This window comes from Ictalurus furcatus, chromosome 7 (genome assembly GCF_023375685.1).
Source record: "Ictalurus furcatus strain D&B chromosome 7, Billie_1.0, whole genome shotgun sequence".
Classification (NCBI taxonomy): domain Eukaryota; kingdom Metazoa; phylum Chordata; class Actinopteri; order Siluriformes; family Ictaluridae; genus Ictalurus; species Ictalurus furcatus.
In genome coordinates this window covers 25762517-25906695 of record NC_071261.1, presented here as the reverse complement: position 1 = coordinate 25906695, position 144179 = coordinate 25762517, and the positions used below count along the sequence as shown (strand labels likewise).

General features: G+C 38.5%; 7 protein-coding genes across 21 annotated transcripts in view; 5 read left to right on the top strand and 2 right to left on the bottom strand.

Moving 5' to 3' along the window:
- Nucleotides 1-28528, bottom strand: part of svep1 (sushi, von Willebrand factor type A, EGF and pentraxin domain containing 1) — a 100440-nt gene extending 71912 nt beyond the window's left edge. For 2 of the 3 annotated variants that reach the window (XM_053629426.1, XM_053629428.1), the window contains exons 1-2: nt 27422-28528; nt 3082-3337 (exon numbers count right to left, since the gene is read on the bottom strand). In XM_053629426.1, coding sequence (XP_053485401.1) covers nt 3082-3337; nt 27422-27898 — 733 coding nt within the window. In that variant the 5' untranslated portion in view covers nt 27899-28528. The remainder of the gene's footprint in view (nt 1-3081; nt 3338-27421) is intronic. The other variant, XM_053629427.1, reaches the window with a different exon arrangement.
- A 23727-nt stretch (nt 28529-52255) lies between these two features.
- On the top strand, nt 52256-71010 carry slc7a8a (solute carrier family 7 member 8a). Of its 2 annotated transcripts, none has more exons than XM_053629456.1 (12): nt 52256-52597; nt 52788-53177; nt 59524-59728; nt 60833-60984; nt 65341-65466; nt 66060-66213; nt 67135-67258; nt 67632-67735; nt 68083-68179; nt 68352-68501; nt 69806-69983; nt 70103-71010. In XM_053629456.1, the coding sequence occupies exons 2-12, from the start codon at nt 53036-53038 to the stop codon at nt 70258-70260; spliced, it is 1590 nt and encodes a 529-aa protein (XP_053485431.1). In that variant the 5' UTR covers nt 52256-52597; nt 52788-53035; the 3' UTR covers nt 70261-71010. The 2 variants fall into 2 exon arrangements, with proteins under 2 accessions (XP_053485431.1, XP_053485430.1); XM_053629455.1 differs by having other exon boundaries at nt 52760-53177.
- A 5476-nt stretch (nt 71011-76486) lies between these two features.
- nedd8 (NEDD8 ubiquitin like modifier) lies at nt 76487-79564 on the bottom strand. The gene is made up of 4 exons (XM_053629507.1): nt 79214-79564; nt 78891-78938; nt 78566-78648; nt 76487-76917 (listed from the first exon to the last, which is right to left on the bottom strand). The coding sequence occupies exons 1-4, from the start codon at nt 79229-79231 to the stop codon at nt 76797-76799; spliced, it is 270 nt and encodes an 89-aa protein (XP_053485482.1). The 5' UTR covers nt 79232-79564; the 3' UTR covers nt 76487-76796.
- Nucleotides 79565-81309: 1745 nt separating this feature from the next.
- Nucleotides 81310-91858, top strand: LOC128610265 (GMP reductase 2). Of its 10 annotated transcripts, XM_053629485.1 has the most exons (13): nt 84516-85208; nt 85305-85426; nt 85678-85746; nt 86391-86538; nt 86912-87111; nt 87291-87410; nt 87578-87661; nt 88057-88230; nt 88359-88440; nt 88616-88722; nt 88830-88872; nt 90829-90988; nt 91225-91858. In XM_053629485.1, the coding sequence occupies exons 5-13, from the start codon at nt 87025-87027 to the stop codon at nt 91412-91414; spliced, it is 1047 nt and encodes a 348-aa protein (XP_053485460.1). In that variant the 5' UTR covers nt 84516-85208; nt 85305-85426; nt 85678-85746; nt 86391-86538; nt 86912-87024; the 3' UTR covers nt 91415-91858. The 10 variants fall into 10 exon arrangements, with proteins under 10 accessions (XP_053485455.1, XP_053485458.1, XP_053485452.1 ...); XM_053629478.1 differs by lacking the exon at nt 86391-86538; XM_053629480.1 differs by lacking the exons at nt 84516-85208; nt 85305-85426; nt 86391-86538 and adding an exon at nt 81310-81328.
- Nucleotides 91859-94943: 3085 nt separating this feature from the next.
- On the top strand, nt 94944-122652 carry LOC128610257 (butyrophilin subfamily 1 member A1-like). Of its 3 annotated transcripts, XM_053629458.1 has the most exons (12): nt 94944-95242; nt 95363-95422; nt 98601-98951; nt 101722-102000; nt 102240-102341; nt 104927-104953; nt 109326-109358; nt 111825-111857; nt 116806-116838; nt 118656-118682; nt 120475-120504; nt 121813-122652. In XM_053629458.1, the coding sequence occupies exons 2-12, from the start codon at nt 95365-95367 to the stop codon at nt 122358-122360; spliced, it is 1521 nt and encodes a 506-aa protein (XP_053485433.1). In that variant the 5' UTR covers nt 94944-95242; nt 95363-95364; the 3' UTR covers nt 122361-122652. The 3 variants fall into 3 exon arrangements, with proteins under 3 accessions (XP_053485433.1, XP_053485434.1, XP_053485435.1); XM_053629459.1 differs by lacking the exons at nt 104927-104953; nt 109326-109358; nt 111825-111857; XM_053629460.1 differs by lacking the exons at nt 102240-102341; nt 104927-104953; nt 109326-109358; nt 111825-111857 and having other exon boundaries at nt 116812-116838.
- A 1812-nt stretch (nt 122653-124464) lies between these two features.
- LOC128610266 (GMP reductase 2-like) lies at nt 124465-129486 on the top strand. Its single transcript, XM_053629486.1, has 9 exons — nt 124465-124709; nt 124889-125008; nt 125176-125259; nt 125658-125831; nt 125960-126041; nt 126218-126324; nt 126432-126474; nt 128443-128602; nt 128850-129486. Exons 1-9 carry the CDS (start codon nt 124623-124625, stop codon nt 129037-129039), a joined length of 1047 nt encoding a protein of 348 aa, XP_053485461.1. The 5' UTR covers nt 124465-124622; the 3' UTR covers nt 129040-129486.
- A 4462-nt stretch (nt 129487-133948) lies between these two features.
- The window catches only part of LOC128610261 (butyrophilin subfamily 1 member A1), a 16687-nt gene continuing 6456 nt past the window's right edge, over nt 133949-144179 (top strand). Inside the window, exons 1-6 of the mRNA XM_053629467.1 lie at nt 133949-134139; nt 134853-135659; nt 135780-135839; nt 139150-139500; nt 142625-142903; nt 143146-143247. Of these exons, the coding sequence (XP_053485442.1) occupies nt 135782-135839; nt 139150-139500; nt 142625-142903; nt 143146-143247 (790 nt within the window). The 5' untranslated portion in view covers nt 133949-134139; nt 134853-135659; nt 135780-135781. The remainder of the gene's footprint in view (nt 134140-134852; nt 135660-135779; nt 135840-139149; nt 139501-142624; nt 142904-143145; nt 143248-144179) is intronic.

Below are 144179 nucleotides of genomic sequence, written 5' to 3'. Positions count from 1 at the left end.
GCTTGTTAAAACTTTGTTTTAACTTAAAAAGCACAGTAAAAATAATTAGCTAACAACACAACAAGCACAGAACCCACACCGATTCATTGCAAATATTATAAAGTATCAAGTTTAAATATAATAAAAATCGATCCTAACAAAAATTACAACCAAGTCTCTCTATATGCAAACATTTCCAGTTAACAAAAAGTCCAAGTCCAAATTGTAAACTTTTCTATTTGTTACAGGATTGGATTCAATTCCTAAAATTTTTGCTGGTACGATTAAAAATGATTAAAAAACAACAACAAAGTTTAAAAACAATGCTTGGAAAAAGTCATGTCCACTCTTAGAAACAAATAGTTCCTCAAGCAAGGGATTCCTAAATGAATATGAAATGAATATTAATGGGAAACCCTCTGTTGTAGGGTTCTACACTTTAACAACCCATGATTTAGCCTTTTTTTTTTTTTTTTTTTTGGTAATGCAAACATTAAAGGCTTCCTTAACTAATATATATTCTGTATTAGTTAACATTAACATAAGTAATAGACATATTAATTGATATTTGCTTAAATTTTACCAAAGTACACCTGTATTTATGAATGTTTATTCAATCCATGACTCCATATAAATGAGCAAAAATTTTATTACATTAGCAAAAATTTAATTATCGTTAATTAAGGTTTTATCTTTGATAGTCTTAACCCATAGACTATTTGTACTAGCATGAAGATATTGTTTCTTGACATAGACTTCAATGTAGTTCTATCAGTGACTCCACTAAGTGCTGTACACCTACATGTAAATGTAAGTTAGGATAAACATTAATGTAAAACATTGCCCTTTTTTAAATAATATGCCTAGAAGTACAATGCCCTCCAGTAATATTGGCACCCTTGGTAAATATGAGCAAAGAAGGCTGTGAAAAATTGTCTTTATTATTTAATCTTTTGATCTTTTATTTAAAAAAAAAATTCACAAAAATACTCTGCTCTCATGGATATCAAACAATTGCAAACAAAACACAGGTTTATATATAAAAAAAAACTTTGTTAAATATATGTGTGCTACAATTATTGGCACCCTTTTAGTCAATACTTTGTGTTACCTCTCTTTGAGAAGATAACAGCTCTGAGTCTTCTCCTATAATGCCTGATGAGGTTGGAGAATTCATGGCAATGGATCTGAAACAGATTCTCTCCAGATCCTTCAAATTTCGAGGTCCACGCTGGTGGACTCTCCTCTTCAGTTCACCCCCCAGGTTTTCTATGGGTTTCAAGTCAGGGGACTGGGGTGGCCATGGCAGGACCTTGATTTTGTGGTCAGTAAACCATTTTTGAATTTGTTGTATGTTTTGGATCATTGTGTTGCTGGAAGATTCAATCATGGCCCATTTTAAGATTTCTGGCAGAGGCAGTCAGGTTTTCATTTAATATCTGTTGATATTTGATAGAGTCCATGATGCCAAGTATCCTAACTAAATGGCCAGGTCCTCTGGCAGAAAAACAGCCCCAAACATTAAAGAGCCACCACCATATTTAACCGTGGGCATGAGGTACTTTTCCATATGGCTACCTCTCTGTGTGCTCTAAAACCACCTCTGGTGTTTATTGCCAAAAAGCTCTATTTTGGTTTCATCTGACCATAGAATCCGATCCCATTTGAAGTTCCAGTAGTGTCTGGCAAACTGAAGACGCTCGAGTTTGTTTTTGGATGAGAGTAGAGGCTTTTTTCTTGTGGTGATGGAGGTGACTTCGGATTGTAGTTTTGGAGACTTTCTGAGCCCAAGGCGCAACTAACCTCTGCAATTCTCCAGCTGTGATCTTTGGAGATTTTTTGATCACTCGAACCGTCCTCTTCACAGTGCATTGAGACGATATAGACAAACATCCAATTCCAGGTTGATTCATAACATTTCCAGTTGACTGGAACTTCTTAATTATTGCCCTGATGGTGGAAATGGGCATTTTCAATGCTTCTGCTATTTTCTTATAGACACTTCCATTTTGTGGAGCTCAACAACCTTTTTGCAGCACATCGCAGCCGTATTCCTTGGTCTTACCCATTGTTATGAATGATTAATGGAATTTGGCCTATGTGTTTCCTCATATTTATAGCCCTGTGGAACAGGAATTCATAGTTGAACAATTTACTGTTCCTAGTCACACAGGTGTAATAAAAATGTTAAATATCAATGGGAATATACTTCAAATATATTTTTCTCATAAGAATTCATATTGGTGCTGAATTCGTAATGAATTCATAATTGTTGCACAACTATATTTAACGATATATATATATATATATATATATATATATATATATATATATATACACACACACACTTTGATAAACCTGTGTTTTGTTTGCAATTGTTTGATATTCATAAGAGCAGAGTATTTTTGTGATTTTTTTTTTTTTTAACAAAAGATCGAGTTAAACAATAAATAACATTTTTCACAGCCTTCTTTGCTCATATTTACCAGTGGTGCCAATATTAGTGGAGGGCATTGTAAGTAGTATGTTTGTACACCTGACAGATAAATATTGTTTTAACCTGCCATGCTAACCTGTGGTAAATATGGAACCTACATATTTATTTTGGATAAGTTGTATACTTTATATTTGCCTATTAATTTATTATTATTTTCATTCATATCATTATCATTTAGTCTTCTTAATAAGAAAAATAAGACATGATGTATTATTGTATCCTGGTTAATGTTTAAGTACATCATTTAAAAAAGGGAACAAATGAATAAGGTTTTTTTTTTTTTTTAAACAAGCCATGTATGAGGAGCTGGTGTTCACTGCCAGGTTTATTTTCAAATATCTTCAAATATCTTTAATAATCTGATTATTAAACTCTCCTTCTGTGCATTTAAACCGTCATTTTACTCTCCTTTCCTTACACATTTACAATTACTGCTGTTATTATTACCTTATGTGTAAAATTGTTATTATTACCTTATGTGTAAAAATGTGAAAATTTGGTGGTAAATAAGATTTATTTGCAAGAAATACTCAAGGATATCACAGCCTACTGAAAAAAACCTCCAAATATTGTGAATTGCATCATCAGCTAATTTCATGTCTCACCTTCATGAAGAGCATGACGTGCAAGAGCTTCAAATTCAGCAAAGTTGTGCACAAAGTAGCAGTGTTGATCTTTGGGGTGTGATGCCATGTCATGAAGCTCACGGATATTTCCCTGCCAGATGCCCAGGGTGAAGATCTCTACACCACTCCTGCGCAGCACTGCTGCTACTGGCCGAGGATCCCCACCGTTCGAGTAGCCGTCTGTGATGAGGAAGATGACCTTTGTGGCATTCAGACGTGAGTTCCGCAGAATTTGCTGCAGAAATGTGCATCGGTTAATACCAGCTTGTGAACTAAAAACAAAACAACACAATACTGCTCATTTTTATGTACCAATATTAAGGCATTGATCTCAGTATAGACTATGGTTTCACTTGTTTCCTGGGTAGTTTTCTCTGTTACTGTAGGCTAATGAGTGTTACAGACTAATGAGTTCAGATGTTTCCACAACCAAACTCCTGTCTGGAAATAAGACATCACTCTGTCACCTCATAAAGTTATAATAATCTCAAGAAAACAAAAAACTTACAAAGAGGTTACACATTTCTTTCAAAGAACACCCTGTGACCATCATAAAACCACCAGAACGCCCCCCCCCCCCCCCAAATTGTCTAAGTGAAGCACAAAATTTCCCTGCTCTATTGCTTTAGTCTGAGACTGATTGCTTAATTATAAGTGTGAAGTCATTGATCTGTAATGAAATAAAGGGCCAAACGTTAGCTTCTGATAGAAAGGAAATAATTGGAAAGGGAATAATTGGAGCCCTCCAAGGTACAAGAGATAGAAGAGGAGGGGGGTAGAAACGGACAGCAGATGAGAAATTGAGAACGTGGAAAGGAGGACGTAATGAGAGAGTGGCTGAGACAACACTTAAACAGTGGGAGAAAAAGAAAAGGAGAAGGAGAAAGCCATTATGGTCTTTACTGTATAAATGGATTCACTTCAAGGACAGTAAGCCCAGAACCTGGCCATACACACACACACACACACACACACACACACACACACGTACACTTTCACCGCAGTGATGTCAGTGTGGCTGGACCCAATGGGAGTGGGCCCGTGGGCTAAAAGAGGGTGTCATTGTGGCCATTTATGAGATGGAAGCCCAAAGACACAGACAGCACTCAGTATATATGGTTCTACTGCTGTGATTTACAGTTTGGAAGTGAGTCAATAGCTGGCAATGGGAATAAGTGGGAATAAAGACAGCCAAGGTGATGAGACACAGACTGTGGCTGAGGGAGATCACCAAAAAATGCGTTAAAGACACATGTATATAGACAAAACAAGTGACTCAATAGGTGATGTGCTACGCAGTCATGTGCATTATTATCTAAAACATTCATCTGAATTCTCTCGGAAAATGGAGAATTGAGGCTCTATACAGGACTGTGATTATGGCTTCGAGCACACAGTATAAGTGCATAAGTCCAAATTTGGAGAAAATGCAAACCCAGATATTAACATAGAGTGAAGTAAAATTATGGGGTGGAGGTGGGACACTGGAAGAGTTGCTAGAATAGGGAAGCTCCTGATTAAATGCTTGTGGCAGGGTGGACAGCACAAACAGGGTAATTATATGCACGTGCTTCTGCCACGCTTTCATTAGAGATTTTCTGCTTTGACACAGGAATCCTGTTGAAAGGTTGGTAAAGCACACGTTTTTTCTTCTGTCTGCATTTTCTTTCTTTTTTAACCAAAGTTTTCCCAATTATGTCATATTCGAATCCCACCCAGTAGCTGGGTTTCCCCATCTCATGACAATCAATCTAGTGGTTCGGACAAGCACGTGATTTCTCTCAGACACACAAAGCCAATAACTGCTGCTTAGGAAACATAATAGCGGAGCTAAACACACTTGGAGGAGAACTCTAACTGTTGAGCTACATGCATGAGCTACATGCTATACCGGTCTCTTTTGGGCTTCTAGCTATGAAACTGGGTAAATATTTAGAACATTGCACACACTGTGGTTTGATTTTTTTAATCATGTATTTTTTTATATTTACAATGTGTTTGCATGCAAATCTACTTACTGTTTAATGCATGTTTTGTTTATTAATATACCAAGTATACAATAATTAACACTAATTAAGACTTACATTACACACAAACATCTTTCCCATCATTTCTTCCAAACATTAACTCTTATAACCAGCCAAGCAATCCAACAATCCCACACACACACACACACACACACACACACACACACACACACAGGCCTTTGTAATTATGGGGTGGCACAGCTGTGCTGTTAACCACTGTTCCTGAACTAGTCCTTCCTTTGCCCACATAGTGGTCGAACAAAAACACACAGCTTTTTTTCTCCCTAAATATATTTGTGACTGTGGTTCCCAAATACCAGTCCTCATACGGTGAACCATTTAAAACGTTTTTTTTTTTTTTTTTTTATTTAATGCACCTGTTCCAACACAATGCTTCATTTACAAATCCTTCATGAGCTGAAACAGATGAGTTAGAACAGTGTTTCTCAATCGTGGTCATGGAGTTTTTCTTCTTCTCTATGGTTGTCAAAGTCTGATAAAGAGCTGGTGAGACTGTGTCTTCAGTTAATCTATTTAGTGGTGTGAATAGGGGCTTATTGTGAACCATGACTAACATCTCAAAGCCCTTTATTATGTTAGGGTTGCATAAACAGGCTTGTAGATACTCAGCAAGTAGTTTACTAACTTGGATTGGTCAGATATAGAGTCAGGCCAAGCAGCTTTTTGACTCTTTTGTTTTTGTCACTGGATAGAGAATGCATTTCTTTTTTTTCTCCTCAGTGTTGCCAGCGTAATATAGAAATGTGCCACATCATGTGCTTATATTTATATCGCCATGTGCTGTTGATTCTGTTTTGGTCCTGTCTCTGTCCCTGTCCTATCATTGATTTGTTGCCCTATTGTGTTCACCTGTTCTTGTCAGGGAGTGTTAGAGGAGGCAGATGCAAATGCGGATAATTTATGGTATAAAGTACAAACAAAACAACTAAAAAACCTGTGAAACCAAGAAACATTAACTGTGGATACAAAGCAAATACATAGAGACTACAAGAGATGTTGTGGCACACACAAAAACAATTGAAAACTAGTGACATGCTGATGCGTAGTGCAGTTCTGTGCCCAGTGGTACTACCATGACAGTTCTGTATTTTGTCCTTGATTAGTTTGCCTATTTCTACCCTTTTGTGTCATGGTATCTTTGCAAAACTTTAATCATGCATTTGTTACTAAGTCTGAACTGTGATGACTTGTTCTAATGTATCTTCATTTTAGCTGTTCTGACCCCCAACATAGACACCATTTATGATTCCTGGATTTCTCTAAACAAAGTACACAATGAGTTTACACCTGTCCTGCCTTTATCCAGTAACATTAGGGCCGGAATCTGGTTGTGTCCTTATGACAGCTTAGATTCCCTGTTACAAGCACTGTAGCTCTCTGTGATTGGTCAGTTTTTTCTCAAACCTTGTAGTCTGTAGTTAAACACACTAGTTCTATCACCTCTTGTTCTATAGGGGACTGTCTGGAGGATTCCTGTTTGGCTAAGCTGTCTCTGGTCCAGTGAAATTCAATATTTGGCCAACAGACACTCTAGTCATGTTTCAGCATGATGTAATTGCATTTAAGTTGGTGTTAAAGAATGTGTAGATAAGAATCATCAGATAAACCTGAAGACGCTTCCTCTCTTTCTCTCTGTCTCTCTCTCTTTCTCTCTCACACACAGAGAGAGACAGTGAGAGACAGAGAGAGAGCTAGAGAGTGAAAGTAATTCCTATCATCTGCACAGTGGAAGCCAAACCTTTGGCAATATTCTACCATCAACATGACAGGAGCTCAGATCCAGGAACCCTTACATGCCTGCTGGGATTTGTTCTGACTGCTTTACTACACAGGTTCATTCACATCCATCCTGCGTATTTGATCTCGGAGCCTTCACACCCGCTAACATGGAGATAATCCTGTATCCAATCATCTACTTCCTGCCTGCCACCACAGAGCATGCTAAGTGAAGCATCACCACACCAGTGTCCTGATTCGTGATAACATACAACAATTGCACAAGTTTGGTCTCTGTTTAATTATTAAGGACTTACAAAGAAACTGCTGAACAGGTCTTCTATCAATGTAAAATGTTATGTCTTTAGTCAGAGTTGTTCTGAATGATGAATCCTCTGAGACTTCACCTGTGCAAGAATCACCAAGGTATAAGTAGACGAGAAAAAGATGGAATGGAAAGAAAAAAAGTATTTAATCTCTCATGAGAGAGTTTTTGCATCTTTCATCTTTCATCCATGTGCTGTCTGGGATGTCTCATGTCAAACATTCCAACACAGATAAAGAAAGAAACCCAAATGCATCCAAATGGAACATACTCCATGCTTGGTCACAATTTTAAGCAGTCTTTTATTTATTTAAAAAAAAAATGGTATCAGTTCTTGGCTCTGGTGCCATAAACTAACAATGTCAACATGATCATGCAGGTCAAAAACATCCTCAGCTGGATAAAATGAACTGCTTCCAACCTTGTGCTATTGAGCAACAGTACATCTTAAAGTAATCCTAAAATGGTCATGGGAACATTTCTAAAATGATATGTGGTGTAAACGTGGAACAAATGTGCTTCCAGCATGAACCTGTAAACTAAAACTGAAGACCAATGTAATAAAGAAATGTTTTTTAAACCACAGTGCTGTTGAATTATCGACTCTGATTGGTGTTGATTCATTTTCTATAACAGCAGCTCTCACAGTAGTGCTGGTTGTAATTCAAATCCCAGGTTTAGTATATTAATGTGCTCACTGCCTAGAGAAACAGCTCATTGGCATATTCACAGGAAATTGTATGGTGGACTCTCCACATAAACAGATTTAAACCCGCATGTAGAATTAGTAATATGGTTGATGTTGAGGTAGATGTTTATTTCACATTTATGGAGTCTCCAGTGTCAGAGCTTTGTAACAGTCAAAAGGTAAAACTTGAACTTTTCAGACATGAGAAAGTCTTCAGGACAGAGGACTATGCAGTACTATTCTCTGTAACATGACAAAACTACACTTCTTGTCCAAATTAACTTCAGGAGAGGTGTCTGTTTATATCTGTTTCAGTGATAACAGGAACTATCTTGGGATGTGGGCGTTCCACATCTGTAACTATAAACAGATGTACCTTATCATTCTTTAATAAATAACTAAAAATGAATCATTGGCAAATTATTGTGATATAAGAGGAGTAAAGGTACCTTATTACGTGCATAATGTCATATATGTCCATCCTTGACATACATGTCCTTCTCTTGACTGAACACGGTTAGCTTAACCCCCCCCCGCACCTGTCAGAAACACTCTTCAACTCTATAAATTTTATGGACACTATTACCGAGAGAGCGAGAGAGCAAGAGAGAGCAAGAGAGAGAGAGAGAGAGAGAGAGAGAGAGAGAGAGAGCGAGAGAGAGAGAGAGAGAGAGAGAGAGAGCAAGAGAGAGCGAGAGAGAGCGAGAGAGAGCGAGAGAGAGAGAGCAATATCAAATAGAGGTTTTTTTTACTGGTAGTGCAATCTGATCTGGTATATGCAGTCAATTATACATGCACTATATTTAAATCAAGAAAGACTTCTTAAACAGTTGGCAAACTTGCCTGTAATTGAAAAGAAACATAATTGATAGGAGGGAGATACATTTGAAACCGAAAGAACCTCATCAGTGCCTCATCAAATGCTGGCGAGAGAGGAGAATGCTGGGATTAAAAGCCCACAAGACACTAGATATATTTCAGAAAGTAACAGAGGGATATGGATGGCAAATGAAAGGGGAAAGGTCCAGGGAACTGTTCTTGTGCTCGTAGTGGATTTGAATTAGGTTTCCACCACTTTTTTAACCAGTTAGTCATGGATTGGTTATACACTTACTAAGAGTTGAGTTCTGGCATTTGAGGATATACAGTATGAGCCTATCCTCTTTCTCCTTTAGGTCCAGTGACCTTGTCACTCTTAGGATGTTTTCACGTGTAATGTTGACTACTTTTTAGTCAATTCTGGATCAAAAGAACTAGTCTGAAACCATCTGTCTCAACTTAAGTGCTGGAAGTAAATCAATAATGCTATGTATTTTGGTTCAGGTGGCATTTTTGTGTAGATATGAGCTGGTAAACTGAGCTGCAAGGCATGAACTTAACCATAGGACAGAGCTGTAGAACTGTAGAAATGTGATGTTTTCTTAATATTGGGATGGATGAGCAAAAAATACACGTTAATTATGTGCAGTATGAAAACAAAACAAAGCATATAAAATTCATTCTAATTCCAGTGCTGCAAAAAGACAAATATACTTTATATCTATAGTATACTGTAAGTATATGAACACCAGACCATCATAACAATATGTGCTTTCTGAACACCCTATTCCAAAGATGCCCCCATCCCTGACTATGCTGTTATATTAACCTCCACTGCTCTGGGAAGGTTTTGGAGCCTGGCTGTGGGGATGTACCCATTCAGATACAAGAGCATTAGTGAGGTCAGGGACTGATATTGGTTGAGGAGGCCTGGGGTCAGTCTGTGTTAAAGTTCATCTGAAAGATGTTTAGTGGGGTTCGTGAGTCAGTTCTGTTCAGGCCACTCGAGTTCTTCCACACCAACCTTGGCAACCCATTTCTTCATGGAGCTCGCTTTGTGCACAGGGGCATTGTCATGCTGGAACAGGATTGGGCCAGGCTCCATAATTTCAATGAAGGGAATTCTTAAAGTTACAACATACAAAAACATTCTAGGCAATTGTGTGGTTTCAAATTTGTGGCAACAGTTTGGGAAAGATCTATATGTGGGTCCACATACTGGCCATATATTGTACCCAACCACTACCTCTCCTCACAGTTCCCCATTGGCTTATGCTTCTCCAGACTAATCTCAGAGTTCTTTAGCTTTTAAACGCCCACATCTTCAACTCAAGTGTCAACTAGAGGATCACTACTCTGATTCCTCTAGTCTAAGCCTCCAGGTCTTAAGCCGTTTAACCTGAGGTTAAGTTGAACCTCCCACTAGTGGCTTAACTCTGATCTCTCTAGCCCGTGTCAGATCCTATATATCTTTTTTTGAGTTGGTGAGAAGAATTTGTTCAGGGGGCCTACAAATACCAGCATGGCCTTCTCATCTGGACTTGATTGAGAGCACCTGGCACAGGGGTTACACTATGGCATTGATCTTGGCAAAAAGTATTCAGGAGACAAGAGATAGACAGACAGAGATACACACAGGGAAAGAAGAGAATCTTGATTAGGCTTCCCAGTGTTGCATGATTATAAGATTTTTTAAATTACAGGGCTGCAAAATTTACTGGGATTACAAAACCAATGAAGCCTGTAATCTACATATAAAAAAGTAATTACTAGATGTTTTAGGTACTCAACAAGACAAAGCTCGACAAAGAGAAGGTGGACTATTGATGAGTTATAGTACTCAAGTTTCCAGTGTTGTAACAAGATACACATGTAGTTATCCATCTGGTCAACACAAACATAATCATTTACAGCAAACAAAAAGCTAAAACATGTGTTGGCTCAGTAGTATATAACATCTCTAGCATATTTCTGGGGAATTTTTGTCAAACTGAATTCCAAATATTGCCTTGTTTTGTTTTTAAACTGACATGGGGTCCTAGTGTGATAATGTGTTGTACTGGAAGGCTGTCGTTTTTGTGGTCAAATGCAATAATTCATTCATTCATTCATTCATTCCTTCAATCATTCATTTTCAGTAATCACTTTAGCATGGCCTGGATGGCGGTGAATCAGGAGCCTATCCCAGGAATACTGGATACAAGGATCACAAGTATACAAGTATACAAGTTTGGTGATACAAGTATCACCAGACACAAATGACTGTTTATGGGCATTGCTTTTTGTCCTACATGTTTACCCTCTTCAAGATGAGATTAATGAACATGCAAATCAGAAACGCCCCCAACACCAAAGGCTCCACCCCATGCCAACTTTTACATGGTACAGAAATATTTTACATACAATATTTATGTATATTGTGTGTGTGTGTGTGTGTGTATATATATATATATATATATATATATATATATAAAACAGTATAGAATTTTATATGTATATATACTATTTATAAAATGCAAAAAAAAAAAAAATTACATGGGCACTTCATTCTTTACACTGCTCACTGCAAAGGAATTTTATCATAATTAAGCATGTTTTAAAAAGTGTGGTGTGACTTGTACTCCTGTAAACTAGTTAGACAGGCCAGTAATTTGAACACTCCTGTAAAGTGCTACTCCTATTTGGTATGACCATTCACTTTCTTATCAGTCACCCACTCACACACAGACACACACAATGGTTCAGTAGCACCTTCCGTATCTCATTCAAAGTGTTAACTCACACTAAACTTGAGTGCTGGGATGTAGGCTATTTAAAGTGAGCATGCTGTGGAACTTCCAAAACACTCTGTAAATTATATACATAAAAAAACTCCAAGGGGAATGCTGTGATAGGAAAATTTACAATAAGGGGGGGGGGGGGGGTGTTCATCACACTTAAGGTTGATTATTTTCCAAAGACAGCACATAACTGTTTTATTCCTCTTATACCACAACAATTTGCCAATGATTACAATTTCTCATGTTATCCATTTACAGTTACATTAACCATTTCTTCTAGAAAGTTTATGAGATAAGTTAGTTCCTGTTATCACTTATGTTACGGAAACTATAAGAAGTCGTTCTCTCTCCAGCCTCTCTTTTTCTCTCTCTTTAATTTAATTAGACAAAAAGAAAAAAAAAAAGATTGTTATGTTACCAAGAAACCAGAAAGCCTAAAATTTCTAGTAGCGGAAAACAGACTGACTAAAAGAAAAAAAAAACTCTGACACTGGAGACTACTTCCATGAATGTTAAATATAAACCTCCTCAAACAACATATCACTTATTATATGTGTTTGTTAAATAACATGTTTTTAAAACTCTTTATTATTAAGCATAGATTATGTGGTGCATCCATACAAGTCCCTGTGAGTGAATTGTTACCTTAAATACAATAATGTATTAGAATGAGCACAATAATATTAGGCTCAGATATGAATTAGAGCCAGCACTACTGTCAGAGCTTCCTCTAACCTTTTGACCAATCAGATCGGAGAATACAACAGCACTGTGGTATAAAAATATAATGGTTGATATTTGTAGACCTTGTGTAGGGATGATTATGTTTCACTGCTTCTAGAATGTTAACAGCCCTATAGAATTTTGCTTGTTCGAGAATTTTACTGTCTCAAACCAAAAGCCAAAAGGAAAAATATCACACAATGTTAAACACAATGTTAGGCACTGCCAGGTTCCGGATAGAGTTACACTGTAGGTTCCTGTATTGCAGTCTGGGGCTTTCATGCTTGGCTGCACTCTAAACTTCATACATTTGCATCAGCAAGATTGCTTTCCATCTTCATATCCTGAGCTCATTTGAAACAGGTCATTTTCAGAGAGGAAAAAATTCAGCAAGCGTTTAAAAATGCTCCCCTGGAAATAAAGTAGCCCTAAAAAAACTGTTCTTTCAGAACCAGTTAGGAAATAGTTTTGTGAAGGAATGAGGAAATGTATTGAACACACACACACACACACACACACACACACACACACACACACACACACACTTCCGTTTGTGTGTGATAACTAAGACACATTTAGCGTGGGGTTGAAGGATGAAGTTCTGAGCTCGGAAAAGTGTAAACAACAGCTTTGTTTATTTCCTACAAAAGCCAATGACACCATAACTGTTTCCAGTGCCAAAGGCAATCTCGTGCTGTTCAAACGGAGCTGGAAAAACGGAAATCTGCTCCTCTGAGTTCTGTTCATAGCAGTACCGGGTATGGTGGTACAGTGGGTAGTGTTGCCACCTCACAGCTCCAGGTTTCCAGGTTTGATCCTGAGCTCGGGTTACTGCATGGTGCCCTGTGAAGGACTGGGGGCCCCATCCAGTATGTGTTCCCATATCATGCCTAGTGTTCCCCAGGATAGGCTCTGGATCCATATCGATGGACCAGCATCAAGCAATTATTGATGATGAATAAATTAATGAATGCTGAATAATATTGAATCAAAGCAAATGGACTTGCAAAATACTGCACCCTAAAAGCAGTGGTTCTCATACCATTCCCCATGGCCCTCTACATCGCTCTATCCTTGTGTGGTGTAAGTAAAAAATGTGGACCATATGAGGGCCTTGAGGACTTGTTTGAGGGGAACAAATGTCTATAATTTGTCTCTTTGTGGGAACCCTTAAAGGTTCTTTACAGAACCCATTACCATCTGTTAAATGGTAGAGCACAACCATTTGAGGAATTTGAGGAATACTTGAGGAACTCCTTTTATTTTTTTGAGGAACACTTGAGGAACCCGTTTTTTTAAGATTGTTGTATAATTCTTAAGAAATTCAACCAATTATCCAAAAAGTTTTTTTTTTTTTTTTTTATTGAATTTTACACTGATGTCACCAAACTTCAAATTAAACTAAGTCTGTTTGCTTTGACTAAATAATTAATCCAATCCAATAATTAACGGGCCGGTGTGGCTTCAGATTTTCATTCTAACCAAATGGATGTCACACCTAGTTTTACTTGCTTAATGACAATTTCTTGAACTTCAATTAGAGCTGTGTGCAGGAATGTTTTTTTGTTTTTTTTTAAAAATCCTGCTCTCACAAAATGTTTGATCACTCTTATAGCTATTATTTTTGCTTGTACGAGCCAAAATTTATATCTAATCTAATTAAATTAATTTGTCTATTTCCCAAAATTCGAACAAACAACTAGTTTAATCCATAGCCGGAACAAGTCATTTACTGTTGAGGAATGAATAAACATGGTAAATGTGTTGGCCCACTATGTAAGCAACTCATTGTGTTCAATATACTGACAGAAAAGTTTGTAAATGCTTAGAACAATTACAATGATATTTTGTCTGACATATTCTTTATACCTGGTGCAGTTTTTGTACCCCAGCTATTGAAACAGTCCTCTGCACTCAGCTTTCACGAACCTCAGCACCACTCTCTCCACATTCTCTCATTCACTGCACTGAAATCTTATTTGCCTTGTTGAATTTTCCATCACACTCCTCACAGGATTGGCAAAAACCAGGAGAACTTTTAAAATGGTGCTGACAGTTGCATTTAAAAAGAAAGAAAGAGTTGGTGACTTGGACAAACTCGCAGCATGGTGTTTGAAATCATAGAACTGATTTGTGATTGATGTAGGGCCTGCTGAGTTCATTTACTCAGAGGTGTTCATTAAAGTTGAAAGGTTATAAGATCTGTAAAAAAAAATGTATAGAGATGAAGTTTTATACACAGAATGGCAAGAAAACACTGTTTCTTCACCTTTTGATCCCCTTATTTAAAGCTGTCTGTCACGTAAATAATGTAATGGAGGTTAGGACGGATGCAAGTGCAGATAAGAGCTGTTAATAAAGAGAGGCAGGCAGACAAATCCAAATCATGAGACAATAACAGCATGGTCAAAAACAGGCAATGGGTCAGGAGATCAGCAAACAAGCATAAACAGGGCAAGGCAAGAATCGAGAATGAGAAACAAGATCAAAGAACATGAGACAAAATGAGCAACAGGGTACAAACGCTTGGTACGGTGATAACACTAAATACTTCGCAAAGAGTGAATACCTCAAAAGTCCTTTTAAAACTGTGCTGTTATTGTGTGTGATTGGATGCAGGTGTGTGTGATTAGAATGAATGAGTGTTCTGGGAATTGCAGTCCATGGTGGCCATGTTTGTAGGCCGCAGTGCAGAATGGGAAATCTCAGGTGGTCACTGGTTTGCTGTGATATGACACTGTCTGGCTCAGTTTGTAACTCCTGAAGGGAAACAGAGACCACGGGGGGACTGAGAAGACAGGAAACAGCTATTATTGGACCAAATTATATGAGCTAATCTTTCAAAACTCTGTGTTCACTTACTGGTGTTTCAATTTTTAACTTGAATGAGCATCTGAAATTGCGACGACACTCATGTATTACACTCTATTTAATAAGAGCCTTTTAGGAGTTGTTCAATGGTGTTTTTTTGCATAGATAAAAGTTCTTAAAGGGTTCCACATAGAAACTTTCTGACAGAGAACCAGGCTGTTGTATTCTACATAGTTCTGCATAGTATGTTTAAGGGTTTACTCAGAGCAACAAAAGAACCTTAAGGAGATTTTACCATTTTAAAAGCTAGTTATTTCTTTTAAGAAACTTTTTTTATAACTTTATTATTATCCCTTGTAGAAATATCTAATGCTCAGATGAGATGTTCATTGAGATATTAGCTGCCTAAACACATTTAATTTAATGGATTTGAATTCCACAGTGTAATTTTGTCTCCACATGTCGGAATGCTGTTTTGTTCTGTTCATTTTCAAGTTCGAGTCTAATTTGTTTACTAAGAGTCGTCTTCAACTGGGCAAAGTACTTACATTTTGGCACCAGAAAACTCGAGCTGTGCTTTTTCAGTTTTACAAGATAACAGTTTAGTAGAGTTTTTTTTTGTTTGATACTGTAGATTTGTGCTTAAGAGCTGATGCTGTACTCATATAGACTGTCCTGTGCTCATTCACAGTATGCACATAATAAACATCCTTTCAACACACTTAGTACTGTTTGCCTTTACTCTTCTACACCTGCACACTGAAACGATTTATAATCCCATTATCCGGTGTCACCCAGAGACGATGTGTTCCCTTTTGAGTCCTGTTGTCTCAGGGATCTAATTCTACATCTGGATTTCTGTAAAGCTGCTTTGTGATAATGTCTATATACCGAATTGAACTATTGACAATTGGACTCAATAATATTGATTGATTGTAGAATTTCTGAATGTTTTGGGGGTTCTTGTCTTCATCATTGAAATTATTTGTGAAGTCACACTCCATGTTAATGGTTAATGGCTCATATGAAATAGACACTCTGGGCTTTAAGAATTTGCAGTTTGTCATAAGTATTTCTTTTTTTTTTACCTAGGCTACTAGGTTTAAACATTACATATATATATTTTTATAGTGCTTTTCAAGACACTCAAAGTGCTTTACATAGTATGGGGGGAGGGGAATCTTCTCAACCACCACTAGTGTGTAACATCCACCTGGATGATCGACAGCAGCCATCGTGCACCAGAACTCCCACCATACACCAGCTATTAGTGGAGAGGAGAGAGTGATGTGGCCAATTCAGAGATGGAGATTATTAGGGAGCTGTGATAGAGAAGGGCCAGTGGGGGAATTTCATCAGGACACCGGGGGTTATACCCCTACTCTTTTACAATAAGTGTCCTGGGACTTTTAATGACCACAGAGAGTCAGGACCTCGGTTTAACGTCTCATCCGAAAGACAGAATGTTATAATTTTATAGTGGCAGTTGTATACAGTGTCTTACTACCTTTAGTTTTTTGTTTTTGTTTTTTTGAAAGCTTTAGTTGTTCTGTCTGTTTGATCTCTGTACCAGTGTTATTGTGAAGAGGTGTCAATTGTTTTCCTCTCCCATCATCCTGCTCACCAGCAGCTAAACACACAGTCACAATACTCTATACACAGAAATCCAACCGTGTCCTGACTAATCTCATAAAAGACTTGCAGCAACAAAATAATTTGTTTGTTTATACTCATAGAAAATGTCCGATAAGTCGATTTCCAATCCGTCGGTAGGCTGTAGCGCCAGTGTACTGCTAAAAAGGGTTGATTACTCTAACCATATAATAAAATTAAACACCATATGCACAGACAAATAACAGAGCCTTCATTTTTAAAAGAACAGATGCGTATACTGCCATCACTATGACTGTTCCAGATGGCTCAACCTAGAACCCTAAGTTCTCAGCTTGTTAGTTAGTTAGTTAATTAGAGTTACATTTATATAGCGCTTTTCTAGACACTCAACGCGCTTTGCATAGTGGGGGGAGGGGGGGTCTTCTGAAACACCACTAGTGTGTAGCATCCACCTGGATGATGGGACGGCAGCCGTAGTGCCTTGTCTTTGAATGTGCAGTGAAAACCCCCATTTTGTTGATGAAATGAGCCAGGTGCAAATCAGACCCAAAGTTCACTTAGGTGCATTACACACAATGCTCCCTACTGCAACTCATTTGTTACGACAAAACCACAGCCAGTTCTGTTCAACATACGCACGTCAGACGACTCATTCATCCTCTGTACATGATATACTGTAGTCCACTGGGGATGACAGAGGCCTCTGGGCCTTATCTCTCTCTGTCTACTGGCATATCTCAGGCTTTCAGTGTGCTTTAAAGACATTCCTGGCTGCCTTATCTGGCTGTGGGGGAGAGAGGCCCGTTTCTCGTATTGATCTCACTCATCAATCCCTATTAGCAGCACAAACACGTGTGCAGGAAGCAGCAAGGTTTCACTGTAGAAAGACAATCCTCTCTTATCATCCCAGCAGGGATGGAGGGAATACCAGAGCTGTTTTACTGTTTCCCATTTGTCTTCCTTTCCTAATTCTCTGACCTTTCTTTCCTTTTCATTTCACTTCTTTTTATTTGTTCTGTAATTAACACGTTTGGCCCGCACTGCTCTGCTCTGCCTTAATAAAGCAACAAAAATGATTTCCTTTGTATTTTTTAAACACCTCTACTAAATCCACTGCTTTTTCCATTCATTTGCACCTAAACTTAGATCAGAGCAGACATGCCTGTTAGCACATTTATATTGTGCGTGTGCGTGTAAATATCACTAGACTATAAAAAAAAAAAACTTTGATCTTCCAGTAAACATTACTCATTTGTGCTTTTATGCTTCTTTGTTTAGTAAAACAGAGACATGCTCAGGCTCAGGATTTGGTTGCATAAAAACCCATGTAAGCTGCGATTGCAACAGAGTCACCACTTGTGACTCAGGTGGTAGAGCGGGTTGTCCACTAATCGTAGGGTTGGTGGTTCGATTCCCAGTCCACATGACTTCACATGCCAAAGTGTGGAGTGCAAGTGCAAAGTACAAGAACCCCAAGTTGCTCCCGATGGCAAGCTCGTGCCTTGCATGGCAGCTCTGCTACCATTGGTGTGTGAGTGGGTGAATGAGAACCAGTGTAAAGCGCTATGGTTAAAAAAAAGCACTATATAAGTGCAGACCATTTACCAAGCTGATTTACTAACAGAGTTTATGGAGAATTGCATGTGTTTTTTTTGTTGTTGTTTAAAAAAAAAATCCGAATAGCACATGTTGTCCACACAGCTAGTAAGTGAAATTAGGACTATCTGATCTGTTTACATTCAGTGACTCTTTCTCCCACAGTCCTGGGTTCAAAAACCACATTGGAGGGGTCAATGGCACTCAAAACACCTCTCTTGAATTTCTGCTGGGAAAGAAGGATTTCAAGAGGAAGACATTATTATTATTATTATCATTTTCACCCCTCCTCTACAAAACTTGTCCTGCTCACACAGAATGAAAAAATTGACAAAGTCATCCATTAACTACGATTTGAGGAGACTCAGCTAATCTCATTTGTGTGTACATGTATGTGAGACCCCCAAATGGGAATTCCTGCTATAAATATTACTTGTTCATTCCAAAAATCATCTGTACTTATGCAGCAATCACTGTCCATACAACAAACCTTCCAAAATCCCTGATTAGGCAGGAAGACTTCATTATTAATTCTAAAGTTTAAATCCATTTAACCTCAATCTATTATACATCCTTCCTGGCCTTAATCAGAAAAGCGGCCAGGTGAAAAATCTGGAGAACATAGGAAGGAATTCAGACACACACACAGATACACACAGACGGGGTGGGGGTGGGGGGCCTGAAGCTGTTTTGGCTCTGGTTTTCTCTGGGGGAAAGACTAGAGACTCTGGCAGTGAATGGTAATCTGTAGAAAAGCTGGCAAATCATACAACGTGCAAATCATCAGAGAGGAAAGAACCTGACTACTTTAAAGAACGAACATTCCACATTTATACAGTTTAGGAAATAGTGCACAAGGCCTTAAAGAGCTGACTGTGTGGAATTTTGTAATCTCTGGGACTTTCATTCCTTCATCCAGTCCACCAACTTTAACCTTTATCCCACCATCACAGAGAAACGTGGAGCTACATTTAACTCGGCTGAGTGCTTAAATAAACCACAGAATATCAGATTTAAACTTTAGAAAGGCTGAAGTTTTGAGATGCTTACTGTTACAAAATATATCCGCATACACTTGTGAGGTTCTTTGGATAGTTAAGGGTTCTTAGCTAACTAAAAAGAGACTTCAAAAAAACTCTTCAAAAGAGAAACACGTCCATAGGGTTCTAGATGAGAGGAATGAAGAGCCCATTAACCATGACATATTTAGTAGTATGCACATAGCAGGGGTTCTCAATATTTTGCATCCAGAGACCCTTTGAACTGTAAACTGTAGAGTTGTGGTACTCGATCCCGGACTCGGACTCGAGTCCAATTATAAAAGAACTCGGACTTGTCATGCACTCGGGTAAATTTGTACTTGAACTTGACACGGACTCGGACATTTTGGACTCAGAAATTTTAAGGAGTACAGTCGAGTCCGCATCATGTGTAACGTGACAAGAAAGATAAAAAAATAAATAACAACATGAAATTAAGATAAAAAAGAAATTAATGAATGTCTCCCTGCCTGACCAGGCAGGACCAGCCTCCTCATTGTGCGAGTACCGAGTTGAGTTCTCTTTAGAGGTTTATTACGCTTGGACAGTCAAATAAACACACACACACACATCATGTCCAAATACAGGTCTTGCCAAATATTCATGCAAACACAGTCGGGTAAGTCTTAAGTGAATGTAAACAGTTAGAGGAAAAAAAAATCTGAGGTGTGTCAATACAGTATATTGGATCTGTGCATTAGGTCTTAAAGTGACAGCAATCTAATAAACCTGCTGCTGTCTGTGTCATTAATGTTCATCAAACAACAAAACACACAGAGAAAATCACTCACTCACTGACTGAATAACTTCAGTCAATTTTATAAGAATTGCTATATATGTCATACAGTGAAGTATTTTAGTTTACATAATTATTATATATAAAAAAATATTTCATTGCTTTATTCAATTTCTGTTGTATTTCTTACTTGAGACCTACCTCAAGTTGATTGCGGTCATAATAACCCTTCTTAAATATCATAAACCCTGCTGATAGGGATTTTTTAAAATTTATTTTAGGAATTAAAATGAAGTTACAAGAACAGAGCTGTGTTCAGAAATGAGTTTGCTGTGATTCATAGATAGATTAAAAGCAGTAATAAAGCATAAAACTTGTTGTTATGAGCTTCTGCTAAATGTAACTCTACTCTGTACTCTCTCTCTCAGTCTATAGTCTACTGTGAGGGAGACACATCAAATCATTGAAATGTCAGATCGAACTGCAGGGCACAATGTAGTGTGATACAATAACAAAACAGGTTCATTTCTATTTTCATACACTTGTAATATAACAAAAATTCTACATATACATTTCTATCCATTTTTTCTTTTCTTTGAAACCATTTTTTGATAGGAAACTAATTGAGGTGCTGATGACATGGAATAAAAATATTAATGGCTATGGCAAGATGTAATAGTGGTATTTTTTGTTACATTTTGTCACAGTTTGGAGGCAGAGACTGGTGCAAGGGCAGATTAGATTTAATGAAAAATACAAACAAACACAAAACAGTAACTATAGAACTTGTGGTAAAACACTAAGGCAAAGAATAAACATTAACCAAAGACTATAATCACAACGACACAAACAATGGCAGAGGAAGACAAACGCAAGACAAAAGTACAGTGCAAACTGTGGCTCTACAGTATATACACATAGTTCGTTAACAAGAATGAGATTCAGGTGCAGGTGGTCATGTGACAGTGATGCCGTGTGGTGCAGTGGCTGCTGGGAACTATAGTCCGGAGTTCCTTCCTGCATATCCATTACACATTTATGTTGCCATTGGTTTGTGAAGGTTCAAATATTATTTTTTTTCAATTTAATTACTTTCTGGACTCGACTCGGACTCGGCCATTAAGGACTCAGATATGAGTCCAACTCGGCCCCTTTTGGACTCGGACTCGATTGGTTATGGACTTGGTCTCGACTCGAACTCGACAAAGGTGGACTCAGACCCAACACTCGTAAACTGTAAAAATTCAGCTGAAACTCCTCAACATTCAACATTTCAATAGTTCCTTCATTGTTTAAATGTGTACAAGCATTTTTTTTTTGCCAATTAATGCCCAGAGTTGGATAGGCTCCAGACCCACTGTTCCCCTGACCAGTATAAAGAGCTTACTGAAAGTGAATGATGTGAGGGTTGGTTTAAATACCACTTAATTCAAGTAACCACTCAAGTAGGCAAGTAACTGTAAGAACTTACAACTCCAATTCCAAAAAAGTTGGGACACTGTGTAAAATGTAAATAAAAACAGAATGTCCAGTGGCGGCTGAGTGGTTAAAGGCTCCAGGTTACTGATCAGAAGGTCAGGAGTTCAACCCCCAGCACTGCCAAGCTACCACTGTTGGGCCCTTGGGCAAGGCCCTTAACCCTCAATTGCTCAGTTGTATAAATGAGATAATGCAAGTCGCTCTGGATAAGGGTGCCTGCCAAATGCCATAAATGATTAGCAAATCTCATAAACCCATTTGTTATTAACAATAGAACATATCAAATGTTTAAACTGAGGAAATGTACAAGGAAAAGAAAATAAGGAAACAATAAGGTAATTTTGAATTGATGGCTGGAACACGTCTCCAAAAAGTTGGGACGGGGGCAACAAAAGGCTGGAAAAGTAAGTGTTACTAAAAAGAAACAGCTGGAGGAACATTTTGCAACTAATTAGGTTAACTGGCAGCAGGGCAGTAACATGATTGGGTATAAAAAGAGAATCTTAGAGTAGGCAGAGTCTCTCAGAAGTAAAGATAGGATGGAATCTGGATGAAAGCAAATGTTGCTCTAAAGCCTGTATATACCTTTCAGAATTGATGGTGCCTTTACAGATGTGCAAGCTGCCCATTCCATAGGCACTAATGCACTCCATACCATCAGAAATGCAGGCTTTTGAACTGAGCGCTGATAAATGGTCCCTCTCCTCTTTAGTCCTCTTTAGTCCTCTTTAGTTTAGAGGACGCGGCGTCCATGGTTTCCGAAAAGAATTTCAAATTTCGATTCGTCTGACCACAGAACAGTTTTCCACTTTGCCTCAGTCCATTTTAAATGAGCTTTGGCCCAGAGAAGACGGTGGCGTTTCTGGATCATGTTCAAATATGGTTTCTTCTTTGCATGATAGAGCTTTAAGCAGCATTTGTGGATGGCATGGCGAACTGAGTTCACAGGCACTGAGTTCTGGAAGTGTTTCTGAACTCATGCAGTGATTTCCATTACAGAATCATGCCTGTTTTTAATTCAGTGTTGCCTGAGGGCCCAAAGATCACCGGCATGCAATATTGTTTTTCACCCTTGACTCTTGTGCACAGATTTCTCCAGATTCTTAGAATCTTTTGATGATATTATGTACTGTAGATGATGAGATATTCATAGTCTTCACAATTTTACGTTGAGGAACATTAAGCTGAAATTGTTCCACCAATTGTAGATGCAGTTCTTCACATATTGGTGAACCTCTGCCCATCTTTACTTCTGAAAGACTAAAGGCTCTCTAAGATATTCTTTTTTATACCCAATCATGTTACTGACCTGTTGCCAATTAACCTCCAGCTGTTTCTTTTTAGTAACACTTTTTTCTTTTCCAGCCTTTAGTTGCCCTGTCCCAACGTTTTTGAGATGTGTCATGACCATCAAATTCAAAATTACCTTATTTTTTCCATAAAATGGTACATTTACTCAGTTTAAACATTTGATATGTCTTCTGTGTTCTATTGTGAATAACATACGGGTTTATGAGATTTGCAAATAATTGCATTCTGTTTTTATTTACATTTTACTCAGTGTCCCAACTTTTTTGGAATTGGGGTTGTACTTATAAATATACTAATGTTGATAATGGTAGGTTGTGACTTTTACCTCTGAAAAAGAAAGACCCTGTCTATGCTTAAAAAACCACTGGGGATCTCTGGACCCTACTTTGAGAGCCATTGGTACATAGAGTAATTCCTTGAATATATTAATACTTACCTAACAAATCATTTAAAATCTGGTGGTTACAGTGAACACTGTCAATCAACCTGTATTAAGATCAGGGTCAACTTCCAAGTCAATGTGCTATTCGGAGTGTGTAGATGCAGAAATACAGTGCTGTGAAAAGTATTTAATGCCTTCTGTTTTTGTGTATATCTCATACTATATTGTTTCAGACATTAAAACAAAATATAAGATAAAACAAAATCAACCTGAGTAAACACAAAATACAGTTTTTAAATGATAATGTTATTTATTGAAGCAAAAAAGTTATCCAATACCAACTGGGCCTGTGTGAAAATTTATTTGCCCCTGTAATTCCTAAATCCCCAAATCACTGAAACTGCATTCATAATGGGGTTCAGCTGGACTAGACGCAACCAGACTTGATTACTGCAAACCCTGTACAATCAAATTAACACTTAAATAGAACTTTCAACAGCATGAAGTTGGTTAAAATGTCTTATCCTGTAACACACTATGCCAAAGTTGAAAGAAATTCCAGAAATGATGAAGAAGAAGGTGATTGAAATCCATCAGTCTGGGAAGGGTTACAAAGCTATTTCAAAGGCTCTAGGACTCCAAAGAATCACAGTGAGATCCTTTATCTCCAAATGGAAAAACTCGGCACAGTAGTGAACCTTTCCAGAAGTGGCCGTCCTTCCAAAATTCCTCCAAGAGCACAGCAATTACTCATCCAGGAAGTCACAATAGAGCCAAGGACTACTTCAAAGGACCTACAGGCCTCTCTTGCACCAATAAAGGTCAGTGTTCATGACTTCACTCTCAGAAAGACACTGGGCAAAAATGGCATCAATGGAAGAGTGACGAGGCAAAAACCACTGCTAACCCAGAAGAACATTAAGGCTCGTCTGAATTTTGCCAAAACACACCTTGATGATACCCAAACCTTTTGGGAGAATGTTATGTGGATTGATGAGTTGAAAGTGGAACTGTTTGGAAGACAGGGGTCCCGTTACATCTGGCGTAAACCAAACACAGAATTCCACAAAAAGAACATCATACCTACGGTCAAGCATGGCGGTGGAAGTGTGATGGTGTGGGGATGCTTTGCTGTTTCAGGGCCTGGACAACTTGAAATAATTGAGAGAAACATGAATTCTGCTCTCTACCAGAAAATCCTAAAGGAGAATGTCTGAAGCACAACTGTATTATGCAGCAAGACAATGACCCAAAGCATCGGAGTCAGTCCTAGTCCTAGGAGTAAGTGAAAGACAGATCTCCAGTTATCGGAAGCGTTTGGTTGGAGTTATTGCTGCTAAAGGTGGCACAACCAGACATTAAGTTTAAGGGAGCAATTAGTTTTTCACATGGGTGATAGATGTTGGATGACTTTTTTTTTTTTTTTGCTTCAATTAAAAAAAAAACTGTATTGTGTGTTTACTCAGGTCACTTTTGTTTTATGTTGCATTTTGTTTGAAGATCTAAAACTATTTAGAATGATATATACACAAAAACAGAAGAAATCAGGAAATACTTAATCACAGCACTGTACATCTAATTTGCTGTCATTTACTTTACTCTCACCCTCCCTCTCTCTCTGTATATATATATATATATATATATATATATATATATATATATATATATATATATATATATATATATATATATATGAGAAATACCAAGCATAGAGAGAGAGAGAGAGAACAATAAGTTATATATGATTATATATGTCAGAGGAATGTCAGAGAAAAGGAAAAGGTAATTTATTAGAAATAGAAAACTGTTTGTATTATCTCTGTCTCTTGTCTGCATCCAAGAAGTAACTTAAAATGAATCACAGATTTAGGGCTATAAAGCACAAATGGATATGACTTTAGTAATTTCCGTAAAAGGCCTCACAGCCGGGGTAAGAGGGCCAGAATGGAAACAGAGGAAGCTTTCATCATGGAGATGAGGGCAATAACGTAATTTTAGGAAGATGATCATTAAAAGATGAGATCATTAAAAGAAGGAAGATCATTGGCCGTCTTACTAACAACTGTATTGATTAAAGTTCCAGTTTGTCCCGAGCATGTGAGTGTCTATGGCCAGTGCATCTATGGATAAAACTATAATATGATTCAGATAATGCCATAGAAAACTTTGTGTGGGTTATTGCCATGCAGTGGATCTTGCTGTTTGGTTTTTGTTTGTTTGTTTTTTTATTCAAGGCTTATGTTTACTTTTTATGGCCCAGAACTCAGCTCCACCCCCTGGTATAGTAGTAGTAGGCTCTATAGATAAACCTGCTTGGAACCTTTAACGGTTCTCCCAAAGGGCATGGAGACAGTTAGTGGAAGAGGAAGGGTTGTCTGTTGGAAGGGTTTATATATTTTTATTTTTATAAGTGTAATTCCATTAGCAGGCAGCAGAGGGCTCTAGACATTACAAACTGTCTCTTTAATCAATTCAATATGACTGTAAATGATTTATTGATCATTAATCAATTACGGCTTTGATTATTAATGTGTTTTCACCATTAAAATGGTCTGTCTTTTTCAAAACTTTTAGTTCAGTAGGGATGTCACGACAACCGATACTTCGGTACCAAGTCGGTACCAACATTCTTAAAACGTGATGGTACTTGTTTTTCAGCGGTAGCGTAAGTACCGTATGTTATGAAGGTACCGTGGTTGCAGCTCTTCCGGAACTGATGGGGGCAGCAAATACGCGCAAGTGTTTTAGTCGGTGCACAAGTGATGAAGAAGAACAACAACAACTACAAGCACACGGGAAAAACTACAGAAGATTAGCTTAGCTTAACAAGTTTAGCTCCGCCCCGACTCATTGAGAGGCAGAGAGAGGAAACGTCATGCTAACGTTATGCTCCATGTAATGTTAGCGATAGCCAGTTATTTGTTAACAACGCTAACACATTGCAATGTTATAAACTACCTCCTAATGGGCCACCATGCATCTCCATTCAGCCCGTGTCCTGTCAGCTAAATGTAGCCTAATGTCACTCATAATTATTCACATGTTCATGCTTTTAATAAATCTTCTTGACCTGCCACCATATCAGTGAATTTAATTCAGAGTATAAGGGGGTGTGTGTGTGTGTGCGTGTGTGTGTGAGCACGCACACGCACGTTTAGGAGTGTCTATTAGCACTTGTTATTAGTCATTGTCAGACAGTTTTTAATAACTAAAATATCCCTCTCTCTCTCTCTCTCTCTCTCTCTCTCTCTCTCTCTCTCTCTCTCTCTTTGGCAGTATCAGCCAGAGGAGGATGTCCTCCAGGAGTTTTTAATTTTATTTTTAAAAAAAAATTATTTGTCTTTGTTTTTTTTTAAACCACACCGTGGCATCGACTTTGGTATCGTGTATCGTGTACTTTTGGTGGTATTGGTACCGACTACTAGATTTTTGGTATCGTGACATCCCTACTTTGTATCACTTGTAAGGGTGTATCTCACTCACCTCACTGTAGCTCCAGTACACAGCAACACAGTTGAAGAAATACACCACAGTGCAATACGACATGACATGACAGTGTAGCTGGAGGTGGATCGGAACATATGGACAACAAGTCAGCATGTCTCCTGTGGCCTCGTTTCACTCCAGACTCATGCAGCCTCTCCAGTTAGGTGTATAAATTCTGCTATTATTCTATCCATGAACCCAGTGAAAGTTAAGGGAGTGAAGTGAAGGATGAGAGGAGGAGTAGGGCCATATCAGCATTACACAACTTTGCACTTTCACCCTATGCATTAGAGGAATGAATCACTTTTACACTCCATATCCTCTTCCTCTCTGTTTAATGGCTTAGGTGATAGCTCATTTTTCTTATGTGTAATATGTTGAGGCCGTTCAGGGACAGTGATCTGATTCGTTACTGAGCACATGAATGTGAGAATGGGAAAAATCTGTGAACTGCATTAAGTACTGTAGAATAAGTCATTCTAACCCACACTGCATCATTTCTGTATTTTTCCTTAGGCAACGAAACAATCCTTTTCCCATTCTGGCTTCATTTCTCTTTCTCGCTTTTCCTGACTTCCTTTTGAACCCTTTGACCATGCATGATAGATAGTCAGACAGTAAAAACAATGATGGAAAGCTTGGCTTACATGTTCATGCTATAAAGTTGGTTTAGTGTCTTCACCGGGAAAGGAGAGTTATCTCTTTCTTTATCTCTCTCTCTCTCTCACATCTATAAACACACTTTGAACAAGTCCACACACTTACCGCTGCTCGCTGAAAGGCTCCTCTGGTATACGTGCCTCCTCCTCGATACGTGATGGCAGGAATCTCCTTATTGAAAAGTGAGCACTTGTGCTGGTGCGCTTTGGGTGCTGAGATGTAGTCCACCCTGGTCAGCACGTGGTTCTTCGAGCTGAAGGTGATGAGGGCGACACGCGTGGCCTCGGGTGCCACTGGGAAATCCGAGAGCATCTTCCGCACGAAGTGCAGCTCGCTCCTGAAGTTGCTCGCTCCCACACTGGAGGACTCATCCACAAGGAAGACAAGCTCGAGACGGCCGCCACGCTCACGCAGCATACGCACATTATGCCTGAAAGTCTGGCCCAGACGCTCTACTTTGCTCTCTGCGCTCTCTGAGATGTTGCGGCGGGTCTGAGACGGAACGATGGATCCACTTGTCCTCAGCAGGCTCCAGATCACCAGCGAGAACCACACAGTGACTGAAAACCGCAGAGAAGCCATGACATCCACGCTGCAGGATGCTGAAAGTGCCGGTAGTGACTTCCAGGAAAGAAGAATGAGTTATGTCAGTCTGCTGCACACCTCCTCTCTCCGTGGCCCGTTGTTTTCTCTTTCTCTTGCGATAATTTAATTGGGTGGTCAGTGTGCGGCAGGGCAAATCCTCTCCTCTCCTCTCACCGCTCCAGTCTCAGGCGTCTGGGGAGTTTCTGCATCCCAGCAAGCCTTCAAATACTTCCCTCCCTCTCAGAATCATTTCAAGTGAGAGAGGAAGAGAGAGAGAGAGTGGGGTGAAAAAAGTTCCACGGGAGAGACGGAGAGTCAGGGAGTGCGTGCGTGTCTGTCCTGGGGTGAAGGAGAGAGGGAATGAGAAGCGTAGAGTGAGAGGAAGAGTGAGGAGAGAGGGAGAAAGCAACCTCAGCAAGAGAGGAAAAAAAGGGGGCAGTCACAATAAATGTCTTACTTTTTTTTTTTTTTTTTTTCTTTTCCTTTCTCCTTTTTTGTCTTCTTCTTTTCCCTTCTCTTCTGCTCACTCTCTTCTTCTGGTTGTTCAGCAGAGCCGGAGTGAGATTTTGTGTCACTGGATCGCACTAGTTTGCCTGTCAGTCTGTCAGCATTCCCAAAGAAAACATCAGCACCCAGCCCGCTGATCAACTCCATATGTCTGGCACTCGCCACCTCTCCCTCACACACACACACACACACACACACACACACACACACACACACACACACACACACACACACACACAGCCCCTCTCAGCAGATACCAAAAGAGCCATCGCTAATGAGAAACACTGTGAGAGAAAGAGGGGAGACAGACAGACACAGGCAGAGAGACAGACAGACAGACTAAGAAGGTGCCAGACTAGTACGGAGCTGGTACAAAAACACCCAAGGGAATAAAAATGGATTAGTTAAACCCTTAAACAGACAAATTGCACTTAAAATCCAAAAATTAAGTTCCAAGCCTGGCAGCCAATTACTGGTTTAGTGCTCAGAAGGCAAAACACTCCATTTTTATGAAGTCTTTACTTAAGTAACACCTCCAGTCATCCAAGGGTTTGTAGCTCTGTGTTATTAATTCCATGACTCCGTTCAACCTGGTCACAACACACCTTGGGGATGGTTTTGAATGGATTTGCTTTTAACATAACTTGAATTTGGAGAACGCTGTTCAGCAGTTCTGAAAAAGAGAACTTCAAAGCACATTAAGGAATGAATCTTATCGGAAACGTTCGGCTACATTGTTCTGTGGAAGTGTTTTGAAAGATCACCATTCCATGTAGACGCTATCATGTCCTCCTTCTTCCCCTGGGGGCATTATGGGGAGAACATTCTACAGAAAGACAACAGACCCCCAAGATCTCCTCACAACCCCCACATCCCACACGCACGCGCAGACACACACACACACACACACACACACACACACACACACATCCCACACACACACACACACACACACACACATTCCACACACACACACACACACACACACACACACACACACACACACATGCACACACACACATCCCACACACACACATATCCCCCCCCCCACACACACACACTCACACACACACACACACACACACACACCCCACACACACACACAAACACACACTTTCTCTTTTGTGATTTTATCTGTAACCAAAACAAAGTCCTGTATACATCACAGGGTGTTAGGGGTGCAGACGCACGGTTTGGCTGTAGATCCAGTTTCTGTCTCAAAACTGTAATAAATAAATAAATAAATAAATTTTTGGACTTAAAGAATAGAAAATCCCTTACAGAAAATGACAGGAGGGGAAACCGAGCACGTATTATTAACATCAGCTACTGACTTTGTGCTGAAAGTTCAGCTCAGGCAGCACGCATACTGTCAGGAACCTGCCTGGAGAAAAAGAGGGTCTGGAGATGGACTGTGAGGGGAACAGAAGAGAGGAGCTCAGACAGACAGAGCTGAGTGATGGAGAGATACAGCAGGCCATGGCAGGGTCAGAACACACAGGGTTTCCCACAGAGATTAGAGCAGATAACGGTATTGAATATGAATTTCATATATTTGAATTATACATGTCACAAAATTCCTTTTTTTTCTTCTTCTGTGGTGTTTTTAATAAATACAGTGTTTGTGTTTGTTTTGAACATGTTAGGGCTAAGACTTGTCTTGAAACTACTGGTTATGTTTTTTGACCTAGAAAAAAACCCCACAGCCCTAAATTAAAAAAAACTGGAAAATGCAGATTTTATATAAAGTACTCGAAAAGTAGAAGCTTTCAGAGCAGTCAAACTAATAAAAACTTTTTATGTTAATAGCAAGTTTTCTATAGTAATGTTAAACATGAAATGCTCAGTATATGCCTCGAGTAACTATTCACATCATTCTGTGTAAAGTCTAGAGACTGTTTTGTGTGAAAATCCTAGGAGATCAGCAGTATCTGAAATACTCAGACCATCCCATCTGGCACCAACAACCACACCACGGTTAAAGTCACTGAGATCACACTTTTCCCCAGTCTGATCTTTGAAGTGAACATTAACTGAAGCTCTTGACCTGTACCTGCATGATTTTATGCACTGTGCCGCTGGCACATGATTTACTGATTGAATAACTGCATAAATAAGCAGGTGTACAGGTGTTCCTAATAAAGTGGGTGGTGAGTGTATATATAGGAATTTAGCTATTTCAGTAGAACATAAACATCTTAAAAGTACTTATGGTTGACTCCATTTAACTCTACTCTGTCTCTTCCAGCTCTCTGAAAGTGTCTACTTTTCTCTTGGAATCCCCGATGCTTAACCTTTGGACAAATTGACATAAAATCTGTATTTTTCATATTTTATTTATTTATTTTTTTAGACAACAATCCCATGCACACTCACTCATGTGGATGGAGAGGTTCTGCTCTACAACCTCATCTTATGCCAAACACTTTTTGAAAAATGCCTATGGAATAAACCAGCTGCCAGATAAACCGTGTGAAGCAGTGAGTATTAGCTAGTGTTTGAGTCTATATATCAATACATGTCAGACATTCAAACTTTCCAGTAATATCTAATAGTCACAATAAAAGCTTGTGTCACAAAAGTAGTCTCAATAAAAGCTGTCCCTCAGTGGTGGAATGAACTTCCAACCTCAATCCGGACCGCAGAATCTGTCACTATCTTCAAAAAACAGCTAAACACCCACCTCTTCCGTGAACACTTAACGAACCCCGAAAACTCCAACCCCACATTATCCTTTAAAAATAAAAACTTACTCTGGCTCTTACACCGCTACTCTGCGCATTTGCTTTTCTACAACTCAATTAATAAATCTTGTACTGTAGCACTACTTGTATTGTTCTCCGCTTGATATATCGCTTTGCTTGTGTTTCCTCATTTCTAAGTCGCTTTAGATAAAAGCGTCTGCTAAATGAATAAATGTAAATGTAAAAGCTAAAGTAGACTGCAAAGAATTTCTGTATTTTCTAAAATAAAACACGGTTTAATCCGGTATGTTGCTATAAATGTTTTATACTCTAGCTCGATATTGTAGTCTGTCTGATATTGTGTGAAAATATTTACAGTACGACAGACAATACAGTATTCAATGACCTTAATGTATAGCTACTCCACTGTAACGTTGCTGTGACTTTATTGTAATAATACAGTAAAACATACCTTATCAGTAACTTTACTGTAAAACTAGAAACCAAAAGCACTGAAGCCAAAGCACTGAAGCCAAAGCACTGAAGTCTGTTGTTATTCTAAATTTTGATTTAAAGAAAAAGCATAGCGTCAATTATTTTAGTGAAGCAGGATAAAAGCAGCAAGTTTAAACTGGAGATAAAACTAAGCATTGCTACTGTAAGTAATGGTAGCCTGTCTAGCTAGCTAATATATAAAGGTATAAATATATCCATCCATCTTCTATACCACTTATCCTTCCTTCAGGGTCACAGGGAACCTGGAGCCTATCCCAGGGAGCATCGGGCACAGGGCGGGGTACACCCTGGACAGGGTGCCAATTCATCACAGGGCACACTCACATGCACATTCATACACTACAGACACTTTGGACATGCTGATCAGCCTACCATGCATGTCTTTGGACTGGGGGAGGAAACCCCCCCTGCAGCACGGGGAGAACATGCAAACTCCACACACACACACACACACACACACACACACACACACACACACACACACACACACACACAGGGGATCAAACCCCCAATCCTGGAGGTGTGCGGCGAACATGCTAACCACTAAGCTACCATGCGCCCCTGGTATAAGTACATATATTAATTATAACTATTGATATTATTATGAATGAAATAAGAAATAAGTGAAGTTCTGCAGAACAACACAACCCATATTTGGCATTTAACTCAAAATGTTACACAAAGCAGGTTAACGTTTTTCCTCTTTGTAACTTGTAGAACAGCGCACCCTACAGGCCAAGTGTCTCCACTCACATATAATCATCATGTACAGGAAAAGTCATTATGTTCTACAGAATTATATTTCTTCTAACATTGCTTTCATTTTTTTCGATGGAAAGACAGCTGCTGTTTAAATGGTGGCCAGTCTAATACACTTTTTATGCTGAAAGTTATAATGAAGGGACCACATGCCTATATTATCATGACGCTGTCCCCTTCATAGCCAACAGAGATGTTAAATCAATAAACATAACAAAGGAAATAATAATAATAATACAAAAAAAAAACTGGCAGATTCTCGGCCACCAAGCAACATTAGCAACAAGGTGTGTTGCTAACAAACTCTCACGACTTCAACACTTGTTGGCTGTGATCCTGCTGATTCAAACAAGCTTTATCTGTCGCTACATGGTATGTGATTTCAATTGCATTATTGAAATTGTTCAAATGATGTGGAAGAAAAATGAACTGTTTAGGGCATGACCTCATTTTTATTTTTAGAAAGAAACAAAACAGTTACGGATTCGGAGTCTGTTTCACATTAGTAGAAAAAGCAACACAAGTCAAATACAGACTGAGCTAACCGTGTCTTCAGACGCTACAGCAGACATATATTTTGAGATGTACTCTATATTTTAACGATATCCCATTAAGGAATATATAGAATAAATTCAGTCTTCACATGTGTACAAAATCATCGGTACATCAGTGGGTTTTCCACCACAGTCGGACTTTCTTGTTTCCCAATAACATGACAAGCTGCACTTTTTTCCTCTTACTAACTTTAGGAGGCTGGCAGAGAAATTAGTTTTCAGCTGCTATAACTTAAAATGCACCTATTATGTTCTTTTCAAATATTACCTTTCATGTAGTGTGTTATATACATAGCTGTTAGTGAATGTAAAAACGTCTCAAAGTTTCAAAAATCAAAGCGCACTAAAAACGGAGTTATTGACTCCCAAAAGAAGGAATCGATTCTGAACAGCTGCAACGAGTCGTTAGAAATTCCAGACTTACTTCCTGTACAAATCTACTTAGGTTTGTAACAAAAAGCCCCACCTCTGGTCTTCATCGGCTGCTCGCTGACAGCGGTAGACCAATCACAACAGACTGGGACATCTGACCAATCAGAGCAGAGTATGCTCTCTGAAAGGAGGAGTTTAGAGTGAATCCTTTAGAACGGATCATTGAACGAGTCGTTTGTGACACTGGGGGGAGAAAATGTAATGCTGCAGTTTAAATTATGAGCACGTTAAAATATTTTTTTTGACCTTACATGCGTGTAACTCTATTGAATGAGACCTTTAAAACAAAATTAGGCATGTTTCAAAACCATAATAGGTGCACTTTAAGTGAGAACCAGAACTACTTTGTTTGGTAAATGGTTAAATGTATGCTGTGTCACTCTTTAGTTAAGTAAAAATTGTAACTATTGGTTAATTGCTTTGGTACATATAACAGGAATTAAACATTTTAGGACATGCTGTAATTGGAAAATAATCTTCAGGGTAGTAACTCTTTGAGTCAGAATGCATCACCTCCCCCTAAATAATCTTTGATTATTTTCTCATAACCAGCATACTTTATTCCTTACTTAGTCTACAAACAGAAGCCAAGTCAATACACTGGGATCCAAAAGTCTGAGAGCACTAGGGAAACTGCTTCTACGTTGCACTCTTTTCTAATTTAATACAACAATTTTCATTACAAATTATATTACTGACAACAGCTTGAGGGAAAAATAAAATCTTTGAAATATTTTCAGGAATTTCAGAGTTTCTTCTTTTTTGGTACATCCCATTTACTTTAATGACTGTGCACTCGAGCTGGCATGGACTCCACAAGTTTGTGCAAAACCTTATGATCCAGTTTAGATCAAATCCATCAGAGCTTCATCTGAACACGTCCTTCAATAGCTGAGATTAGGCATGAGAAAAATCTGACCTTTTGTGCAAAGAAGATAAAACTGTCTTTATCACATATTTGCTTCTAGTTAAACAGAGACCTAAATAATGCCGATTCTTGAGTATTAAATATTTAAAATATTGAAAATTTACTTTTTTTGTATGAAATATTTCATAATGCTTATTATTTCCCATTTTAAATTGTAAAAAAAATCCTAGATTTTCACTGGGGTCTCAGACTTTTGGAGTCCATTGTGTATAGAGGAGTGTAGGAGTGTATAACATTTGTGTTTACGGTTTTTGCCCAGTGGATGGCAGTGAGATGAATAGAATAGAGAACAACCATATTAGAGATTTGTTGCTTCCTTTAAACCTGCAATTCCTGTTGTTAAGCGTGCATGATAATAGGCCTGATCATGTCTTCAACTGGTGGACCATAGTTCTCTAGTTATACGCTGCTCATTGTACTAATACTTTATCAGTTCTTCTCAAAGTGGCATCTGTGAAGCATAGCCAGGAGTTCTGTCGTTTTGATTATTATTAGTAGTAGTAGTAATAGTAGTAGTAGTAGTAATATCATTAATATTATTATTTTGAGATTAAGCTATAGTGGTGGAAATAACAGTTCAAACAAAGCTATTGTATTTAATATTTAGTTCTGTTTTCCAGCCTGTTTGACTGATCGCTTAATTTAAATGGGTTTAATCCAAACCCTCAGTAACTCTCTAAAATAAGTCTGCCGATAAATCATATCAACTCGAATGCAATATGTTCTGGCAGTGGAAAATTCATGAACAGAAAGTCTATGGCTCTAATAACTATCCTAATATTTGAATAGGATTTTGTTCATGAAATAAATCTTTATTCAGGGGTCAGTGGATATTATTTTTTATATAGTTAAAGGCGTCCCTGGCTACAAAAAGTTTGAAAAGTGCTGATTTATATGAGGGTTGTCATCATCAGCAGGTCTTCTCTTTAGCTGACTAGCTGCTTTTTTGGTCCCTTTGGCTCAAAGCGAGACGTGTTACTGTATCTGAAAAGGACAAGAAGTCCATCACTGTTTTTAAGGAAGTCTATTTTATCCTTTGGACGGTCTCAAGCTCTTTCAAGCAACTCTTTTCTGACGGTGTAAAGCGCATCCCATTTGAATCCACGTCTTCAAGAGCTCCACGTGTCAAAACTAGACAGCAATTAAAATGACTGTAGAACAACTCGACAGAGCTTTGCATTTTAATTGGTGCTATAAGTCAGGAATCTCACTATGAGCTATACTGTGGTCAGGTTTGATGGAAGCATCATTTTTAAAGTATCACTTCCTCAGAGACATTAACTGAAATCTCTGTGCAGTTGTTGTTGTTGTTGTGTTTTTTTTTGTTGTTGTTTTTTTTTTTTTTTTAAGTATGCAAACATTTTGGAAATCTATAGAGATATAGTAATAGCTTTATTAAATCCATCACCAACAATCCAATAATCAGATCCCAATGATCCAAAATATTGGATCCCTTCTTAGAGTTAAGCTCATTATGGGGTCGATTATGGTCTATCTTTGCTTGATGTGGCCACTATTTTTTGTTTCCTCTAGAGACACGTGCTGTGAAATAATATATAACATTCATGGGTGAAAACCAGAAGACATTCATTCAACGTGGTGATAATTACAACAACGTCTTCCAATTTATTCAGGCAAGATCCAACATTGTCATTCATCCAAAAAAAAAAAGTCATTAATGAAAGACCAGCAGCCCTTAATCATCAAAGCTGTTGTCAGCTCTTCCTTTTATTTGCCTTCCACCACAACTGCATGGGAGGAAGTAGCTGAAGAGGTTGTTGTTGGAACACAGGTTTACACATTCAGCACTTTTTCAGCTCATGCTCAACTCAGGGCTACATTTGTCCTCATTAGATTCTTGTCAAGTTTATCCAGCTCATTCATAATCCACTAGAAACGCTGTACTGAAGCAATGCTTTTCAAACTAGCCTGGAAGCTGTTTAGACAACTTTAATCAGCGATTTCAACCACAAAACCATTGACACAGCATGATCTTCGCTTCCCATTAACATACGTGATAGCCAAAACCTTCTTTATTTCTGTTTATATGATCAAACGCAAAGGTTTGTTTAGCCTTAGGAGAAAACATAGAAACGAACAAATAAATTCATTAGAAACTAAATTATTAGCAACAGTTTAAACAATTGCAAACGTTTGCACAGGCTAAATCTAAGTCTAAGTCTAAATCTGATATGAATAATTTTGAACACTATTTCAAAACTGCATCCAAAATCTTGGAAAATAAAGTTGCAATCCTCTCTGACAGAGTTCAGCAAGAATTGCTTGTAGTTTTAATAAAATATTCACCGAAAAAAAAAATCCCCCAGGTGATTTATTCATTCGCTCAACTTCAGTAATTCACTTGGAGCCTATCCCAGGAACACTGGGTGTGAAGCAGGAATATCTCCACAGGCAGGGGTGGAAAATTACATGAGATATTGAACTTCATTATTATACTTAAGTTGTATTGTAGTGCATTTATGCTTTACTTGAGTATTACTGAAGTTGAATGCTTATAATCGTACTGAATTACATTTCCAAGAAAAAAAAAATGTTTTCACACCTTACATTTTTATTTAGACTTTACAACATACAAAATATGATAATGATAATGAGTCTTTATTGATCACATGTATATCACAGCAGAGTGAAATTCTTTTCTTTGCATACCCCAGCATGTTAGGAATCTGGGGTCAGAGCGCAGGTCAGCCATGATACGGTGCCCCTAGAGCAGAGAGGGTTAAGGGCCTTGTTCAAGGGCCCAACAGTGGCAGCCTGGCAGTGCTGGTGCTCGAACCCACCGACCTTCCCCTGATTAGTAACCCCCAAGCCACCATTTCCCCAAATATTTTGCAGTTTAAGTTGAATAAATTGTGCCTTATTAATTATACTGCATGTATTCAAGCTGTTTTAATCATCTTTCTTTAAATGGTTTGCTGAATAGCTGAACAAACCATAGGAATAACCTCATCTCCCCATGATTGTTTACTCAGCAACCACTCAGCAAAGCATACAGAGAAATTTTATGATTTGATAAAAGATCCACAGGTCACTAATTACTCGGGCAACTTAACGTATTTATACAACCATCTGTAATTTATGCTTAAGTAAATCACTTGACAAAACCTCTATATGGTCATAAAAACTGAATTTTATTGGGTTATAAAGAGTTGTAATTACAGCATGATGAAGGGCAGGGTCACCTTTGCTCTTTTACTACACATTGTTTCATGGAGACGTTATTATATTCACCAGTCTTTCTCTGAAGCAGGTTGCATTGCCTCTGTCCTCTGTGCAACATGATGATAACACCTGAAATATAAGTTAGATCAATCACGCGACTAATCTTCTCTGAGTCACAGATTTACACCAGCACAGATAATATATTAATAAAGCTACAACTTTATGAATGTTAATGATCACAATGTTCTCCATGCCCACAGCTGAAGAATGAGATACTCGTTTTACTGGGTTTATTTCGAAAAGCAATCATCTTATTAAACATCAGATTAATCAGGAATACAGAATTTAACCAGAATTTTTTAAATCCTTCATGTGGTTTATCAAATACCATCACAAATGACATCCTAGGCTAGATGAAATTATTATTTTTATTCACACAAAGTTAGTGAGATTAGATTTTATTTGCATACTACAAGTGTTCAAACAGTCTGCATTCTTTCTTCCTTTTTTTAAGCAGCATGATTACTGAGATTTACTGAGAATATAGAGAATTACAGAGAAATTCGCTCTAGGACTATGCTTAAACTTACAAGATGTTGTAAAGGTGATTATTTGCATTCCACTGGCTCCATCTACTGGATGTGCCAAACACACTCGACACATCTGAACACACAAGACCTTACAGTTAAACACTTAAAACACTGACATGTGTCATGGCAGATATAATAAGCTGTGAGTAGTTGGTATGATGGTTTATGTTTATTTGTATATCATGTCATGTTACTATTACTGGTAACTCTCAGTAATAGCTGTCATCATATTTATTGTAATGAGAGTGCCCATTCATTCATTCATCCATTCATTCATCCACCCATCCATTCATTCATTCATTCATTCATTATCAGGAAGTGCTTTATCCTAATCAGGGTCATGGTGGATCCAGAGCTTATCCCAGGGGGGACACCAGTCCACCACATGACACCATGAACACACTCATTCACACTATAGCCAATCCATTCACTGGCAAAATTTTGGAGAATAATAAAATGGAGGAAGCTCACACAGACAGTACACCAAGCTCAGGATTGAACCATGGAGCTGTAAAGCAGCAACACTACCCACTACACTACCATGTCACCCACATGCAGGCTCGGGGAGTAACAGAGTACATGTAACGGCGTTACGTAATCAGGATACAAAAAACTGGTAACTGTGATCCGTTACAGTTACGTCTAAAAACAAAGTAATCAGATTACAGGAACATTTAGTAAAAAACGGGAACACTATCAGGATTACAATTTTTTTTATTATTTACAGTAAAACAAAATGAATCTGTTGACATAACACCATATAGACAGCTGCTAGATTATAGTTCTGGTTCTCTCCTGCCAGTCGAGGCTCACATGAGCTACCTCCTGGTGCATGCGCAAATAAATCTTGCGTAAAGTAAATCTGGAAGAAATGAACACACATTGTTCTCTGAAATGCTTTTGTGATGTAATGTTACTCGCATCAGGGACCGTGAGATTTTATTTATTTATTTATTTATTTATTTATTCATTCATTTAAAACAAATCCAAACTTTGAACATGTTTTTAATCTCTGAAATTAGCTCTAAATAAAAGTATTTTAGATCATATTGCGTTTCTCTTGACTTTATTTACATATGTGGCCTTGAATTAATCCAAAATTAATCAGATTACATTGCTTTCATATTGTGATACTTGAATTACATTACTGAATGCATATTTTATGAAGTAATTTGTAACAGTAATGGAATGCATTTTTAAAGAAACCCTCCCACTCCTGCCCACATGACAGCTATATGACCAAAAGTAAATGGAGACCTGATCATCACAGCCATATGTGCTTCTTCCCCAAACTGTTGGAAGCACACAGTTGAATAGAATGTCTTTGTATGCTGTAGCATTATAATTTCCCTTCACTGTAACTAAGAGACCCAAACCTGTTCCAGGATGACGATGCCCCTGTGCACAACCTGAGCTCCATAAACACATGATTTACCAAGGTTGGAGTGGAAGAACTCGAGTGTCCTGCACAGAACTCTGACCTCAACCCCACTGAACATCTTTGGGATGAACTGAAATGCCGACTGTGCTCCAGACCTCCTCACCCAACATCAGTGCCTGACCTCAATAATGCACTCGAGGCTGAATGAACACAAATCCCCACAACCACGCGCCAAAGTTTAATGGAAAGCCTTCCCAGTGTGGAGTGGAGGTTATAATAATAGCAAAGGGGTACTAAATCTAGAATGGGATGTTCAACAAGCAAATACGGGTGTGATGGTAAAGTGTTACATCCTTCATTTTGACCCCATAAAAAATAATCTGCATGCATATTTGTGCATGGTGCCCCGGTGTCTCAGGCAAGGTGTATTCTGGTTTTGTTCCCTGTGTTCCTGATCCATCAAGTGCCTGACCAGGATATAGCGTTTACACCAGTTAGATGAGTGCATGAAAAGGTTATGAGGTCTTTCACGGCTTTATCTCTGGCAACGTTATTGCGGCTCAGGTGGTAGAGGTTAAAAAGGTTAAAAAAAAAAACAACAGGAGGAAAAGGTTAAAAAAAACAACAACATATAAGTGCAAACCATTTACCATTATTAATGGCTTGTCATGACATTTGTGCTAACAAGCCCCATTAGTGCTTCTTAGACATTTTAAAAATTGTCCCAGAACTGATAGAGAAAGAAAAAAAAAGAATATTATATCATTGTTAATGATGTAACATTGCTGGTATCGTTGTCACATGTCACTCAAATCACTGAATGAAAATTGTCATTGCAATTCATGACAGTGTATGACATTATCGATGATATGTTTAGGACAGGGTTATGACAAAGGTCTCGTGTAAAGCATTTTTACTGGACTGAGTAGTATACGATTAACCTTCTTTTTTTTTTAATAAAATTGTGATCTATAGTTCATTTACTGGGATTGGAATTAAAACTGGAAGGAAACACACACAGCCATTACACAGATCATGCAAGCCATAGAAAAATGTACACTAATACAGTACATTCATTAATACAGCACCTTACAGGTGTGTTTTCATGTGAGCATCTTCTGTTGATAATGTTGGCTTGTTAGAGCAGTGTGACGTGTGCAAATGAATATTTCATTAGCTCTGCGGCTGGATGCAGATCCACGCCCACACACTGATGCTGTAATACGCCACTGACAGTTGCATCAGCAACCGAATAGATTATTCTCACACTGTGTTCCCGGGATAAGATCCTTATTCACCTGGACCATGACCAGCACGAAGCTGCTGCGGAAAGAGAGAGATGTCGGTGTGATTAAATATATCCACAGACACAGTTTAGCATGTACATGTACACACACACACACACACACACACACAGAGGAACCTCACTGTCATTTAAAAACCCTGTGTGTTAAAATCCAGGTGAGGGGCAGCATGGGAAACTTAACCACAGATACACTGGAAGACACACAGAAATACAACCCGGTGCATAGAAAAAATAAGGTCAGACTCCTACACTTATTTCTGCGGTTGAACCATTTGTCAGTTTGCTGACTACAGAATTATCACACATTCAGACAGACAGGCAGACAGACAGTAGAGTCGAGGGTGGAGGGGTTGTAGCGTGCCTGAGGAAAGGGAAGAAGCAGAGGGAACTGGATTGAGCCGGTCACGGAAAGAACCGGCGGTGAAAGGTGAAAACAGAGAGAGATAACGTACACTGTGTTCAAAAGTCTTCGAGGGCAGAATACACCTACTGAGCGTAACAGCTGGATTAGGAGATTCACGCTGAGTACAGCTGCAGATATACCGTACAGTTTAATATACATGCACTCAAAATCATACACACACACACACACACACACACACACACACACAGGAAACTCAGAATCTAGTTCACATGCAACACACTAATCCTTCTAATGCAGAAATATAAACCGCTCTGATGAATGCAACCACAAAGCCTCAAAAAAAGGACACTATCACACAAAAAACAGCACCAATAGACTAAGGTATGATAAAAGAGCAGAAATGATAACGTAATTATAATATAATAATATTATGTGAGCGTAGGTGAAGTGTATTTTTAATATATTCACTTTACAGAGAATTATGAATATGTGTACTGTAAATATCACATTCAGCTCTCTGTTGTCTCATAATGTTTCTAATAAAAATATACATGCTAACCTAACAAATAATGTTAGAAATAAAAATATAAAGAGCAACAATGTCATTCAAGCAAGAAGTCAGAAAAAGTATAAACAGAATTTGTTGGATAGCAAGAATAATTCCATCCATCCATCCATCTATTTTCCATACCGCTTATCATGCAGGGTCATGGGGAGCCTGGAGCCTATCCCAGGGGACTCAGGGCACAAGGCGGGGGACACCTTGGACGGGGCGCCAATCCATCGCAGGGCACAATCACACACACATTCACACATTATGGACAATTTGGAAATGCCAATCAGCCTACAGTGCATGTCCTTGTGGGAGGAAACCGGAGTACCCGGAGGAAACGCTCGAACCACGGGGAGAACATGCAAACTCCACACACACAAGATGAAGGTGGGATTCAAGCCCCCAACTCGGCAGGTGCGAGGCAAACGTGCTAACCACTAAGCCACGAAGAAGAAGAATTTGCAATAAAATGCAAGAATAATGATTTTATTTTATGGTATTTTGATTCATTCATTCACTCATCTTCAGAACGTAGAAGAAAAACTGAAAATACATCATCTGTGGTGACCTTCTCATGCTACACAATCGAGTTAGTGCTACAGTTATCTTTGTGCATTTGAAGTTGGATAATCCACAGGACTACAGTGTGGAAATTGCGGATGAGTGCCCCTGGCATTACCTCAGAGAAATGTTTCAATAAGCTGGATTTTCCTGAACTAGGACCGCCTCTGACTCTACAAGACAAACAAAGTGCAATTATTCAAAACATACCAAATATCCTGCGGTTCAAGTTGAATGATTTGTGTCTCATTGATTATACTGCATGTATTCTAGTTGTTTTTAATAGTCCTACTTTGAATGGTTTGCTGAATAATTAAACATAACCTCATCGCCCATGATTTGTTTACTCAGCATCCATTCAGCAAAGCCTACAGAGAAATTCTCTTGACTTATCACAAGAAAAATGATTTTATTTTATTCTTATTTTTTGTTTTGATTTTTATTTTGTTTATACCGTATATGGGTCAAAGACAAAAATAATTCCTTAAAGTAAAAATTTAATGTAGAATCATTAATATGCTTACCGTAAATGCTGCATATCTTATAACTCTTAATTGTCTCTTGTCTCATAATTATTTTTTTTTTCAAATTGTGTATATTATGCCAGAAACAATACAATTTACAATGTACAATGCAAAATTGTCATTCAGAATAATTATCTAATATATATTTATAACACTAATTAAAAAAATGAAGTCACAAAAAAGTATCAACAAAACTTGTAACAAGAATAATACTTATTTTATTTTAGTTTAATAATAAATTTTAAAAAAAAACAGTAATAGCTGGATAGTTGTTGATAGTAATAGTAATAGCTGGATGAGTATTAATATATGGGACAAAGATAAAAATAATTTTTAAACAGCTGAATTAAACTAATTTACGTTATCTAATTAACCTGTTTTACAAAAATTATTTTTGCTCTTGACCCATATACAAACTACTGCAGATTGACATTACATGTGTGGGCGGATTACACATTCATGAGTCTGGTCATTTTTTTGTGTGCACATCATTTTAAAGCATCTGCTAGAGGGAAACACTTCAAATATGCGGTGTCCAAGGTGTGATGGTCGGCGATGATATTTCCCACTGCTTCTTAACTGAGAGTGCTCATATTTGGTGGTTTTGTAGATCTGCTCCTAAGGCACATCTGGTGTTCTCGGCTTTTTCGCAGTGAAATTAATATTAGGTTCCAGTCATATCAAATATGTAAAGGAGGTGTGCCGCGCCCACTAAAGACCACAGGAAAAATATTTCAACACATCTGTTAAACATCTACCAATTTTTACTGTTAGGCCTTTATCATTGTCTTGGTTGTTGTTTGTCAAGTGTGTGTGCTCAGGGTGCTCAGACCTCAGTGTTTTGTAAACTCCACAGTCTTGAGTTATTTCAGGTCAAGCTTGTTGTACCTGCACCAAAGATGTTAAACTTAGCATATGCAGGCCTGTCATCGTTCCTGATGAGGTTGTGGTGAGGGGTCTGGAGACTCTGTTACTGATGTACAGGAACAAGGGCAATAAGAAGAGCCCCCATCCTGGTGGAAGTAAGACAGTGAAGTGTGGAGTGCTTGGAATTAAATAGATTATGTCTTAATTCTAATCTGAAGTCCACAAACAAGTAATGTAGATCCCTGGCAGGTTCAGCAAAAATATGACAAAATGTACAATTTTGAGTATAATCATAATCTAAAATACTCAAATGAAATTGTATCAAACTAATCAACAGAATATATCAAAAAGCTTAATATGTATATATTTTTGATATACATAAGGTTTGGGTTTCCCTTCAGGTCATAGCAATCTGTTGGTTGATATCTAACGATAATCCTAGGTTTCCTTCAGAAACCACACTGTTGATCTGTATTACATCACAGGTCAATCAGTTGTACTGTCTTTTTATTTCTAAACTATCACTGTTCCACAAATTTTCCCATGTACTAGAAGTATGAGCAGGAGTTTAGTAGCTAGAAGACTGTCGCAGCTTTACATACTAACTAGCATCATGATAACTAGCTAGCACAAAGTATGGCAAATAACAAAAGAAATGATCATTTAACACATTAAATTCATTTCCCTTTCCTCACTGAGGACTCCAGATTTTAGAAAATGCTTTTACATGGTTCCTGAACTGTTCGCATGGTTCACATTACATGGTTCCTGAACTGTTCGCAAGAAGAAGCCGCTAGTTTTTGATAAGATTATAGTGCTACAGTTGGTGCTACAGTTGGTGCTACAGTTTTAGAAAGACTGTTTGTAGCTGCTGTAACATAAATGATAACAGGAACTAACTTGTTTCATTTTACATTAAATATAACTAAAGACTGATAAATAGTTGACATGCTGGTCTTTAATTAATCATTTAAAAAAAAAAAAAAACGCACACTGTTGGCAGATTCCTGTGGTATAACAGGAATAAAACACTTGTGGACTGGCTGGTAAAATATCCACTTTGCATGTGGCCAAATCACCACCCGATACTGATTATTTTTCTGCAAGACACAATCACAATTGCAGTGTGTCCCGTATACTCTGTTACTGTCCGTATGATTGACCCTCAATACACCCCCCCCCCCCCCACATACACACACAAAAAAAATCCCATTTACACTCTGCAATTAATCAAAACCATTACGCTATAGCACCTCCATCAGCCTAATGAAAACAAACAAAGAGCAAATCATTCATTTTCAATCGGCTGTTATGTTGAACACATCTTAACAATTGGGTGTGTGATGAAAGCATTCACACTCATTCACAGAGCAATCACTAACCTGCAGCGATCAATCTGAGAAACAGCAAAACAGCTGTCTGCGGTCACATTAAAGGAAAGCGGCACAGTTGGACTGCACAATGATGACTAGGAAACAATGTGAAGAACTATTCTTAGATTAAAACAACAAGTCCGAGACACAATGCTCTGATCTAAGAGTGTACAAATTTAGCCCCCCCAAAAAATAGAAGCTAGGTAAACACAGACACAGACGAAGGTGTGGACAAACAAGGCCAAGGGCTTTGACTCAATCATTATAATGTGTGTGTGAATGACCATCAAAGGCTTAGTCATACAAATGCTTACAAATAAACACACATATTCACATTAATCAAATGTTATCTCCCATTAACATACTAGTGAATGCTGTGATTAATGGCATAGCAACTGTTTGGTGGACCTCAGTCACACAAACACACACAACACAAAGAGAAAGGCAATCAGATGCAACCTTAAGCTTATTAAACTCACACACAAACACACAAACAGAAAGCCACACTACATTACCCTTCAACTCATAAACAAAATCACTCGCACCCACACACCCACAAGCTAAAAAGGAACAGGAGTGCAGCAGATGGATCTGAATCTAAACTGCAACAGAACGTATAACACGTCACGTAAATACACACACTAACACAAATATAGAAACAGGGAGCTACATGTATCATCAACATCGCCTTTGGCCAGACATACACGGTAAGGTTACACTAAATACAAAGTCACTGGGGAGAGATTTCTTCTTGGAAACCTTGTTCCTAGAGCACATGTCCCTGTGCATGGTAAACATACTTCTCAGGTTACACTCTCTCCAAAACACTCACGCCCCCATTCAACCCCTTCTCTGCTTCTCACTTTGGAACTAAACTCTCTGTACTCATCTTTCGATTTCATCCTCGTCTCCTTCTGTAAATATACACGTTCCTCTTTCCCATGCCGAGGTCACTCCATAACAACGTCTTTTTCTCTTACGCACAGACAAGCACCCCTTTAGTCATCATGCCCCATTTCTTATTTTTCCCCTTATTCTTCTTCATCCATCTGTCTCCGCTTAGCAACACTGGGTAGGTTGCGCAACTCACTGAGAAGACAGTCCGCTCGTTTAGCTCTAAATGAGGTACCCATGCGAGAGCAGGTCACATAATTATTCAAATTGTGCCCTACTTCAAAGTGCTACCCAATTAAGAAGTATTTGTTCATGTTTGTTACTGCAGTTGGAGTTCCTTCGTTTATACTGGCTGGACTAAAGTATGTGTGTGTGTGGAAAATAAGCTCCTGCCTAGCAATGGTACTTGATTCAAGGAATATGATTTTGCAGTGGTAGCAAGAAAGCGAAGCAAGAAAAGCTGCCCTTGGTAGTTTCTCAACCAAGATGCCAGCAGATTTGAGTAAAAAGTGGACCAGCTTATCCATCCTTGCATCCCATTTTGCACCCCAAATTCTTTGGCAGCAGACTACATGCAATACCCCACACCAGGCTTGCCTCAATTTCCAAATGTCCTGGAATGCCCTGCCCCAATCTTCCCAATCTCTCTGACGTCTATTGCTTCATTCAAATCTTAAAACCTTTCCCTCCGCTCAATATTCATTTTAGGTGTTGTTTCCACTTCTTAAAGTTTTTTTTATAAAAGGTTGAAAGAAAGGCATTAGTTAAATAAGGCACTAAATAAATAAATACATAAATATATGCAAACCTTTCCAAACCATTAGTCAGAAAGACTGCTGCTATTCTTTCAGAAGGTGTCTAAAATTCAATCTGTTTTTACTTGATGTTATTGGGACCTATTTTCCAGCCACTGGGCAGCAAATGGGCTTAAAAGCTTTGGTTATTTATTAACCCCATATCTGTGCTGCAAATCTCTGCACCTTTCACTGCCTTGTTATTACCAAGAAAGCGTAGCATGAATCCGAGAGAGAATATAGACCAGAGTCATAATCAATCTGAGTAACTCCCTTATCTACACCTGTAGGAGTTGCTGATCAGTGACAATGTGTTGGAGTTTAAACCCAAGGCCGGACAGCACATCTTACTCCAATGCTCATGACTCACAATCCGCCCTACAAAACTCCTCCAATTTGTCGGCTTCGTGCCTATCAGCCGTTCTTTATGTTTCCGTTGTGCTAATGTCTCCGTCTTGTAATGCAGATGTGGCAAATCCAGATCTGGCAGTAGAACAGCACAGGATTGTGTAGTGCTTTCTCTGCTCTAACATGCCTGATCCATGCACTTAATGACCTGGATAAGCTGTATAAGAGCAGAGTAATTGCACCAGACTTATTGAAATCACACATCTTCTTAAGCAACTTTTCATTTCCATGTTGCTCTTTCATTCTCTCTAACCCTGCTTTTCTAAGCCATTTTCCCCTGAAGCCTTGCAGTACACACATTATCTCCTTTACGACACAGGTCGAGAAGATAACACTTTATATTAAAGCAGCCTTCAGGGCTTGTAGCTTCTTCCTGCTCATTTCCTTACATGTCAGTGTGATTTTGCTGGTAGGTTTTGCAAAATCTCTAGCAGAGAGCTGCATTTTATTTATCTTTTTTGCCTTTTTTATTTTCGTTAAATTGAAGAAAAAAGCAGCACACACACCTTGAAGATTTAAGACAATTTATCTAACATCAGGTCATACATATGTAAAGCAGTAGTGTTACAGAAGTGGCATCATTTCTTCACACCATTCTCAATCCCAGATTAAATATTTACGTGGTATGGTACAATGAAACTGCCTATTTGAGCGAATACTATACTGTGCCATGGCTATCTGCTCCTTGCTGAGCTTGCACTTATCTTGTTTATTGTTGACCTAATGACCTTATGGAAGCAAGTCATGAGTGCAGCATGTGTGTGGTTTTAAAACAAGCAGTGGTGGAGGAAGTACTCAAACTTGGTACTTGAGTAAAAGTACAAATTACCAGAGAAACATGTACTCTAGTAAACGTAAAAGTACCACATTAACTACCTTACTTAAGTAAAAGTAAGTAAGTACTTGCTTTTAAATATACTTAAAGTATTAAAAGTAAAAGTACTTGCCTAATGGGTTACCTATGACAACTATCTATATTTGAATTAAAGCATAGTAAAACCATTCTACCTCAATATGTTTCTTCAAATTTGAGTGCAAATTCTTGAAAGCCAGCAACTCATGTTTTCGAGGGAGACAAAGAATGCACCGAAATCTCCTCGAGTCGTTCTTAGAACCTGTTATCTCAAATAACTTTTTTAAATAGGGCCATGGGTGTCACATATCAGATGGCTGAGAGAGTGCCTCTTCTGAACCCATTTTTTCGAGTGTCAGGCTACTAATGCTGCAAAAGGCGCACTCTGCTCTGGTTGAAGAAGGGATCCAACCTGATTGGTTTAAACACTCTTCTTATCCTTAAATGTATACATATTGGCTCCCAAAAAAGTGATCATGATATGTAACGGAATGCATTGTAGAAATGTAGTGGAGTAGAAAGTATAGATATTTGCTGCAAAATGTAATGGAGTAAAAGTTCAAAGTATCCACTATTAATTCTACTTGAGTAAAGTACATATACCTGAAAAATGTACTTAAGTACAGTAACGAAGTATTTGCATGTCGTTACATTCCACCAGTGAAAACGAGGTATTATATATATATATATATATATATATATATATATATATATATATATATACGCTCACTTTAATACTAACACCTATACACATGCAAATTCATGCAATTATCCAATCAAGCAATAATGTGGCACCAGTACAATGCGTGGAATCATGCAGATACAGGTCAATAGCTTTCGTTCATGCTCACAGCAAACATCAGAATGGGAGAAAAATACAATCTCAGTGACTTTGAGTGGCAGATGGACTGGGTTGAGTATTTCAAGAACTCCTGTAATTTTCATGCATAACTGTCTCAAATGTTTACACAGAATGGTGCAACAAACAACAACAACAAAACATCTCATGAGTGGTGGTTCTGCATCTTGTAGATGAGAGAGGTCAGAAATGAATGGCCAGACTGGTTCAAGCTGACAAGGTTACAGTAACTCAAATAAACAACCTTTAGAACCACTGTGAGAAGAAACGCATCTCAGAACACACAACCCATTGAACCTTGCGGCTGATGGGCTACAACAGCAAAAGACCACACTCCTGTCATCCAAGAACAGGAATCAGAGGCTACAATTGGCACAGGCTCACTGAGCAGCTGAAGATCCAGGTGACATTTTTCCACTACTCAAGTGTTCATACCCAGTATTCACTGGATTTGCTCTGGATTCACTATGACCTTGACCAGGATGAAGGGAAAGAAATTACTGAAAGGAATGACTAAATAATGGGATAAGAGTGCATCGCAACTGACTAGCACTTATACGCATGCATAAGTGTGCGACTGAGTAAAATATTAGTCTATTGTTTTTCTATATCATATTTTGCGCAGGACACAACTGTTCTAATACAATTCAATTCAATTTTATATGTATAGCGCTTTTGACAATGGACATTGTCTCAAAGCAACTTTACAGTAACATATAAACACAGGATACAGGTTTTAAGCGTGTGAATTTATCCCTACTGAGCGAGCCGGTGGCGATGGGGGCGAGGAAAAACTCCCTAAGATGATATGAGGAAGAAACCTTGAGAGCAACCAAACTCAGAAGGGAACCCGTCCTCATCTGGGTAACAACGGATAGTGTGAAAGTAAAGGGAAGTACATTATGTTTTTATATGAAGTCTGTTTGTGGTACTAGTCCACTGTTCACTAAAGGAGACTTGAGTGCAAAATTGTATGAGGTAATTGCAGTCCTAAGGCCATAGCAGCAACCATAGTCCCAGCAACCACAGCGAGAATGTCCATGTGAAATTGAGGTCCAAAACCATTTCCATGGTTCTTCAAGCGGCACTGTCCTCAGCAATCTCCCAGCTGCACTGCTTGGGGTCGTCCTCAGTGGCAGAACGTAGCTTCCAGTTGATGAACGCTCCATCCAGAGGTAGATCATCAGGATGGATCAGGCAGGTCCGGAGACCAGAAAGGGGCAGGATCACTGGCATCTCCATAATATCATGTGTTGCTCGACAGAAGGAGAGAGGGAGAGGGAGGTAAAGAGAGGGAGAGATTATTAGGGATGCTTACTCTCCTGTAATGTAATACAGACCTCTGTAACTGAGCTATAATGTTGCTTTATTGCATCTCTAGTGAATAGTATGGTGCAAATAAACGATCAGACCTGAACGTGTCCAGTTATGTCCGTATGTCAATATGTGAAGTTGATGAGGATAAGAATGTGATTTAGACTATGTGCATGGGACTGTTAGGTAAAGCGCTTTCTTTGATGGCTTGATTTCTTGGGCTATTTATTATTTTTTCTTTTATCAGTGAGGAAATCTAGTGTCCTTACCATATCAGTCAATGTCCTCTCCCTCCCGCTTTCTTTCTATCTCTGTACAAAAATGACCTTTGATCATTACAGATACACTTAGTGTTATATTGTCAGCACTTTGTGTGCTATTCTCAGCACTGCATCAGCGTTGTTAAGGGAACCAAAAATGACATTTTCCCCAAATTTCCATTTAGTTGTTCAGAAATGTTTGCCCTGTGAAGTTTCTTTGGTTTTGCACGGGCGGTGTGAGGTGATGTAGTTAACAAATAAGCAAGCCTAGATTAGTCATGTGCAATCACACACCCAACTTAAAAGATGTTGGTCAAACATTAGGCTCAGTAATCTCATTCAGACCTAAACGGATTCATCAAGCAACCAGATAAACTTTAAACTCATTTTATCATCTCAGTTTAATTGGGATACTTGTGTGGTGTCATAGCAATCTTTCAGGTTTCAAGAGGGCTGTTTTTACATTTATATTCACAGAATTTAGCAAAAAACTCTTCAAAGCAACATACAGAAATAAACGGAAAAACACACTATATGGCCAAAAGTATGTGGACATCTGAATATTGAACTTCCCATTTCAATACCATGGGCATTAATGTTGAGTTATCTGCCCTTTTGCTGCTATAACAGCCTCCACTCTTCTGGGAAAGCTTTCCACTAGATTCTGGAATGTGGCTATGAAGATTCATGCCCATTCAGCCACAAAACCGCAAGAGGTTGGGCACCGAAGCCAGGTGCAAAGACCTGGTGCACAACCATCAACCCAATTCATCCCAAAGGTGTTCAGTGGGGTTGAGGTCAGGGCTCTGTGCAGGACACTCAAGTTCTTCCACTCCAACCTTGGCAAACCATGTCTTCATGGATCTCACTTTCAGCACAGGGACAGGTTTGGACCGCTTAGTTCCAGTGAAAGAAAATCTTAATGCTACAGCACACTGTAACATCTTCTCCACAGGGACACAGACTCGAGTGTCTTGCATAAGCAGTTTACTGAACCAGGCTACTGTGGGTCACAGCCCCATGAAAACAAAAACAAAGGACAAGAAGGACCTACTCCTCCACTTATTACCAGAACCTTCTGCTTTCTTTCCACCCCCCAGCAACCCCCCCACAGAACTGCAATTCTAACTTTTTACAACCCCCCCACCCCCCAACCCACCCACCCACCCACCCACCCACTGAGACACCAACCATCGGTGCTTGGCGTGTATAAATCACATGCATTCTGATTGTTGCTGTGTTAACGATTGCTGAAAAGTTCCCCCAATCATTGTTAATTAATATTACCCTGCAAAATCCCAACAGTTTCAGGAAACACTAACATGGCTGTGAGGCTCATGGTCCACATTCTTTTGGCCATATAGTGTATTAGTACAAATAGGCTATGACCTAAGAATACCAAAAGGCTAAGTTCCTATTATATGTGAGTTAATGTGAGAGTTACTATGTCTATGAGCTCATTTATAAGGAATAATATAAAGAAGCTATATGCTTCCTTTATTTCTAAGCTATGTTCGTCTCATAGTTCTAGTGCAAAACCAAAGAAGCAAACTTCGGACTGATTCACTACATTTGGAAAAACCATTGCTTTAAAAGCATACACACAATAAAAGTTCAACTGCAAGATACCTCGTATCACAGAATCAACGTATATCAGACATTCCTCTGGGGGCGGAATAGCTCATATAGCCATGTACAGCATGTTGCATGCACACACATGCGCATGAGCCACACCAAGGGTATGCAAATTTCATAGCATGTCTGCAGTTCAGTGCAGAATACAGTAGAGCTTAAGTAAGGCATAAATTAATAAAGCAAACATAAGTCACTGTGGGTAGAAAAACAGGATTGTCTGAGTGCTTGAGGAGGAGGAGGAGGGGAGGGTGGTTGTGTATTAGGCTTAAAGGGGAGGGCCACCGCAGACCGTCTTTCGTTTCAGGTTGGATAGACGTATAACGTCACCGCCTTAAGGGTTTTAAAGTCTGACTAAGCTCACTCACACCGACACATACACATCCTCGTCATTTTCAGCTGTATAGCATCAGGGCGGTGTGAGAGAATCCCTCTGCCCGGAGCATGAGCTTTGGATACCGCACCTGAAAACAAGGAAGCGCCGGAGCACATGTTCTCAGAGAGGACACGAAGGACATTCAGTTCTCACAAGTCTCCATGAGGCGGTGGAAGAGACTGGACATGTTTATCTTTTAAGTGCAATTTTGGTGGAGTCTCAGGGTAAGTCGGAAACCTAAATGACTAATCTTATTAGACAGGAAACTATACATATCTACCACTGAGACGCTCCACTGAACTCATACTTTCATTCCTATTGGGATATATTCTTATCTTTGTTTATTATTATTATTCTTATTATATATAAAAAAAACACCCGTGCAGTCACATTGACTAGTGTGATTGATTGAAGTGAAAACTGGAAGCTGGACTTTCTGTGCTCGTGTGATGATCTTCTCCACCTGGCGGAGTGAAGGACGCAGGGGATGCTGGTGATCTCCGGATCCACACCGAGCAACGCGCACACTTGAACACGGAGAAATCCGCCGTCGTCCTTCCTTCTCCTGCGCTCGGTTTTCTTTCTCTGCAAATCACACAGCGCACTCAAAACCAGCAGACTTCACCGACACAGCCTTCCACAAGACCTAGTCAGAAGTGGACATGACTGACGGACCGAGACACCGAGGGAGCGCGGCACCTGCCGGCGGGGAAGAAGCGCCGCAAGCCGGGAAAGCAGGAGGACAATCCTCCGTGGCTCTGAAGAAGGAGATCGGGCTTGTGAGCGCCTGCGGGATTATTGTCGGTTAGTAATGAAGCATGTATGATTCAGTGTACTGTATAAGCACATAGTCATAGTGAGGAATACTGATGAATATATGCCTATCGCCTAGGCAAATTGCACAGATGCCCAAAATGACTGAGAGTGTATTTATATTTGTTTCTCTGGCACACAGTCTAACATTGGGGTGATTAGTTGAGGGTTAAGGATATTGCTCAAGGATTCTTTCTTTGGTTTTCTGGCAGTCCTGGGATTTCGGTTCATCTTACTCAATTTCACACGTCAATTTCTAAGGCAGAATAATAATTTAAAAAAAACAACAACAACAAAAAAACACCATGTTTATTAGTCATACTACTCAACTGGCCAGTGAGAGTCCATTCCTAAACAGATACCGAGTTGTAGTATCTAAGTCTAAGGTCAATTTTTAAGACGAAGGTGAAAGGTCCTTATCTATCGTTTCCTTCATGACGTGTGCTTGCACGCTGCTGCAATGTTAAAACAGCCAGCTTGTTAAACAGTGCTTGACATTGACAGACGCAGAACACGGAAGCGAAGCAAAGCAAAGCACGTGTCAACAAACCACTTGTTCTTTCCGGTTGATCTGGAAGCAGCTTTGCATGTATGACATGTTGATGTCGCTCTGCTCTCATGTTCGTGTGAGTGGCTGTTCTTCTCGTGGGATACAGCGAGCCAGGTGAGAGTGCAGAGGAGCAGTGACCTTGAAATGGAGCAGGACCATAAGGTTTCTATGGAAACGGAATAGTCTGGGCCTGTTCGATGAGTCTCTAGAGAGCGATGCACATCACTAGTCACACAAGCAGTGTTGGTGGGAGAAGAATGTTCTGATCTCTAATAATGCATATGTTTAGATCTTGTGTATGGAATATAGTCAATAGATCAGCTTCTGCTCGTGCAGGAAGAGAGAAACAGGAAGTAAACATGACTTGTATTCTAAATGAACCAAAACCATTCTCAGGGGTTGCCTTCCAGTTACAGCTTTTACAGCAGTGTTGGCTTTATTTCTTGACCCTGTAAATAAGAGTGTCACCTAGTTTTAGAAATATCTAGAAATTCTAAATCATCAGTGGGTTAAAGGGAAAATCCACCCTAAATGACTTGGATATTATTACGTGTAAATAATATCTGATTATTCAATGGCATCCAATATATAAATTCTGTGTTGTCCGCTTAAACTTCAGTCACTCAGATGTTGGTCTATTTTCACTTTCCTACATTACGCACGATACTATTTGTCTACACAGTGGTGCCAGTGAGAATTAACCCTTCATCTCTACCTAATGGAAGCAGTGCAGCAGCGCTTTAGTCCTTTAGTGTGTCCAGCTCATCTGTACACTCTGCTCAGGTTCAGATCAGATTTCAAATCTTCAAATTTCATGCTAATACCGCTGGCAACACCATCACACTCATCATCTTCCAGATCGCTAACTATCCGACCCAAGTGTCTGATGTAACTCAGCACCACTACATAAGTTTAGCTGCTTTGCATTCTAAGCCCAGGGTTTGCTCTTTCCAAAACTTCTAAGTTGACTTTCTCATTAATATGACATTGAATATCTCTGGAAAATCAGTGAGGAAAAGAAGCGCTTGCTCTTAACAACCAAGTCTGACTGCTATGTTTTATGTTTTAGATTTTAAAAATTTCTCCTAATAAACGCCATTTGTAATTGGCTAGCAATGTTCCTGCGTGCCATCATGTCAGCAAACAAACCTCTTTGATAAACTTCTCACGCTAACTAACAAATTAACACCAGAACCACTAAACACATCACACTCAGATCAACAAAAATGATTTAAAGTGTTTTCAGGATGGCGTGTTCTTTAAAGTAGCCATTTGGCCTGGGTATTATCACTTGCCCACGTGCTAATCATGTGAATATTATTAAAAGCTAACAGTCATATTGGATCTCTTGTATGCCTATCAGCCACCCTTTGTTCTGTGCTCGTGTCACTGAGTTTCTCAAAGGATCAGAAACACCACTCCAATCCATTTAGCCCATATAATAATTCTATATTAGCCACTCAGCTTTGCTCCAGCTGGGTTTTATATATATATATATATAATATTTTACATATATATATATATATATATATATATATATATATATATATATATATATATAATATATATAATATATAAATATATTATTTAGTTAGTTAGTTGCAGGTAGAATCCACAAGGTCCATAAACAAGACAAAGTGAAAGTTATTTGTAGCTCAAGGTTGAGGTTGTGGTTCAAATCCTAGTTCTCTTGCACTATTAAATGCTATAAAAGTGAAGATATGAGGTGGTTAATGAACACGATGCAATCAAGCTGACTGACAGGTTTGTAGTTTTCAATGTTGCACATTCTTCACCTCGGTTATACTCGGAGCTGATTAGACTCAAACGTAGGTTAGGGGAGCTGATGGATTTACTGCTGGCCTAGTTGGAGTGCATCCAAGCACCAAACGTCTATGTCCAGTCTCTGCCTGCTGGGTATGTGGGACTGGGGTTGTGGCGGTTACTTTCTGGTTAATGTTTGGTGCCAAAATAGTAGTTTAATCATGAGACAAGTGTGATAGTGCTGGAAAAGCAAGTGAAGATAAAACCGTTGGTTAATGTCATCACTGATCTCGTCATTCGAAACAAGTTAAGGCAGTCATGGCTGCTTTGATGCTTCTGCACAGTCGTGTGTGTGTGTGTGTGTGTGTGTGTGGTTTGTAAGCGGAAGTAAAAGCTGCGTTTGAGAAACTGAAAAAGCATGATTCTGTTTTCATTTTGATGAAGAGATGCTTTTTTTAAAAAAGTGGTCTATTGTAGGAGTCCGGCTCGGTATCTATTGTTAGTGCATAATGTTACCATGATTACAATAGTTGTAAACAGGATATTTAATGTTTGTGTATAAAATTCCTTTCATAGAATGTTCAAAGAGCTGTATATGTGAACCACAGCAGGCTCCGGACTATAGGAAGTCCTAGCAAGAGTTTATTTTGGAGACACCCTGCTCCCCCTATTATTTTTAAATCACTAAACTCCTAAAAACTAGACTATTAGAAGAAGAAAACACGCCTCACAAGCCTAATTGTACAGTGTTGTTAACTGTATTACTAAAAACACAATCACAGTTTAGTGAACATGAACATTTGGATCAATATGTTGATATAGTAATCTTCACGTCATCACATTTCACTCGTAGAGATTAATTTAAACGAAGTTTAAACAACATCCTCCGGATGTACAGTAGTTACTTTACTTTTTTTTTTGGGGGGGGGGGGGGGGGGTAGCTTTTAATTAAAGAGAAAAAAGCTGTCTTGCTGCTGCCATAGGCAGCATGAATCATGGCACATGTTTAAAGTCATGTGGAAGATGGAAGTACAGGTATAAGCTTTAGTTTCTCCTCCATGTCTCTACTTAGTAAGTTGCTTCTTGCCACATTCATCTCAATGGCTGTTATCTTAAAGCTCAGCGGCAGACAAGGTCAAGTTTGATTTTTGTATCGCTAGAATTCAAATGTATGATGCCCAAGCTAGTATGTAAGTAAAGCAGCACAGATTGAGCCATTGGAAAATAATGGCAGCTCATGTCCTGTAGGCATCCTGAGAATATTCCTACTCGTTTACTGTTTCTGTTGATGCAGAGCAATGATGCGGAGACCCTGGACAATATGGAGACCCTTGTTAACTTCCTATTCCACATGAATCAATGTGGCCTCTGTCTTGTACTAGTGCTGTACTACACACATAAACCCGCTCTGATAATGATCACTCCAAAATAATCCTCTCATTGTGCACTATTTCTAAATGGGTGGGGTTTAGAGCTGGTGATTAAACAGATTGACGGATAAACCGCCCCAGTTGCCGGAGATTACTCTCCGTCCTGCTTGTTCTCTTTCACTCTCGGCGGTTCCCGCTAGCAGGACACAGAAATACAGCCGGATCAATAGAGCAACAGAGGAGAATCAATACAGGAGGTTGGAGGAGATTAGTGGCAGCTCGCCTGTTTGGGTGATAACATTATTGGTTGATATTGCACGAAAATGTAGGTTTTAAAGCACCTGTAGTTTATTTTCTTATTACACTTCATACCACAAGAAAAAAAGAGGCTCAATAGGGGATTGACTGTTTATAGTGGCTAGGACATAAGTGTTAACAGAAAGTAACATGTTTTGTGGGTGTTCCACAACATTAAAAAGAACTCTAAACACTTGTATCAATTGTAGGATAAGAGGAATAAAACATGCTGTTATTTCACAATAATTAACCCCATTGATTGAGCTCATTAACTGTCCACTGCTAGATCCTAATGAGACTTATAGTCCCTCAATAGACACGTGTTCTACGCTTCTAATACCTAGTTAGAGTGAGCAAGGTCTAGGCCTCAATAAATTAATCTGACCACAGATTAAAAACCATCAGATTAAAAATACATCGTGGCTGATCTTTTAAAAGCTGGATTTAAATACGACCGTTCCATTTGGTTGTATTGAAATCATGAATCAGCCTGTAATACTACCGTCTGACGATGTGAGATGCTTGTGAGCACTCGGGTAGGATTGGATGGTCGCATGACTGACGCTCTGCTTTAGCAAACACAAATACACCGCGAGAAAGAGGAAGTGAGGGGAAGTAGTGCGTACACAGGAAGCCCTCGTGCTTGCCTATTCCACTGGAGTCAGCACCGCACGAAGGATCCATTTGCACTGGAGCTGCACGTGAGCTGCGTAACGCTCTCTACGAGAGCAACTGGTTCTAACCAGTCTTCGGGTCAGGCGTGCTTAAGGCAATTAATACCAGACCGCTACGTTTCTGAAATTGCAATGTGAGCTAGCTGGAACCAGATTACTGAAGCCACTGCCCAGGTCTTGCACAAACAAGGTGGCGTGTGATGCTAGAGATCATATAAAGTTGCATAACCTGCAGTTGGCTGGTGTTAGGCATGCTAAAATTTGAAATGCATATTCAAACTACAAATCAGGAATTGAATATAGTCAGTGATCACATGCAGAAGTGCACAGAAAAGAGAATCATAAGGTAACCCCTTATGATTCTCTGTTCTGTGCACTTGTGCATGTGGACCAGCCAGAGCTGTATGGAGTGATGCTACCTAAAAAGGGTTAAAGATCAGATAATACCTTCCTTCATATTTGTCCTCATCAGGAATGAATAATCTGATTTAGTTTATGTGTGACCTTTCGCCTACTTATCTATTTAAGATTTGAGCCCGAGTACTACTCTGGAGCTTTTACCCAGCTGGCTCTTGTTTGTCATATCAGACCGTATGAAACTCTTAGCTTATGGGGTCTTGAGGATTTACTTGCTGTGTCATGGTTTCTCTTGTAAGACTTGAAAGTAGGAGACCGGGTAAAGGAACCCGTCCATCAAAAGGACTGTAAAGATGTCCTAGGATAAGGGCACATTGTTCTTATCAAAGGTCACCCAGGGATTTCCATGTGGACTACATGGTTATTTTCTTTCCCCTTTGTTCCTGGAGAGTCATCCCACGAGGCATGAACAATCCAGTGGGAATGGAGCACTGTTTGGTTTGAAATACACACACACGTGTGCATGCATGCATGTAGCAACTCACTCACACATTTATGAGCTGTTGGAATCACTCAGATCACTCAGAATGAGGCGTGTCTTAGATAAAACACACACACACACACACACACACACACACACACACACACACACACACACACACGCTGCACCTGTTAACCCCAGTATGTGGTACTGACTCAGCACACTACTCTCTCTGTTTGCTGGCCTTGTGGGTTTTTTTTTTTTCCCTCCCTCTATCCTGACATCCTCATTTTCCTTTGATTCACACAGCCGAGTCGATGCATTTTTCTGCTTTGCTGGTTTCTTTATAACGTCCCATTTTTCTCTGACATGCCAACTAACATTATTCACTCGTGTATGTGATGCGTTTCCATCAGTCCCGCTTCTGTTGCGGAACATCTTTATTTCCAGTTTCATTTTCTATCTATATATCATTCTATCTGTCCTTGTCTCTTCAGGAGGGGTTTGGTTAGATTTGCTGAGGATGCATTGTCACTTTGTGAACTTTGGCTGCTACGTGATACACCCTTATCTGAAGCTGAAATGCTTTCCTGTTAGCCATACAGGGCTACAAAGTCTACAAAGTCTACAAAGCTATGCACAAAAAGATCCACGGTTGTGATCACTGATTGGCTCTTGTAAAATACTGTCAATATTTTCCGTCTTTCGTGCAGCGAAGCATTTATGTGTGGTAATCTAGTAACCCGGTAAATCAGACGTAGCTGATAGTCCTGTTCAGAGATGCTAGTTCTGTATAACTATAACTATATCACATCATAACCATTCCATACAATGTGTGCCTCAGGTAACATCATTGGCTCGGGGATCTTCGTCAGTCCTAAGGGTGTGCTGGAGAATGCTAGCTCCGTTGGCCTAGCGATCATCGTCTGGGTCGTTACGGGTGTCATCACCGCTATCGGTGCTCTCTGCTATGCTGAACTAGGGGTCACCATCCCGAAGTCTGGCGGTGACTACTCTTATGTCAAGGACATCTTCGGTGGACTGGCAGGGTGAGTGTCTTTACATGAGACAATTCAGATACAGCTCAAACACTCGGGTGCTTCAGTACCGATAGACTGGTGCTTTTTCACATAACTGGCTTTTAAGGTGGCTCTCTGACTCGGGAACATCACTCCACAATATTTTTGCTTATCTGCCATCTTTGAAGGCCAGTTTGAAACCTAATATACTCCACACTTTTAAACGTTTTCATTTTTAGCTTTATCACATTTTTATTTGGATTTAAAGCAAAATTAGGGTGGCCCACCTGAACATTATTATTATTATTATTATTATTATTATTATTTCATGCTAATATATGATGAAGTATAGAATGTTCTTACTCTGAATAGACCACATTCAAATGATTCGTAGTCTTAATGACCGTCATTAACGTGCATTTGTTCTGTTAAATGTTCTCCGACCACTAATGCCTTTCGAATTGATTTTGTTATTCTGAATTTCACAGCATAATGAATTGCAGGAATCAAGCTAACAGGGTTATCAAAGCAGAAACTGTATGACGTCCTCGTAGCAGATGGAAAATTGGAGGACGAATGTGAAGTCCTAGTGTTCCCATTCCTTTCTCACCGATAAAACTCATGCCATCTGACGTCCTTTTGGCCTTTTCTTAAACTAACAAACTTCCTTTACTACAGTTTACATTTACATTTTATTCATTCAGCAGACGCTTCTATCCAAAGCGACTTCCAAATGAGGAAATGCAGGCAAAGCGATATATCAAGTGGAGAACAATACAAGTGAATACAATACTAGAGAAGCATTAGATTAGAAAACCGCTTGACCTTCATGTTAATTAAAGTGAATTAGTACACAGAGTTGTTATTTCCTAATGCTAATGCAGAGCTTATAATAGGCTTATGCATTATTCACATACCAGTGAGAATAATCGATGCTTTTGTCCACATTGTGTCACCGTGTGTGAGAATGGGTTTCAGATTTACATAATTATTTGAAACGATAACCAGTGGCTTCGATAGGGAGTGTGATGGTGGTTTTAGTAGTAATGGTACATGTAAAATGTATAGACATTTAGAAACGCATGAGTCTGCTTCCAGACTGTGTGATCATGTTCGTGTTCTTGTGTGTTCCAGGTTCCTGAGATTATGGATTGCTGTTTTGGTGATCTACCCCACCAACCAAGCAGTCATCGCTCTCACCTTCTCCAACTATGTCCTGCAACCACTCTTCCCCACCTGCTTCCCACCCGAGAACGGCCTTCGTCTGCTTGCTGCCATCTGTCTCCGTAAGTCCCGTAGAACAGTATGGGGGAGGGGAGAGGGACAAAAAGAAATTGAGAGGGAGGAAAAACAGGAAATGATGGAGAGAGGGAGAAAAGAGTGTTTGTGAGGCCACAAACAAAACCATAAGCACATTACGAATCTGAAATTATGCCAAGCTCAGGGCACTCTTAAAATTAAAAATGCTTCTTTCGAGCATTTCTGGTTTCCTAAAAAAAAACAAAAACAAAAAAAACTTCCAGTGCATGTTTCTTTCACCATATTTAGTCAGTGACATAATAAAGTGGACGATTATTTCCCACTACAAAGAATGTAGACATAAATAGTGGAAAATGATTCTTCAGTTATTTAAAGACTTCATGCTGAGAACCTTTTCTGCTATCCTTTATCTTTCAAAGTGATGGCAAGGCTCTGTACATGTATACACCCGTGTATATTTTTAGCACATTTAAGCAACATTTAGAAGAGGACCTCCTGTTGACCTCCACCAACTCGTCACAAAAGAAACAACAGTTTATGTAAATGCATTGTTTTTTCATCTGTTTGTGATTTTCTTGCTGTTTTATGCCTCTTATTCATACCAAAAGGTATTCAGTCATGGTGTGTATGCAGCCTTTTCTCATAAAGAGGTTGCCATAACAACTCTCCTCGTGATGACGACAATCACGGAGGTTGTACTAACACTGTAGAGCTGATCTAGGAACAGATCTGATTTTCAGTGCAGTGGCATGCCAGGAAGAAAACCGACACCAGATCAGAAGTGCTACTGGATCAAGGCTGTGCTCATGAGAGGCTCTCGGAGGATGAGCGATGATTCATGATGCGGTTCTTCTAATCTGATTGCCAATCGTACCAGAGACAAACAGTCTCGCTCTGAGAAGTGCATAAACATGTTTATTTCGTATATACCTGCATTCACACTGCAGGTTAAACCGGACCAAATCCATTTTCATCTTATTTGTTTGTCCATGACAGTGTGAGTAGCAAATTGGCATTGAACCTGACATTTATCATTCATTCCTAATTGGACCAGTTTTCTATGTGGTATTGCAATTCAGTACATATTTGAAATGTGCCAATGAACAGTCAGTTCAGTCGGTCCTGTGTTGAGGAAATCCTGTGGCAAATCAGAGAGAGGTAATTAAAAGTTGCACCCAATGCCAGTTTAACAACCTCAATGGTTAATGCAGTCAGTCTGCCTGGAATGCTAGTTAAGTGTGATTTTCTCCTACAGAGACTGTCACACTTCTGCTTAAGTAGGATAGCTACATGGCATAAAATATTACTTGTGCCTAAACAGTTCGGCTTGTAGTCAGATACAGAATGTTAAAATGTCTGACATGCTCTCACCTCACAGTCCCCCGTCTCAATTTTGGGCATAACTAGACTTTAAAATGCAAAATACCTGGGGGTGAGATTTATGCAAAAGAGAAGCACATTTCAGTTCAGGAAAGCCTGTGACTTTGAGAGATCTATTATTTTATATATATATATATATATATATATATTATAGTGATGTATATAAAATCTAAATTTCACTATGAAGGGTTTTCCCAGGTGATAGTTTAAAACTCCAACATAGATAAAAGAAAAATCAAATGAGTGGATTATCAGTGAGGTGTAAATAGAGAGAAATGGAGATAGATAGATGTGTGAAGGATAAAGCGATGGAGGACAGACGCTGGGGGGGGAGTGTTGAGAAAGGATGGCTGTATGAGCAGACCTGGAGCTATTTGACAAATCTCACACTCTCATCACAAATACTACAGGAGGTGTGGAGATCACCGAGCCAAGAAAAACAGTTACAGAGAAACTGAATGTGTTGTACTGCCTTCCAGTCATATTGGCACCCTTGGTAAATATGAGCAAAGACGGCTGTGAAAAATTGCCTTTATTGTTTAACCTTTTGATATTTTGTTCAAAAAAAAAAATAAATAAATAAAAATACTCTGCTCTCATGGATATCAAACAATTGCAAACACAACACAGGTTTATCAAAAAAAAAATCTTTGTTAAATGTAGGTGTGCAATAATTATTGGTACCACCATGAATTAATATGAGAAACATTTTTGAAGTATATTCACAGCCGCCTTTGCTCATATTTACCAAGGGTGCCAATATTACTGGAAGGCACTGTACACACACACACACACACACACACACACACACACACACACATACATCCATACACATACATGTATAATATAAAATCTGTATCTCTTAAATAGTATCAGATCAGGTTACAGAACATTGTGTGATATCAAACAAAAATATTTAGAGTTTTTGTTTTTGAACGGCTTGACCCCGTTTTAGGTATCGTATTTGTGAGTATTGTGTGAGTGGAGAAGAGGCACTGACCTGGTTTCACCTGTTCATGTAAAGCTGATGTAAGCGGATCTACAGGAGGAGAGGGGGCTGTCCTAGAACCTGTGTTGTCTTGTGTTTCTCAGAATGGTGCCAGCATATGGGAAGAAGGAATGCCCTCGGGATTCTGTGCTAGATTGAATGGTTGGATAGAAAGGAAAAGCTGAAGGAAGGGCTTTTTTTTTGTACTAATGTTTTTTGTTTCGGCCCAGTAAGGATAAAGGAAGGAAAAGTTACAAAGAGCACACTGTTTCAGGCCATTGCTAGCCTTGTACTCCTCTACTGTATCCTACTTACATGACACACTAACATTTTAAAGGAAGCTGTTGAACGAGACATTTTGGCGCTATGCAAAATGAGCAGGTTGTTTATACAGTAAGTGTAAAGAATTCTGGGAGTTTCTTTGGTTTTGTATATATTTCAGCATCTTGTGAGTTCTTAATGAATCAAGTCTGAAAAAGTTTTAGTTATGATTGGAATACAGTTAGAATTTGTGCATATTTCTGTACATTTTTAAATCCGGCTCTTATGCACATGAATTTTGTTTCCTCTTTACAACCTGCTGCTAATTACTCAGTATCTGTTGCTTTTATCTGAAAATATGACTTCAGGAGAGATTTGATATTTACTCGTGTAGATGCCCGCTATCACGAAAAGCTGTTTATACCGAGTTAGGCCATAACAAGGTAAAGCCACTGCTTCTGCTTACATGAAACCGAATACCCTTCACATTTTCACCACCTGTTTATGTCTCCAGACCCTGAGAACTGGATGGCTGACAAATTACGATAATTAAGTGACAATGTTCTTTTCTGAGAGTACCGTGAGAGTATTTAATGTTTGATTGTAGTTAACAGGGTGTTTATGGCCCCGGTTATCTTTCCTCAGACGATACTGACACCGTCAGCACTGGTTCTTGTTGACCGATTTTGGAACAGCGTGTTCCTAAACCTAGTGCTATTAGTGTCATAGTGACAGCTGAGGTGCTACTCCCTTGTTTTTTTGTTTTTTTTTTTAAATTTGCAGAGCTTTTCAGACTGAATGTGTAAGCCCTGTTTAAAAATGCGAAACAAATATAATAAGAGCAAAGGCATTTAAACGCTTCATGCATGTGAGAGGTGGGATTGAGGTTTTCCTGCATAGTATATCCACATGTTTGACAGAAACTATAAGCATTCAGCATAATCCCAAAGTCCAGGGTTTGAAGTTAACTGAGGTTTCTACAAGTAAGCTGGAAAGAAAAGAATGCCACAACCTTTGTTTATGACCTAAAAGTGTACTTTAGCCATTGCAGGAGTTAAGTCGTGTGCGTGTGGGAACGTGTGTGTATGTGAGACCCTTGTGTGTCTTCTTTCACCTGACTCATATTTTGCATGACTCAAGCAAAAACATGCAGCAAACAAATGATTCAGAACCTGAATCCTGAATCACAGCTGAGCATGTATTCCCTTTTTTCTGTTTTAAATTCAAATGGCCTGATAAAATCAAGGCCTATGTTTATCATTGCCGAGTGTTTATACGGTATAGCCTTATTTATATTCCCTCTGCGTTTTCCACGATATCATTATATCCACTGAGTACCGTCTGATCCAGGATCAGCACTCTTTGTTTGAAGAGTTTCATAAATACAAGTCTGGGAGAAGAACATTTTTTATTTAAAGACTTTTTGTCAATAGTTCCATTTAATCTTGTACATCATCCACGAAACAAGGTACTTCCTGTTATCACTTATAGTAGCTAGAGCCAGATATTTTCTCACTAGTCTGTGTAATTTCTTTCTTGAAGTTAATAATACAAAAATGCAGGTTGTCAGGAAACACAAAGTCCCCTGTCTGAAGTCTCTGAAGTCTCATGTTCTTAAAGTTAATTATTATAACCTGCTGGTTTTTTATTCAGTACTGTTCCAGGTTTTACTATGGGAGAAATAGCACATGAACTTGCTTTAAGTTTGTGTTCGGTATTCTGATGTCGCCCTTCTGATCTCTGTCTGTTTTAGTGCTGCTGACGTGGGTGAACTGTGCGAGCGTGCGCTGGGCCACACGCGTACAGGACGTGTTCACGGCTGGGAAACTGCTGGCCCTCATCCTTATCATCATCATGGGCATTGTACAGATCTGCAAGGGTAAGAGCCATCTGCCTAAATGTCTCTGTGTATCTGTGTGTGACAGGATGTCCATGTGCAAGTGTGTGATTTTTATTTATTTATTTATTTATTTATTTATTTATTTATTTTGTGTGTGTGTGTGTTATTGCTTTTCTGTTTCTCCAGTCCACTGATCACACAGTTACACCTTCCCCTTGCTGTCTAAAGAGAAGTCATCAAGTTCAAAAGCACTACGATAGCAAAGCTGTGATAACTGTTTTCTCAGCCAAAGCATTGTCAAGGATTAGACAGGCTTGCAGTATAGAGGGGGGTGTTATATAAGGGTTTATTCCACAGACTGCTCTGATATGACTGCAGTGACAGCTGTTCTCAGCCTCTGAATACAGAAAGCAAACAGGAATGGTGTGTGTTTGTAATAGATCGTTAACACTGCCACTGTGAGTGTATGGCTTTCTTGTTGCTCACTCATGTGTGAGGATGGATTCGATCTGAGCAGAAGAACTGAGAGGTCACGGCCCAGAGAAAGACCTTTTTATGAGCCTATTAATGCAATAAGACAGGAAGTTTAGGTTTCTCATTATTCCTTGTGCTTTTTCTGTCTCTCTGTACAGGCGACTATTATTGGCTGGAGCCAGTCAATGCCTTCGAGCCGTTTCAGGACTATGATGTCGGTCTGATAGCTCTAGCATTTCTGCAAGGCTCCTTCGCTTATGGAGGTTGGAACTTCCTTAACTATGTGACCGAGGAGCTGGTTGATCCCTATGTGTAAGTCTCCAAGCTTGGGCATAGATTGATGGTAACTAACCAAATGTTATGTCGGGAATATCTGACAAGCCGTCATAGGAACAGGTGTAACAGGAAAAAGTAATTGTCAGGCTTCCCTCATGCCCCCTAGCAATGTCTATATATTGCACCTTGCAAAAGAATTCCGCACTGGAACTTTTCCACATTTTGTAGTGTCATCATTAACCAGTCACTGATTTTTGGTGGATGGACTCCTCTAGACAGAGCTGTATCTGTGCCCTGTTCTTTAAAATTTGGGTTATTTTTATTTTTTATAACCAAACATGGATTCAAACTTTTCCAGAGATTTGTCCCAGACTTGTTTTGATAGCTCCTTGGTCTTCGTGATTCTGTTTGTTTACATATTTTCTCTAACAAACTCTTGGGCCTTCCAGGACCCAGTGTATTTATATTAAGGTCACATGACCGATAGACTCCATTCAACTATTTGTCACGTCTGATAATAACTGCTTGCACCAGAACTAACTTATGGGTTTCACAGCAATGGGGGGTGAATACTGTTGCACACTATATTGATTTATTGCCCCCACTTCAGTATTATGGGCTATTTTGTGTAGATTCATGACATATAATCCCTATGAAGTCCTTTGCAGTTCCAGGTTGTATCACTACAAAATGTGGAAAAGTTCAAGGGGGTAAATACTTATGCAGTGTTGTGTAGTAATTTGTACTAGTTGACAACTTAAAGCCTTGAGAACCATTAGTAATGCTTAGTAATAGTGCTTTACTAGCACTAGCCATCAGTACTTTTAATGCTATACAGTAGAAATTATTTATTAGAACTAGAAATAATGTATTAATAGCAATCCAGTTCAACACACTGAGAAGGAAACAGTGACATGGCAGGTAGAAGAAACCTCTTCTGCATCTTTCTCTATACAGAAACCTGCCTCGTGCAATCTTCATCTCCATCCCCCTGGTGACTTTTGTTTATGTGTTTGCTAACATTGCGTACGTCACCGCCATGAGCCCTCAGGAGCTGCTGGCCTCCAACGCTGTTGCTGTGGTGAGTATTCTGTCTCCTAATTGGCCTGAATTGAACCATTCACCAGTTTGCAGGTCACCACGGAGCAGAGCTGCGCTTCAAATAGTATTGATTTATATATCGATTAGATACAATATAAAGTATTTGTATATCATGTTGATGAATTGTGTTTTGCCTAGTATTTTACGACATATCTAAGTATCAATTGTTCTCCCAATTTCTCCCAATTGATACTTATGCCATAATCCAATATGAGAAATTTGTGAATTCAGGTCGACTAAACGTACCACTTGGATTGTTCAAATTCGTCAACTTTCCAGGCCCTTCTCCTCCACTAGATCTCTGTTTCTCTCTTGCTCGAGCTCTCATTCACCACTCTTTTGCTCTCTCCCAGACGTTTGGTGAGAAGCTGTTGGGAGTGATGTCATGGATCATGCCCATCTCAGTGGCTCTGTCCACCTTTGGGGGGGTCAACGGCTCCCTCTTCACCTCCTCTCGGTCAGTCTCACCATCCATTTATCCATCCATCCTATCCAGTCATGCTTTGTGATTACCTGTAAACACAGTCCTTCATCTTGGGCTCATTGTGTGTCTTGTCTCATGTTATGTTCTTCCATATGTTGCCATTCTACACAGTGTCAGTGTCTGTGCCTCGCAAACACTGACCTATCAGTGCAGATATGTCCTCTGGCTCGTAAATATGTCATGCTGTGTACAGTGGTCTCTATTCCTTTCTCCTGGTCTCTGTCGGTCGTCTTCAGTTGTCATTCTCTCTTTCACTCAGTGTCTAATGTCTGCTATTGGATTGAATGTCCTAAATTGCTGCATGCACCATTTTCTATCAGGTTGTTTTTCGCCGGTGCCAGAGAGGGCCATCTCCCCAGCCTGCTAGCTATGATCCATGTGAAGCGCTGCACACCTATTCCTGCTCTACTCTTTACTGTGAGTCACATACACATTCTTTTTTTTGCTTCCACTCTTATACTCTACAGGTTGTTAAATATAATTCACAATGGATTACCAGTATCTGAGGAATAACTCCTGTCAATCATTGAACTCTGCTAAATGTAGTCGTTTCTTATTCTCCTCGTCTGTTTTTTTCTTTCTTTCTCAGTGTATCTCGACCCTTCTGATGCTGTGCACTAGTGACATATACACACTTATCAACTACGTGGGCTTCATCAACTACCTCTTCTATGGTGTAACAGTTGCCGGGCAGATTGTCCTGCGCATCAAACAGCCTGACATGCCACGACCAATCAAAGTGAGTGTGTTTTTGAAATAAATTTAAAGAATATATTTTCTGTTGTTTTGTTGTTTTTTTCCCCCGACTTTAACAGATTCTGATTTTGATTAACCCTTCTAGTATGTTATAGGTTAGTGCCTACTCAGCATGGCTCAAGGTCCCTTTCCAGAACCTTTAAATTAACTGTCCCTCAGTGGTGGAACGAACTTCCAACCTCAATCCGGACCACAGAATCTGTCACTAAAGACCCACCTCTTCTGTGAACGCTTAACTAACCCCTAGAATGCCAAACCCCACATTATGTAAAAAAAAAAACAAAAAAAAAAACAAGCAAAACAAAAACATACTCTGGCTCTTACACCCCTACACTGTGCACTTTGCTTCTCTAGAACTCTATTAATAAATCTTGTATGGTAGCACTACTTGTATTGTTCTCCGCTTGATATATCGCTTTGCTTGTATTTCCTCATTTGAAAGTCGCTTCGGATAAAAGCGTCTGCTAAATGAATAAATGTAAATAGGTCAATTTGAGCAATTTCCACACTTAAGACGTTTGAAATCCTGGTTGATCTCTCTTTTTAGCTTTGAAATTCTTTGACTTTATTCCTCATTTAGGGTCATGAACATGCAAATATTTCTTCTTATGGCTTGTCCAAGACAAGCCATAATAAAGGTTTCCTGTTTTAAGCTGTTCAATGCTGTGGGTTTTTTTTTTTTTTTTTTTTTTTTTGTGTGTGTGTGTGTGTGTGTGTGTGTGTGTGTGTGTGTGTATTTAAACTGTAGAAGTCATTTCGACCCAGAATATAATGGATGTAAAGTTCCCCCCCCCCCCCCCCCCAAACAATTTGTATATTGAATATCGTTTAAAGTTCCATAATGTAAAATGTCATTCAAAAGAGGAAAAAAAAAGTACCTGCCGTTTTCCTTTCATGTTCCTTTCATAAGAAATGCATGTTCTGTTCTTATGCAAATTAGAAATAGTCCTTGGCCCTACACACCCCTCCCTGGGAAACCGGTGTGGCACAGCCTACATTTCCATGTTGAGAGATAATTGGCGCTTGTACTTCATGATGCAACACTGTTTAATACTAACTCACATTTGTTTGTTGTTGAAATATTCAGCCATGTTGCAGGTATTCGAAATTCAGACTGTGACAATTTCTGAGTTTTTATAATGTTCAGGGTGACATTAAGTCGTCTCAAAGATCCTCCGTGAGCCACGTTCATTTAAATATGAAACTGAGAACGAGCTCCTATTTACTAAAAAATTTCAACAAATTTTCTCAAGAATATCTAATAACACACTTGTATTCTGATCTCAGATCAGCCTAGTGTGGCCAGTGATCTACCTGCTGTTCTGGGCCTTCCTGCTGGTCTTCTCTCTGTACTCTGAGCCTGTGGTTTGTGGTATCGGCCTGGCCATTATGCTCACTGGTGTTCCCGTCTACTTCCTGGGTGTCTACTGGGATAACAAGCCCCAGTGCTTCAACACATTTGTGGGTAAGTGGAATAGACTTGGTTTATGTCTTTATTTGATCCCCGTCTTAATTAACTTGTAGATAATTACTAATGTGTATATAATATAAATAGTAACACAATGCTTTTATAACTTTCCTCAGATAAGATGACTTACCTGGGCCAGAAGTTCTGTGTGGTGGTCTATCCAGCAGAGGATGAGAAGCCTGAAGACTGCCGAGAAGACGGGATCGAGATGAAAGAGGACTCTACTCCCCTGTCTGCAGCAGACAGCGCAACACCAAACTCGGCTGATTACTGAATACAAGAACGCAGACATACACACTCTCTCACACACACGGTCACGTGCAGAGTGCCCGGATGATACAGATCCACACTGGCAAAATGGGTGTTGAACTCCTAAAACACACACTAGTAAGCCTTTTTCGATTGCTGCACATGTGCAGGGTTGTCATTTCCTATCAGTATGAGGTAGACTGAGGTAGAGGTGAGAGGTTAGTGACGAGGATGGGTAAAGGAGCTGGATGCTATTCCAGTCCTCTACATGTTTAACTTAACACCTCAACATGGCCGCCATGCTGCAGTAGCTTCTGTAAAGAATCCAGCTACATTTTACCCCCCCATCTCTTAAGGCAACGTAAAATAAACCATTAAAACCGAATGTACTTAAGACTGTACTATTTTGGTAATGTCTGATTTGTAATACAGAATCAAATCCGCACTCTTTTGTTAATGTATAAAATCCAACTAAAATGACTTTCATATCCACACTCTAGCTTTGTACCTCTCATCCTCTGACCTCGAGTACTCCTCCACCTTTTTCTTTTATTAAAGATGTAGTCAATGTACTACAGTGTTTTCATCTAGACACACACACACATTATAAATGTATATGCCACATCGAGATCCACACCGTTTGCTTAGTGCAGTATTAGTCTTTCATGTCCTACAAAATCATCTTTAGTGTACTTTAACCATGCAAAGTATTTTGATTCCAATATTTATTAGATTCAGCTCCACCAACACACTAAAAAAATTTTTTTTTTTTTTTTTTAAAAATTCCAAAATGTTCTTTTTTTTTTTTTTATCCACAATTGTGATGTTTTGTCTTTATTGTTGTTATTCCTTTGTGTCATTTTTAGTCAATGCTTTTTGTTTTGTTTTTGTCTTTTATCCAATTGATAACTCTGGGATTTTCTTTTTTTAAGCTTGAGATAGTATCTATAAAATATATATATTTAAGAAGCACATTTTGTGGTTTAGAGTAGTTTTCTACCAGAGTCTTTGGCTGGTGTGAGTACAATTCTAACGCTTTTAATTGCCTTAATTATAATATTAGATAATATGCCTGTATTTAGGCATTCATGTTATCACTGTTTTATTTTTGTTTTTTTAAACACCATTGAACAACCCCCCCCCCCCCCCCCCCCCCCCCATTTTTCTTTTTGAAGATAATACAGTTTACGGGAAAAAAAAAAAAAAGGCTCTGAAATTTTATGCTGACTGCTTAATAGGATGAACTGGACTAATAACATCATACATGATTTTAGTGCTGATTTTCTTTTATTATATTCACACACCCTGAAGTAAAAGACACACTTTCTAAAAACACTCATGCATGTGTTCAGTTGTAAATTAAAATTTAAATACGTTGGAATTAATTTCACGTGCGTAAAAAGGATGTATTTTCACGTGCAGTAGCTTGTCTTTAGTTCACGTTTCGAAAAAAGGAAAATGACGAGATGTAAGGGAGTGCTATATTTTTGTTCTTGAGATGACTGTCGAAAAGACACAAATATATATAAAAACAAAATAGAGGACTGTATAAATGAGTACTTGAGTACTAAACATGTATTTAGAGTCAGATAAGTCATTTGCTATTAATATTCTTATTACTCTAAAATAATTTAGCTGTATTATAGGTGTTAATGTGGCTGCAATAACTTGACTAACTTTAACTGACCAAACCAGCCCTTCTCTTCACCTTCTATATCATATATCTGTGCTGCCACTGTAAATAAAAAAGAAATGACGGTATACACAGCTGACAGTGCTTATATTGTCCATATTTGCTATTGTGAGATGCCATTTGTGCAACAGGATTTCATGTAGGATTATATTCTCCCATGTCCAAAATCCTACATATCCCAATCCGATGCGTTTAATTTTTGCAGTGATTTGAGTGATCGAGACACACACTTTCTCATGATTCTGCAGCTTTTTCCTTTTTTTAAATGTAAAAAAAATAAATAAATACATAATACGACAGAGGTGCAATCATTCAAATGTACTTCCCAACAATAGCAAAGTGGACAGAAAGGTTCAGAGTCGGCTATTGTGTGTGTGTGTGTGTGTGTGTGTGTGTGTGTGTTTGTGTACATGATGTGTGATGTTCATGGTCGCAGGGTCTATGTCTATGTGCCTACGTAGTGATGTCACGCTTTTTCCTAATCAATACTCGTGAGAAATGATCACCACTAAAATGAGTGCCAATTGTTCCCTGTGTGTATAAATATAGTAAATGTGTGTAAGTGCTTGTGAACAAGCAATAGAATGTATAGTGCTGACTTTCAGGACACATCTTAAGTCTTATATTAAAAGAAAGAAACGCTATTAAAATAACTTTCTCCAGGCTTATAAATCTGTTTGATTTATAATTCTATACACACCATTTTGCAGGAGCTTTAGACCTTACTAGATCTTTCACGGTATATGTCATAATCAATAGGAAATCTTAACAGTGTTGCACATCTCATTCACTACAAACACTCAGAGCATATATACGCTGTCCATTCCCACAGACTTCTGAAGACAGGCCACTGAAAGCCATGCAAGATGTTGGTGTAACCCATAACTGAGCTCTTTAGATGTGTCCACAGGATATGACTCCCCACCCATCAGCAACACGTGATTGATGTTTATGATATTTAAAATGTCTTTGTCGTGTTACATTTCAATTGAGCTTTATTGTTTTTGTTAGATGTTTTTCTTTTTTTTTGACATGAAAAGTTTGATAAATACAGTGAAAATCTCAAATCATCCAACACACATTACTTCCAGATGAAGTTTCTACTGATCTCGTTTCTTATGGATTTTGTATGTGTTTCAGCTGTGTATTGAAGACAAATAAATCTCTACACCCAAATTAATTAATACATAGTGTGCTGTTTTATGGGGCATTGCTTAAAACGTTTTGTTGTAAAACAGCACCACCTACTGGGTGAATTCATTACAACTTTAAGGTCATTCATCCATTCATGCATCCATTCATGCATTAGGACCTGCTTTTATCCTGGTCAGGGTTGCAGTAGATCAGGAGCCTATCCTGGGAACAGTGATAGAGGGCTCAAAGTGCCGGGATGCACCCGGATTAGGATGCCAGTCCCTCACAGGACACCATGTACACACACTCATCCACACCTAGGAGCTAATTGGAGTAGCCAGTCCACCTACCAGCTTGTTTTGGGAGATGGGAGGAAGCTGGAGAACTGAAAGGAAACCCACCGGACACAGGCGGAAACATGTGAAACTCTATACAGACCTGAGCTCAGGATCAAACCTGTAGCGGTTATACTGTAGCATCACTGAGACATTTTTCCAATTTAAATGTACACTCATTTTATTAGGAACACTATTCTAATACTAATCCCTTTGCTCTCAAAACAGCCTCAATTCTTCATGGCATGGATTCCACAAGATGTTGGAAACATTCTTTTGAGATCCTGGTCCATGCATCACACAAATCCTACAGATTGTTCAGGTGCGAATCTCCTGTAGTACCTCATCCCACGTTGAACTCATCGTCATGCTCATGAAACTTGCTTTGTGACATGGTGCATCATCATGCTGGAAGTCGCCATTAGAAGTTGTATAAATTGTGGCCATGAAGGGATGCACATTCCCTCAAAGCAACAATACTCAAATAGGCTGCGGCATTCAAGCGATGACTGATTGGTATTAACGGGCCCAAAGTGTGACAAGAAAACATTCCCCACACCATTATACCACCACCACCTGGACTGTTGACACAAAGCAGGTTGGGTCCATGGATTCATGCTGTTGTTGGCACCAAATTCTGACCTTACCATCTGTGTGCCTCAGCAGAACTTGAGATTCATCAGACCAGTCTTCAATTCTCCAGTTTTGGTGAGCCTGTGCCCACTGCAGCCTCAGCTTTCTGTTCTTGGCTGGCAGAAGTGCAACCCGACGTGGTCTCCTGCTGTTGTAGCCCATCCTCTTCAACATTCAACCTGTCCTGGATTGTGAGATGCTTTTCTGCTTACCACAATTTTACAGAGTGGTTATCTGAGTGACTGTAGCCCTTCAGCCAGCTCGAACCAGTCTGGCCACGCGCTGACCTCTCTAATCAACAAGGCGCTTCTCTCTGCAGGACTGCTGCTCTTTGGATGTTTTTTCTTTTGCAACATTCTGAATAAACTTTAGGGTTTTCTGTTTTGCATGAGAACCCCAGAAGATCAGCATTTATAGAAATAATCACACCAGCCTGTCTATCACCAACAATCATGCCATTGTCAAAATCACTGAGAGCACATTTCCCCCCACTCTGATGGCTGATGTGAATATTACCGAAAGCTGCTGGCCCGTGTCTGCATGATTTTATGCATTGTGCTGCTGCCACACAATTGGCTGATTAGATATTTGCATGCATGAGTAGAATAGAGCTGGGGTTATTAAAGGTATGGCTGAGAGCACATTTGAGAGCACTGAGAGCACATTTCCCCCCACTCTGATGGCTGATGTGAATATTACCGAAAGCTGCTGGCCCGTGTCTGCATGATTTTATGCATTGTGCTGCTGCCACACAATTGGCTGATTAGATATTTGCATGCATGAGTAGAATAGAGCTGGGGTTATTAAAGGTATGGCTGGTATTCAAAGTACATATTGAAGTAAATAATATGACAGTACATTTCAACTTACATAAATAGAACCAGTAGAGATTTCATACTCTACTATTGTGAAAAGTCCCACATGATTTACACCTCTCAAAGACTCATCATTGCTTTAGGAGATAATCTGACCTGGATACTGAACATTTGTACCCAAGAGCTGCTGCTATCATCGTTAAAGACTCTCCTGTGCTCATCCCAGGACTCTTCACTGAACATCCTTTCAACACTCCTAGCACTGCTGGGATTTATAGTAAATAACTGTGGAAGAGTAATGATTAATAACCACAGTATACAATCTGGTGTCTATCAGATGAGTCTAGTTCCTCTCAAGGTTTCTTCTTCATGTGGTCTGAGAGAGATTCTCCATTCTACAGTCGCCTCTGCTCATTACAAGATGAAACCTACATCCAAATTTCTTTAAAGCAACGGTGTGTCAATGTCTATTAAAACACTATACAAATAAAATGAAATTGAATTGAACTGAACTGAGGAATCACTCCTGGTCTTGCTAGAGTTTTAATATGTGTCTGAGACAGAGTTTAAACAGTTGAGTGTTCGTATAAGCTTCATGAATCAATATACATTTTAGTTCTGCACCATGGTCATATTGAGCGACCATGTGTGATTGATTATAACTATGGGGGACTGTTAGTGTTGTATAAAGTACCCAATCATTCTACAAATAAAAGTAAAAAACAATACCTTACTGCGAAACGGTTCGAGGAACAGTTGAGCCCTTTCCCAATAATGCCCTCCTTACACACACTCTGATTTAGTGGACAGCTTCGTCTAGGCACTCATGCCTGTGCCATCCATCCATCCATCCATTTTCTGTATCACTTATCCTACACAGGGACAGCCTGGAGCCTATCCCAGGGCACGAGGCAGGGGACACACTGGACAGGGTGCCAACCTATCACAGGGCACAATTGGGCACACATTCACACACCCATTCATAAACTATAGACAATTTAGAGATGCCAATCAGCCTACATCAAATGTCGTTGGACTGGGGGGGGAAACCAGAATACCTAGAGGAAACCTCCAGAGCACAGGAAGAACATGCAAACTCCGCTCACACAGGGAAGTGGCAAGAATCGAACCCAAACCCTGGAGATGTGAGGCACCCATGCTAACCACTAACCCACCATGTCCCCCTGCCTGTGCCATAGCCTTTCCCTTTTTAAATAACAGATTTAACAGCCCTCTACAAGATGTTGAAAGTTTGGGATCTGTTTTATAACCAAACCCTGACTGATACCTTTTCAGAACTTCCAGGAAGAGTTGAACTTATACACAGATCACATGACACAATGGAGGTGAACTCCATTCAACTAATTATGTGACTTCTGCAAATGACATTGCTCCCCCCTCACCACCTCCACCTCCACCTCAGTGCTGTGAACTATTTTGTGAAGTCATTACATACGTTCCCAATTAAATTCATTTCAAGATGTATTTGGAAAAGTTAAAGAGAATGAACACTTATGGAACAGACTTTAAATATTGATATGGAAAAATAAGTCATTCAGAGTGGATTTTTCCCTTTAAAAATAGTAACCGACTCATTCTACTGTACATCCTCCATAATAACGACAGACTCGAAAACTCCAGGGGAGAAAAATGTCAATACTGTGTTTTATTGACTAATAATCCTATTGCATCAGTTTCACTTTAACAATAACTTCAGCATCACTCATCGTAAACTTCAACCAAGCGTGACAGTTCTCTAAGAAGGATAAATTAGGGGAAGAGTGATGAGGACAGGAAGAAGCTGTAGTTTGCTACAGGACATAGACACTTTGTTACACAATAGCCAGCAGAGTCGCCACTGTGGAGTTTGGGTCAGATGATTGTTTAGGGAAGAGTGGCATGTGTGTTGAGGCTGCCAGGTCACCTTTGCTGCTGAGGGCAGGTCTGGTGTTTATAAGGCCTGCAGGAGGTTGTTGGGGTGTTGATGCACTCGCCCTCCTCTTAGCGCAAGGACCAGATGCAATACAGAGCCTCCCTGGATTTTATAGTCTGCTGCTGTTTTCTCATCGTTCCTGAAAACAAGCAGAGGCATATTTAGAGTTGGAATGGTTTCAAAGTGAGCATGTAGTTGTGACTGAAAAAATATCTTAATGGAGATCAAGTGAGAGCAGTGCTGGTTTTCCAGTAGCACTGAATATCAGAGCGCACACACAGACAAACATGAGTTATTTTAATAATTACATAAAAACTCCCAATATGAAGATTTAATTTTTTAAACCGTGGATAATGTAGCAGCTATGTACGCTGGTAAACATGTGGATTTTCAGAATTACATGTTGACACTGATCATTAGATAAACCCTGTATCACTGTGCAGACTAGAAAACGATTGGTGTACTAGAACTGCTGAGAAGAATGAAACGCTGGACACTTTTTTTTAAGTCACAGCCTGCCCTACAGAGCTCAGCTGCTGAGGTTTGAACATTTCAAGGCGTTTAACAGATAAGCAAGAGCACCACCGCACTACATAAAAGTGGACTGGGTCTCTTTAATGCGTAAAGCATATAGTTTATGAAGTACAATGTGGATTTGAATCCGTCCGTACAGGATTTCACACAGTTTTTTTTGTGATTGTTGCGGCCAAAAATGCTTGATTTTGCGGCTGAGTTTTTGTGTGCTTTTTTGCAGAGAACTACTTGAATTGGTGAAATTGCAATTGCATGGTTTATCACAGTGATGTTTGTTGGTAAACGAGACCTTTTAGCTGTACTCATGTTCGACGCATGTGAATCGAAGAGGGCTTTGGCTGAATGCGCGTTGTGATGATGTCACATGACGCGTCTCGTCCCAAATCTGTGGTAATTTTGAGAAATTGCAAGCTCCTGTGAATATTGCAGAGTTTACTTGATTTTGCATTCATTTCTACGATCGCACCATCCTGGAGGGACTTCTTAAATTTTGCTGATTAGCAGTGTTGTAGTGAATGGGGAAGGTGGGACTTTACTGTAACTAGTGAAACTAGGCAAGCTGTGTACCATGTCTCCAACTCGGCACACAATTTTTATTATTCTCTCTTACATGTTATCAAGGTTGTTATGGTGTCACATTTCCATGGGTAGTCACAATGAACGATCAGACAATTACCGTACCACTGACTTTGACAACATGGCTTTGACTCTCTCTAAAAATTGTAACCATTCCCTTCTCCATTTCTGAGCATTGGGGACACAGACATCACGGACAAACCCATCTGGCTATGTAATCTGCTACTGTTGTAAGGATGCTGCATTGCTACCTCTACTGCCATTCCTAGAACGTTCATAACTCGATCATACATGACGGGCATCAAACACACAAAAAAAATTACATTTCTGACCAGAACTAAACAACCATTCAGTTTTGTGCTGCATACTGCAGCGTTAATTAAATGAGTTTTTATTGATTTATTTATTTTTGACTCAGCATGTCTCCCTTCTTAACAGCCATTCTCTTTCCCTGCTTTATAATGACGACACTATAAATGCTGACGACGCAAGATTTTATAGAAAATTTGTTCCCAGAAATATCCTCTTGAGAAGAGGATATTTAGAGGTCACAATAAACATTACACATTCTGGTTTAAAAATACCAAAGATCAATTATACTACACAACACATAGGATATACTTCACCACTAGCTTTAAGCATTATTCCCTACAGAAGTGTGTGTGGACTTCTCTTACATCTGTTTTCCACTGTAGATGAGTCGCTGTTGCTGGGGTGGAATTCCCTCTTTTTCCTCCACTCTTTCTTTTATTCTCTCCACCTAAAAACACACACACACACACACACACACCTCATTATATCAAAGGCACAAATCTGACCTGCAGAGGATTGAACTCTGCTTAACTCTTAATTAAGCAGTGTTCTTAAATAGAGAACTCTGCTTAATTCTTACACTCTTAAATAGAGAACATTATAATATACACAGTATATAAAAGTAAGGAACCACGGAAATAATAATAAAACTAGATATATGTATGATAAATGCACCGGAAGGAAACAAACCTTGTCTGTGGGCTCGATGTCGATTTCTATTTCTTTACCAGTCAGGGTCTAGATGAGGAAAGAACAGTGCACAGCGGCTGATTAGCTGCTTAACATTAAGCTCAGCGCGAGTTCTCTCATATAAAAATATGATTAAATCCCACACTTTTATTGATATGGTTTTAGTGCACAGAATATGTAGAAGTCTACTCCGCTTGTGTTATAAAAGCTGCCGTGTAAACAGAGTGACGTTACAGCCTGCTAAAGTGCTCGGCTAACTTCGCTGGCTAACTCCGCTAGCTAACCGGCAGCGTGAATGAAATAACATCTTCCCGATTTCTTACCTTAACTTTAATCAGCATTGTGGCTTTTGTTTGCTTGAACAAACGCCGTGAATAAAGGCAAAAAAGTTAAACCAATGAAGCAGGAAAATAAGACAGAATATCTCTCTCTATCAATAATTCCCTGGATTTATCTTTTGCATTCAATTGAAGTTCCTGAGTAACTCACAAATCATTCCTACCATACACTAGCCTGAATTAAGAGTTCCGACAGAAACCACGGGACTAAATTAATTTTCTCGGAAATAACATAAATATAATGACAAACATATGTGCGAATAGAATTAATAAGTATTTGTTTTATATGTAATCCAACAAATATGTAAACAATCTGTGTTTAACTTGGGACGGAACTAAAAGCTAAGTAGCAGGTTAACATGGGTTGCCAGGTCAGCGTGACAAAATCCACCCTCTAAAACGTTTTTCGACACTTCAGTATTAACAAAGCTTCAATTAGTAAAGCAGTGTTACAGAAAAGAAGCAATACCCCACTTATCAACAATACCCCAGTTATGACAAGGATCAAATAAATTGCTCGCGTAACAGAATATATAGGTACCAAAATGTTATATAACCACAAACATCTCTACTGACATAATAGAAACCCTCAAAGAATTTGTAATGGTTTTAATGAGAATTGTATTTGTTTTAATGGAAACTGTAATGGTCCCTGTGGGTCTCTAGTGGTAATTTGTTGCCCTCTATTTGTAGCATGTTATGTCTAGTGTATTCCATTAAGGACCAATAATGGTAATGGTTTTAATAGTTAGCTGATGGTTTGTAATGGTATTTGTAGTGGAACCCGTTATAATTTATGTGATGGTTGATATAGTCCCGTCCCGCCCCCCCCCCCCCCCCCCAAGAAACAGTAGACCCATCACTGTAATGTTTTAATTTATCTTCAATTATCTGAAGGACATGTTCCGAATTAAACAGATACACCTACACACAGATTAACAGACTTAATTCTCAACCCCCTTCAAATTTTCCAAATTTTTACCACATATAAAACCAATATAGTTATTTAAACGTACAGCATCAGCGTGAAGCAGTTTGTTGGTGAACAAGACTGATCGCAAAAGGAATCGATTCCTCAATTCCAGGCTTTTGGGAATCGAGACTCGACTCCAAAGCTTTGCACTCGATTCCACAGAGTGGCCTTGTAGTAGCTTGATCTAGACAAGTTATCACTTTATATGGTTAATAACTATAATGATAATAACTGAACCTACAATATATGCAGCAAATCCTTTTTGTTGTTGTTCAGATCTATCTTCTCATATGTTAATTGGCTGATGATAGCTTGTCTTGTTCTCTAGAGACATATAGTGCCATGGCTCCAAAGGTCATTTTCATGAATGACATGTTTTGGACACAGGTGAGGCTATGCTAGCCTGGATATGTTTTGTATGTTTATATAGATACCTATATATCTATATGCCTTAAGCAAATCTTGACATAACGACGCTGTGAGTGTCGCGGTGGGGCGGAGTCCAGGTCGGGATCGGATTTCTGCAATTTAGCACACTGAGAAACAGATGAGGGCCCTGCCTGACATTTTTTCTCTCTCTCTTTTATGTGCCTTGCTCTGCCATTCAGCAAATGCCTTCCAGTCAGCCAAAAACTGCACTTCGCTCTTTGTTTTAGGGGTCTCTCTCTCTCTCCTTTGTCTCTAAATTAAGTTTCAGTTGTTCTAACTGTCTGAGGCTAAAACTACCTTTTCAGGGAAAGCACATTCTTTAACCCATACATCATATTGGTTCAAACACCCTTCCCCATAATTCACATGCATAAATGTGATATTAGGATCAACATATGAGCACCCTGTACATATCATAGCATGTATCACAGGATGTGTTTTGCTACATGTTTTTCCCATATTTTATTTTATTTTATTTTATTTTTATTTTTACAGCTCATGTAACTTTCAAAGTTTTAATCAATTTAACACGCTATGAAAATCAAGTGAATATGCATTCTCATGCACAGACAGAAAAGGTTCAAATGTGTGCCAAATCTCTAGACTCAATTAATCATATAACCTATAGATTCAATAGAGCAAACCTTAAGAATGTAAAAGAGTTTACCTGTGAGGGCGAGTCCACATACAGCAATTTGGTAGGACTTACAGTTTTCTCTTCCCTTCTTTTTATTTAAATTATTTATTTATTTATATATTATTTTTTTATCTCAGTAAAATTTACTTGTGCGTTAAAGTTGCCAAACATATTATGTACTGCTGATATGATGGAATGAGTCATGGGGCATGCCACTTGATAACAACCCGCCAAAAAAATACTGCGCTTCTTAATAAGTACTCTCTTTACTTATTTATTGCTTGAACCGGACTCTTTCCGTTAGCAAATATTTTACCGTTATTATCTCTGTCTCTATATATATATCCGTCGGTATATATCTTAGTTTTGAAGCTGTCATCTAAAAAACACCGATATCTCTGCCGTCGCACAGGCGAAGTTCCTGGAACTTCTTATAAGAAATCGCTCCATGTAATACTTCTCTCTCAATGTAATACACATATTTCTTATATCATTTACTAACTTCCATACAGACAGCAATACACAATGACTTCATAAAATTCTAATTCTAAATTCTTGAAGATTCCTACTAGTTAGTGGTAAGTCTGCATCGGTCTTTCGCTCTGCACAATAAAGATCAAACCGCCTGCGCCCAACACAGACTTCAGGGTGAAACTTTTCCACGAGTGTCCTCCGGTTTGCTTGTTGTCCAGAAAAGCTGAAAGACTCGTGCAGCCCAGCCAAGAGATGCCAAATTGTAGTGGAAATTAGACAACACTCACAGACTCATCCTCTGAAGGTAAAAAAGTTTATTACAGAAAGATGGTTAATACTGGATAGAATAAAGCAGGGTAGAATAATGAGAGCGGTCTAAAGCGCTTGTGCTGAACCACTACTGTATATATGAAACGCAGAGCATGACACACTTCTGTGTACTGGTAAGAAGCAGTTTGAGGCAGTTCAAACAGGCTGTGTTTTAAGGTCTTGAAAGATGTGCAGATGAACCTTGAACAGAAGAACATGTTTGTGTCTCTGTAAGCAGAGAAATATTCTGTACTGATCACAGTGACATGACATGACCTTCTTAGGTGTTATCCTCGGATGAACATAAAAAGAACAAGAACAAAAGTATTTAATGTATAAATGAGTAATTTCCCTCACAATATGTATGTACAGTATCTCACAAAAGGTACACCCCTCACATTTTTGTAAATATTTGATTATATCTTTTCATGTGACAACACTGAAGAAATGACACTTTGCTACAATGTAAAGTAGTGAGTGTACAGCTTGTGTAACAGTGTAAATTTGTTGTCCCCTCAAACAACTCAAAAGTGAGTACACTCCTGTGTAAATGTCCAAATATTAAAATGCCCAAAGTGTCAATATTTTATATTTATATATATATTATATTATTTTATAATATTTTATAGCAAATTTACACTGTTACACAAGCTGTACACTCACTACTTTACATTGTAGCAAAGTGTCATTTCTTCAGTGTTGTCACATGAAAAAATATAATCAAATATTTACAAAAATGTGAGGGGTGTACCTTTTGTGAGATACTGTACATACATATTGTGAGGGAAATTACTCATTTATACTTTGTAATAATTTTGTTCTTGTCCTTTTTATGTTCATCTGAGGATAACACCTAAGAAGGTCATGTCATGTCACTGTGATCAGTACAGAATATTTCTCTGCTTACAGAGACACAAACATGTTCTTCTGTTCAAGGTTCATCTGCACATCTTCCAAGACCTTAAAACACAGCCTGTTTGAACTGCCTCAAACTGCTTCTTACCAGTACACAGAAGTGTGTCATGCTCTGTGTTTCATATATACAGTAGTGGTTCAGCACAAGCGCTTTAGACCGCTCTCATTATTCTACCCTGCTTTAATCTATCCTGTATTAACCATCTTTCTGTAACAAACCTTTTTATCATCAGAGGATGAGTCTGTGAGTGTTATACACTGCTACAGTGAGTATGGACCTGCAACAACTACACCTGCTTTCAGCCGAGATTGGCCCACATAGCAAAAACCGTCTGTCGGCCAGAAGTGGTGTGAACAGTCAGCAGGGCTCTGGGCAACTACCTTTTCACCGTTACCGGCATTGAGCCGACAGTGACGCATTTCTAACAGAATCGGGCCAAATGTGCTTGCTATCTGGGTTCTTCTTTGTGTTGTTGTGATTCTTCTTCGTGGTCGTCCTTCACAACAAAAGACATGCTTTACTACTTCTTTTGTATTTTACAGCAGGTGGCATCCATAATGTTGTATTACTGTCACCTGCTGTCTCACTGTAACTTACTATTTCTCATTTAAATTTGACCTTCCAGTCTTGTCCTCCTTAGGAAATTATACAGATATCTCTGTCCTTGGTCATTATTTCCACTTTCTACTATACTTTTACTATTATACTCTACTATACCTATTTCCTGTAGCCAATTCTTCAATTCTTGCCTTTCTTGTATAAATTTCTTACATGATATAAAGATGTGCTTAATTGTTTCCTCCTCCTGGCATTCATCACATAGCCTTGTCGGGTGTTTCCCTATAACATGAAGAGTTTTGTTTAACTTGCAATGTCCAATCCTCACTCTAACTATTAGGACTTGTTCCTTCCTTTTATTTCCCTTCTTACTTTACATACCTATTATATTTTATGTACAGATGTCTCCCTTTGATTTCATCCCACTGCTGCTGCCATTTTGCCATTATCTTCTTCCACACTAGACTCTTCCCTTCTGCTTTTGATCATTTAATTTTGATCTCAACATTTAAAAAATTTTTTTTATTGCTTCTTTTGCCAGTTTGTCTACTTTCTTGTTTCCCTGGAGACCCACATGTGCTGGTACCCACATAAATGTGATGCTTCTCCCTTGCCTGCTTATTCTTGAGTTTGTAAATAAAATCTCATAAAGCAATTCATGATGGTTTCTTGTTACACCAGACTTTATACTCATAAGGGCAGATACCGAATCACTACATATTAAAACGTTGTCACATCTGGTTTGTTCGATCCATTCTAATGCTAATAATATAGCATATACCTCAACTGTATATACACGTAAGCTGTCAGATGTTCGTTTGTTTACTCCCACATGATATCTAGGGACATATACCGCAGATCCTGTTACCTCTGTTTGTAAATCCTTTGACCCATCTGTAAAAATTTGAATGCTATCTTTGTACATATTGTCCCTGTGTTTATAATATTCACTGACTATAAAGACCTGCTTTACTGCTCTGGACTGACTCCTGTAGGCCAGGAGGGGTAGTGCAAGTTGTCGTAATGCGCATGCGTCGACCGCCTGAGTACGCGTATATGTCTAATGAAGTATACTTTGAAAGGCTACGCGTACTACTGTGCGCACACGTTCGCGTACGCGTAAAAAACCCCCCAAAGCTTCTGGTATACTTAAAAAAAATTTTTACCGGTGAAGAATTGTCATGAGCACATTGTCTCAGTACCTGAGATGTCGTTCTCCTTCTCCTCCTAGTGGAACAACAGAGACTAGCTTTACTTTTCTCTCTCTATTTTTTTCTACGTGATGGACGTGTTAATAACATTTTCCCGGTTGTATGTTTGACATGCATGATATAATGCATGTAAAACGACAAAAACAAACAAACAAACAAACAAACAAACAAACTAAAATCTCCTAATTCAGAGCAACAGTTGTAGAGCGGGAGGTGAAAACTGCGAACCTGGCAACACGGAGACAGTGGCGACAGTTTGTGGTGAAACATGTCCTCGCTTTGTAGTCCGTGTACTGTAGACAGACCTCCCAACGAGTTCGCGAGGACATTTTGGGGTTATAAAACTACACTGCTTACATCACTGTAGACGTCCAAGGCACAAATAGCGCCTTTTTCATGTCGCTTCCTGAACAATAAGGCGAACCGCTTTCTCTATTCATCACATTCTCCAGTGACACTGACAGCAGCACAAGGTAACGCATTACCCATGTAAACACTGCGTATGCACATGTGTATATATTTTATACATATCACCTTTTATTGTGATCTGTGTATTTCATGCCCTTCAGCTGCAGATATAACAGTGAGCAGTGCTACAGCTAACTTACATCACTTACAGGAACACATGGCCCACTAATATTACTCTACAATGACACATCTGTTAACATCAGAAATTCCCAGAGCTCCAGTAGTGAGAATGTTTTGAATTCCAGTCCAGCCAGAGCTTAATTGTTATAGGAAACTTTTAAGAATTTGTTTTTGCATCATTCAAACGTTTTATCTTTGGTATCTGACATAATACTTGACATGATGTATGGGGTTTAACTTCACTAAATGCCACAGGGATCATCTAAATCTACCTCCAGATTTCTGTAAAGCTGCAGAAATGCTGTAATTTTACACTGAACTGAGTTTATTTCCACCTCTCTTTCTTTCCCACAGCTGAAGCGTAAGAGAGTTTCTGGAGAACTTCTAAGGTACAAGAACACACTCCTAGACATAGCTTTTGCGGTGAGGATTTTATGTTTACACCAAAATTTGAAGCTGTGTAACTGCCAGACACCACAAGCTAGTTATTACATGATGATGATACTGTGTATATTAATATTGCAGTTTATTAAGAGAATGATGCACCTCTCTGAGAAATGCTGGTATGAAGTGTCTGTGCTTTTCTAACGTTATTGTTACTGACTGTTACAAGTTACAGAGTTGAAATTACAGTCTAATTTGGTACCAGTTGTTTAATTAAAATTTTTTGTAATGTGGTTCCACTGTTTTGTTTGCAAAACCTCAGGAAAGCTCAATTTCATGATACATACACTACTGGTCAAAAATTTACACACACATTCTTTATTTTTATTTATTTTTTCTCTCCACATTTTAGAATAATAATAATAATGTCATCAAGACTCTGGAGTAACACAAATGTAACTATGGGAATTATATTGTGATTCGAAATAATTAAAAAAATATATAGTATTTTAGCATCTTCAAAGTAAACACAATTTTTGCCTAGAATTTCCAGAAATGTATTCTTGGCATTTTCTCAACCGATTTCTTGAGGAATTTCCCCAAGATGCTTTTTGAACAGTATTAAAGGAGTTCCCACCTACAGTGGACACTTATTGGCTGCTTTTCTGAACATTTCCCTCCAGGTCATCCATTTAAATAAAGATTTTGTAGGGATCAGGTGGTAGAGCGGGTTGTCCACTAATCGTAGGGTTGGCGGATCGATTCCCGGCCCACATGACTCCACATGACTCCACATGCCGCAAGACACTGAACCCCAAGTTGCTCCTGATGGCAAGTTAATGCCTTGCATGGCAGCTCTGCTACCATTGGTGTGTGAGTGTGTGTGTGAATGGTTGAATGAGACACAGTGTAAAGCGCTTTGTAGAACCGCTAAGGTTAAAAAAGCGCTATATAAGTGCAGACCAGACCAGACCTTCAGATCAAAAGATTTTTAAGATCATGAGAAACATTTCAGTTGAGTGTCCCAAACTTTTGACCGGTAGTGTATATAGAGTGCATCGTGAGGATATTTTCACACATCCCAATATGAAACATTAAAAACATTTCAAAGAATTTATTTTTGAATGGACAGGAAGCTTTAGCCTCTTTGCTTTCTGACATGTCCGAAACATGATACATTTCCACTTCTCATTCTTTCCAGCAGGAGCGTGAGACAGTTTTCCTATCTGTTTAAACAAATAGGAGGCACAAAGGACACACTGCTACACAGTGCAGAGATACTGTTTTCACACACACACAGATACAGTAACAGCAGCCATGCCTCGCATCGAGAACGACATCAAACTCGACTTCAAGGATGTGCTGCTCCGTCCCAAACGCAGCACGCTCAAGTCCCGTAGTGAGGTACAAGGGTGTCTGTTTAATTAATGTCGATTTGAAATAGCATATTGTCTTAATAATCCAAATTATACATGCATTTACAATGGCTGATTGTCAAAAGATACATTTTTCATCATACGTTAAGCCTTTCTCTCTCTCTCTCACATTCTCCATCTTCTTTCTTTTATACTCTTGTTGGTTAGGTGGATCTGATGCGCAGCTTTACTTTCCGAAACTCAAAAGGCAGTTACAGAGGTATTCCCATCATTGCTGCTAACATGGACACGGTTGGAACCTTTGAGATGGCCGTGGCACTGCATTCGGTACGAGTGTTAACGCACTTCCTGTGTATAACCTACAATGTTTGACTTCAACGCTGTACAATAAGATCATTGTTGTTACAGAAAGTAATTTATTTGTTCTGGGTTAAAGCAGACTTAATCTCATGAACTTCTATAAGAAGGTTAACTAATCCACTGTTTTGCTCCAGTTCTCACTTTTCACTGCTGTCCACAAACATTACTGCGTAGACGACTGGAAAGAGTTTGCAGCGAAGCACCCAGAATGCCTAGAGGTAAAAAAAAAAAAAATGGAAATCAGGTTTGGCTTCTTTGCGTATAATGCTGTAGTTTATTTCTGTATTATGTCAAGTATGATTTGTCCGATTATCATTCCTATAGTAACAGCTCATTCACAGGGACTTGTATGGTGGACTTGTATGGAAGTCCAACAATAAACAGATTTATAATAAACAGAGAAAATTCCTGTGGTATAAAAGGAATAAAACACTTTGGGATGTGGTGTCAGTGGAAAACTTCAGGAAGATAAAAGTAATTCAGTTTTGAAGTGGGCCTCATCACACCACCTCGTCATGTTTTATTCCTTACTTAGTAATGATTACACTGTAATCCTGCTCTGAAGGTCACGTTCTCTCTTTCTGTCTGTGTCTCTCTCTCCGTCTGTCTTCAGAGCGTGGCGGTCAGCACTGGAACAGGCGAGAATGATTTCGAGAGGCTCGCTGCTATTTTGGCGGCTGTGCCTCAGATACAGTACGTTTGTGTCGACGTAGCGAATGGATATTCGGAGCACTTTGTGCATTTTGTCAAGGACGTGAGGCAGAAGTTCCCTTCACACACCATCATGGTCAGTGGTTCACCCTGTCTGGCAAACACAGCACATTGTTTATACAGACAGATAGTGAAGTAGAGTGTATTTGTGTGGTTGATAAGAGAGTGGGATTGTTGTAAGCATAGTTGTAAACTTCTGTCAAGGCTGGAAACGTGGTCACGGGAGAGATGGTGGAGGAGCTGATTCTCGCTGGAGCTGACATCATTAAAGTGGGCATCGGTCCAGGTGACAACACAATCATATCACTCAATTCTTATGACGCTAGAACAAGTGGCTTTTGGGTTGAACAGCTCTGCTTAACGTCATGTAATCATGTATGTTTAATTTATCTGGCATTTATAATTTATAACGTATCAAATTTATCTGACGTACATCATATATGCTGTTTTTTTCTGTGTAGGCTCAGTGTGTACAACCCGTAAGAAGACAGGTGTGGGCTACCCTCAGCTGAGTGCTGTAATTGAGTGTGCTGATGCTGCACATGGCCTGGGTGGACACATCATCTCTGTGAGCTACAGTTATCTGCTTAGTCCACATTAGCGAACCAAGGCATTTGTGGGAGAGCAGATGTTCTTGCTAGATTTTAATTGTTTTCTTTATGGTTTTTCACCCAGGATGGAGGATGTACCTGTCCTGGTGATGTCTCTAAGGCTTTTGGTATGTTTCACTGCTCTGGATTATGGCGCAATCTGTTTATTACACAGTACTAGCATTTTCCTTGCTATTATTAAAATAATTTTATCTCAGAATGTTAAAGATATTACTGTAAACAGGGGATAGATTTTGTGTTCTACAATGTGCATCCTAACGCTTCAGAAAGACATGAGAACACTATCTGTAGATTTGCCTTTATACATGTCTTGGTATGTTGTCTGTAAAAGTCAAAGTAAGAGTAAGAGAAAGTGTGATTTTATCTTTGTGTCAGTGGTGGATACTGGTAGGGGTGCAATAATTATCTGAAAAGTAAAAATACTACTCGAATTTTGCTAAATGTTGCTTGGCTGGTTGTAAATACAGTGAATGCATGTTAAATCCTGAGCACCCAAACTAAACCTCACAGTTATAACTAAATGCATTGGGTGGTGCTGTAGAGTATAGTGTCTATTACATGACTGACAGGAGGCATTGGCAAACATAAACAAGGACCATAATTTTTCCAATCAGGTTTTCTCACTGACTTAATACACTTTTGCTAAAGCCACAGCTTAACACGTGGTTGTTGTGTTTTTCTGATTCATTGGTGGACAGAAAGTACAAAGTGCTTCAACAAACTTGGCTGTTTAGCAAGCCATTAACTGTGTGTCTCTGCAACATCTTTGTTCTCCACAGCCGGCCTAATCGTTTACAGACTAGGGAGCCGACTTTCACCTGTACATGTGGATACTGTATGCTTGTTTTTCTCAACAAGAACATGTGAAACAATATAAACACGACAACCAAGTGTTTATGTTGGTTCTGTACGTTAATTGGGGCTGTGTGCTTTATTAGCATTTTTTTTTCACTCTGCGTGAGCTTAAATGCTTTTGTTCTGTATTATTTTGTTTACACACATTGCTTAATGTTTTGAGCTAAAAAAAAAAGAAGCTTGTTGTGGATATAAGCTAATTATAAGCTTGTTCTGAAATGGTGACAAAATCTTAATGATTAAGAAAAATCATGTCTTTCTCATTAAACTTCATTTAAATTAACGAATAAATGAATATATTTTTATGAACTCAAATGTTCAAATAGAATATTATTGAATAATGCCCATCTCTAGATACTGCGCCACTGGGCTTAGCTCCAATTCCTCTAGTGGAGATGTGAGAACATGTGTGATTATGGCTGCATCTGAGGAGTTTCAAGTGGGCAGGCTGCCATGCACTTTGCATGTCTAGGTAAGACCATGGTGCTAGCAACTCCTACTTTTCAGCCATGACACGAAGACATGCGTTAGTGATGGAGACAAGAGAATGTGCTCAGTACTGAGGCTTTGTTAGCTGAAGTTTCCTCTTTTGGGGCATGAATTTGGGTGTCCTATGTGCATAAAGGGCGATTGTTACAAGAGATGTCACCCAACAGGTGTAGGAGAGTATATGTACGGGTTTAGATCGAAGATCTAAGTGTGGCAAAGTAAACTGTGAACTTTAACAGCATATCAACATTCTCCAGATGAAAGCTGTGTGGCTAGCTCTACATTCAGAAACCCCCAAAGAAATCACAAGGTAGTGTTTAGTATGACCCAACACCATCACAGTATTGTTTTACATCTATAACCAAAGTGGGGAAAAGGTCTTGGAAAATGCTGAGGTTGGCATGCAAACAGTGGAATTGGATGGATGCCCATCTTCTGTCTCTAGGCTGTTGAAACTGGATAAATTGGTTTACAAACTTAGACTTGCCCTAAATCAGAGTATTATCAACTTACTTAGGGGGCAGGTGCTCTGGACCACTATGAATGCCAAATAAAAGTAAGAGTGTAGAATGGGAGGCTACAAAAGCAACTTGTGACAACTTTTCAGAATCAACAAAGCCACTTACATTTCCCTACCTATTTTCATGGATTTTGTGCTCCATGTGTCTAATATTCTCTGAAATATATTTGATTGATTGGCTGTGTTGTGTGATGGACAGGTGCGGGAGCGGACTTCGTGATGCTAGGTGGAATGTTGGCAGGTCACTCTGAGAGTGGGGGTGAGACCATTGAGAAAAACGGCAAAAAGTACAAACTGTTCTATGGCATGAGCTCCGATACGGCCATGAAGAAGCACGCAGGAGGAGTAGCAGAGTACAGGTGAGAGAAAGACTGGCAGAGGACTGAGTACAGGAAAGAAAAATCAGGATGTAAAGTCATTACACCATGTTTTAACACGTGTAATGCTCTCAGACAGGATATCAGGCAGCATGCAGTACAGATATATTCTATTATTCCTGTTGTCTTGGATACCAGTCCCTGGAAATGATTTTCAGAGAGAGCAGTTTTAAAAAAAAACTCACACAACTCTCTCTCTCTCTCTCTCATGGACGCAGGGCGTCTGAGGGTAAGACAGTGGAGGTGTCCTATAAAGGGCCAGTGGAGGTCACTGTGAAGGACGTACTGGGTGGTGTTCGCTCCACTTGCACCTACGTGGGAGCTGCGAAGCTGAAGGAGCTGAGTCGCCGTACCACCTTCATTAGAGTGACTCAGCAACTCAACACTGTGTTTGGAAACAACGACTAACACATCGCTGTTGCTCATGAGTGCTGGTCTTGTCTGACAGATTTACTGCATTAGGTCAGATTCCTGCAAAGGTTTAGAATTTGCACATCTTTTCTAGTCATTCTGTAGTAGTCACCTGACAGTCACACACAAATGCACACAGTGACAAACCTCACAGCCTTTCCTGCAGCAGTGTTATGGTTGTGGATGGCAAGGCTAAGAGAAACTCACCTGCTTAGACTACATATAAAGACTTTTATCATTTGAACAATTTTATCTTTACTAATAGTGTTTCTTAAATTTAATTCTCCAGGAAATATTCAAGATCATATATAAAACCCCAAACTGGACCAAAACTCAGACAGCAATTGTTGCCATTCCACTTAGTTTAGTATAAATAATGTCTTATAAATATCCTCTATGCACTGATGAATAAAGCAGACGACTGTCATCTTGGTACTGCAATGATCTTGTTGTTGGTTTATGTTTATTATGGTTGTATGAAGTGTGTGTCACATAATGGAGGTTAGGACCGATGCAATGGCAGATAAGAGCTTTATTAAAGAGAGGCAGGCAGACAAATCCAAATCGTGAAACAAAGGCGTGGTCAGAAACAGGTAGTGGGTCAGGTGATCTGCAAACGGGCATAAACTAGACAAGGCAAAAGCACGTAACGAGAAACAAGAAACAAGATCAAAGACCATGAAACAAAACGAGGAACAGGGAACAAACGCTTGGTACAGTGATAACACTCAATACTTTGTGACATACATAGATACACGAGGGGTTTAAATAACAAACATAATCGACAGCTGAAAACAATGATGACAAATACGGGAAACAACCAATGAAAATACAGTGGCAGAGACAGGACAGAAATTATTACAGATGCATGTGTCAAATGTAAACAAAGTCAAGGTCTCTGAAAACCCAGAAGAGTGCTCACACTTCGGGTTTCCGAGCACGCTGCATGCTACAGCACTTACCACGAGGGGAAATCGTGTGTATGTGTGTGTGTGTTTTATAATCCTAATCATTCCAACAGATATTTCATTTTAAGGGCCCAGTTTAAGGGCTTAAAATAAGTTGTAGAAAATGATAAACAGTTGGGCTCATTGGTTCAGTTGGGTTCATTTATTGCATTTCACATAATAGAATCATGAGTGTGAAGCCCATTTTATACCCAAAGCATCGTGGTCCACATGCAATGGCCCATGAAGCATTCATTCCTGCGCTGCACTTGCATTGGCTTAGTAAACATAATGTGCAAATATTAAATACATACATTCAATATATTTTTATAATATGAACATTCATTACCACTGTACTAGATCCGATGTGATTTTACTTCTACACTTGGTAGCGGATATAAAAGTTTTACCTGATGCCAGAGCACTCACTGTTACAGTAGTCTGCAGATGGAAATATCACCCATGTGCTGTTGCAGCTTGAACCTTAATTAAGCGCTTCAAAGACACCACCTCACTTATGTTTCGTTATAAAAAAAAGGTGTGTCTCACAAATGAACACAAACCAAAGTACACCAACTGAAACCAGAATTTTGGGCCAAAGCATGTTTACTTTTATCCTCTTCTCATTGAGAAAATATTCGCAGCGCCGTCTGCAGGGGAGATCGTGACATTGATCAGTTTCTTCACTTGAAAAAAACAGGTTCACTTCTTCTACCATCGTCATCTGCAAATTTAAAGGAGACCTATTATGCCCCTTTTTACAAGATTTAATATAATTCTCAGATGTCCCCAGAATGTGTCTGAAGTTTCAGCTCAAAATACCCCACATTTATTATACCATGCTGTAAATGCCCCTTTTTGGGTAGAAGAAAAACACGCTGTGTTTGTGTGTCTCTTTAAATACAAATGAGCTGCTGCTCCACACCATGAGGGGAGTGAAGGAGCATTAGGGAGTGTATATAAAATGACAGATAAAGCATTGTCTTTATTGTAAACAATAAAGCACACCAGACACATGGGTTTTCTCAGCCACATGATACACTGAGGCCATGGCTTAACCCATCATGCTCTACAAATATTTCCAGGTTGTCACGATTTAGAGGCGGAGATGGATACAAGTGCAGAAATTACTCTGTTATGAATACAAATGAAACACAAATCTAAAGCTATAGAACTTGTTGCAAAACACTAAGGCAAAGACTAAACATAAACCAAAGACCTGAACAAAGCAACAGAAACAAGGGCAAAGAAAGACAAACGTAAGACAAGGAGTGCAGTGCAAACTGTAGCTATAAACTCATTAACATGGCATGATTCAGGTGCAGGTGGTCATGTGACTGACACAGCGAGGAGCCTGCTGGGAACTGTAGTTCAGAGTTCCTTCTCTGGAATACATGACCCCCTCCCCTGGCAGTCCTGGCCCTCTGGACAAAATGTCTTCACAACCCCTTAGATCCCAAGGCCGGCAGGCATTGTTCAACAGAAATGGCATAAAATTAGCCATGAAAATGTTCGAATAGGTGTCCGCTATAATGTACACCCTTTAGATTTTTCCATCCATCCATCCATCCATCTTCTATACCACTTATCTTTTTCAGGGTCACGGTGAACCTGGAGCCTATCCCAGGGAGCATCGGGCACAGGGCGGGGTACACCCTGGACAGGGTGCCAATCCATCGCAGGGCACAATCACATACACACTCACACACCCATTCATACACAACGGACACTTTAGACATGAGAATCAGCCTACCATGCATGTCTTTGGACTGGGGGAGGAAACCGGAGTACCCGGAGGAAACCCCCGCATCACGGGGAGAACATGCAAACTCCGCACACACAGGATCCCGTGGGAATCGAACCTGGAGGTGTGAGGGGAACGTGCTAACCACTAAGCCACCGTGCACGCTCCTTTTAGATTTTTGATAATAAAATAAACTATTAAATCACATGTAAATTTTATATTAATTTCACTACTGAATGAACCCATACACAAAATATGCCATAATTTAAAGCTCAATAGCATTTAAAGGAAATGATGTACAGTGTCATAACGAACTGTAAAGTGTTCAGCTAGGTGTCTGCTATAACACACGCCTTTTAGATTTGATATTTTTGACACCTAGATGAAAACTTTACAGTTGGTTATATGACTGTAAGTTATTCACTTCAAATGCTGTTGAAGTTATAAATGTGTTTAACAATGTCGTATGTAACTTTAGAGATGGTCCCTTAACTTCCACATATCTGTGAACATCGAACGTCCAACGTCAAGCCAACTTTATTAAAGTCAATAACAATGACCCTTAGTTAAGTAAAGCCTAAAGTGCAGCAAAGAACTCCCCCCAGCCTCAAGAAGCACTCAGATCCTACAAGGAGAACACAAGAAAAATCAATTATATATTGATTTTTTTAATATGCTCAAAGCAGGCAAACAAAAAACAAAACAAATCAACCCCACACACAAACTTACTGTCACAAAAACTCATAACCCCGAGCTCAAACTGATGACAGGAAGCAAGTTTACCAAGACTGACCAAAACCACATGTATCACCTAGATGTAGCCAACATGTAAACAAAGAAGTTTAAACTAACAAAGCCAATTAACACTCACGAGATAAATATAGGGATTAATATGAGCGAGTGTTTTAGGTTTAGCATTTTAAATTTGGGCCTTTGCAACTTCGGCTGAAATGAGTCACCTCAAACACACTACCTCCATTCTTAGCATATTAGAAAAAAGGTGTGTTTAAAGGTATGTGTGGAACAGGTTACACAGGTTACACAAACGGAAGTACACTAAACTGACATTGTGGACTTATTGACAGTCTTTACTTTTTAGCGTCCTTATCAAGAAAATATTACCCTTACAAAGTGGTGAGTATTTAGATTTTTTGATAGAACAGATATGCATTAAATTGTGCACTGAGTGTAATTCATAAAATGTTATTTATCTTGTAAAACAGACTGAAGCAATAATGATAAACTGTCTTTCAGGGATGATGCTTTTTTGTGTGACTCTCCTGATTCTCTTCAGCTTCATGAAATTTCAATCAGGTATGGAGAAAAACTATTCTGTGTGTGTGTGTGTGTGTGTGTGTGTGTGTGTGTGTGTGTGTGTGTACAGTGTTGATGAGCAGATTCTCAAGTTAGCAGCCAAGTTATAACATTTTGAATAAGCACAATTGTGTATGAGAATGTGTAAAAGTGCTAATTCACTAATTCCACATCCAGCTTCATCCCTTCCTCCAGTAATACATTACTGCATGTTGGCAGAGAGCTGACAGTGTTTAATCTGGTTTTACCATTGCTGTTATTGTTGTTGTTGTTGTTGTTGTTGTTGTTGTTTTGTCCTGAAGTTTTTTGGTCGCAGGAGAATTATCTGGCTGTGCTGGTCACAGGGATTTCAGCCACATTTCATTTCTTTTTGAACAGACCGCGATGGGCACTGGGGAGTGTAAATAAAATGACAGACAAAATGCTTGTGTAAACAATAAAGCACTCCAGACACGTGGGTTTTTTCAGCCACATAATACACTGAGGTCATGACTTAAACCATCATTTTTATCATGATCTACACATTTTTTCAGGTTATTTGTACTAGTAAAATAAGAAATAATTAAAAATTGATGATTATACCTTTGAGTTGCTACCTACAACTACAGTATTGCTACCTACATTACTAGTCCTGCAGAATTTCTTTAAAATTGCACTTAAATATGAATTGCTTTAAAGATTTTATATTTTCATGAGTTTGCCTCTTATGCTGCTACAGACAGCAAACACCAGCTGTGGGGCTACAATATGCAAGAATATCATGAAAGATCAAAATGTACTAACCCCATTTCCATAAAAGCAGGGATTTTTTTTTCTAAAATGCAATAACAACAAAAATCTGTGTTTTGTAAAGTGTCTTGAAACGTTAATTAAATGACAAAAGTACAAAGAAGAGATATTCAATGTTTTCACTGACCAACTGACCAAAATTGTATTTTGTAAATATAATAATTTATATATAATTTAGAATTTGATGCCTTCAACCCACTCAAAAAAAGTCGGGACAGAAGAGTATTTACCGCTGTGTTACATCACCCTTCCTTTTAATTACACTTTTTAATTGTTGGGAACTGAGGATTCTAATTGTTGCAGTTTTGCAAGTGGAATTTTTGCCCATTCTTGCTTGATACAAGACTTCAGCTGCTCCACAGTTCTTGGTCGCCGTTTTCTGATTCTCCTCTTCATGATGCGCCATAGGAGACAGATCTGGACTGCTGGCAGGCCAGTCAAGCACACGCACTCTGAATCTATGAAGCCACGCTGTTGTAGCATGTGCAGAATGAGGCCTGGAATTCTCCTGCTGAAATATTCATGGACTTCCTGGGAAAATACGTTACCTTGATGGCAGCATATGTCTCTCTAAAATCCCAATATATACCTCCACGCCAATGGTACCTTCACACATATGCAAGTCACCCATGCTGTAGGCACTGATATCATACCATCACAGATGCTGGCTTTTGCATCTTTCGCTTCTAACAGTCTGGTTGCTCTTTTTCATCTTTGGCATGGAGAAGTCAACATCCATTTTTCCTGAAAACAAGCTGAAACATGGACTCATCTGACCACAGCACACGTTTCCACTGGCTTTTAGCCCATCTGAGGTGAGATCGGGCCCAGAGAACTCTGTGACATTTCTGAGTAGAGTTGATGTGTGGCTTCCAACTTACATAATAGCATTTCGGTTGCATTTCTGGATCCAGTGGCAGACTGTGTTAAGTGACAACGATCTTCCAAAGTATTCCTGAGCCCATGTTGTTATATTTATCACAGTAGCATGACGATTCTTCAGGCAATGCTGCCTGAGGGCTCGAAGGTCATACACATTCAACAGTGGTTTCCAGCCATGCCCTTTATGTAATGCGATTTCTCTGGATTCCCTGAATCTTTTCACAATATTATGCACTGTAGATGGTGAAAGACCTCAATTCTTTGCAAACTTGCATTGAGCAATGTTTTTTTTTTAACTGAGTGACAATTCTCTCACAAAGTTTGGCACAAAGTGGTGAGTCATGACCATCCTTGCTTGCAAAGACTAAGCCTTTGGTGGCTGTTCCTTTTATGCCCAATCCTGATACCCTCCCCTGTTACCAATTAACCTGGTCCTCCAAAAATGGTGTTACTTGAATATTCTATAAACTTTCAGTCTTATTTTGCCCCTGCAACTTTTTTTGTATGTGTTGAAGGCATCGAATTCTAAATTTGTTTATATTTACAAAATACAATTAAGTTGGTCAGTGAAAACATTGAGTATCTTATCTTTGTACTTTTGTCAGTTAATTTTTGTTTTTATTCCATTTACAAAAAATCCCAAATTTTATGGAGTACATTCAAAAACAGATTTTTTAAAAGAAAAGCTTGATTGTTCACCTATACATAAAAATCCCTTTGGCCAAATGGTTTAGGAAACATGTTTTGATGGACATAAATTTGTAATATATGGGTTCTTAAATGTTTGGGTTTTTTTTACTTTAAATATTTTCATTTTCATAGATATATACATATATACAGCCTTTTGTCTTATTGTCTTGATCATTGTAGTTATTAGTTAAGGCAACAAACTAAATTTTAAATATCCACAGCTGAAAATAAGGTGTGTAGGTCAAAGTCCAATTAAATATGCTATGTTTTGTTACACATAAAAAAATAAATAAAATAAAATAAAATAAAAACCACATATACACATTATATATATATACATACATACATACATACATACATAAATCTCAAAAAAATTGAAAATCATGGAAAAGTTTATTTTTTTCCCCATAATTTAATTCAAAAAGTGGAACTTTCACATATTCTGCATTCATTACACATAAAGTGAAATGTTTCCAGCCTTTGTTTTGTTTTAATCTTAATGATTACGGCTTACATGCTCATGGAAATCAAAAATCCAGTATCTCAAATTATTAGAATAAAGAATTTATGAAACAGAAATGTCCACCTGAAAAGAGGTCTAATCAGATAATTAACTCAAAACTCCTGAAAGGTTTCCTGAGTCTTTAATCTTCCAGTCTGGTTCAGTACACACACCCACAATCATGGAATCATGGGGAAAATGAAAGTAAATTTTGCATTTCATTTGGAAATCAAGGTACACACACATACATACATACATACATAATATTGGTAATGATATACAGTATTTGTGTGTTTTTGGGGGGAAAAAACCCAGAGGGATTACAGGTGGTCAGTCCAGATGCTCCTCTTTATGCTGTAGCTGGTGAAGACCTGGTTCTGCCCTGTTTTATCAAACCCAACACCAGCGCTGTGCACATGACAGTGGAGTGGATGAGACTAGAGGATGTGGCTTCATTAGTGCATCTCTATAAGGATCATGAAGACAGAAATGAAGATCAGGCTCAGTCTTACAGTGGAAGAACATCACTGTTTAAAGAGGAGCTACAGAAAGGCAACGCTTCACTCAAACTCTCAGCTCTCCGAGTCTCTGATGAAGGAAAATATAAATGTCTCGTTGAGGACAAATCCTGGTATGATGACATCACTGTTCATGTCATTGTTGAGGGTAAGATCTATTTCTACACTTTATACATTGAATGTTAGACTATGATAAACTTTCTTTTCTCTTAACATCAATAGTTTGTGCATAAATAAACCACATCATAATTTGTATTTTTCTAATGTATTTATTTATTTAAGTGGGTTTTATAATGGGAGTTCACTCACTCACTGAATCACAAGTTTCCAACTCTGGTCCTGGAGAACCCCCTGCCCTACACACCCCTGTTTCTAACACACCTGATTTAACTCAGGAAGGGCTGTTAATTAGCTGATTAGTTAAATCAGGTGTGTTGGGAGAAGGGGAAACACTAAAACATGCAGGACAGAGTATTTCAGGACCAGGGTTGGGAATGAATTGGATTAAATGATCACGAGCACAGGAGACACTCAGACATACACTCACTAGGTGAGTCTAAATCATGTCTACAACATGGCTCGGCAAATCAATAAGAAAAAGAAAGATTAAATATATGATTAATGTGAGATTAAATTTATGCTTCAGTTATTTTTAAAAAACATTTATTCCAGTGTACAGAAGATATTCATGCAGTGTGTGATTTGGTTAGTCTGTGCTTCACTCTCATGTTTGCATAAGCAGATGTGGAACAGAGTCAGCAAATAATCCTCTACAGTTATCTTCATTAATTTCCATATGCTTGTCCATTTTATTGTCTCTCTATAATATTGGGTTCAGCATTTACTCGTTTCAGTTCAGACACAGAAAACATATAGATAAGAATACATAATAATATAATCAAGGACATAGCTATAATCATGGATAGTTGCTCAGCTTATTTGAAGAGGTAATTCAATATATACATTCATCATAGGTATTTGATAGCACAGAGACACACAAACAGAAACTATAACCCAGTGTTCCCCATATCCAGGATGTCTTAATACAGTTCATAATATAAGAGTACATGATATAAGAGAATTTCCTTTCATATACTAAAACTGGGACAACAAAGGGCTGGGCTAATGCTAGGCTAGGCAAGGAAAACAAAACCATTCAGAGAAAACATTAACCAAAATCTAGCCACGCATGCAAACACAGACTAAGCATAATGCTCCAACAACATAAAAGCCACAAACCCAGAAGTTAAATAAGGTGACTAATAATACAATACCAAACAGGTGTGCATGATCATGACGGGAAATGGGGTGGACAACAGAAGAAGTTCAACACGGTGATTATGGGTTCTCTCTAGTGCAGTGCCAGTCCTAGACTTCTGGGGCAGTTAGGAAAACTTTGTCAGAGGCCCCTGTCAGTGCTTTCATAAAAACTCCCCAAATGACCCCCACCCCTTAATCTGTTCTTTCAGAGCAGTTTCAGTGTCAAACAACATACAGTGAATTGATTTCAAACATTAGTATTTAATATTGAAATAATATATTTAAGGTGCACTGCCAATATTATATATTGCATTAAAACACGTATAAGAACGTTTTGATTATTGATGTCTACCGACACAAACTGAAAATAACACTTCATCATGGGGCATTTCTAATGAAACACAGTGGACTACTATTGAATCTGTTGATCTGGACTGACTGGAGTATTGTTTTTAATCAATTCATTGCATGGATTGTCAAGACTAGATAAGAATTTAGAGTATCTAACAACTACAAAAAATGCATGCCTTTTAATTCTTTTGCTTCATGTTCTTGGCACTTTTTCTTTCTTTTTTCTGCTCCCAATGTATAGCTTCATTTGGAAGCTATTGACATGCATTTTGACATATGGCATCATGATGGCTGAGTCTGAAACAGTAATCAAATAAATATAATCATGTATTTTTTAAAGAAATTTCCACATGACTCTAAAGCTGAATCTGCATTTATATTTGCATGTTCTAAAAAATATTTACCGATGGAAAATAATATACAAGATCAAAGGGGCCCAAAGCTTGTGTAGTTTGTATATAGGGAGGACCGGCACTGCTCGAGTGGTCCAGGGGGGATCTGTCCCTTGTAGCTGTGACAAACATATGACAAATGTGCACTACAACATCATACCCAGTTTGAACACAGTTTGTTTATATTTCTTGATGAGTGATGGGGAAATACATAAATACAGTATATGGATGATGTGAGGGGTGTAGATGCTAAAAGTGCTTCTTTGATCTATTTATTGTCTCCTGATGTGATCAAATCATCACTCCAACACAGTGCTGCTTCTTCTCTGTTTTTAAGACGGACAAATCAGTTCCATAACAAAAATTAGACCATTTCAATTAGACAAAGCTAATTAACTCATTATCATTTAGGCTGTTTGAAACATTCCTTAAAAAATCATGCTTTGTCTGACTACAGCAGTTTTATCGACTTCTAACTCATTAGGACTTTTCTTGAACGCTCCTGAATTTGAGCACTCTCGGGAACTAAGAATCTTAAAACTTTTATTTTTTTCTAAGAATTGAATCAAAAATGTTTCTCTCAGAATTTTTGAGCAGTTCTGACTGATTTCATACTCTGAGGTTTTAATAAGGGAACAAAATTGGGAAATGGTAAAGGATGTTGGTCTGTTTGCTCTGGACAGCAAAAGAGATTAGTTTGAAAAGTTTGGCAGATTGCAGTATAAATACAGTCTTGTATATTTTATTTAAGTGTCACACGTCATGGTATTTAATTTTTTTTTTTTTTTTTTTTTTTACAATATAAAGAACAGTCTTTAAACTGAAAATGAGCAGAAAATAATAACCTCTACAGAGGTTAACAGTATAACGTGATTTCACCATATTTAAAACAATACTTTTATTTATTGTGTATAGTTCTGGGAAGCCACCCGATGATCACGATGGAGAGTTATGATCACTCAGGAGGGATTAATCTAGTGTGTGAGTCCAGAGGCTGGAACCCTGAACCTGAGGTTCTGTGGATGAACAGAGAAGGAGACACTCTGCCTGCTGAAGATACACAGATGCACAGAGACACTGAGGGCTTCAGTGTGAAACGCCCCATCACTGTTTATGATTATAGCGACTCCAACAAGTTTTACTGCAGACTTCAACAAAAACATCACATGATGGAGGCAGAGGTTATCATTAATAGTAAGTGTCTATGATTACAGTAGAATGTTAAAAGTTTTTAATCATTACAAATTAGGTGATTAAAGATGAAACATGATTGTGATGAACACACACTATTCTTGCATTAGAGTGTATGCATTATTTTTATTATATCTGGTGATTTTTGCTACAGTTCTGTCTGAGTGTGTTTTGCATTTATCAATAATTCCTGCACAGTTTATTAAAAATATCTGTAACACTGTAAACTTGGTTTTGTTTAGGTAAAGTCTTTGATGCTTGGAAGTGGGTTGTGGGCATTTCAGTTTCAGCATGTCTTATTGCTGTCGGATCGATAGTAACTGCAGTTATCTGTTACAAGAAAGGTAATCTTTAAATCATTTTCCTTTATAATATCTCCAGCTTAAATTATATTGCAGTTTATACCATAGCTTTAGTCCACAGATTCCCAACTCTGGTCCTGGAGATCCCCATGTCCTACACATTTTAGTGTTTTTCCTGCAATAGCACTCACTTTAGGTCAGGAAGGGCTGTTAATGAGCTGATTATCTGGATCAGGTGTTTTAGAGCACAGAAAACACTTGTAGGACCGGGGGGGGGTTCTCCAGGACAAGGGTAAAGAACCTGTGCTTTACTCAGTAGACAACAGAAGTCCAGTTGGCCGTGCTCTCTGTGAAGAGGATGATTTAATTCTGTCTCAAACTCTCACCTTTGTCTTCATCTATTCACTTCCATTACCACAAGCCCTTTCTGAAGAAGTGAAAGGATATTTCATTAATGAAAGGTTTGGGAGAGTATCGAGTCTCACCCTGCACATCAGAATATTATTACAGGACACAGAATCTAATTTACACTGAGGTTCACAGCTCATTTCACTAGAAACACTTAGAGTAGTTCTAACTTAAAATTTTAAGTTAAAACAAAAACTTAATTTAAATGTCAGCAGTGTTGTTAAACTTTAACTTATCTTTCCGAACTATCAAAATAGCATTAACATTGTCTTTAGTTCCACCTCTGGCTTAAGTCTTATTAAACATTATGCAAACCAGCAAATTAATATTTACAGATCACCAAATGTAAATATTTTAATGCTCCTTTCTATCAGACTTGAATATTTTAGGCCAATCTGGTGAATAGATAGTGATTCAAATAAAATAACTAATAAAATATTTGACAAATAGACTGCATGAAATACTGCATATATTATGTGAGGCATAATAATCATTTCAACACAATCAAGCCCACCCTACCTCATGTGGAAAAAGTAATTTCCTCTTAATTAAGTACTTTATTTATTTATAGAGAGCATGTTGTTCTGTCTGTCAGCACTGCATGCTGTACTGCTGCTAATCCTCCACAGAGCCGTGCCAGTGCCACAGTGTGCAGCTCTGATGTTTCTCAGCACAGCAATCACATTGTTGCTGCCCAGTGGTTCTGTGGCTGAGTGGATTATAGATGTAGTACTGCAGATTTATTAAAGAGCTGCAGACAGAGAAATCCAGAAAACAAAATTCTAAGAGAATTTGATATTCAAAAAACAATAATCTGAAGGCTAAAATACAAAAACACAAAACAGTAGAGTAGTCCAAGATCACAGAGAGGATCCACGATTTAACCAACTTGAATTCACAGAAAATTTCACCAAGACTTCAGAGAGGAGGGACTGTGGTTACTGGATATCAGAAGTCTGGTAGTGAATGAGCTACACCTTTACTTCAGTCTAATTAGTGACTATGACAGGTGAGGTAGTATGTTGTGTGGCTAGTGTGACATGTTAAATGGACGGGGTGCCACAAAACTATGCAGATTTGAGCAAAGTTACAGCTTTACAATTATATAAATGTCTAAATAAAGTGTATTATTATCATTAGCTAGTGGCTCAGACTGGTAAATCCCAACAGGTCCTCAATCTCTGTGGGTTTTTGTATTATAAATGAGTTCTTATAATCGTTAATGATGAAGTTTTTTGTTATTTATGCTTTTTAAAAAGATTTTGTTTGTTTATGTAACTGTGTAGGAACTAATCAGGGGTGAATGAATAGTGCTACATTAACAGTTCTACATCAGTTAGTTACAGTCCACTAATTTGATTGGACAAGCGGCGTTCCAGTAGAGTTGAAATTTAGTGTAACAGCACTGGGACATTTCACTGTTTGTATCACTCCATTTGTCTGTGTTTGCTACATAAATAAAACAGTTCTAACAATAGTCTGTCACATTGAAACCGTTACTGCACTTACTACGACCTGTCAGTTAGTCTGTGTGTTACTATGGCAACCCACCCCTCAGTCCAGCTGTGTCTTCTTTGGGAACTTTTTTTCATTGATGGCACTTTTTTATTGTGTCTGAAATGTCAGTTGCTTGATATGTATTTCTCATTTTAAAAACCTGTCTAAAATCATAATCACACGATGATCATGCTGTTGTAAAGAATATACGGCACTCGGCGTGTGTCTGAAACTAGGAAACCATATGTTAAGTGATTATCTATTTACTGTTAGCGTGCATTAGGTGGGTAGTTGGTACTGTGTCTATATTCATTTATTTTATGATATTCGGTCATATTCAGCAGTAGTCAGGCACCGTATGATATTAAATGTGAATTTTCCTGAGCTGACATTAACACTGACTCAGTAATGTTCATCAAACCCTCACCCTCAGTACTCCTGACTTACAGACACAATGTAAGATGCTGAAGGTTCATGAGAAAGTGTAGATCAGAGCAAAGGGCAGAAATTACAGCTCCTTCTCATGTTTCTCAAACTAATAATGCCAAATTACACACACATCAGGTTTATACAGATTTGAACATTTATTGTGACATAAACAAGGAGTAAGAAGGTTAGAAATGCAAACACATCAGTCACAAAACATTAAATTACTTACTGTGAAATGCATTTATTTATTTGTTTGTTTGTTTATTAAACCAGTTTATCTGTTTTATCCTCAGAGCTTCAAAGGCAGAATCAAAAAGCAGGTAACAATGAACTTTTTGTCCTCTTAAAATCATACTATTTAAATAATTGGAGTAAATTTAACAGACGATATCACCCTGATCAAATATAATCACAAAGATAACTGTGAGGTTGTTAGACTGTTTGTGCCTCTTTAACTCAGAGACACAATTTAACATGGTGACGCTTTAAAAGAATGTGTAGACCGGGGCAGAGGGCAGAAATTACAGCTCCTTCTCATGTTTGTTTAAATGAATGCTTCTAAATTATAAGTCATATATCCAGATTTGGACAACAGTAAGTAAACAGGATGGAGTGTTGTGGAGTGAAACTTCGACTTTTTTATATTTAAAGACTTGCATACTTAAACAAACTGCTTAAAATCTAATAAGTGCAAGCGTAGCCACAAATATTAACACAACCATTCAGGAGTAAAGTAACTCAGAGCAATGATGTTATCCTTTTCCTTTGTTGTTTTATTAACTTTAACGATATTATAGGCTATGCATTGTAGTATACGACTGTTTTCATCCACTTAAAATAGGACTTGGCCTGTAAATTTGTGTATTTGATTACTCACCTGTGTTAACGCAAGCACACATCACAGAGCACGCGCCCACACAGAAAGCATGCGGGTGCCCGAGTCGACAGTTTAGTGATGGGAAGTTCGGATCATTTTACTGACTTGGATCTTTGAATCTCGTTCAGCAAAATGAACGAATCTTTTTTTTTTTTTTTTTTTTTTTTGAGTCATTTCATTCATTTCAGCAGAATATAATTAAAATGTTACATGTTAAATTCCCCAACACCTCTAGTACTTACGCAAATGATCACATTTGGAATAAAAAATAAACTATAGGCTAATGCAACCAAGGCCGAATTATGAGAAACGGAAATGATTGATTAATTGCTTAGCATTAGGATATGCAGTCTGTTAGTTCACCTCACCTCCCGATCAGAGTCGTTCTTCTTTTGTCACGTCACATTTGATTAGTTCACGTCTCAAGTCTTCAGGTTTGAGGCATTCGTTCATCACGTGACTGCCCCATATTCTGAATGCAGTGGGGCTGTGAAGTGATGAACGCACGACTCGAACCAAAGACTTCAGAGGTGAACTAATCATTTCTGTTTCCCGGTACAGAACCTATGGGGATGTTGCTGCGCATGCGCGTTCAAAAATGTTTAAAGATTATTAAAGATTTATTGAAAATGAACGATTCGTTCATGAACGACACATCACTACACAGTGTGTGAGCACTTAATTAAGTTCTTGTTACGAAACGGGAATAGAAGCTGAAGCAAGCGCAGATCAACGTCTTTGTTCTCAAACAGAGGTCAATACACATGAAACATGGTCTATACTGGAAGAGATAAGCATGAAACTAAATTCGAGGCATGGAACGAGAACAGGGGCTGGAACACTGGGCGACGTCCTCAGCGGGGCTGGAAAGTGGGACGGCTTCCTCGGCGGGGCTGGACAGCGGGACAGCTTCCTCGGCGGGGCTGGACAGCGGGACAGCTTCCTCGGCGGGGCAGGACAGCGGGACAGCTTCCTCGGCGGGACAGGGCAGCGGGACAGCCTCCTCAGCAGCTGAGACCTCCCCGCAGGTCTCCCACTGGAGCCCTGAGGTCGCCCTGTTGACCTCAGGCGGAGGCTCCGAGGTCGCCACGTTAACCTTGGGCTGGGACTCCGGGGCTGTGACCTCCTGCTGTTTACGTTGTGCAGAGGTAGCTCTCCCCCTGCCCTGCCCCGCCGAGGAAGCTGTCCCGCTGTCCTGCCCCGCCGAGGAAGCTGTCCCGCTGTCCAGCCCCACCGAAGAAGCTGTCCCGCTTTCCAGCCCCGCTGAGGATGTCGCCCAGCGTTCCAGCCCCGCTGAGGACGTTGGAGGGGGGTTCTGTCACAATCTCGCCGACAGATGGCGCTGAAGCATCGACGTGCACGGACGGCTGCAGAGCGCGCGCGTGCATGAGGTCACGGAATGAGAACTATTTCCTATGGATGCTAAGACTGTGTTAAGTGTGGCCAGCTGTCAGCAATTAAGAGAATCGTGACTGGTTATTTAAACCCCTCGTGTTGCTGTGCACGCCACGCGGCATTAGAGAAAAGACGGAATGAATAATGGTGCCAGGCGGTAGTGTTACCATACTCTGTCCATTTTCCTGTTCCTTAGTTCATGCCATAGTTAAGAGTGTTTCATGCTTGAGTTAAAGCAGTGGTTCACGCCTGAGTAAAATGAGTGTTTCAAGTCATAGTCTTGTTCTATGTTCTGTGCTTCATGCCTCATTTCTAGGTAAAGGTTAAATGTTTCAGTTAGTTAAATGTGGTAGTGTCCACACCCTGTTTAAGTTCATGTTTTTTGCTTCAGTTCTAGTTTTATGTTTAGACCTTGTTTCCCACCTCCTCGTGTGTTGACTTAAGTAGTAAATAAAGACTTTACTCCTGCGCTTACTTCCTGTCCAAGTCTCGTTTCATAACGGTTCTCTCTCACAGTTTTTGTTCTTTTAACACCACGCACTTCCTGCTCTGTATTCTCACATTCACATTAAAAAATAAATAAAATAAAATAGATAAATAAACACTGAATGCGGTACACATACTTACATATTGTAATATGTAGCAATATCTCGGAGGATAGTTTATATCGTCGCATGTGAATTTCTTCCTCAGGCTAACCTACCCCCTGCTTTTTGCAAATCATGGAGATAAATTGTTGATATTTTAAACGTGTATTAAGTGACAAGAAGAAATAATACTTAGCTAGTTTTATTTCGTTACTTTTATAGATATTTAGCTTCAGTTCGCTGCCTAGCAACAATATAATACGATTGACCAAACTATGTGTGGATTAGTCGCGGTTTAATTCGATGGAGAAACGACGTAAACAATACTTGTATTGTTTACCATTATAAACAATGCACTATTGTATAGTACATGTTGTTTTTACAAGTGATTAAATCAATATGAACAAATTTTTACTTACAAAATTTGACAATGGTGGAAGATTTCAATCTTGCCCTACAACATCTATCGTCTTCTGTCTGCTTCGCGCTTCACATGAGATCTCGTGATGAATGTTCAGAACGTGACATCATTGTTGTATTGATTCAACATATGCTTTTAAGTTGAGGTGACAGATACTGTCTCTAATTCAACTTACAAACTAGTTTTGATAGTGAAAACTTAACATGTTAAGTTAAACTAAAAAAAAAACTATTTGTTGTGTCAACTTAAAATTCACTAAAACTCAAAATCATTTTTTACAGTGAAATGTAATCATAAAGGTAATTGGGACATTTATTAGATCGTTTGGACCTCTTTAACTTAGAGACACAATTTAACATGGTGAAAGTTCACAAGAAGGTGCAGATTGGGGCAGAGGGCAGAAATTACAGCTCCTCATGTCTATATAATAAATGCTACTAAATTATGGGCAGCTCAAGTCATATATCCAGATTTGGACACCAGGAAGTAAACAGGAAGGAGTGTTGTGGAGTGAAATCAGAGTCAGCAAAACCTGGACCTGAATTTGTCATGCTTGTAAAAATAACCTGTGTAAATATGATGTTATTAAAAATTGTCAATGTGAAACTTTAATTTAAAAGTATTGGTTCTGAATTAAACTATATGAAATTCAAGTTTAAAAATTTCAATGTAAAAAATATCAGGCAATAAAAATTCATGTTAAAAAATTCAAGGTATCAAAAATTCAGGAAAAAATAAACCGGTAGTAAAACTAATTCAGGTTCAAACAATTCAAGCTGTCGAAAATTCAGAAAAAAACATCTGGTGTGTTGTGATTGGCCAGGACTGAGTTTGATTAGAGTCTGGCTCATTTGCTCTTTCTGAGTATCCCAGATGTTTCCTCTGGATTTTTGACTTCTTGAATTTTTTACTACCTGTTTTTTAAACCCCAAATTTCTGAAACATTGAATCTTTTGAACAGCTTTTTATTACCTGAATTTCTTAACCTAAATATTAAAAACCTGAATTTCAAAATCAATATATTTATATATCTTAAGATTCACACTGACCATTTTCAATAACTACATTTACACATTTCTTTGCATGCATTACACATTCAGGTTCAGGTTCTGCTGACTCTGATTTCACTCCATAGAGGGTTCTGTAAGAAGAGTAGAGATACAAACACATCACTCACAATACAGTAAATTACTTGTTTTCTATATCACTCATAACTGACCTGTAACATCATCTTCCACTTTGTGAAGTGTGCTCAATCATTTAACAAATAAATAACATCAGAGAACAATTATATTTCATAACTGCAATCTGATTTGTGTTCATTTACTTCACTATATTACACTGATTCATCTATTTATTCTTTTATTTGTATAGAATTTACACACAATACTCAACTATTTTATCTGTTTTAGCCGAGGAGCTTCAGAAGGAGAAGGAATACGCAGGTGAGAATGAACTTTTTGTGCTTTTAAAATCCTACTGAATATTTAATTGGAGGAGACAATACCACCTTGTTAAAATGTAAGATAATAAAGCACTGTATACACGGTCTAGACATAAAAATAAATACAATGTGTCTTTGTGTGTGTGTGGTCTGAAAGGAATTACAGTAAATACACATAAATTACTGATGAATCTTTACATAAGGCATTAGCTCTAATCTACACTACATGGCCAAAATTCAATTCAATTAAATTTTATTTGTAAGCTTTACAGAAATATCAACACGGTATATAAATATTAAAGGTGCGAATTTATCTCAACTGAGCAAGCCACTTGCGACGGTGGCAAGGAAAAACTCCCTAAGATGTTAAGAGGAAGAAACCTTGAGAGGAGCCAGACTCAGAAGGGAACCCATCCTCATCTGGGTAACAACAGATAGTGTGCAAAAGTTCATTATGGATTTATATGAAGTCTGTTTGGCCTTAGAAGCAGCCGTAGTCCCAGCAATCTGGAATTGGAGTAGATGAGAGGTCCATCCAGAGGTAGGACATCCGAAACGGATCAGGCAGGTCCGGAGCGCAGAGAGGATCAGGATCTCTAGTATCTCCATAAATCACACATTGTGTGTGGCTCGACAGAAGGAGAGAGGGAGAGAAAAGATTGTTAGGACTGTGCTTAGCATAACAGAAAGTCTAGTCAGGGTAGGCTTGAGTAAACAAATAAGTTTTAAGCCTAGACGTAAACACTGAGACTGTGTCTGAGTCCCGAACACTAATTGGAAGACTGTTCCATAACTGTGGGGCTCTTCCTCCTGCTGAGCTGATATTTAGTGTAACAGCACTGGAACATTTCACTGCTGGTATCACTCCACTTGTCTATGTTCGCTACATAAATAAAACAGTTCTAATAATAGTCTGTCACATTGAAACCGTTACTGCACTTACTACGACCTGTCAGTTAGTGTGTGTGTTACTATGGCAACGCACCCCTCAGTCCAGCTGTGGCTTCTTTGGGAACTTTTTTCGTTGATGGCACTTTTTTATTGTGTCTGAAATGCCAGTTGCTTGATATGTATTTCTAATTTTAAAAACCTGTCTAAAATCATAATCACACGATGATCATGCTGTTGTAAAGAATATACGGCACTCTGCGTGTGGCTGATACTAGGAAACCATATGTTAAGTGATTATCTATTTACTGTTAGTGTGCATTAGGTGGGTAGTTGGTACTGTGTCTTTATTCATTTATTTTATGATATTCTGTCATATTCAGCAGTAGTCAGGCACTGTATGATATTAAATGTGAATTTTGCTGAACTGCCATTAACACTGACTCAGTAATGTTCATCAAACCCTCCCCTCAGTACTCCTGACTTACAGACACAATGTAAGATGCTGAAGGTTCATGAGAAAGTGTAGATCAGAGCAAAGGGCAGAAATTACAGCTCCTTCTCATGTTTGTTTAAATGAATGCTGCTAAATTATGGGCAGCTCAAGTCATATATCGAGATTTGGACACCAGGAAGTAAACAGGACAGATATGGGCGGATATAGTTGTGGAGTGAAATCAGAGTCAGCAAAACCTGGACCTGAATATGTCATGCTTGTAAAAATAACGTGTGTCAAAAATGTGATGTTATTGAAAATTGTCAATGTGAAACTTTAATTTAAAAGTATTGGTTCTGAATTAAACTATATGAAATTCAAGTATTAAAAATTTCAATTAAAAAAATATCAGGCAATAAAAATTTGTGTTAAAAAATTCAAGGTATCAAAAATTCAGGAAAAAATAAACCGGTAGTAAAACTAATTCAGGTTCAAACAATTCAAGCTGTCGAAAATTTAGGAAAAAAAACATCTGGTGTGTTGTGATTGGTCAGGACTGAGTTTGATTAGAGTCTGGCTCATTTGCTCTTTCTGAGTATCCCAGATGTTTTCCCTGGATTTTTGACTTCTTGAATTTTTTACTACCTGTTTTTTAAACCCCAAATTTCTGAAACATTGAATCTTTGGAACAGCTTTTTATTACCTGAATTTCTTAACCTAAATATTAAAAACCTGAATTTCAGAATCAATATATTTAAATATCTTAAGATTCACACTGACCGTTTTCAATAACTACATTTACACATTTCTTTGCATGCATTACACATTCAGGTTCAGGTTCTGCTGACTCTGATTTCACTCCATAGAGGGTTCTGTAAGAAGAGTAGAGATACAAACACATCACTCACAATACAGTAAATTACTTGTTTTCTATATGACTCATAACTGACCTGTAACATCATGTTCCACTTTGTGAAGTGTGCTCAATCATTTAACAAATAAATAACATCAGAGAACAATTATATTTCATAACTGCAATCTGATTTGTGTTCATTTACTTCACTATATTACACTGATTCATCTATTTATTCTTTTATTTATATAGAATATACACACAATACTCAACTATTTTATCTGTTTTAGCCTCAGAGCTTCAGAAGGAGAAGGAATACGCAGGTGAGAATGAACTTTTTGTGCTTTTAAAATCCTACTGAATATTTAATTGGAGGAGACAATATCACCTTGTTAAAATGTAAGATAATAAAGCACTGTATACACGGTCTAGACATAAAAATAAATACAATGTGTCTTTGTGTGTGTGGTCTGAAAGGAATTACAGTAAATACACATAAATTACTGATGAATCTTTACATAAGGCATTAGCTCTAATCTACACTACATGGCCAAAATTCAATTCAATTTTATTTGTAAGCTTTACAGAAATATCAACACGGTATATAGATATTAAAGGTGCGAATTTATCCCAACTGAGCAAGCCACTTGCGACGGTGGCAAGGAAAAACTCCCTAAGATGTTAAGAGGAAGAAACCTTGAGAGGAGCCAGACTCAGAAGGGAACCCATCCTCATCTGGGTAACAACAGATAGTGTGCAAAAGTTCATTATGGATTTATATGAAGTCTGTTTGGCCTTAGAAGCAGCCGTAGTCCCAGCAATCTGGAATTGGAGTAGATGAGAGGTCCATCCAGAGGTAGGACATCCGAAACGGATCAGGCAGGTCCGGAGCGCAGAGAGGATCAGGATCTCTAGTATCTCCATAAATCACACATTGTGTGTGGCTCGACAGAAGGAGAGAGGGAGAGAAAAGATTGTTAGGACTGTGCTTAGCATAACAGAAAGTCTAGTCAGGGTAGGCTTGAGTAAACAAATAAGTTTTAAGCCTAGACGTAAACACTGAGACTGTGTCTGAGTCCCGAACACTAATTGGAAGACTGTTCCATAACTGTGGGGCTCTTCCTCCTGCTGAGCTGATATTTAGTGTAACAGCACTGGAACATTTCACTGCTGGTATCACTCCACTTGTCTATGTTCGCTACATAAATAAAACAGTTCTAATAATAGTCTGTCACATTGAAACCGTTACTGCACTTACTACGACCTGTCAGTTAGTGTGTGTGTTACTATGGCAACGCACCCCTCAGTCCAGCTGTGGCTTCTTTGGGAACTTTTTTCGTTGATGGCACTTTTTTATTGTGTCTGAAATGCCAGTTGCTTGATATGTATTTCTAATTTTAAAAACCTGTCTAAAATCATAATCACACGATGATCATGCTGTTGTAAAGAATATACGGCACTCTGCGTGTGGCTGATACTAGGAAACCATATGTTAAGTGATTATCTATTTACTGTTAGTGTGCATTAGGTGGGTAGTTGGTACTGTGTCTTTATTCATTTATTTTATGATATTCTGTCATATTCAGCAGTAGTCAGGCACTGTATGATATTAAATGTGAATTTTGCTGAACTGCCATTAACACTGACTCAGTAATGTTCATCAAACCCTCCCCTCAGTACTCCTGACTTACAGACACAATGTAAGATGCTGAAGGTTCATGAGAAAGTGTAGATCAGAGCAAAGGGCAGAAATTACAGCTCCTTCTCATGTTTGTTTAAATGAATGCTGCTAAATTATGGGCAGCTCAAGTCATATATCGAGATTTGGACACCAGGAAGTAAACAGGACAGATATGGGCGGATATAGTTGTGGAGTGAAATCAGAGTCAGCAAAACCTGGACCTGAATATGTCATGCTTGTAAAAATAACGTGTGTCAAAAATGTGATGTTATTGAAAATTGTCAATGTGAAACTTTAATTTAAAAGTATTGGTTCTGAATTAAACTATATGAAATTCAAGTATTAAAAATTTCAATTAAAAAAATATCAGGCAATAAAAATTTGTGTTAAAAAATTCAAGGTATCAAAAATTCAGGAAAAAATAAACCGGTAGTAAAACTAATTCAGGTTCAAACAATTCAAGCTGTCGAAAATTTAGGAAAAAAAACATCTGGTGTGTTGTGATTGGTCAGGACTGAGTTTGATTAGAGTCTGGCTCATTTGCTCTTTCTGAGTATCCCAGATGTTTTCCCTGGATTTTTGACTTCTTGAATTTTTTACTACCTGTTTTTTAAACCCCAAATTTCTGAAACATTGAATCTTTGGAACAGCTTTTTATTACCTGAATTTCTTAACCTAAATATTAAAAACCTGAATTTCAGAATCAATATATTTAAATATCTTAAGATTCACACTGACCGTTTTCAATAACTACATTTACACATTTCTTTGCATGCATTACACATTCAGGTTCAGGTTCTGCTGACTCTGATTTCACTCCATAGAGGGTTCTGTAAGAAGAGTAGAGATACAAACACATCACTCACAATACAGTAAATTACTTGTTTTCTATATGACTCATAACTGACCTGTAACATCATGTTCCACTTTGTGAAGTGTGCTCAATCATTTAACAAATAAATAACATCAGAGAACAATTATATTTCATAACTGCAATCTGATTTGTGTTCATTTACTTCACTATATTACACTGATTCATCTATTTATTCTTTTATTTATATAGAATATACACACAATACTCAACTATTTTATCTGTTTTAGCCTCAGAGCTTCAGAAGGAGAAGGAATACGCAGGTGAGAATGAACTTTTTGTGCTTTTAAAATCCTACTGAATATTTAATTGGAGGAGACAATATCACCTTGTTAAAATGTAAGATAATAAAGCACTGTATACACGGTCTAGACATAAAAATAAATACAATGTGTCTTTGTGTGTGTGGTCTGAAAGGAATTACAGTAAATACACATAAATTACTGATGAATCTTTACATAAGGCATTAGCTCTAATCTACACTACATGGCCAAAATTCAATTCAATTTTATTTGTAAGCTTTACAGAAATATCAACACGGTATATAGATATTAAAGGTGCGAATTTATCCCAACTGAGCAAGCCACTTGCGACGGTGGCAAGGAAAAACTCCCTAAGATGTTAAGAGGAAGAAACCTTGAGAGGAGCCAGACTCAGAAGGGAACCCATCCTCATCTGGGTAACAACAGATAGTGTGCAAAAGTTCATTATGGATTTATATGAAGTCTGTTTGGCCTTAGAAGCAGCCGTAGTCCCAGCAATCTGGAATTGGAGTAGATGAGAGGTCCATCCAGAGGTAGGACATCCGAAACGGATCAGGCAGGTCCGGAGCGCAGAGAGGATCAGGATCTCTAGTATCTCCATAAATCACACATTGTGTGTGGCTCGACAGAAGGAGAGAGGGAGAGAAAAGATTGTTAGGACTGTGCTTAGCATAACAGAAAGTCTAGTCAGGGTAGGCTTGAGTAAACAAATAAGTTTTAAGCCTAGACGTAAACACTGAGACTGTGTCTGAGTCCCGAACACTAATTGGAAGACTGTTCCATAACTGTGGGGCTCTTCCTCCTGCTGAGCTGATATTTAGTGTAACAGCACTGGAACATTTCACTGCTGGTATCACTCCACTTGTCTATGTTCGCTACATAAATAAAACAGTTCTAATAATAGTCTGTCACATTGAAACCGTTACTGCACTTACTACGACCTGTCAGTTAGTGTGTGTGTTACTATGGCAACGCACCCCTCAGTCCAGCTGTGGCTTCTTTGGGAACTTTTTTCGTTGATGGCACTTTTTTATTGTGTCTGAAATGCCAGTTGCTTGATATGTATTTCTAATTTTAAAAACCTGTCTAAAATCATAATCACACGATGATCATGCTGTTGTAAAGAATATACGGCACTCTGCGTGTGGCTGATACTAGGAAACCATATGTTAAGTGATTATCTATTTACTGTTAGTGTGCATTAGGTGGGTAGTTGGTACTGTGTCTTTATTCATTTATTTTATGATATTCTGTCATATTCAGCAGTAGTCAGGCACTGTATGATATTAAATGTGAATTTTGCTGAACTGCCATTAACACTGACTCAGTAATGTTCATCAAACCCTCCCCTCAGTACTCCTGACTTACAGACACAATGTAAGATGCTGAAGGTTCATGAGAAAGTGTAGATCAGAGCAAAGGGCAGAAATTACAGCTCCTTCTCATGTTTGTTTAAATGAATGCTGCTAAATTATGGGCAGCTCAAGTCATATATCGAGATTTGGACACCAGGAAGTAAACAGGACAGATATGGGCGAATATAGTTGTGGAGTGAAATCAGAGTCAGCAAAACCTGGACCTGAATTTGTCATGCTTGTAAAAATAACGTGTGTCAAAAATGTGATGTTATTGAAAATTGTCAATGTGAAACTTTAATTTAAAAGTATTGGTTCTGAATTAAACTATATGAAATTCAAGTATTAAAAATTTCAATGTAAAAAATATCAGGCAATAAAAATTCATGTTAAAAAATTCAAGGTATCAAAAATTCAGGAAAAAATAAACCGGTAGTAAAACTAATTCAGGTTCAAACAATTCAAGCTGTTGAAAATTCAGAGAAAACATCTGGTGTGTTGTGATTGGCCAGGACTGAGTTTGATTAGAGTCTGGCTCATTTGCTCTTTCTGAGTATCCCAGATGTTTCCTCTGGATTTTTGACTTCTTGAATTTTTTACTACCTGTTTTTTAAACCCCAAATTTCTGAAACATTGAATCTTTGGAACAGCTTTTTATTACCTGAATTTCTTAACCTAAATATTAAAAACCTGAATTTCAGAATCAATATATTTAAATATCTTAAGATTCACACTGACCGTTTTCAATAACTACATTTACACATTTCTTTGCATGCGTTACACATTCAGGTTCAGGTTCTGCTGACTCTGATTTCACTCCATAGAGGGTTCTGTAAGAAGAGTAGAGATACAAACACATCACTCACAATACAGTAAATTACTTGTTTTCTATATCACTCATAACTGACCTGTAACATCATGTTCCACTTTGTGAAGTGTGCTCAATCATTTAACAAATAAATAACATCAGAGAACAATTACATTTCATAACTGCAATTTGATTTGTGTTCATTTACTTCACTATATTACACTGTTTAATCTATTTATTCTTTTATTTATATAGAATATACACACAATACTCAACTATTTTATCTGTTTTAGCCTCAGAGCTTCAGAAGGAGAAGAGATACGCAGGTGAGAATGAACTTTTTGTGCTTTTAAAATCCTACTGCATATTAATTGGAGGAGACAATATCACCTTGTTAAAATGTAAGATAATAAAGCACTGTATACACGGTCTAGACATAAAAAGAAATGCAATGTGTGTTGGGGGGGGGGAGGGGTCTGAAAATCAATTACAGTAAATTCACATAAATTACTGATATGAATTATCATCTTCACACATGACATTAGCTCTAATATACACTACATGGCCAAAAGTATATAGACACCCCTCCTAATTACTGAGTTCAGGTGTTTCGGTCGCACTCATTACTAACAGGTGTATGAAATCATGCACATAGCTGTACAATCTCCAGAGACAAACACTGGCAGTAGAATGGACTAAAGAGCTCAGTGACTTTAAACGTGATGCTGTCAGTGTGTCATCTTTACCACATGTCAGTTTGTGAAATTTCTTCCCTTCTAGATCTGCCTGTGTGAACTGTAAAGATACGTTCACACTAGAGAGCGACAGGCAACTGTTCATGTTCTATATAAACACATGACACAAAGCTGCAATTTCAGTATCAGTGACAGCGTGACAAGTAACATGTGATTTGAGATTTTCTCAACTTTATGTAAGTTGGGTCTGATGTACCTCAGTGGTTAAGACGTTGGACTACTGATTGGAAGGTCATGAGTTCAAACCCCAGCACCATCGAGCTGCCACTGTTGGGCCCTTGAGCAAGTCCCTTAACTAACTCTCAACTGCTCAGATGTATGAATGAGATAAATGTAAGCCACTCTGGATAAGGGCGTCTGCCAAATGCCATAAATGTAAATGACATGGTAAATCCAAACGATGCTTAACTAAAAAATTGACATAAAACTCATAACCATGGTTTCATTGTATCATGTCGTATATGACTTCTCATTAAACCTGTAAAGAGACGTTAAAAGAAAAATAGCTAGTACAGTTAGCTTGTGCTACTAATAGCTAATACAAATACGTTATGTAACTAACATCAAACAACAGATTTTTCACACTTTTTCCACTTTAATAAAACGTTACAGTTCAAAGTGCATTTTAAAGATAAATAAATAATATACTGTAGTTAACTGTGTGCTGTAAGCTACATTTTGGTCATGACTCTCACTGGAGCTGAATGGACGGTACACACCCACACGCAACAGCAGCAGCACTCGCTCCACGCTCACAAGAGACAAACTACAAGTGACACGAGCGACATGTCGTGTGCTAGTGTGAACATGGTGTAAGTGCTGTTATTGTGAAATGGAAGTGTTTATGTTTTACAACAGCTCAGTCATGAAGTGTTGGTCCACACAAACTCTCAGAACAGGGCCGTTGAGTGCTGAAGCTCGTAGTGCATACAAATCACCTTTCCTCTGTTGTATCACTCACTACAGAGATCCAAACTGCCAATGGAAGCAACATCAGCACAAGAACTGTGCATCAGGAGCTTCATGAAATAGGTTTCCATGGCCAAGCAGCTGCACACAAGCCTAAGATCACTATATGCAATGCCAACTCCATATTAATGCCCATGGTTTTGGAATGAGATTTACAACAAGCTCATATAGGTGTGATGGTCAGGTGTCCACATACTTTTGTCCATATAGTGTATATAATATTATACATATGACCTCCTGCATGTGTTAAACACCACATTTCTACTGTCTATAAAATGTATTATAGAAACAAAGTTAAATAAAGTGAACTTGTTGGTTTTATTCAACACACAACTCACACAGTGGAAAATAATAAGTGTATTAAACATTATCCTACAAGTATGTTTAATCTCTAATATGAACTTTTTTTCTCTTTTTAGAGCTGCAGAGACAGAGAGTGGAAGATGGTAATTACATCAGAGTTTGTGACACTTTAAGGACTTTTATTTTTCAGATTTGTGAAGAACTGTGAGGAGAGAAATTAGATACATAATGTTTGGGATGAAGCATATATTTTTATTTGCCTCTGTACTCCACAATTTTAAATTTGTACTCAAACTATTTACATGAGGTTAAAGTGCACGTACTCTTTAATAATGAGTATTTTTTATACCCCTGAGTTTTACCATGTGTAAATAACAGCACTCAGAATTCATTGTGCTCCTGCCATCAGCAGTTACATTATCAGTGAAGATGAGTGAGCCAGTACCTGAGGCAGTCGTACAGGACCATGTTTTACAGATGAGGTGGTATGCTTTGGATCTTGAACAGTCCCTTTTCACCTCCACACTCTGCTCTTGCCATCACTCTAATACAAGTTCATCTTGGTCTTATCTGTCCACAAGACCTTTTTCCAGAACTCTGCAGGCTCCTTTAAGTACTTTTTAGTAAACTATGCTGTCCATCCTGTTTTTGTGGAGAACTAGTGGTCTGCATCTTGCAGTGTAGCCTCTGTATTTCTGTTCATGAAGTCTTCTGCAGACATTATTCACTGACAAATCCACACCTGCCTCCTGAAGAGTGTTTCTTATCTGTCAGACAGGTGTATGAGGATTTTTCTTCATTATGGTGAGAATCTTCTGTTATCAGCTGTGGAGATCTTCTTTGGCCTACCAGACCCTTTATAGTTACTAAGCTCACCCGTTCTCTCTTTCTTCTTAATAATGTTCCGCACAGTTGATATTTTTGTAAGCCTAAAGTTTGGCCAATGTCTCTGACTGATTTAGTCTTGTCTCTCAGCCCTATAATGTGTCCTTGACTTTCACCCTCACTCTGGTCCTCATGTTGACGAACAGTAAAAGAAGACTAAAGGTGACCAAAAGTCTGGAATAAAGACTAGATGCTGAAATCTCTCTCATACCTGCACTAATGAAGCAATTAAACACACCTGAATAATCACTAACACCTGTGCAGCTCATGTCCCAAATATTATGATACCATGGAATGGAAGCTGTGTATAAAGTGTTGTAATTTCTACATGTTCAGAAATGTATAAAAATACACTTTATTAAAATCTGAAGATGTGCACTTTAACCACATGTGATATGTTTGAGTACAAATTTAAAACAGATGCAAATGGAAAAAGCCTTTATGGAGGGAGCGGTATATATTTAGGAAGAGGAACAGATTCTTAGATTTATATTTCTCTCCTTTCTTTACATTTCTCTATTTCTAGCCAAAAAAATCTACTGATGGCAATAAACTTGTTTCTGGTGTTTTAAATATTGATTTATTTTTTATTTGGTTTGTGGGGGCACGGGGGGGATTTGTGATTAGCACGTTTACCTCACATCTCCGGGGTTGGGGGTTCAAATCCCACCTTTGCCCTGTGTGCACGTGTTCTCCCTGCGCTTCAGGGGTTTCCTCCGAGTACTCCGGTTTCCTCCCTTAGTCCAAACACATGTGTTATGGTCTGACTGGCGTTTCCAGATTGTCTGTAGTGTGTGTGATTGTGCCCTGCAGTGGGTGGGCCCCCGTCCAGGGCGTCCCCTGCTTTTTGCCCCGCTATCCCAGGGATAGACTCCAGGCTCCCTGTGACCCTGTGTAGGATAAGCGGTATAGAAAATGGGTGGATGGATTTGGTTTGTACTTTTGGTCTGTGGTGTAAATATGATTCAAATATTAATTATTTTATTACGTTTTGTTGAATCTAATTGTATTTTGATAAATTCATATAAAATATTGATTCATATTTCACAGAGTTATTAAAGAAGAGGAAGTTGTTTGCAGGTAAGAACAATTTTATCTTCAGTACAGTTACATCAGAGTCTCTACCGTATTTGTGTGTGTGTGTGTGTGCGCGCGCGCGCGCCTAACCTCAGGCAGTAAAAATAAATCTGTCTCTTACGGGGTTTTTTTCAAGAAAAAGCTGCAGCTCTCTCTCTCTCTCTCTCTCTCTCACACACACACACACACACACACACACACACACACACACACACAGACGTCATAACGGAACCATTCAGATAAGGAAATGCAAAGGCAGTTATTTCTAACCCATGTCAAAATAAAAGTATCCAACACAGAACAAAAAAGTTTCCATCATTAAAATTCTGAGGAAATGATAGATTTTAAAATTGACTAATCAGTTTAGTCTGTTAGCTAGTGTATAAACATATACAAACGTTACATTTTCTTAATCTTTTTTATGGGATTTGCCTTTTTTTTTTTTTAATTAATCCATTAGTAAATGATTGATTTATTTATTTTGCAGTGATTGTTTTCTGATAGGAGTGTGTAAGTGTATAGTGTTGTGGTCTTTCACTGCCATCTAGCGGACAAATAATATAACAACTTCATAAAACTTTACAATTTATTCTGTCGAGATGAAAACTCCTCACTACTGGATAATATCCATCATTTACATTAAATACAGAGAAACACGAAATAAACACAAACCCCGAGAGGAACTGATAAAATGTGTTTAAGTGACTTTAAAACGATGGGAAAAATTAAATCTGATAATAAATGTAAATTTCTATCAGGTGAAACGATACACACCTGTTACTGTAAGTAAAGAGCTACAGTAAGTACAGACTGTAAATAAATTCACTGGCGTCCTGCTGCTTATTGATTAAACCTGATGATTTGATTTTGAAAAACACCAGAAAACAAAACAGTAAATAGTATGATTGACATAAACATAGAGGAGAAATGATTTTATTTAAAGTGCTGGTAGAAGATCGAGTGTAGAGGAGAAGATATTTAAGTAAATGTTACACTAGCTACTTTTATTGTGGTGTGAGTTTGAAAATGTCTCTGTTCTGTTTCTTTATCGAAATTTTCTCATGAAGTGAGAAGTTCTGTGTGTCTGTGTATGGGAGTGAAAAACTGATATACATTTATAATATTGAAATATATAAGGTTGAAAACCACACATCTGTATTTATTTATTTATTTATTTATTTAACATGCTTGAAATTCAAGTTTTCTTTTTTTCAATGTTCAGATTCATAACTTCATCATCAGTGATCCACTGATGATGATTTAATATTTTTTACCTGCAAACTCACATCTCACTCTGTGTGTTTCTCTCAGTGGATGTGACTCTGGATCCTGATACAGCTTATGCTGATCTCATCCTGTCTGCTGATGGAAAACAAGTGACACTTGGAGACACAGAACAGAATCTCCCTGATACACCACAGAGGTTTACTAGATATCCTGGTGTTCTGGGAAAGCAGAGCTTCTCCTCAGGGAGATTGTATTATGAGGTGCAGGTCAGAGGGAAAACTAAGTGGACATTAGGAGTCGCGAGAGAGAACATTAACAGGAAGGGGATTATTACACCGACTCCTCAGAAAGGATTCTGGACTGTAGGGCTGAGGAATGAGAATTGGTATGCGGCATTTGCTGGTCCCCCTGTCCCCCTCACACTGAGAGAGAAGGTGGAGAAGGTGGGTGTGTTTGTGGATTATGAGGAGGGTCTGGTCTCCTTTTATGATGTGAAGGCCAGCTCTCATATCTACTCGTTCACTGCTCAGTCTTTCACTGAGAAACTCTATCCTTACTTCAGTCCTGATTTAGATTATGGAGGTAACAATTCAGCACCACTGATCATCTCTCCTGTATTTAACACTGAATGAATTTTCACCTCACAGATTTAATCATCTATTAAATGATGAGAATTAAAAGTTAATATTTTACTTTTTCTGGTAAATTTTAGAAATACATATTCCGTTTTAAAGTGTTGTACAATTTATTTTAATACCTGTTGTTTTTTTTCATAAACAAATAATGTTAATCCTTCAGTCTGTTTTTTTACACATTATGATTGTGGAACTTTATTGATATTTGATTTGTAATGAAAGATAATTTACAGTTCACACTGAGTTTTACTGCAGAATTTAATATGATCAATAAAATGTATGAAGTTCAGCTGCTGATGTCTGTGTAGATAAAACCGAACAGACTAAATGAAAATAGAGATATATTCTATTTACACTGTATAAAAGTAGCAGTTCTTTGTAGAAATAGTTGTTAGATGCTATTTATATTTAAATAGAGGCAGATATTATTTGCGCCTCAGAATTGTTGTACATTAACAGGATGCTGTCACGTTACAAAGTTGAATTCGGAAGCAAGCGCAGTTCTTCATTTAATAAACAGTAAACACAAACAAAGGACTCTACAACAAACACACAATACTGTGGCAAAAACTAAATACTGTAGAATAGACAAAAGCATGGATAGATGATAACGTGAGACAAAGAAAGCAGTGCAAACAGCGACATATATACTAGTGTGATCATTAACCGAACCGTAAATCAGGTGCAGGTGGTCATGTGACACTGGTGAGTATGGTGCAGTGGCTGCTGGGAAATGAAGTCCAGAGTGCCCTCGTTGATACATGACAGATGCAGCAATAACAGAGTGTAAATGACTAGATTTATATTTATTAAAATGGAATATAATAATAATAGCTTACATAAATGAAAAACATACAGTTTAAAACCATTTTAAAGTATAAAGAATAAAAAATAAAAAAATAAATAAAATGCAGTGGTTTTAAGATGTAGTGCAGACTGAAACAGGATGACAGAATAGAAGACCTGTGTGTGTGTGTGTTTTCAGAATTCTTCTATACAGTCATCCTGTTTCAGTCTGCACTACATCATAAAACCACTGTATTTTATTTATTATTATTTTTATTCTTTATGTTTTTATACTTTTAAGTCCACTGGAAGTACACAATTTTGCTTACTTTTTAAACTGTGTGTGTGGGTGAGGGGGGGGAGAGAGAGAGAGAGAGAGAGAGAGAGAATCAACTAGTTTGACTGGTTTCCCTACCTCTAGACAAAGTGAGAGGAATGTGGATTTAAACCTTGATGGTATGGAGAAAGGACTTTAATACTTCATGTTAAATATGTTGCAGCATGTTGTATGAAACACAAGTGAATTTAATGAGAAGAGCTTTATATGGCATTTAGTTTGTGAAATGTACTGTAACAATTACAGAACAGTTTGTTCTGTGATTTAAAAAAAAAAACAGAAATAAATAAATAATAATATAGTATTTTAGCATCTTCAAAGTAAACACCATTTTTGCCTAGAATTTCCAGAAATGTATTCTTGGCATTTTCTCAACCGATTACTTGAGGAATCCCCCTGAGATGCTTTTTAAACAGTATTAAATGAGTTCCCACCTACACTGGACACTTATTGGCTGCTTTTCAGAATATTTTGCTCCAAGTCATCCATTTAAATAAAGATTTTGTAGGGATCAGGTGGTAGAGCGGGTTGTCCACTAATCGTAGGGTTGGCGGATCGATTCCCGGCCCACATGACTCCACATGACTCCACATGCCGCAAGACACTGAACCCTGAGTTGCTCCCGACGGCAAGTTAGTGCCTCGCATGGCAGCTCTGCTACCATTGGTGTGTGTGTGTGTGTGTGTGTGTGTGTGTGTGTGTGTGTGAATGGGGGAATGAGACACAGTGTAAAGCGCTTTGTAGAACCGCTAAGGTTAAAAAAGCGCTATATAAGTGCAGACCAGACCAGACCTTCAGATTAAAAGATTTTTAAGATCATGAGAAACATTTCAGTTGAGTGTCCCAAACTTTTGACCGGTAGTGTATATAGAGTGCATCGTGAGGATATTTTCACACATCCCAATATAAAACATTATAAACGTTTCAAAGAATTTATTTTTGAATGGACAGGAAGCTTTAGCCTCTTTGCTTTCTGACATGTCCGAAACATGATACATTTCCACTTCTCATTCTTTCCAGCAGGAGCGTGAGACAGTTTTCCTATCTGTTTAAACAAATAGGAGGCACAAAGGACACACTGCTACACAGTGCAGAGATACTGTTTTCACACACACACAGATACAGTAACAGCAGCCATGCCTCGCATCGAGAACGACATCAAACTCGACTTCAAGGATGTGCTGCTCCGTACCAAACGCAGCACGCTCAAGTCCCGTAGTGAGGTACAAGGGTGTCTGTTTAATTAATGTACATTTGAAATAGCATATTGTCTTAATAATCCAAATTATACATGCATTTACAATGGCTGATTGTCAAAAGATACATTTTTCATCATACGTTAAGCCTTTCTCTCTCTCTCTCACATTCTCCATCTTCTTTCTTTTATACTCTTGTTTGTTAGGTGGATCTGATGCGCAGCTTTACTTTCCGAAACTCAAAAGGCAGTTACAGAGGTATTCCCATCATCGCTGCTAACATGGACACGGTTGGAACCTTTGAGATGGCCGTGGCACTGCATTCGGTACGAGTGTTAACGCACTTCCTGTGTATAACCTACAATGTTTGACTTCAACGCTGTACAATAAGATCATTGTTGTTACAGAAAGTAATTTATTTGTTCTGGGTTAAAGCAGACTTAATCTCATGAACTTCTATAAGAAGGTTAACTAATCCACTGTTTTGCTCCAGTTCTCACTTTTCACTGCCGTCCACAAACATTACTGCGTAGACGACTGGAAAGAGTTTTCAGCGAAGCACCCAGAATGCCTAGAGGTAAAAAAAAAAAAAAATGGAAATCAGGTTTGGCTTCTTTGCGTATAATGCTGTAGTTTATTTCTGTATTATGTCAAGTATGATTTGTCAGATTATCATTTCTATAGTAACAGCTCATTCACAGGGACTTGTATGGTGGACTTGTATGGAAGTCCAACAATAAACAGATTTATAATAAACAGAGAAAATTCCTGTGGTATAAAAGGAATAAAACACTTTGGGATGTGGTGTCAGTGGAAAACTTCAGGAAGATAAAAGTAATTTAGTTTTGAAGTGGGCCTCATCACAACACCTCGTCATGTTTTATTCCTTACTTAGTAATGATTACACTGTAATCCTGCTCTGAAGGTCACGTTCTCTCTTTCTGTCTGTGTCTCTCTCTCGCTCTCTGTCTTCAGAGCGTGGCGGTCAGCACTGGAACAGGCGAGAATGATTTCGAGAGGCTCGCTGCTATTTTGGCAGCTGTGCCTCAGATACAGTACGTTTGTGTCGACGTAGCGAATGGATATTCGGAGCACTTTGTGCATTTTGTCAAGGACGTGAGGCAGAAGTTCCCTTCACACACCATCATGGTCAGTGGTTCACCCTGTCTGGCAAACACAGCACATTGTTTATACAGACAGATAGTGAAGTAGAGTGTATTTGTGTGGTTGATAAGAGAGTGGGATTGTTGTAAGCATAGTTGTAAACTTCCGTTAAGGCTGGAAATGTGGTCACGGGAGAGATGGTGGAGGAGCTGATTCTCGCTGGAGCTGACATCATTAAAGTGGGCATCGGTCCAGGTGACAACACACAATCATATCACTCAATTCTTATGAAGCTAGAACAAGTGGCTTTTGGGTTGACAGCTTTGCTTAACGTCATGTAATCATGTATGTTTAATTTATCTGGCATTTATAATTTATAACGTATCAAATTTATCTGACGTACATCATATATGCTGTTTTTTTCTGTGTAGGCTCAGTGTGTACAACCCGTAAGAAGACAGGTGTGGGCTACCCTCAGCTGAGTGCTGTAATTGAGTGTGCTGATGCTGCACATGGCCTGGGTGGACACATCATCTCTGTGAGCTACAGTTATCTGCTTAGTCCACATTAGCGAACCAAGGCATTTGTGGGAGAGCAGATGTTCTTGCTAGATTTTAATTGTTTTCTTTATGGTTTTTCACCCAGGATGGAGGATGTACCTGTCCTGGTGATGTCTCTAAGGCTTTTGGTATGTTTCACTGCTCTGGATTATGGTGCAATCTGTTTATTACACAGTACTAGCATTTTCCTTGCTATTATTAAAATAATTTTATCTCAGAATGTTAAAGATATTACTGTAAACAGGGGATAGAATTTGTGTTCTACGATGTGCATCCTAACGCTTCAGAAAGACATGAGAACACTATCTGTAGATTTGCCTTTATACATGTCTTGGTATGTTGTCTGTAAAAGTCAAAGTAAGAGTAAGAGAAAGTGTGATTTTATCTTTGTGTCAGTGGTGGATACTGGTAGGGGTGCAATAATTATCTGAAAAGTAAAAATACTACTCGAATTTTGCTAAATGTTGCTTGGCTGGTTGTAAATACAGTGAATGCATGTTAAATCCTGAGCACCCAAACTAAACCTCACAGTTATAACTAAATGCATTGGGTGGTGCTGTAGAGTATAGTGTCTATTACATGACTGACAGGAGGCATTGCCAAACATAAACAAGGACCATAATTTTTCCAATCAGGTTTTCTCACTGACTTAATACACTTTTGCTAAAGCCACAGCTTAACACGTGGTTGTTGTGTTTTTCTGATTCATTGGTGGACAGAAAGTACAAAGTGCTTCAACAAACTTGGCTGTTTAGCAAGCCATTAACTGTGTGTCTCTGCAACATCTTTGTTCTCCACAGCCGGCCTAATCGTTTACAGACTAGGGAGCCGACTTTCACCTGTACATGTGGATACTGTATGCTTGTTTTTCCAACAAGAACATGTGAAACAATATAAACACGACATCCAAGTGTTTATGTTGGTTCTGTACGTTAATTGGGGCTGTGTGCTTTATTAGCATTTTTTTTTCACTCTGCGTGAGCTTAAATGCTTTTGTTCTGTATTATTTTGTTTACACACATTGCTTAATGTTTTGAGCTAAAAAAAAAAAGAAGCTTGTTGTGGATATAAGCTAATTATAAGCTTGTTCTGAAACGGTGACAAAATCTTAATGATTAAGAAAAATCACGTCTTTCTCATTAAACTTCATTTAAATAAACGAATAAATGAATATATTTTTATGAGCTCAAATTTTCAAATAGAATATTATTGAATAATGCCCATCCCTAGATACTGGGCCACTGGGTTTAGCTCCAATTCCTCTAGTGGAGATGTGAGAACATGTGTGATTATGGCTGCATCTGAGGAATTTGAAGTGGGCAGGCTGCCATGCACAAGCTTTGCATGTCTACGTAAGACCATGGTGCTAGCAACTCCTACTTTTCAGCCATGACACGAAGACATGCGTTAGTGATGGAGACAAGAGAATTTGCTCACTACTGAGGCTTTGTTAGCTGAAGTTTCCTCTTTTGGGGCATGAATTTGGGTGTCCTATGTGCATAAAGGGCGATTGTTACAAGAGATGTCACCCAGCAGGTGTAGGAGAGTATATGTACGGGTTTAGATCGAAGATCTAAGTGTGGCAAAGTAAACTGTGAACTTTAACAGCATATCAACATTCTCCAGATGAAAGCTGTGTGGCTAGCTCTACATTCAGAAACCCCCAAAGAAATCACAAGGTAGTGTTTAGTGTGACCCAACACCATCACAGTATTGTTTTACATCTATAACCAAAGTGGGGAAAAGGTCTTGGAAAATGCTGAGGTTGGCATGCAAACAGTGGAATTGGATGGATGCCCATCTTCTGTCTCTAGGCTGTTGAAACTGGATAAATTGGTTTACAAACTTAGACTTGCCCTAAATCAGAGGATTGGTGTATTATCAACTTACTTAGGGGGCAGGTGCTCTGGACCACTATGAATGCCAAATAAAAGTAAGAGTATAGAATGAGAGGCTACAAAAGCAACTAGTGACAAATTTTCAGAATCAACAAAGCCACTTACATTTCCCTACCTATTTTCATGGATTTTGTGCTCCATGTGTCTAATATTCTCTGAACTATATTTGATTGATTGGCTGTGTTGTGTGATGGACAGGTGCGGGAGCGGACTTCGTGATGCTAGGTGGAATGTTGGCCGGTCACTCTGAGAGTGGGGGTGAGACCATTGAGAAAAACGGCAAAAAGTACAAACTGTTCTATGGCATGAGCTCCGATACGGCCATGAAGAAGCACGCAGGAGGAGTAGCAGAGTACAGGTGAGAGAAAGACTGGCAGAGTACTGAGTACAGGGGAGAAAAAATCAGGATGTAAAGTCATTACACCATGTTTTAACATGTGTAATGTTCTCAGACAGGATATCAGGCAGCATGCAGTACAGATATATTCTATTATTCCTGTTGTCTTGGATACCAGTCCCTGGAAATGATTTTCAGAGAGAGCAGTTTAAAAAAAAAACTCACACAACTCTCTCTCTCTCTCTCTCTCTCTCTCTCATGGATGCAGGGCGTCTGAGGGTAAGACAGTGGAGGTGTCCTATAAAGGGCCAGTGGAGGTCACTGTGAAGGACGTACTGGGTGGTGTTCGCTCCACTTGCACCTACGTGGGAGCCGCGAAGCTGAAGGAGCTGAGTCGCCGTACCACCTTCATTAGAGTGACTCAGCAACTCAACACTGTGTTTGGAAACAACGACTAACACATCGCTGTTGCTCATGAGTGCTGGTCTGGTCTGACAGATTTACTGCATTAGGTCAGATTCCTGCAAAGGTTTAGAATTTGCACATCTTTTCTAGTCATTCTGTAGTAGTCACCTGACAGTCACACACAAATGCACACAGTGACAAACCTCACATCTTTTCCTGCAGCAGTGTTATGGTTGTGGCTGGCAAGGCTAAGAGAAATTCACCTGCTTAGACTACATCTAAAGACTATTATCATTTGAACATTTTTATCGTTACTAGTAGTGTTTCTTAAATTTAATTCTCCAGGAAATATTCAAGATCATATATAAAACCCCAAACTGGACCAAAACTCAGACAGCAATTGTTGCCATTCCACTTAGTTTAGTATAAATAATGTCTTATAAATATCCTCTATGCACTGATGAATAAAGCAGACGACTGTCATCTTGGTACTGAAATGATCTTGTTGTTGGTTTATGTTTATTATGGTTGTATGAAGTGTGTGTCACGTAATGGAGGTTAGGACCGATGCAATGGCAGATAAGAGCTTTATTAAAGAGAGTCAGGTAGACAAATCCAAATCGTGAAACAAAAGCGTGGTCAGAGACAGGTAGTGGGTCAGGTGATCTGCAAACGGGCATAAACTAGGCAAGGCAAAAGCACGTAACGAGAAACAAGAAACAAGATCAAAGACCATGAAACAAAACGAGGAACAGGGAACAAACGCTTGGTACAGTGATAACACTCAATACTTTGACATACATAGATATACGAGGGGTTTAAATAACAAACGTAATCGACAGCTGAAAACAATGATGACAAATACGGGAAACAACCAATGAAAATACAGTGGCAGAGACAGGACAGAAATTATTACAGATGCATGTGTCAAATGTAAATGTAAACAAAGTCAAGGTCTCTGAAAACCCAGAAGAGTGCTCGCACTTCGGGTTTCCGAGCACACTGCATGCTACAGCACTTACCACGAGGGGAAATCGTGTGTATGTGTGTGTGTGTTTTATAATCCTAATCATTCCAACAAATATTTCAGTTTAAGGGCCCAGTTTAAGGGCTTAAAATAAGTTGTAGAAAATGATAAACAGTTGGGCTCATTGGTTCAGTTGGGTTCATTTATTGCATTTCACATAATAGAATCATGAGTGTGAAGCCCATTTTATACCCAAAGCATCGTGGTCCACATGCAATGGCCCATGAAGCATTAATTCCTGTGCTGCACTTGCATTGGCTTAGTAAACATAATGTGCAAATATTAAATACATGCATTCAATATATTTTTATAATATGAACATTCATTACCACTGTACTAGATCCGATGTGATTTTACTTCTACACTTGGTAGCAGATATAAAAGTTTTACCTGATGCCAGAGCACTCACTGTTACAGTAGTCTGCAGATGGAAATATAACCCATGTGCTGTTGCAGCTTGAACCTTAATTAAGCGCTTCAAAGACACCACCTCACTTATGTTTCGTTATAAAAAAAAGGTGTGTCTCACAAATGAACACAAACCAAAGTACACCAACTGAAAACCAGAATTTTGGGCCAAAGCGTGTTTACTTTTATCCTCTTCTCATTGAGAAAATATTCCTCTTAAAATGAGTGAGCATTTTGACAGAAGCGATGTGTTAAATCGTGCTAAAACAAGTGTCATCTGTAAAATGTTATTTATCTTGTGAAACAGACTGAAGCAATAACGCTAAACTGTAATCAGAGAGGCCCTGCGGCCTTCAGTGCACGTCGCAGCGCCGTCTGCAGGGGAGATCGTGACATTGATCAATTTCTTCACTTGGAAAAAATAGGTTCACTTCTTCCACCACCGTCATCTGCAAATTTAAAGGAGACCTATTATACCCCTTTTTACAAGATTTAATATAAGTCTCAGGTGTCCCCAGAATGTGTCTGAAGTTTCAGCTCAAAATACCCCACATTTATTATACCATGCTGTAAATGCCCCTTTTTGGGTGGAAGCAAAACACGCTGTGTTTGTGTGTCTCTTTAAATACAAATGAGCTGCTGCTCCACACCATGAGGGGAGTGAAGGAGCATTAGGGAGTGTATATAAAATGACAGATAAAGCATTGTCTTTATTGTAAACAATAAAGCACGCCAGACACATGGGTTTTCTCAGCCACATGATACACTGAGGCCATGGCTTAACCCATCATGCTCTACAAGATATTTCCAGGTTGTCACGATTTAGAGGCGGAGATGGATACAAGTGCAGAAATTACTCTGTTATGAATACAAATGAAACACAAATCTAAAGCTATAGAACTTGTTGCAAAACACTAAGGCAAAGACTAAACATAAACCAAAGACCTGAACAAAGCAAAAGAGAGACAACGGCAAAGAAAGACAAACGTAAGACAAGGCGTGCAGTGCAAACTGTAGCTATAAACTCATTAACATGGTGTGATTCAGGTGCAGGTGGTCATGTGACTGATGCAGCGAGGAGCCTGCTGGGAACTGTAGTTCAGAGTTCCTTCTCTGGAATACATGACCCCCTCCCCTGGCAGTCCTGGCCCTCTGGACAAAATGTCTTCACAACCCCTTAGATCCCAAGGCAGGCAGGCATTGTTCAACAGAACTGGCATAAAATTAGCCATGAAAATGTTCGAATAGGTGTCCGCTATAATGTACACCCTTTAGATTTTTCCATCCATCCATCCATCCATCCATCTTCTATACCGCTTATCTTTTTCAGGGTTGCGGTGAACCTGGAGCCTATCCCAGGGAGCATTGGGCACAAGGCAGGGTACACCCTGGACAGGGTGCCAATCCATCGCAGGGCACAATCACATACACATTCACACACCCATTCATAAACTATGCACACTTTAGACATGAGAATCAGCCTACCATGCATGTCTTTGGACTGGGGGAGGAAACCGGAGTACCCGGAGGAAACCCCCGCAGCACGGGGAGAACATGCAAACTCCGCACACACAGGACCCCGTGGGAATTGAACCTGGAGGTGTGAGGCGAACGTGCTAACCACTAAGCCACCGTGCACACTCCTTTTAGATTTTTGATATTTAATAAAATAAACTATTAAATCACATGTAAATTTTATATGAATTTCACTACCGAATGGACCCATACACAAAATATACCATAATTTAAAGCTCCATAGCATTTAAAGGAAATGATGTACAGTCACATAACCAACTGTAAAGTGTTCAGCTAGGTATCTGCTATAACACACCTTTTAGATTTGATATTTTTGACACCTAGATGAAAACATTACAGTTGGTTATATGACTGTAAGTTATTCACTTCAAATGTTATCGAAGTTAGAAATGTGTTTAACAATGTCGTATGTAACTTTAGAGATGGTCCTTTAACTTCCGCCTATCTGTGAATATCGAACGTCCAACGTCAAGCCAACTTTATACCAGTCAATAACAATGACCCTTAGTTAAGTAAAGCCTAAGGTGCAGCAAAGAACTCCCCCCAGCCTCAGGAAGCACTCAGAACCTACAAGGAGAACACAAGAAAAATTAATTATATATTCATTTTTTTAATATGCTCAAAGCAGGCAAACAAAAAACAAAACAAAACAACCCCACACACAAACTTACTGTCACAAAAACTCATAACCCCGAGCTCAAACTGATGACAGGTAGCAAGTCTACCAAGACTGACCAAAACCACTACTACCACATAGAGGCATCAACATAATTGAAAAAGACTATTACAACACAGTTGAATTCGAAAAAACTGATCTTCGTGACAGTAACCAGCACAAAGCAAAAAGAACAAACAAAGCAAAACAAAAAAAAAAACGTGAATGTTTACTGCTGTGTGTTGCTCAATTTGGTTTTTTTGGGGTTTTTTTTTGTTTTTTTTTTCTTCTCAATGTAATATTTGGGAAAGGGAGGGGAGGGGAGGAGAAAAAAGGTGATGTTCAGCAGACATGTTTGGTAGACGTGTTCAGCAGTAATGTTTAGCAGAAATGTTCAATAGAAATGTTCAGCAGAAATGTTTAGTTCAGCAGAAATGTCCATCAGAAATGTTCAGCAGAAATATTTAGTTCAGCAGAAATGTCCAGCAGAAATGTTCAGTTCAGCAGAAATATTTAGTTCAGCAGAAATGTTCAGCAGAAATGTTTAGTTCAGCAGAAATGTTCAGTTCAGCAGAAATGTACAGCAGAAATGTTCAATAAAAATGAAACTGGAAAAAAAAAAACAAAGCAAAACAAATCAGAGCAAAACCACGCAAAAACAAGGCAGCCCAAAGCAGCAACGTGGCTCTGTGAGTGAGGGGGAGGAGCTATACTGAAACGACCACACCCACTCAGCCTGCCTTAACGCATGCAAAATCGAGGAACCCAAGAACAACAAACAGGTGTTACAAAGTCAGTTTGGAAAGCAGTTGTCTTGGGTACCAGTCCTTGGAAATGATTTTCAGTCCTGACTGAGAGCAGCTCTTGTTTTAATAGATATAGTGTACAAAACAACATTCACATAATTGGTCACACCAGAGTGGTATTTTGTTATCTAGAATAAGTTGTGTTCTACTTTGTGTTTTATATAGCTAGCATAGCAGATGAAGCAAAGTGATGCTACTATCAGCAGGAAGTCGAATGGTATCGTGGGTAATGTAGAAAACCATCATCAACATCACCAATCACCAACACGTAAACAAAGAAGTTTATACTAACAAAGTCAATTAACACTCACATGTTAAATATAGGGATTAATATGAGCGAGTTGTAGCCCAGGCTTAATAATGAGAAACGCTATTTAGCTGTCTAACCAAGTCACAAAAGGGTTAACTTTGATTTTCTTGTTATCTTTGATGGATTTGTAAGTGAGCAAATGGGTGAACTCTATGAGGCAGTGAACTGACCAATCAGCTGCCAGCTAGGCTCTGTTTACAGTTACACCTCTAGGTTAGTGTCTCTGCACGTTCTTTTGTCGCTTGCTTATCCACTTGGTAACACGAAAAAACGATATGGAGTGAATTAAACAAGTTCTGTACTCATTATTGCTTATACTGACATATCTTGTTGTAATATAGAGAGTAAAAGAGAGCTGTGCCTGAATCCACTGTTGTCACGGAGCTAAAGGCAGTGAATTCTGCTAAAATGGTGAGTTGTTTACCTGGCGCTAGGCCTCTGAGTTCGCTAGCATTTTATGCTAATGGGCGCTAATGGGTAAGCAATGCAAAGGTGCTAATGGTGGAAAGCTAATGTGAGCCTGCTGTATTCAAATGCTAATATGGTAATTAGCCACAATAGGCTAGCGGACTACTGGTTAATGCCTTTGAAAACAACTAATGATTTCGTTTGTGGGTTATAAAAAGAAATGTTACTTTTCCCTACTGTTGCTAAATGGTTAGTTTGTTAAATAATGATGTTAAAAGTTGTGGATTTAATTGTGTTTATTGGAGGTTAAAGAGGTGCAATCTTTCTACTGTTACTGGTGCAGAGGGGGATAAATAAGCACGCTAACACCTTAATGCCTCTAATCTAAAAGTTGATCGATGTTTACATGCAATCCATGCAGTTTTATTCTTCATACTGATAACGTTACTAAGGTTTCATACAACTTGAGTTAGAAATATGTGTTTTTTATGAACGATGTAGTTTGTGATGTAAATGTACTTTGGATACTGGAGAGAAATTCATATAGTTTTGATACCTGAGAAGAAACATAAGAGCTGTTGTACAACGAGAGAGAGATTTTGACATTGCATTATAGGTGAACTGAAGTATTATCTCATTTTATTTTATAGTAGCCTGTAGCAGTTCATTTATTCACTGAACGGTAATTGAGAGAAATGATCTGGCCTTATTTATAGGTCAGGTTTTGGTAAAGAGTTGGAAACATCGTGCGGAGATCCTTTCCACGGAATGATACAGATCCCCACGTTCCAGGCGTTCTCCCAGAGATTCATAGATTCCCAGTCCGGGGGGCTGGGTGGCGAGCCAACCGTGTTTGTGACTCTGACTTTAGATGGATTGCCAGGATCATCATCTTCATCTTCATGGTGGTAGGACAAACACTAACACGAACTAAAAAGGGCCCAACGTTGGTGACTGAACTCTTGTCAACAAAGGCAAGTGAAACTGAGGACGAACTAAGCTCAAGGGAATTTAAAAGGGGATTTATTTACGTGCGCACTTTATTATTTTAGTTTGTTATTTTTTTCATAACTGTTTTTGTATATGTATGTACCAGCCCATGTGTGTTTAATACATTTTATGAAAATTGTCATTCTGGTGTGGTATTCTTTTTATTGACCTTCAATTCTCAGGCTCTTAACAATTTAGCATCTTCTGATTCTGGTCCATATTCATATTACTGATAACCTCTAAGACTACTTTAGACTACTACACCTATGTACATTCTTACTACCTCGTAATAAGGGTTACAGAGTGTTTTAGGTTTAGCATTTTAAATTTGGGCCGTTGCAACTTCCGCTGAAATGAGTCACCTCAAACACACTACCTCCATTCTTAACATATCAGGAAAAAAAGGTGTGTTTAGTCTCGCATTTAGAAACCGGTTACACAAACGAAAGTCCACTAAACTGACATTGTGGACTTATTGACAGTCTTTACTTTTTAGCGTTCTCTTATCAAGAAAATATTACCCTTACAAAGTGGTTAGTATTTAGATCTTTTGGTAGAACAGATATGCATTAAATTGTGCACAGAGTGTAATTCATAAAATGTTATTAATCTTGTAAAGCAGACTGAAGCAATAACGATAAACTGTCTTTCAGGGATGATGTTTTTCTGTGTGACTCTCCTGATTCTCGTCAGCTTCATGAAATTTCAATCAGGTATGGAGAAAAACTATTCTGTGTGTGTGTGTGTGTGTGTGTGTGTGTGTACAGTGGTGTCAAGCAGATTCCTAAGTTAGCAGGCTGGCTGATGGTGTTAGCATTTTAGCCTCACATGCTTTTTCCCACTCGGCCATTCAACTACTTGGAAGCCAAATTATAACATTTTGAATAAGCACAATTATATGTATGAGAATGTGTAAAAGTGCTAATTCACTAATTCCACATCCAGCTTCATCCCTTCCTCCAGTAATACATTACTGCATGTTGGGAAAGAGCTGACAGTGTTTAACCTGGTTTTACCGTTGTTGTTGATGATGATGTTGTTTTGTCACGAAGTTTTTTGGTCACAGGAGAATTATCTGGCTGTGCTGGTCACAGGGCTTTCAGCCACATTTCATTTCTTTTTGAACAGCCTGAGATGGGCATTAGGGAGTGTAAATAAAATGCCAGACAAAATGCTTGTGTAAACAATAAAGCACTCCAGCCACATGGGTTTTTTTCAGCCACATAATACACTGAAGTCATGACTTAAACCATCAATTTTATCATGATCTACACATTTTTCCAGGTTATTTGTACTAGTAAAATAAGAAATAATTAAAAATTGATGATTATACCTTTGAGTTGCTACCTACAACTACAGTATTGCTACCTACATTACTTGTCCTGCAAAATTTCTTTAAAACTGCACTTAAATATGAATTGTTTTAAAGATTTTATATTTTCATGAGTTTGCTTCTTATGCTGCTACAGACAGCAAACACCACCTGTAGGGCTACAATATGCAAGAATATCATGAAAGGTCAAAATGTACTAACCCCATTTCCATAAAAGCAGGGATTTTTTTTCCTAAAATGCAATAACAAAAAAAATCTGTGATTTGTCAAGTCTCTTGAAACTTTAATTAAATGACAGAAGTACAAAGAAGAGATATTCAATGTTTTCCCTGTCCAACTGACCAAAATTGTATTTTGTAAATATAAACAAATTTAGAATTTGATGCCTTCAACACACTCAAAAAAAGTCGGGACAGAAGAGTATTTACCGCTGTGTTACATCACCCTTCCTTTTAATTACACTTTTTAACTGTTGGGAACTGAGGATTCTAATTGTTGCAGTTTTGCAAGTGGAATTTTTGCCCATTCTTGCTTAATACAAGACTTCAGCTGCTCCACAGTCCTTGGTCACCATTCTCTGACTCTCCTCTTCATGATGCGCCACTGGAGACAGATCTGGACTGCTGGCAGGCCAGTCAAGCACACGCACTCTGAGTCTATGAAGCCACGCTGTTGTAGCATGTGCAGAATGAGGCCTGGAATTCTCCTGCTGAAATATCCATGGACTTCCTGGGAAAATACGTTACCTTGATGGCAGCATATGTCTCTCTAAAATCCCAATATACGCCTCCACGTCAATGGTACCTTCACACATATGCAAGTCACCCATGCTGTAGGCACTGATATCATACCATCACAGATGCTGGCTTTTGCAACTTTCTCTTCTAACAGTCTGGTTGCTCTTTTTCATCTTTGGCATGTAGAAGTCAACATCTATTTTTTCTGAAAACAAACTGAAATATGGACTGATCTGACCACAGCACACGTTTCCACTGGCTTTTAGTCCATCTGAGGTGAGCTCGGGCCCAGAGAGCTCGGTGACATTTCTGAGTAGAGTTGATGTGTGGCTTCCAACTTACATAATAGCATTTCGGTTGCATTTCTCGATCCAGCGGTGGACTGTGTTAAGTGACAACGATCTTCCAAAGTATTCCCGAGCCCATGTTGTTATATTTATCACAGTAGCATGACGATTCCTCAGGCTGTGCCGCCTATGGGCTCGAAGGTCATACACGTTCAACATATGTTTCCAGCCTTGCCCTTTATGTAATGAGATTTCTCCGGATTCCCTGAATCTTTTCACAATATTATACACTGTAGATGGTGGAAGACCTCAATTCTTTGCAAACTTGCATTGAGCAATGTTCTTTTTGAATTGAGTGACAATTCTCTCACAAAGTTTGGCACAAAGTGGTGAGTCATGACCCATCCTTGCTTGCAAAGACAGCCTTTGGTGGCTGTTCCTTTTATGCCCAACCCTGATACCCTCCCCTGTTACCAATTAACCTGGTCCTCCAAAAATGGTGTTACTTGAATATTCTATAAACATTTCAGTCTTATTTTGCCTCTGCAACTTTTTGCGCGTGTGTTGAAGGCATCAAATTCTAAATTTGTTTATATTTACAAAATACAATTAAGTTGGTCAGTGAAAACATTGAATATCTTTTCTTTGTACTTTTGTTAGTTAATTAAAGTTTCAAGAGACTCCACAAATCACAGATTTTTGTTTTTATTCCATGTACAAAAAATCCCAAATTTTATTGAGTACATTCAAAAACAGATTTGTTAAAAGAAAAGCTTGATTGTTCATCTATACATAAAAATCCCTTTGGCCAAATGGTTTAGGAAACATGTTTTGATGGACATAAATTTAATAAACTTGTAATATATGGGTTCTTAAATGTTTGATTTTTGTTTTTACTTTAAATATATTTATTTTCATAGATATATACATATATACAGCCTTTCGTCTTATTATCTTGATCATTGTAGTTATTAGTTAAGGCAACAAACTAAATTTTAAATGTCCACAGCTGAAAATAAGGTGTATAGGTCAAAGTCCAATTAAATATGCTATGTCTTGTTACACATGAATAAATAAATAAAATAAAATAAAATAAAAACCACATATACACATTATATATATATATATATATATATATATATATATATATATATATATATATATATATATATATATATATATACACGCATACACACATACATACAGGTACATCTCAAAAAATTTGAAAATCGTGGAAAAGTTAATTTTTTTTCCAATAATTTAATTCAAAAAGTGGAACTTTCACATATTCTGCATTCGTTACACTTAAAGTGAAATATTTCAAGCCTTTTTTTGTTTTAATCTTGATGATTACCGCTTACAGCTCATGGAAATCAAAAATCCAGTATCTCAAATTATTAGAATAAAGAATTTATAAAACAGAAATTTCAACCTGAGAAGAGCTCTAACCAGATAATTAACTCAAAACTCCTGAAAGGTTTCCTGAGTCTTTAATCTTCCAGTCTGGTTCACTACACACACCCACAATCATGGGGAAAATGAAAGTAAATTTTGCATTTCATTTGGAAATCAAGCTCCACACACAGACACACTCACTCACACATACATACATGATATTGGTAATGATATACAGGATTTGTTTGTTTTTGGAAAAAAAAAAACCCAGAGGGATTAACGGTGGTTGGTCCAGACGCTCCTCTTGTTGCTGTAGCTGGTGAAGACCTGATTCTGCCCTGTTTTATCAAACCCCAAACCAGCGCTGTGGACATGACAGTGGAGTGGATGAGATTAAAGGATGTGGCTTCATTAGTGCATCTCTATAAGGATCATAAAGACAGAAATGAAGATCAGACTCAGTCTTACAGTGGAAGAACATCACTGTTTAAAGAGGAGCTACAGAAAGGCAATGCTTCACTCAGACTCTCAGCTCTCCGAGTCTCTGATGAAGGAAAATATAAATGTCTCGTTGAGGACAAATCCTGGTATGATGACATCACTGTTCATGTCACTGTTGAGGGTAAGATCTATTTCTACACGTTATACAGTGAATGTTATGCTACGATAAACTTTCTTTTCTCTTAACATCAATGGTTTTTGCATAAATAACCACATCATAATTTGTATTTTTCCATTGTATTTATTTATTTAAGTGGGTTTTATAATGGGAGTTCACTCACTCACTGAATCACAAGTTTCCAACCCTGGTCCTGGAGAACCCCCTGCCCTACACACCCCTGTTTCTAACACACCTGATTTAAGTCAGGAAGGGCTGTTAATTAGCTGATTAGTTAAATCAGGTGTGTTGGGAGAAGGGGAAACACTAAAACATGCAGGACAGAGTATTTCAGGACCAGGGTTGGGAATGAATTGGACTAAATGATCACCAGCACAGGAGACACTCAGACATAGACTCAGACATACACTCACTAGGTGAGTCTAAATCATGTCTACAACATCTACAACATGGCTCGGCAAATCAATAAGAAAAAGAAAGATTAAATATATGATTAATGTCAGATTAAATTTATGCTTCAGTTATTTTAAAAAAAAACATTTATTCCAGTGTACAGAAGATATTCATGCAGTGTGTGATTTGGTTAGTCTGTGCTTCACTCTCATGTTTGCATAAGCAGATGTGGAACAGAGGTAGCAAATAATCCTCTACAGTTATCTTCATTAATTTCCATATGCTTGTCCATTTTATTGTCTCTCTATAATATTGGGCTCAGCATTTACTCGTTTCAGTTCAGACACAGAAAACATACCCATTTTCCACTTCTGTTGTGTACATCAATCAGCAGTAATAATAATCGTCCTATTCTTCACACAGCTACAACTGTATAAAGATTCAGCAGCTGTGGTCTCATGCATGTGATGCAATTTTCCCACTTTGTCTGCATTTTTCAGGCTGCACAGGTGATTTGTCACCTAGCTTTCTTGTTATTGAAATTAATGTAAACATATTTGCAGAATGAACTATTTATGTAATAATTTATAAGCTAATAGTTTTTCTGAACTATTTTTAATTTGACTAAACATTGAGTTATTGTTATTTGTAGTCTGAATAATTATTCAGTAGTATTTAAATAATAATTCATGTTTGTTTTACCCAATTTGAGTAAATAATGTGTTTACAACACATCTATGTTTCAAACTTGGTAGTGAAGCATGGTATCAGGGTCTGTGGAGACGGTTATGTGTTAAATGTAATTTCATAATAGGAGTCCAGGATTTAAAGTGCAGAACTTCTTTAATAGGGACAAAAACAACCAAGAGATAAACTGTTAGATTTCACGTATCTCAGGAATCTCAGATTATGCCTGTCAGATTGTCCGTCATGCCTTCCAGCCTGTTTTACCATTAACTTCTATTAACTTTTAGAAAGTGTGGTTTACCGTGGAGCGTTCAGGCCTGGGGATCGAAAATGAAAACACACTGACTTCTTGCATGCTCATAAAGACATCCCACTTTATTCGTGCAAACCAAGAGTATTTATACACATTGATAATAGCAGTGTGTGGACGGTTTCTTCTGGTCCAGGTGTCAGACAGATTTAAACAAAACACACAGCACATAGTAATAATACAAAATAAGTCCTGTGTCATGTTGACACGAAAATACATAATAATATAATCAAGGATATAGCTATAATCAAGGATAGCTGTTGATCAGCTTATTTAAAGAGGTAATTCAATATATACATTCATCATAGGTATTTGATAGCACAGAGACACACAAACAGAAACTATAACCCAGTATTCCCCATATCCAAGATGTCTTAATACAGTTCATAATATAAGAGTACATGATATAAGAGAATTTCCTTTCATATACTAAAACTGGTACAACAAAGGGCTGGGCTAATGCTAGGCTAGGCAAGGAAAACAAAACCATTCAGAGAAAACATTAACCAAAATCTAGCCACGCATGCAAACACAGACTAAGCATAATGCTCCAACAACACAAAAAGCTACAAACCCAGAAGTTAAATAGGGTGACTAAGAATACAATACCAAACAGGTGTGCATGATCATGACAGGAAATGGGGTGGACAACAGAAGAAGTTCAACATGGTGAGTATGGGTTCCCTCTAGTGCAGTGACGGTCCTAGACTTCTGGGGCCCTTAGGAAAACTTTATCAGAGGCCCCTGTCAGTGCCTTCATAAAAACCCCAAAATGACCCCCACCCCTTAATCTGTTCTTTCAGAGCAGTTTCAGTGTCAACTAACAACATACAGTGAATTGATTTCAAACATTAGTATTTAATATTGAAATAATATATTTAAGGTCATTGCCAATATTATATATTACATTAAAACACGTATAAGAACATTTTGATTATTGTTATCTACCGACACAAACTGAACATTACATTTCATCATGGGGCATTTCTAACAAAACACAGTGGACTACTATTGAATCTGTTGATCTGGGCTGACTGGAGTATTGTTTTTAATCAATTCATTGCATGGATTGTCAAGACTAGATAAGAATTTAGAATATCTAACAACTACGAAAAATACATACCTTTTATTTCTTTTGCTTCATGTTCTTGGCACTTTTTCTTTCTTTTTTCTGCTCCCAATGTATAGCTTCATTTGCATTCATATGCATTTTGACATATGGCATCATGATGTCTGAGACTGTAACAGTAATCAAATAAATATAATCATGTATTTTTTAAAGAAATTTCCACATGACTCCTCTAAAGCTGAATCCGCATTTATATTTGCATGTTATAAAAAATATTTACAGACAGAAAATAATATACGAGATCAAAGGGGCCCCATGGTGGTTCAGGGCCCTACGCAGCTTGTGTAGTTTGTATATAGGGAGGACCGGCACTGCTCTAGTGGACCAGGGGGGATCTGTCCCTTGTAGCTGTGACAAACATATGACAAATGAGCTAAACAAAAGAGCTAAACCTCTAGTTTGAAAAGTTTGGCAGATTGCAGTATAAATACAGTCTTGTATATTTTATTTAAGTGTCACACGTCATGGTATTTTAAATGTTTTTTTTTACAATATCAAGAACAGTCTTTAAACTGAAAATGAGCAGAAAATAATAACCCCTACGGAGGTTAACAGTATAACATGATTTCACGATATTTAAAACAAATACTTTTATTTATTGTCTATAGCGCAGGGAAGCCACCCGGTGATCACAATGGAGAGTTATGATCGCTCAGGAGGGATTAATCTAGTGTGTGAGTCCAGAGGCTGGAACCCTGAACCTGAGGTTCTGTGGATGAACAGAGAAGGAGACACTCTGCCTGCTGAAGATACACAGATACACAGAGACACTGAGGGCTTCAGTGTGAAACGCCACATCACTGTTTATGATTATAGCGACTCCAGCAGGTTTTACTGCAGACTTCAACAAAAACATCACATGCTGGAGGCAGAGGTTATCATTAATAGTAAGTGTCTATGATTAAAAACTTGTAACATTCTATTGTAATCATTACAGATGAGGTGATTAAAGATGAAACATGATTGTGATGAACACACACTATTCTTGCATTAGAGTGTATGCATTATTTTTATTATATCTGTTGTTAATTTTGCTACAGTTCTGTCTGAGTGTGTTTTGCAGTTATCAATAATTCTTGCACAGTTTATTAAAAATATCTGTAACACTGTAAACTTGGTTTTGTTTTAGGTAAAGTCTTTGATGCTTGGAAGTGGGTTGTCGGCATTTCAGTTTCAGCATGTCTTATTACTGTTGGATGGATAGTAACTGCAGTTATCTGTTATAAGAAAGGTAATCTTTAAATCATTTTCCTTCATAATATCTCCAGCTTAAATTATATTGCAGTTTATACCATAGCTTTAGTCTACAGATTCCCAACTCTGGTCCTGGAGATCCCCCTGTCCTACACATTTTAGTTTTTCCTGCAATAGCACTCACTTTAGGTCAGGAAGGGCTGTTAATGAGCTGATTATCTGGATCAGGTGTTTTAGAGCACAGAAAACACCTGTAGGACCGGGGGTTCTCCAGGACAAGGGTAAAGAACCTGTGCTTTACTCAGTAGACCACAGAAGTCCAGTTGGCCGTGCTCTCTGTGAAGAGGATGATTTAATTCTGTCTCAAACTCTCACCTCTGCCTTCATCTATTCACTTCCATTACCACAAGCCCTTTCTGAAGAAGTGAAAGGGTATTTCATTAATGAAAGGTTTGGGAGAGTATCGAGTCTCACCCTGCACATCAGAACATTATTACAGAACACAGAAACTAATTTACACTGAGGTTCACAGCTCATTTCACTAGAAACACTTAGAGTAGTTCTAACTTAAAATTTTAAATTTAAAACAAAAACTTAGTTTAAATGCCATCAGTGTTGTTTAACTTTAACTTATCTTTCCGATCTATCAAAATAGCATTAACATTGTCTTTAGTTCCACCTCTGGCTTAAGTCTTATTAAACATTATGCAAACCAGCAAATTAATATTTACAGATCACCAAATGTAAATATTTTAATGCTCCTTTCTATCAGACTTGAACATTTTAGTCCAATCTGGTCAATAGATAGTGATTCATATAAAATAACTAATAAAATATTTATGACAAATAGACCATGAAATACAGCGTATATTATGTGAGGCATAATAATCATTTAAACACAATCAAGCCCACACTACCTCATGTGAAAAAAGTAATTTCCTCTTAATTAAGTACTTTATTTATTTGAAG

Bases quoted from the DNA above. Each gene is read 5' to 3' on its own strand.
- slc7a8a (XM_053629456.1), top strand. From the start codon at position 53,036: ATGACTGACGGACCGAGACACCGAGGGAGCGCGGCACCTGCCGGCGGG. The intron at 65,467-66,059 runs GTAAGAGCCATC...CTCTCTGTACAG, and splicing joins CATTGTACAGATCTGCAAGG to GCGACTATTATTGGCTGGAG. The intron at 66,214-67,134 runs GTAAGTCTCCAA...TTCTCTATACAG, and splicing joins GAGCTGGTTGATCCCTATGT to AAACCTGCCTCGTGCAATCT.
- nedd8 (XM_053629507.1), bottom strand. The intron at 78,649-78,890 runs GTTTGTTTCCTT...GTGTGTTTTTAG, and splicing joins ACATCGAGCCCACAGACAAG to GTGGAGAGAATAAAAGAAAG. The intron at 76,918-78,565 runs GTAAGAGAAGTC...GCTTGTTTTCAG, and splicing joins ATCTACAGTGGAAAACAGAT to GAACGATGAGAAAACAGCAG.
- LOC128610265 (XM_053629480.1), top strand. From the start codon at position 87,025: ATGCCTCGCATCGAGAACGACATCAAACTCGACTTCAAGGATGTGCTG. The intron at 87,411-87,577 runs GTACGAGTGTTA...GTTTTGCTCCAG, and splicing joins TGGCCGTGGCACTGCATTCG to TTCTCACTTTTCACTGCTGT. The intron at 87,662-88,056 runs GTAAAAAAAAAA...GTCTGTCTTCAG, and splicing joins AGCACCCAGAATGCCTAGAG to AGCGTGGCGGTCAGCACTGG.
- LOC128610257 (XM_053629458.1), top strand. From the start codon at position 95,365: ATGATGCTTTTTTGTGTGACTCTCCTGATTCTCTTCAGCTTCATGAAA. The intron at 102,342-104,926 runs GTAATCTTTAAA...TTTTATCCTCAG, and splicing joins AGTTATCTGTTACAAGAAAG to AGCTTCAAAGGCAGAATCAA. The intron at 118,683-120,474 runs GTAATTACATCA...CATATTTCACAG, and splicing joins GAGACAGAGAGTGGAAGATG to AGTTATTAAAGAAGAGGAAG.
- LOC128610266 (XM_053629486.1), top strand. From the start codon at position 124,623: ATGCCTCGCATCGAGAACGACATCAAACTCGACTTCAAGGATGTGCTG. The intron at 125,260-125,657 runs GTAAAAAAAAAA...CTCTGTCTTCAG, and splicing joins AGCACCCAGAATGCCTAGAG to AGCGTGGCGGTCAGCACTGG. The intron at 126,475-128,442 runs GTATGTTTCACT...TGTGATGGACAG, and splicing joins TGATGTCTCTAAGGCTTTTG to GTGCGGGAGCGGACTTCGTG.